The sequence below is a fragment of the Podarcis pityusensis genome (genome assembly GCF_964106645.2).
Source record: "Podarcis pityusensis genome assembly, chromosome: 4".
Taxonomy (NCBI): Eukaryota; Metazoa; Chordata; class Lepidosauria; order Squamata; family Lacertidae; genus Podarcis; species Podarcis pityusensis.
In genome coordinates, this window is record NC_138027.1 from 77,332,620 (window position 1) to 77,466,705 (window position 134,086).

The window sequence follows — 134,086 nt, forward strand, 5'->3', positions numbered from 1 at the left end:
GGCTGCAGGCTACATAGTTGAGAATCCTCCCTGTTTCTTTATGTCCTCCTTTTTTTTCCCCTCCCTCTCTTCTTTGGTCTTTCTATCGCTATCTCTCTTAAAAATGAAGCATCTTACATTATTTCTTTTTCCTTCTGTCCAAATCCTCTAGAGCCGCTCTTGCAAATGGTTCTGTGACTCGGGAAGTGACAACAGCGACTTGCAAAGGAACCAAGGGGGGATGATGACATTCTGGCATGTGAGCAGGTGAGGGAGAGAGAAAGGAAACATCGTTTACTTATCAAACTCAGCTATTGGCAATCCTCCTTTCATTTGTTGGGCTAGAAAGAGAGCTCAACTAACTAGGCATTGATCGGGGTTCTGTGCTGCGGAGATGTGAGCCTTCACATTCAGATCATCCCAAATATACCCGTGTGGAAGAAAGCTCCGTTGAAATCAGTGGAACTGTTGGGGCCATGGCTATTTGAATCACGACTGACATCATACATTTAAAAGAAGAAGAGCTTGGATTTGATATCCCACTTTATCACTACCCGAAGGACTCTCAAAGTGGCTAACATTCTCCTTTCCCTTCCTGCCCCACAACAAACACTCTGTGAGGTGAGTGGGGCTGAGAGACTTCAGAGAAGTGTGACTAGCCCAAGGTCACCCAGCAGCTGCATGTGGAGGAGCGGAGACGCGAACCCGGTTCACCAGATTACAAGTCTACCACTCTTAACCACTACACCACACTCAACACACATTTCAAGCACATGACTCCACCACCACCCCGCTAAGAATCCTGGGAACTGTCCTTTTCCCCTCGTAGAGCTACAATTCTCAGCATTCTTTTTTTCTTTCCAATACTGTTTTTATTTATTTTCATGGTACAGAAGATAAATTTTGAGAAAGCAATTGTTACAACAGTAAACAGCAAGTAACTTGTCCTGATAAAATTACAGCCTTTTATCATGCCATGTGTTAAAGTTTCGTTTGATTACTCTAAGACAGTGGTGGCCAAACTTGGCCCTCCAGCTGTTTTTGAACTACAACTCCCATCATCCCTAGCTAACAGGACCAGTGGCCAGGGATGTGGGAATTGTAGTCCAAAAACAGCTGGAGGGCCAAGTTTGGCCACCTCTGCTCTAAGAGCTCACACCACATTTTCCCATGAGTGCTGGGTGGATTCCTGCCACAGTCTGAACAATTTATGTATTAGCACTTAGTTCCCAGGATTCTTTTGGGGAAGTCACGTGATTTAAATATGCAGTGTAGATCTGCTCTGGGAATGTGATGGCCTGGGATTCAGACTTGGATGCTGAACCTGAGGGATCCCAGCCTGCACAGGATTCCCCGCCTCCAGAACCAGCTGAGCCAGGGCTGGGGCATGAGCCTGAAGGGTCCTCACCTGTGCTGGATCCTCAGGTGCAGGCATCAGCTGAGTCTGCTCCAGCTCCTGAGGTGATGGAGGACCCTTTGCCTGCAGGTGCTCCACTCTCAGCCCCATCAGAGGAAGCTGAGGTTGCCTCTGGGTCCAGTAACCCTCCAGCCTCTCCTGAGCTGCAGAGGCTCAGGGCAGAGAGGTGGAGGGAACTAAGTTCCCGCAGGAGGAGTGCTCGCCTCCAGGCCAGGAGAGGCGAGTCACCTGAGGATCGGGGCTGCCCTATGCCTCAGGGCAGATAAAAGCCGGCCAGCCCCAGTCCCAAGTTGCGGGAGCAAAATTGTTGGTTGCTAGTTTCTGCCTGAACCCTGTCCTGCTTTCCTGCCTGAGCTCCTGCCCTGCCCTGGCTCCCTGCTTGCAAGCCTGTTCATGACTTCACCCGACTCCCTGCCCTGCACCCAGCTTCAGCTATTTCGGACTGCCTCCACGTTGCACCTTTGACCACGGACCGGACTTGGACCTCGCCTCTTGGGTAACCCACGGGACAAGCACAGGGAAGCTGTGTTCTCTAGCCAGAATCTCTGGCCCATCACACCAGAGGAGGCAGAGGGAATAATCCACATTGTGGGTGGGACAGTGGCATTCCATGCTGGACTTCCAATGATGCATCAGTTTAGGCTAGCCAGTGTTTAATTCCATTTATTTCAATGTGACCAGGATATGCCTGGTTTTCACTGGAAGCCCCCTTAGACCAGTGGCAAAGCAGGGGTTGCCAGCACCCGGGGCCATGCGGAGGGGGTGGGTAGGAAGGAGGGGAAACAAATGGAATATGCATGCGCATTCAACTGCCTAATGGCGTCCGCTTCACCCAGGTGATTGCAGCCTCAGAGCTAAGAAAATATGAGTCGTCCCCTTGTCTGGAGATGTCGCTTCCTGGTTCACATGGAGTAGCCATTTTCAATGGAGCCCAGCAACAGAAGCAGAGAGCTGTATTGAGGCAACATTGGGTGTTGAAATTTTGCACCGTAACAATTTTGCACCCGGGGCAACCAACCCCGTGGATTCCTAGCTCTTCTACCAACAAGGGTGAAACCTGCAATTGGAAAGCATTGCTGAGGCCTGGGAATGATCAGCCACTAGGAATAATTACTTTCACCCATTGTTGATGTCATATGTCACATTTTATTTGGGTGTGTGTATCAATACTCTGACAAAATCCTCTCTAAATCCAAAGCGTGATCTGTTCCAAAATGAATGGGACTAGCTGGCAATACATAAATTCTTTAAAAGGTACAAAGGCATACACACGTGCAACTTTCCATTTCATATAATGTCAGAGAAAGACCCCTTTGCCCTTTCCCTGCAACCCCTACAATTTGGAAGTAATAATCAAAAACCGAGCTGATTATGGGATTATATATATTTCTTACCATTAAAAGTATAATCACTTTTGTGTTTTGACATTTAATTCCCCTCACCAAAATACACGATAGGAATGAAAAGTCAAAACCTTTCATGTGTTTGATGTTCAGGTTCCGCCCATGTATTTCAATGGGAACAAAATTCAGACAGCAACACGGTAGAGAAAACTTAAAATGAAGCTGTTTTTGCAGCATACCTGGAGATCCTTTTAGAATTGACATAATTTAACCTAAACTGAGCATAACAGAGAGAGCATCAGGGTGCTCCAGTGGTTACAGCACTGGGCTTCGACCTGAGGTCCAGATTTCACAGTACAAACCTGTGAATGTCTTCTCAGAGGTCATGAACCCATTGAGTCCACCTTCTCTCTGAGCAATGCACCTAGGATTGTTGTCTCCAGTCCCTGCTCAACCATGAATTTTTGGGGTAACCTTGGTTAAGAGACTCGGGCTTTCCCACAGTCCCCCAAAGAATGGGACCAATAGTGAGGCTCCAAACATGAACTATAAATCAGCTTGCACATTGAAACGAAGCATAGAAATTTGTTGAAATAATGGATTTTACCAATGTATTGGAATTTAGAGTTTTGCCAGCAACACTGATCAGCTTCCAAATGTTATTCAGGAAGTTGAGGAGAAGGCCGTGGCTGTGTCCATATGCTTGAACCTGTTCACAAAGCTCAGGAAAGGGGTTTTTGCGTGTTATATGAAGGTAAGGCCAGTTTAGATATGCACACATTCAGTGCAGAGCTGTGGCCACTCATGGCTCTCTGATAAATGCACGTTTTTATTGATAGTACAAGTTTGTGTAGCTTTGGGGAGGCAGTGGCTATTGACCGAGAGAGATTAATGCTTTATTGATCTCCAAACACAGGCTACTCACTGGGATGCCTTGCTGCACACTTATCACACCAATCTCAAAAGAATTCCCCTGGCTGCCAATAACCTATTGAGTGAGGTTCACAGTTTTGGTCCACAGCTACAAATCCTGAACAACTTGGGACCTCTGGCCACACTCTCATCCCTATTGCTCTATTGAGATGGTGATGCTTTCTTGATGGTGGTAGTGTCACCACCAACAGAGAAACCAGAGATAGCCTTCACCATTGTGGTGCTCCTGGTTTGGAATCCACTTCCCCCTGAATTGAGGTAGGCACCATCGATGATGACATTTTGACATCTCCTAAAAATGAGGCCATTGATGAAAGTCAGTTACATGATGTGCTTTTTTGGGTTATATTGGATTCTTATTTTTTGTACACCACCTTGAACTTCTCTGCTGACATCTACCTCACTTGTACAGCAGTCAGTCACATGCTTATAACCTGGCTTCGTCATTTATTAAAAACTGCATTTATAAAAATATAATTAAAAAATCTCCAAGCAATTTACAATTAGAAAAATGCAATGATGACCGCAATAATCATGCAAATAACGTTCAGTAAAGTCACCTTAAAAATGTGTCTGTGGTTTGCTTTTGCTTTATTTGTTCATTTGTTCCAAATTTGTTTGTATTAATTGCACTTCATGAACTGCATCTTTAATGCGACTCAATAAAAATAATGTTTGGAAAACGTTAGCAAGTCTGTGCTCCTGATTTCTAAATGTTGCGAAGTGCAGACTGCATTTCCAGTGCAGCACTTCCACACGGTCCCACCTTGCCCAGTGTATGTGGGAGCCCCTCCCCACAAAAAAATGCTGGCCACAGGTCTGGATGTTACTGGTTATGGTGTGCTTCCGTTTCAACTCCTGCTTTCCATGGGGCAGGATAGCACCACACCTGTGCCAACCCAAAGCCAGTTACAGGTGTTTTAGTCCCTGGGAAGATAGGGGATCTCCTCACATGGGACAGCCTATAGTTCCTGGTGCCTTCCTGATAAAATAGACGCGGGTGGCGCTGTGGGTTAAACCACAAAGCCTAGGACTTGCCGATCAGAAGGTCGGCGGTTCAAATCTCCGCAATGGGGTGAGCTCCCGTTGCTTGGTCCCTGCTCCTGCCAACCTAGCAGTTCAAAAGCACGTCAAAGTGCAAGTAGATAAATAGGTACCGCTCGGGCGGGAAGGTAAACGGCGTTTCTGTGCGCTGCTCTGGTTCGCCAGAAGCGGCTTAGTCATGCTGGCCACATGGCCCGGAAGCTGTACGCCGGCTCCCTCGCCCAATAAAGCGAGATGAGCGCCACAACCCCAGAGTCGGCCACGACTGGACCTAATGGTTAGGGGTCCCTTTACCTTTACCTTTACCTTTACCTTTACCTTTACCTTTACCTTTACCTTTACCTTTACCTTCCTGATGGTGAGGAGGCCTAATGAAGGTTTGGGACACAGCAGGATGGTGGTAGTGGTGGCGGCAGCAAATGTCTCTCCCCAGATCTTACGGAGAGGCAGACAGTATGCTTCTGAATACCAGTTTCTGGAAACCATAGGAGATGAGGCTGTTCTTGCATTCAAATCCTGCTTGTGGTCTTCCCATGCACATCTTTGGCCAATGCGAGAACTGGATGCTGGACCAGATTAGCCACTGGCCTGTTCCAGCAGAATGCTTCTTATGTTCTTGTGTTGCTGGTGGTGGTGATGGGCAGATGGCAGACTGTTGTGCTTTTGCTGAAAGCCCCGAATCTTTTCCAAAGCTGCAGAAGTCAAAAAGTGGGCAGTGGCATTCATTACATGTTGTCAAAGTGTTTTGTTTCTTCTGCAGCAGTATTGCCCAAGCCCCAGTTATCAAAACTTTCAAAGCCAAGCTCTTTATACTCCTAAAATTCAAGTTTAGCTTTGCGGTTTCATTTATTTGTTTGTTTGTTGCATCTTTCACCCAAAAAAATAATTCTGAAGGTTGACGTTTTGTTCTGCCGTGAGATTTTAATGCATGTTGCCATGGAACAATTTAGATTGTCAAAAACAACAACATAAAAAGGATTTCCGGATTTCTCAAGAAGCTCAAAGGTTTCAGATCTTTCTCTCTTTCTTTGAAAAAAAAATGTTTGTGCTTTATTTTGACGTGGCATAAGAAAAGTTTGGCACGCATTCTCGTACTCGCTATTGTGACAGCTGTATTTAATGAGTGCAAAAAGATCAGGAAAACATCCTATACGCTGGGTTGCCAGTGCCAGCTGATGACAAGATAGAAGCAGCCATGAAATGAAAGAAGCAGAGTCGCTCATGTAGCTATAGGATGAGAACGGAGTGTGATCCTCCTCTTATGAGTGGGCCCTTTGAAAGTATCACATGGGTCGGTGGGTGTACAGATTCTGTTCCTTTGCCTTGTCTGAATGCTTGCTGTTCAACCCTAAACACTTAGCAACATGTCTTAAGAGTGGACAACTATTACAGATGACTTCCGACAGCCCCTAAGATAAAAAAAAAGGGAAGAAAGAAAGGAAAGAAATGCAGGCGTCAGGGTAGCAATTCTGTGCAATGCTAAGGATGCTTTATTTCATTGCTTGATTTATAATGCCATTGCAATGTGACATACATGGTTCTGGGCACCATAGTTTAAGAAGTATATTGACAAGCTGGAACGTGTGCAGAGAAGGTCGACCAAGATGATCAAGGGTCTGGAAACCAAGCCTTATGGGGAACAGTGAAGGAGCTGGGTATGTTTATCATGGTAAGAGGAGATATAATGGCCATCTTCAAATATCTAGAGGGCTGTCACATGAAGGATGGAGCAAGCTCGTTTTCTCTTGCTCCGGAGGGAAGGGCCTGAACCAATGGATTCAAGTTACAAGAAAAGAGATTCTGACTCAACATCAGGAATAATGTTCTGATATGGTTGACAGTGTAACAGACTCTCACGAGAGGTGGTGGACTCTCCTTCCTTGTAAGCAGAGGTTGGGTGGCCATCTGTCATGGATTGCTTTAGCTGAGATTCCTGCATTGCAGGGGGTTGGACTGGATGACCCTCAGGATCCCTTCCAACTCTATCATTCTACGGTGCTCTTCCATCACCACCACCCTTTATATCCTCAAAGAAACCATGTGAGATGGAGCAAGTGGTTATTTCCCATCTTAAGCTAAGAGCAGCTGGCCAGCTGGGACAAAACGACAGCAATAGCCCCCCAGCAGTGGCCCTTCTGCAACTTGCCAGGAGAGGGCAATGCAATGTAGTAGCAAAGTAGGGGCTGTGCAGGTGGACCAGCAGAGGTAGTACAGTGCTCCTGCCAGGGCACCCACACAGCCCCAAACTCACAACTTCTTGTTTCTCCACTTCCTAGTAAGAAGCAGTGATACCACCACCAGGAAGCTATTGCTGTAGCTTCAACCTGGCTGGTTGAGCCACTCCTGACAGCCCACAGTCTGAGAACTGGGTGTGACTGTGCACAGCTTTACCCCCAGCAGTCTGATGAAAAGCCAGAGCAGCTCCTTGCATATTTGGCTTTGTTATTGCACTATGAAATTAAGGTCACGAATGCTAGGAGCACCACTGAGGATGGAGATGAAAAGAAAGGGACAGACAGCAGGGGCCTTTCTTCTCTTTTGAATGAGAGCTGCTTATTTAACTTCCTTCATTCTTTCTATCCTAACCCAAGGTGGCATACCTGTGGCTTCCAGGCAGCCACTCACCCAGGCACTGACCAAGCCAAGACCTGCGTAGCTTCAGCAAGTTGGTGGTCTCATTGGCCTCCAGACCATTCCTTGGGACCTCTCAGTGGTTTGCAACTCTCCACATATTTCTTCGGTTTTAAGGAGCAGGCTTCAATTCCAAATAATTTGCAAGCTGAAGAGGTCAGAGGGTTTGTTTTCCTTTTGGACAGCTACATAGATCTGTGTTCATCCAGGCTATAAGCAACAGAAACTGTTATCTAAGTAGAGATAGGCAGCGTCACCCTCCTTTTCTTAAATCAAAGTCTGTGTCTCCTGATTCTCTCTGGTGACTTCTGGCTTATCATTCCTTTGTACAGAAGATCTAAGTACATCATTCTCTCTCATGTCTCCATATGGTACAGTTTCCCAGAAATTCTTCCTACGGTCTTGAGATGACAGGAAGGATGGATTGTCATACTGGACCAATGCAGCCATTTACTCTTGGGGGGGGGGGAGAGATAAACCCTGTGGGTGTCTCCAAGCTTTACTGTAAGTCATATTTGCTTAATTTATGCCTCTACTGACAAATAATTAGGTCAGCAATTAATTTTAAAATGCAAATGTGCTACAGGCTTCCATGTTTCGAGAAGTATGTACCCTTTGTTTTCCATTCATACTTATGTTAAAGTCTTAATGGATTTAGTTTAATAAAGAAAGGAAATTATGTTTTCTAATGCTTTATTTACTTGATTGAGTTGGACTTTTTAAAAATCAAATATTGACAGCAAATGTTTGTTCAGGATCACGTAGACTAGAATTTAATGGAATAAAGGAACCAAACATTTAGTGTCATTTTTTTAAAGTTGATTTTTGCTATATAGCCGCCCTCGTTCTCTTATAATGGCAATGGCACCCACCTGAGAGGTACTGGAGATGAGTTCCTGTGAGTTCCAGGCTGGGGGGAAAAACCTGGCTGTGGGTTATATAATAGGCTCCTCTGCAATACTTCGCCATACCACAAACAAGAATCAGCTCTGGGAAACCTCAAGCCTACCACAAGAATTGTGGGGAGGGAAGAGATGTGCTTATATGGGGCTTAGCTTCTGTCTTCAGCTCTATCTGAGCTTTCCTGTCTTGTTGCAATTGGCTCCATCGATTTCTATTTCACTTCATAATTTTCTGCATTTTTAGAATGCATTAAATATGGACTGGCCACCACCACATGTTAACTTTTGGGGTTTAGGTCTTGCCACATTGTGGCCATATACCATGGTACCAAAGCATTAGCTTAGTGTTTGTTTGACTGTAGCGCAATTGAAGCTGATGGAGTTAAGGATTTGTTACTTGATCTAATGGCAATAGCTTTCCAATAGACATGCACGGAATCATTGATTAGTTTGTCCTCTCCTTGTTTGCATTGGGACGCTGTTCAATTTACACCAATTAAAGAATGCTTGGTTTGTGTATTGAAGAATAATTAAGGGACGGAATTCCCTATAGGCTGCTAAAAATGACATCTGACTGGAGTGGTGATTACAGCATGAAGGCAACATTAGTATTTAAATAGTTTGACTGCTATATAAAATCATTACAGCAGCTCACCATGAAAAAGAGCATTAGTTAATTTTGCCTATAACTGAATTATTTGTATGTATTTGCCTAGCCCATTTAAACAAATTTGACAAGGCTAATCTTAAAACAATTCCACAGTGATCGGTGTCAGATCCAGCTCAGAGCAACATTTGTAATAATTAGGAACATTTTTGCATACATATACACACAAAGACACACAGATTTGCCCAAACTAGAAATATTCATGGAAGACATAGCATGCTCAGATATGTGTTTAGCACAAACCCGGCATCCTTCTTGAAGGCAAAGTGACTATGTATTAAGCAATGGTGTAATAGGCATGCAAAATCTCCATGTGGAAGAACTGGGTTCAAATCCTACTCATATATAGCTTTGGAAGAATCTGTGATGATGAATTGGGAAAGGAATTCACTGTGACAAGCTGTAGACCACCAATTTAGAGAAGTTGAAAAGTGGGGCTAAAAAGTTTATGAATGAAAATCCTGTCAAAGGCTCCTGACCATGATGGCTATATATTGCTCTAGTGTTGCTCTTTGTTGTTTAGTCGTGTCCGACTCTTCATGACCCCATGGACCAGAGCACGCCAGGCACTCCTGTCTTCCACTGCCTCCCGCAGTTTGGTCAAACTCATGCTGGTAGCTTCGAGAACACTGTCCAACCATCTCATCCTCCGCCGTCCCCTTCTCCTTGTGCCCTCCATCTTTCCCAACATCAGGGTCTTTTCCAGGGAGTCTTCTCTTCTCATGAGGTGGCCAAAGTATTGGAGTCTCAGCTTCAGGATCTGTCCTTCCAGTGGGCACTCAGGGCTTTTTTCCTTAAGAATGGATAGGTTTGATCTTCTTGCAGTCCATGGGACTCTCAAGAGTCTCCTCCAGCACCAAAGCATCAATTCTTCGGTGATCAGCCTTCTTTATGGTCCAGCTCTCACTTCCATACATCACTACTGGGAAAACTATAGCTTTAACTATTCGGACCTTTGTTGGCAAGGTGATGTCTCTGCTTTTTAAGATGCTGTCTAGGTTTGTCATTGCTTTTCTCCCAAGAAGCAGGGGTCTTTTAATTTCGTGACTGCTGTCACCATCTGCAGTGATCATGGAGCCCAAGAAAGTAAAATCTCTCACTGCTTCCATTTCTTCCCCTTCTATTTGCCAGGAGGTGATGGGACCAGTGGCCATGATCTTCGTGTTTTTTTTATTGTGTTACTCTAGAGTGTTACTCTAGTTGAATACTATTCACTGAAGAACAACAGGAGAGGGCTATTGCCCCTTGTGTCCTGCTTCAAGGCTTCCCACAAGCTCCTGGCTGGCCACTGTGGAATGAGATTGCCAGACTCAATAGGCCTCTGGTCTGATCTAGCTGGGGTCAGAAGTGGATTTAGGGGAACACAACCTGTTCAGCCACACTGGGCACAGAGCCTCAGGGTCACTGCAGCGGACGCCACAACCATGATTTAGATTGGAGAGCAAGAGGCAGGGGTGCAGAATTTTGGCATCGCACAAGGCACCGCTGAAATTTGAGACCCCAAAGTTCCCCACTCCTGGGGTCATCTTATGATAACTCTGTATACACCACCCTGACATTCCTTGGAGGAAAGCGAAAGATGCAGACATAATAAAATAGTTAGGAGTCACAAGGCTCGCTCTGGCACCTGCTAATTTGCAAAGAATCGGCTCTGAAGCATGAGGCGTGATAGGAAACGATCACTGTGCATGTGCAGATATCCTCCTAGAGGAATGAGAGGTAGATGGATTCTCAAAAGTGCCTGAGTAGTTTCATACCCTCCAACATTTCTCCAATGAAAATAGGGGCTTCCTATTCCATAATAATAACAATTATTTTATTCTTTATACCTTGCCCATCTGACTGGGTTGCCCCAGCCACTCTGGGCAGCTTCCAACATCTATGAAAACATAATAAAACATTAAACATTAAAAACTTCCCTATATAGGGCTGCCTTCAGATGTCTTCTAAAGGTTGTATAGTTACTTATCTCCTTGGCTAGGGGGTTGATTATTCCAACATTTCTCTGATGAAAATAGGGACGTCCTAAGGAAAAGCGTGGGACACGGGTGGCGCTGTGGGTTAAACCACAGAGCCTAGGACTTGCCGATCAGAAGGTTGATGGTTTGAATCCCCGCGACAGGGTGAGCTCCCATTGCTCGGTCCCTGCTCCTGCCAACCTAGCAGTTCGAAACCACGAAGTGCAAGTAGATAAATAGGTACCACCCTGGCGGGAAGGTAAACTGCATTTCCGTGTGCTGCTCTGGTTCGCCAGAAGCGGCTTAGTCATGCTGGCCACATGACCCCAAAGCTGTACACCAGCTCCCTCGGCCAGTAAAGCGAGATGAGCGCCGCAACCCCAGAGTCGGCCACGACTGGACCTAATGGTCAGGGGTCCCTTTACCTTTACTCAGACATGGTCAACTAACAAAGAGAAGAACTGGGATGTGTGAATGAGCCACATAAGATTCACCATTCTGTAAAAGTCTGTAAACAGTTGGCAATTTTTTTAATAAAAAAAAAGTTTTCTTCGCAAAGCAGAACAAAAAGAGATGGGGTGGGGAGAGCTACAGTCTTTCAGTCTCTGTGGTTTGACCCTTCAAATTCCACACATAATAAAAAAACCAAGGTGTTTTACTTGGTGCAGGAGGTGGAGGTGGCAAGGATATTTTAATAGCAATCTCTGCTTTTTGAAAAATCAAAAATCAGAAGGTGGGTAAACAGAATACTGAGATCGCTAATATATCTAGTGATATATATTTCAAGCCTCTATTGCTAGCCAATTTTTTGCATTTCAGTGAAAAAGAGCTTACCTAAGGTATTTACACCCTAGGGGTTTAAAAATTCCAAAATAAAAATATCACAGAATAAATAAAGCGAGATGAGCGCCGCAACCCCAGAGTCGGTCATGACTGGACCTAATGGTCAGGGGTCCCTTTACCTTTACCTAAGCGTGACATTCTGGGATCAACAAAGAAATCAGGACAGTTTCTGTAAATCCAGGACTGTCCCTGGAAAACAGGGACATTTGTAGTTTACTGGTATTTAGTACTTCTGAGAATCTATTTGTCCTCCATTTCTTCATTGCATTTCTTCTTTTTTTGCCTCTCTGTACATCTGAATAACCACAAACAGTTCGCATATGTTTTGAGTTGTGAGGAAGGGTGTCAGGCAGTCTTGAGTCCCACTGCATTTCATTTTTTAAAAAATAAAAAACCACCCTTCTAATTATGTTTTTTTGAAATGTTACCCAATACTTTTGAAATGTGTGATTCCCCCAGGCTGAATGAACGCAGCCTGTCAGCCATGTAGAGTGGCCCTCCATTGGCTCAATCAGCCTCCTGTTTGTTCTTCCCAGCAGAAACAGACGGATTGCCGGGCCTGTGACAGGCCCCAGTGCATGAGTGGTGGACTAAATTTAGCTTCGTGGGCCACAAATTGTGCAGGCCAGGTTTAAACAGGCAAGAAATTGAGGGTTTCCCATTTGCAGCCATTGCCTGAGACTCCTACTCCCAGCGGCCCACATTACAAAGCATCCCAAGAAGCAAACAGCAGGAGATTAGTATGTTGGCAGCCAAACAGTCTGGCAGCCTGATCTTATAAATTGGCTTTAGCTGTTGTAGCACAAACAGTAGTTCATCTTGCGCCACAGTTCTTGGCTCCAGCGCTGATGAACGGCCATTTGGATGCTTCTTTATCCCCAACCCATCCTCTGTCCCTATCCTGTCCTAAAAGGGCCTTAATGATTGCAGCAACGCCTGTCATATTCTAGAGCCTGAGCTGCAACAGAGGTCTCATACCTGTGCAAAGTGTTCAGGTAGTTTTCTACATTGGTATGAGGGTCTCTACATGCAACTGAGGGAGCTTTTGTGTGGAGTGCAAGGAAGTAAATGTACATTAGCAGCGGGAGGGGTAATAATAATAATAATAAAGCAATTGATTGATTGATTGATTGATTGATTGGTTGATTGAAATTATGGCAATTTGGAGAAGCACAATTCCAACATGTGGCTTTATGTATCATCCTGTAGCAGGATGAAGGATTATGTTTCAGTAAAATCCCAAAAACCTTTCTTAAAATTTATTTTTAAAATTGTGAGGGTGTGAGTGCCTGTCTGTCATAGATATATAGATATAGATAGATGAGAGGGAAGAGAGAGAGAGTCAGGTGGGTGAAGTACTATTATTATTATTATTATTATTATTATCTAATGTGCCTAATATATTGACAAAATTTGGTTGAACTGCTTCACAAAATTCAGAAACGTGTGAATTTCAAAGGATAGGCACATATCTGTTTGCGTACTGCCTTGGAAAATATAAATTAGAATTAAAATCCAAACTGGACCTAATTTCTCTGCGTCTCATACACACACACACACACAGAGAGAGAGAGAGAGAGAGAGAGAGAGAGAGAGAGGATTTAGAATTATATTTTTGTAATATATTACGTTCCTATTTAAATATAGTATGTTTATTCTACTATAGTTAGATACTTCAGTGCATTTAATTAGATCATCTACCACTTCAAGGCCTTACAGGGAGGGCACTATCCTTCCCAGAAGCATTCCTAGGAACCCATTGAAGGATTATTTATTTTCCACGTGCTCTTTAATTGATCAAAAGCTTCACTGTTATGAAACAGAATAGGCTTCTGTGTAGGCCTCTAGAGGGCATTAAACCGAAATCTGAGGTGTTCCCACATGCCCTGTGCTATACACAAACCACTGTGCATAGCCTATCATTTTTGCCTTTAATGGGTTCTTTTATTTTTAAAAAAATCCTCACATTCATTTCATTTCCCTCCCCCAACGCGTGCACACACACACACACACACACACTAATTGCACTATCTTTCTCAGAGAAATAAGCCACCCATTTTTGCCCAGGTTATGCAGCACACAGTTGTCAAATTGTGTCTTGACCTCCTCACATTGCAGCCGAGCTCTTTCTTAAGCAGAAACAAAAACAAAACACCCCAGTGTGCTGGGTCACAAAAGCCGCCCGGTTTTGAAGCAAACACCGATACAGGGAGAATGTTCATCTTTCAGCCCGCGAATTTCACTCTGGGCGATACATGCAGAAAAGGGGGTAAAACAGCCCTATGGAATAGTCACCGAAGATTAATGGCAGGAGAAGGAAAATGATATAGAGCAGGCAGGACAAAATATGAACCACCCACACAAATAAAGCTGGACAAGGCTTCATTTTTAAAAGTCAGCCCAAACAGCAGGATGGCTTTGAAAAAATGCGGGCCATTTCAGTGTAATTTTGCATACGAGGGCTTTCAGGAGACGTGAATTGAAGCCAAACAGTAACTCTATTTTCTGCACTTCTTTTCAGGGGTCCAACTGGTAAAGTAGGATTTAGCACTTAATTCCTGTACTTTTATGTGGAAAATGAGGAATTTACACCTTAAAAGGAAATTGCTTTTCAATCTCTCCTACTTTTCCTTTTTTATTTTTGGTTTCTAATGTGTGTTTGTGTGTGTCTGCTCACACACACACACACACACATCTATGGCAACATTCTTCGCTTTCCCAGCACATAATAAATAGCACAACCCCTCTCAAGTCTCAGGGTAAAGGCAGGCCAGGAAAGAAGCAGAAGTGGCCAGGGAAGCCTTCTTATACCACTTTTGCTCAAAGGAAGGAAAGACTGTAAAGTGTTCCTTAAGCTGTTTGTCCTTCTCGGTGCCAGCTTTGGTGTGCACTGTGCCATTCTCGGAATGAAAATTTGAGCAGACAGCAGGGGAAACGTAAAATGTGGGATTATGATTAGCAGTGAATGTTTGGCACCCACCAAAAAGCCAATATATATATATATGTGCAGCTACTGAGTAATGGTGGGCATTTTATTTTAGGCACAGAAATGAGCCACTGTGTGGGGCAGAGCTGCTACACTAGCTTCCCAGCGGATGCGTCCAGTGGCGTAACATGGGTTGCCAGAACGCGGGGCCACACAGAGGAGAGAGAAGGCAGGGAAACAGACAGGGGTTGCATGTGCCTTCAACTGCTTTACAGCATCTGCGTCACCAAGGAGATTGCAGCAGCAGAGATAAGAAAAGAAGAGTCATTCGATCATCTGGAGAGGTCACTTCCTGGTTCATATGGAGAAGCCATTTTCAACGGAGTCCAGCAGCGGAAGCATGCAGCTGTTTGGAGGCAACACCAAGTGTTGAGATTTTACGCATCCTAACAATTTTGCCCCCAAAGGCAACTTCCCCTGTGGGCCCCACCATGCTCAGTGGCATAGGAAGGGGGTGCGGTGGGTGCAGGCTACCCTGGGTATCATCACTTAGAGGGGTGACAAAATGGCAAAAATGTGTTTTTAAAATAAAATAAAAAATTGAGCTCATGACACTGTTTTTGGAAAAATTACTCCCGCACCCACCGCACCCCCCTTCTTACGCCACTGGTAGCTAGGTGAGGTGGGGGGCACTGGGCCCCACACCGCAGGGCCTGCAGCGTGCCTGAGCCATGCGTCTCTCCTGGGGGGGAGGTGGTGGCTGGACTGACTGCAAGCCAGCGCGGGGCTTGCATCTGCACACCACCTCAGCTGCCCTACAGCTGAGGGGAAGGCTGTGGAGAGGTTCCACACAGCACACCCTGTCTTGGCTCACCCCGCCCCCGGCTGCAGGATGCGCGCACTGCACTGGGCACCCAAGTGGCCAGCTACGCCACTGCCCATGCTATGCTGTTACAGGGTTGCCTCCGCCTCCACAGCCTACACATGGACTCCTGGAAGAAAGAGGAAGCCCACCTGTGTGAAGGCGGCAGAGGCAGCCCCATGAACGGAGGCTGACAGAGGCTGCCTCTGGCTCACAAAGACATACACACAGTCCGAAGATATCCTCTTTGGGCTCTGGGGTGGGTCTCCTCAGGGAAGTGTGTTCCAGAACCTTTGGGACTAGGGAAAAAAGCACTGACTAATGCTCTCCTGTGCAGTATCGATATTTGCACTTGATTCACAAAAGGTCGATTTTCTGAGGTGACACTACAGTGGCACCACAGGAACTGGGTGGACTTTTAAGCAACTGTCCCTATGTGATCTCTCTGAATTTAGTTAGGGGTCTATTTGTGCAAGCAGGGTATAAAACCATCAGGTCAGGGCACTCATGGAAGGCCATGAACACAACACGCTTGCTGTGCAGAAACTCCTTTACATTGAATCAGATGTGCATTTTCTTGAAAGTGCGAGAGAAGCTTGAGTAGTTTTATATCTACCTATGTTTTACTAGCTTTACAAGCTTCTAGTGCACCTTCATCCTATCATTACAGAGTCATAAATTAGAGCTCTTAAGTTAACAACTATTCGCATTGTTACAAACAAAGACCCAGGGATAGGCCACTTTTCAGTGTGTTACCACTTGCGGTGAGAAAGCATTGGAGACCTAAGACATCTCTGTACCAGCGGCAAATATACAAACAGATCATATTGGATGTGGGCAGGCTCCTGAAGCGAGCAGCCGCACCGTGCCTACTAATCCTGCAGAAGATTGCGCACTCACATAGCCAGTGCTTTCAGTTCAGCCACCTCCAGCTAAACACCTACCTCTCTGTATTCATAGCTCCATACTAGAAATATGTACTGATTCCAGCACACTGAGACAGGATAGAAAGAATCAGGTATATCTTATCCATTAGTGAAATGGACTTATTTCTCAAGAAGTTACTCAAGGAACTAGGTACACAGGTTCACTGAAAAATTAGCTCTATTTATAAATGCTTGGAAGATTAGTTTTCAAAGCAAATTAGAGCCCTATGTCCTTCTAACCATGTTTCACATATTGATCCTATTCAACTCACGTTGAGCAAAAGATTGCAGGGGGTTGGACTAGATCAGGATTCCCCAAACTTGGGTCTCCAGCTGTTGTTGGACTACATTTTCCATCATCCCTAACTAGAGGACCAGTGATCAGGGATGATGCAAATTGTAGTCCAAAAACAGCTGGAGGCCCAAGTTTGGAAAACACTGGACTAAATGATTCTTGTGGTCCCTCACAACTCTGATTCTATGGTTCTTTGAATATTTCTGTATGGTTAAGAGTTTTCAGTTCCAGTACTGGCAAAGTCTCATTTGTTATTTATACTTTTTGCTTCCAATTCCATTTATTATCTTGTTTAATATTTACATTTTGTTAGTTGTGTTTTATCTTGGAAATATGCATTTGATTGTTATTTATTTCTATCTGATTTTTTAAAATTTAGACTAAAAATTATAGCCTAACAAATTCTCAAAGAAATTCAAGGAGGTTTACAATCCACAACTCAAAAACAATAATGACATCAATATTAACATATTTTATTCATGAAATCAGTTCTGTTAATTTATAGCTTCTCTGTATAGTTTCATGTCATTGGTTTGGGTTTTTTCTGTCTTCCATTTTTTATTTTTTTATGTAATATCATTTAAGATGATAAATAAAATATTCTAAAATAAATGCCCAGCCCTCCATCTCGCTTGAATTCAAAATGGCAGCAAAGTCTCAGCTAAGATATCCAGTCATTACACACCATTAAGCTCTTTTGCCTACTGTCAGGTTCTGGGTTATTCAAAACCAATTTGATAAACCCATTCACAATAATCAATTAGAGCTACTAGCTTAAAATGTATTTGCATTGTTCCAGTAAACAAAGATTTGCTATGAATTCTGAATCATAACTTCCCTTCTGGGTACCCTCTGCTAATCCTGTGTCAATTTCTCTACCCATGTAAACATGTGTGCAATGGAAAACCTAATCAATTCCTTAGTGGGAAGAATTAACAAAATTTAAAGGGAACTCTAGGAAAGAGAGTAATGGTACCTTCAGCCGACTTCTCTCAGCAACATTTCCTAAATCACAATTTGAACATTTCCTTATCTTAGTAAATGAAATCCTTCCAGATTCTTCTTTTTCTTCTGGTTGCAAACATTCCACCTTCTAGAGAAAAATGTTACACTCTACGAGCTAAATGTCACTTAGGTAATTCTTTCTTACTCCTGAAATCTTTTCCCTCACAGAAAAACCAGAACTCCTCCAGTGTCTTCCTTGCTTCACTTAGGGATTCACCCAGGAACTCTCCTAGGAGTTTCACTGACCAAATATCTTCCCACAGCTATCCCTCAGCAGTCAGAACAAACCAAAGATGGAAACGTCTGAGGGCTGCTAGGTTGTAAAATGTATCTGAGAATGATTTTTTGGCATCATGTGCTGGGTTATTACAACCACCCTGAACATTGGTGCATTGAGATTCATTCCTTGGTAGTTTTGGATTTAATCAAAGATTGGTCAGCAATACGTTTAGCAGCATTCATGACCTGATTTATTACTGGGCATGAAGGGGCAGAGATAAATGGCAAAACTACTATGTCTTTTCCACCTGCCAGACATTTTTCATCTTATCGGTGGTATCATTCTATATACTAACATCTAAGGATATTCCCAGAGCCCATCATATAAAGCTAAAACTCTGGATCTCCTGAAATTGAACTCAGTGCCAATGATTTCGTATCCCAAACACACTCCAGAGTGCTGTTCAATGTAGTTTTGGAGTTGGGATTTGGTGTAAGAGCTGTTATTAAACTAGGATGAAAAGCTTTGGATTAATTTGTTTAGGATGTTTCTTTGGAAAGGAACCATTTTTCAAAAGGGGAAGAGTTAGCCCTCTATTTTGGCTTATGCCATAATGAATTTTATTAGTCTTTTAGGTTGTTGTTTTACTCTTTCAGTTTCTTGTCTTCCCTTCTCCATAAGGTCCCAGGGTGGGTTACAACAGTTTAAAACGACAACATTAAAAAACATATAAAACAGATTAGTGCATAGTTTGACCATGAAACTTGCTCCCACAGGAGGCATTGGTCAGCAGCAGCACTTTTTGTTGACATCCATCTGTCAGAAACCACCTTTGAGGATGAAGTCAAACTACTGGAAAGTTGAAGCACTTGCTCTAGAGACCAATACAGGAGAGACATGTTTGGTTGCAGCTGGGGCAGATGAAGGCGTCCGGTTGTGCCACTGTAGATGCACCATGACATTTCTTCTCTCTGCACTCCTTCCAGCAGTCATTCCTCCTCTGGTCACTGCTATGGATTCATGACCTGTCTGTCTCCAAGCACTGCGGTTGTCTGCAAGGAATTCCCACATGGCGGGGTTGATGTTGCCAGCCTTCATGTCATGTTTGCAACTTGGATGATTAAACAAGGGATAGAAAAATTCCCGGAGACTAAGGCCACAATGGCTGTTTTCTACCTCTACTGTAAGCTCTTACAACCCAACAATGTCTGAAGAGAATGACATCTTCTTTCTTTCTTTCTTTCTTTCTTTCTTTCTTTCTTTCTTTCTTGCAACAGATGACTGTCCCTCAGGCAATTATTTCTGTAGTATCTTTAAGACAGGAGAGTGGGGAATGTAAGTCCCAGGGCCAAATGTGGCCCTCCAACTCTTTCTGTTCCTTCCTCAGGGCTCTTTCTAAGCCAGGCATAAGCAAACTTGGCCCTCCAGATGTTTTGGGACTACAACTCCCATCATCCCTAGCTAACAGGACCAGTGGTCAGAGATGATGGGAATTGTAGTCTCAAAACATCTGGAGGGCCAAGTTTGCCTATGCCTGTTCTAAGCCATACATCCTCCTCAGGTGACACCCTCAGTAGTTCTGCTCCATGCCCTCCTCAAGTGTTTGTGCCTCACTGGAATATATCCCTGAACTGTAACAATGCTTTTTGCTTGCCTGGATTGAGGGTGTACATGGATGTGTGTATATATAAATACATACTGAGTTTTATGTGTCTGGGATTTTAGCTTGCTATTCAAAGGTACGAGTCACATCAGGTAGTATCATTCCATGAATGGAACAACTTCCACAACTTCAATGGAACTCCCTCTCTCTCTTCTTCCCCCTACGCACACAAACCTTGCGTCTCCTCCCAAATCTGCCCTGGAGGGTTGGGGGAATCCCCAAGATCAGATCTGGTGTGGAGCTGGAGGGAAGAGGGAGAGTAAAGTTCCATTGCACTTGCAGAAATCATTCTGCCCATGCAGTGACTGAGGCTGGATCTAGACACATTTTAAAAAAACGTTTCAAGAAAATGCGCTGTAAAGCTCATAATGGAAAATCACGTTGCCGAAGGATCAAACTCTTACAGCACCATTTGGTGTCACAGTGTTATAACGCATTTAAAATGCTTTTTTGAAACTAATGTTGCTGAGTCCTAAATTGGATACAACCCATTTATTGCTCTGCCCATGTTTTGCTTCTGGTCCAATCTGCCACTGATACGCAGTCCTCAGAAAGTTGCCCTTAGGTTGACCAACTTCTGTTTTAAAGGGTTTGAGGGGAAAACCATAGTTCAGTGGTAGAGCATCTGTCCATTGTAAACACATATCCTTCCAAACTCATTGTGGTGTAGGCCGATTTCTGCAACCATTACTGGCCATATAGGGTTTCGACAAAATTACCTCAGTAGTGAGTGAGATGCCACTGGTTGCCACTGAATGTTATTGTTACTTTGTTTTACTGAGAGTTACAGAAAGCCAGCAGTCTCCTGACAGTGAAGCCAGGACCACCTTCAAACCTGGAACACAAAAATTATGTAGATAGCCATGTTCACCCTAAAGCTACAGCAGATGAATACCTTTATAAGGGCCAAACAACAGGTCACACAACTGTGAGCAAGCTTTCCAGTTCTCCTGAGCTCTTGCTCAGACTGGATATTTACAAAAAGAAAGAAAAGAAAACAGGTTGGGAAGGGAAGGGGAAGAGGTAGTGTATTTTGTTAATGTTTCAAAGTCTGCTGTTTGTAGCCATTGTGAAGATTTAATTAGGCTAGTCTCTGCTAGGCACCAAGTATGTTTCAGGTTGCACACAGGGTTGCCAAGAAACAATGAAGGAATAATGGGTGTTTTTTAGGGAAGTAGCAAGGATGCTTCTTTGGCACAGTAGCCTGTAGTGCCGCCTAAAATCTGCTAGAGGCTATAAGTTTGCACAACTCCTCTTGCACACCATCTTAATAAAATGAAGTCTCTGGGACTTGCTTGCTTTCCCCACCCTGACCGCATTTTGTTCTAACAACCAGCTTGAAAAAGTTTCCTGAACACCTCAAAAGTTGTGTAAAGTGGTACCTCAGGTTAAGAACTTAATTCATTCTGGAGGTCTGTTTTTAACCTGAAACTGTTCTTAACCTGAAGCACCACTTTAGCTAATGGGGCCTCCCACTGCTGCCGCGCCACCAGAGCACGATTTCTGTTCTCATCCTGAAGCAAAGTTCTTAACCCGAGGTACTATTTCTGGGTTAGCGGAGTCTGTAACCTGAAGCGTATGTAACCTGAAGTGTATGTAACCCGAGGTACCACTGTATAACATTGTGATGTTTCAGTCAGTCCTAACAAAACCATTACCTTACTTTTAAACTTTCCTTTTCCTTTCCTCTTCACTGCTTCCTGAGAAGTGGGCGAAGTGAAAAGAAAAATGGTTGCTTTTTCTGCATTTGTTTAATTAGCTTGTCCTGCTGGTCCTCAATCAGTGCAGCCTTTCTTATGGCAAGCAGCTGGTGTGGGTTTTTTCCTACCACTGTTTCGCTGTTAGCGACAAAGGGACTTGTGAAACCATTTTTTAAAAAAAATAATGCTCTCTCTTGTAGATGGTATCTCCTGGGTTTGTGATAAGCAATGGCTTTGAGTCAACAAGCTGAACTACAATTCTCAAATAGCAACTCACTCTACTGTTTTATCTTCCCCCTCCCCATGAGAAATATAAGAGTTTAGAAAACAACTCTGAGAGTTCTAAAGCAGCCATGTAATGCTTGCGCTATTATTTCTTGAGTTGTTTGCCGGTAGCCATCTTTTTAAGCTTCCTGAGGTGTTTTTCATCCCCTTTCACTTTCTTGCAAAGAAGAAGAAGAAGAAGAAGAAGAAGAAGAAGAAGAGGAGTTTGGATTTGATATCCCGCTTTATCACTACCCGAAGGAGTCTCAAGGCAGCTAACATTCTCCTTTCCCTTCCTCCCCCACAACAAACAATCTGTGAGGTGAGTGGGGCTGAGAGACTTCAGAGAAGTATGACTGGCCCAAGGTCACCCAGCAGCTGCATGTGGAGGAGTGGAGACGCGAACCCGGTTCCCCAGATTACAAATCTACCGCTCTTAACCACTACACCAAACTGGCTCTCCCTGATACAGGGAGGTTGTATCAGGTCTTTCCTTTCCCTCAGCTGAAGCAGCTGCTCCTCTTAAGGAAATGCTGCATGCCCTTGTCAGTAGCTCTGCTTTTCCACACTTTCGTTCCTTCAGAACTCACCATGTGGTGATTTATGGCACTTGAGTTTCTCAAGTTACTGTATAACTTCCTCCTCAGAGACTTCGTTCTGTATAAAGGCCATGCTCCCATTTCCTGTGCCAAGTGCCCTTGGCACAGGAATTCCTGAGCCATTCTCAGTGGTGAAGATGAGGTAAGATTTTCACTTAACCTCTAAGTTATATCAACATCCTCCCCATTTGACCCACTCAAAAGCTTTGGGATACTCTCTGGGGCAAATGGAATCCTAATTGGGCAAATTGCACCATCAACTGCATATAGGACAGGGGCGCCGATCAATTCAGTAACCATCCACACAAAGAAGTACTTTTTTTCCCATGCGCAGAGTGGAATGCTGTCTGTACCACCCATGAGGCTGGTTGCTTTTGGGGTACATCCAATACCTAAATGGAAGAAAATCCAGCCCAGGGATCTATGTGTGGAACGGCAGGCTGTGTACCTGTTGCGGCTTTTTGTGGTGCTCTCTGCCTCTCACCCTGCCATTTTCTCTCTCACACACACACACAAACAAACACGCAAATGCATTTCTGTCTCCATTTGTACAATAAAATGTAATATACTCTAAGCATCCTCTTCCTTCTTTCAGGCTCTTGATAATCTGTTTGGAAAAGGAAAGGAGATTATGCCTGAGTGCTACTGTGCTTATCATGTGTACAATGTTTATATCCTGCCCTGGGTTCTTGTGGGAGTAAGGTTGGGATAAATAAAATTGCAGCAAGCTGATGTTTGACACACGTGTATAGTAAGTGTGATCAAAAGCACTGGTGCAGTTAGGGGATTTTAAATGTTGGATTTAATGGTCATACCAAGGCCCATGTCTTTAGACTGTAATGGGCATTACTTCACTGGTAAAAATCAGGGGTAGGCAACCTAAGGGCGCCGGATGTGGCCCAATCGCCTTCTCAATCCGGCCCACAGACGGTCCAGGAATCAGCGTGTTTTTACATGAGTAGAATGTGTCCTTTTATTTAAAATGCATCTCTGGGTTATTTGTGGGGCATAGGAATTCATTCATTTTTAAAAATAAAAAAAAATTCAAAATATAGTCTGGCCCCTGACATGGTCTGAGGGATGGTGGACCGGCCCACGGCTGAAAAGGGTTGCTGACCCCTGGTAAAAAATCATCTCTGCTGCCATTGAGCGGCCTAACTGCTCATTCTTATGATAGGCCTTTCTCCCTCAAAGCCTGCCTAAATGACACTGCGGATTCAAAGAGTGGGATTTTGTTTGAATTTTTTTATTTATTTTATTTATTTAGTGTTGATATATAATGACAAGATTATCAAGTCTGGTATGTGCATTATATAAGATGAACACCGTTTCCACAAAAGAGAACATTTTCTCTCTCTTTTTAATGTACATAGTAGTACCTTATTGAGAGAAGCATGTTTTTGATGGTGTGTACCAGTTCAAACTATAGGTCAGGGATTGCACATTTGAAATTTTCATATAGATATATAGCATCAGCTCTGCATATATCCAAAATAATGAGGTGAATCAGGATGATTCAGTATAATCTTTAACATTACTGGGTTGGGTCAAATTGGAACAACACAGAACAGATCCAAAACAGATTGGGCTGCTTCCAAACACTACAGATATGGATACAAGCCAAATCTTGCCACAGCTGCACCAGATCGATAGATAGATAGATGGGCAACTGCCTTCTCACACATATAGAGCTATCTTGTCAGGAAAAGGACTTAGCTGGGTGGGTCCTTTTCCTCTGCTTTCTGTTGGGGGAATGCTTTTATCTGGGTGAAATCCAAGCATGCCATCCTCCTTTCCTGCCACTCCTGATAGTCTGAAGTGGTCCAATCTTTTGAGAGAGATTGCATTACATGATTCTGCTGCTTTGATTCTGCTGAGTTTTGATTCTTCAGTTGTATCCAAGTGATTTTCCATTCCGGTGCTGCTTCAGCTGTTTGCCTTTCAGTTTGCTTCTTCCCTAGGGATGCATATTGCAGCATTAGCCCCAGTTCACATGTGCGTGTCAACCACTCATTGCAAGCAGCATCAAGTGATTGTTGCATGTGTGGATGCCAATTAGTCATCACAGACTGGACTTCCATGTTGCATGATGCCAACTCAAGCAGAATATTTTTTAGACAGAGAATACTGAATGATCAAGTGATGACTCAATGTGATGCTCATGTTTAAGAAGAACCCTTACATATTGTCTCCTGGTTACATAGCATCACCAAAGAATGGATGCTGCATTTCTCTCGGTCTGACTGTAAGCCCGGTTTCTAAGTTGTGCAGAGAGAGAGAGAGATTTAGAACTGTGGTGCTGGTGAATTGGGACTTGATTTGAGCAACCCAGGTTCAAATAACCCACAGCCATGGTCCTCACTGGGCAACCCTGAGTCAAGCAACAGCTCTCAGCTTCACCTACCTCTCAAGCTTGTTGTGAAGGTAATGTCACTCTGAGATCCTTGGAGGAAGAGGGAATTTCAAATGTAATAAATAAAGTTAAGCACTAATTTACCAAGGGAACATCAGTCTGCTTTCAAATGTAAAATTTGGACTGAAAGCAGCTGCCACAAATTAAATCGCTCTGAAATTAAACCTATTCAATAGCCCTAGTTTGTTTACAGTTGACAGTATTTGAATAATTTCTGCTCATATAAAAATGCACATATGTTTAAAACACAATATCCTGGTGTAGGGAACATTTTAAGGAACATCTGACTAACTTTAATAACAAATATCAGTTTTTTTAAAAAACACACACAGGACTTCAGTTTTTTTCCACACGTTAAAGGCTTTATTGTTAACAATACAATCTACTTTCCTTCTTCTTCACACTATAAGGTCTTTAAACACGTGGAGCAAAAATGCCCACCCACTAAAAGCATTATTTTATTGCAAAACTATTTTCGTGTTCTTTATTTACATAAGATATTGACTGCCATTTGTACAGACAGGCATAACAATCCACATAAAGTCTCGCAGGCACAACTTCAATATAATGAATAAAAAATGGATATCTGAATTGTACACTAGTACAGTGTCTGCCAGGGACGCGGGTGGCGCTGTGGGTTAAACCACAGAGCCTAGGACTTGCCAATCAGAAGGTCGGTGGTTCGAATCCCCATGACTGGGTGAGCTCCCGTTGCTCGGCCCCTGCTCCTGCCAACCTAGCAGTTCAAAAGCACGTCAAAGTGTAAGTAGATAAATAGGTACCGCTCCGGCGGAAACGTAAACGGCGTTTCCGTGTGCTGCTCTGGTTCACCAGAAGCGGCTTAGTCATGCAGAGGAGGGCAACCAAAATGGTCAAAGGCCTGGAAATGATGCCTTATGAGGAACGGCTAAGAGAGCTGGGCATGTTTAGCCTGGAGAAGAGGAGGATAAGGGGTGATATGATAGCCATGTTCAAATATATAAAAGGATGTCACATAGAGGAGGGAGAAAGGTTGTTTTCTGCTGCTCCAGAGAAGCGGACACGGAGCAATGGATCCAAACTACAAGAAAGAAGATTCCACCTAAACATTAGGAAGAACTTCCTGACAGTAAGAGCTGTTCGACAGTGGAATTTGCTGCCAAGGAGTGTGGTGGAGTCTCCTTCTTTGGAGGTCTTTAAGCAGAGGCTTGACAACCATATGTCAGGAGTGCTCTGATGGTGTTTCCTGCTTGGCAGGGGGTTGGACTCGATGGCCCTTGTGGTCTCTTCCAACTCTATGATTCTATGATTCTATGATTCTATGATTCTATGATTCTATGCTGGCCACATGACCCGGAAGCTGTACGCCGGCTCCCTTGGCCAATAAAGCAAGATGAGCACCGCAACCCCAGAGTCAGTCACGACTGGACCTAATGGTCAGGGGTCCCTTTACCTTTACCTTACAGTGTCTGCCATTGTGATGAAGGGGGTGGGCTGTATATTGCAGAGTCCCCTGAGGCCAAACACATCTCTGCGTACTCCCCAGTGGAGACTTTCTACCACCAACAGAAAGAAACCTGACTCCCAGCATTCTGTCTGATGTGCTCTGAGTGTGACAAAGAGATATAATGCAGGGAACTGGCTCTATTTCAGTGCAAATGGTGGTAGTCCACACACTGTCACTTTGGTGAATGCAGATATAGCTAGATGTAGTTATTTGGGGCAAACCTTATTGGAAGAACTTGCCAAAAGGAAGTAAATAAAGTGTGTCTGTATATGTGTGTGTGAAATATTACCTCATTTTATGTCATTATTTTTCCAAGACTAATTCCAAGTATATTAAACTCATGAAAACAATGTTCCACCCAGTTGACCAATTTAAAGAAGGCCCTGCTGGTACAAAGAAGAGTTAGAGAATATCATTAAACATGACCAGATGAGGCAGCAGGTAGCTGTAGCATTCCTTAATGAAAATTTAAAGAGAGTACATGAAAATGATATTCCTCCAATCCAAGAGAATACTAAGTTAAGGACATTCAATTACCACCAAGATCCAATTTAGCACTGAAGAAGTATTGTTTGTTGATCAGGATTTATTGCCTGAAGTGAACTGTTAGGCTGCTGACTCGCAATATAATTACTTTTTGCAGCACACCATGGCAGCACTGTTTATATTTATTTAATAGACAAGACAATATGTTCAGTGTGGGGGTTTTTCAGATTGTGCCATAAAGCATCAAAAGCCAAGGATTTTCATAAAATGAATGTGAATATCTTCTTATGCTTACGTCTCACCATTGTGCAAGAAAACCCAGAAAATCAACAGAGGTTGATGGGATGGGAATTTAGCAGCAGTCTAAACAATAAGCTGTTTTAGCAGCAAAAGTGGTCCGAAAGGAATAGCCGGGGCATACAAGAATGGCACTTTTTATTTTCCTAAAATGGCTTTCTCTGGCAAGGATACACCAGCATGTCATTCACTAATGTATTTTTGGTAATTTAAGCCACATCCTAAAAGTGGAATTTTTCAGAAATTTATTTTTAAAGATCCTATATTTAGGATGCTAAGAAGGACACAAGCAGGTGGGTGCGAAAGAAAGGCATTCTATCATATATTGCTGCAGAAGGAGGGGAAGTGACAACAACATGTGTTTTTATTTTGTACTTCTATGCTCCGAACCACCCTGAGATCTTTGGACGAAGGATGGTGTGCAAATTAAATTTTAAAAAATCAGTAATAATAATAAAAAATAAAAGTAGCTTATATTTTGTAGGGGCCGTTGTCCACACAAAGTCATAGGTTCTGAATCAGTAGCAGGACACGCTTTGCTTGAAGTATGTCCAGGCCTCCACCTCCAGCACTTTGAGCAGCAGGATAACAATCAAAGTTGATCAAACTGGACTCAGTGAGCTGTTTCAGCGTAAGGCAAGTTCATGCGCTGAGCATTCCAAATCACTTACGCAAAAGGCACCTCTAACAGAAGGCTGCTCCTGATGGGATGCTCCTGTTCAGTGTTCCAGCCAGCCATACCATCTTTCAGGATTGTAGAATCATGGAAGTGTAGAATTGGAAGGGAATATGAGGGTCATCAAGTCCAACCGCCCTGCAATGCAGGAATATTTTGCCCAATGCAGGGCTCGAAATTAAGAATCTTGTGCTCTACCAACTGACCTATGCTCAGGTCCGTTTCTCCTCTCCCCTTCCTGCTGGTTTTTTACTCCCCTTCCTGCCCCCCCCCTCCATCCGCCTTATAGATAGTGCATTCTGTAGCCACTGAGCATGCCCAATCTTCATTGGGCTGCTTTAAGCAGAAGATGCTACTCCCTTATTTATGTCCTCTAAATATTTCTTCTTCTTCTGCAAATCTAGGCGTTCCCCCAAACATTCTGAAACTTACCTGTTGGTTCCCAGGGACTCTGTTTTGGAGACATAGCCATCATAAGTCAGCATCTGAATTTGCTGTATATACACAATGCTTATTCTAAATCCTACACACACACACACACACACACACACACACACACACACTTGCTCTGTTGCCCCTAGTGCTTTTTTCTTGGGGGGAATGCAGGAGTACGCATACCCCTAAACATTTGTGAATCTTTGTACTTTTGTCCATTTACCGTATTTATTTTTCCCGATTTAAACTATAAAATGGTGTTTTTCTTGAGTCAAAATGACAGTACCCCTAAACATTTTTTTTTTGAAGAAAATAAAAGCACTGGATGCACCTGTGGTATTCTCCCCTGTGTGTGCTTCTCCATTCACTTCAGCAAAGCAGTGGACTCCCATCTACTCATCCCTTTGTGTGGGGCACTCCTCTTGCATTTAATAGAATGAGAAATCTCTTATGGGCAAGGGAAATCCATGCGTTTGCATCACAGTCTCCATAACTGATTAATTAGAGGAGACTATTTGGAAACACCTTTAAGATCAGTGCAGCATTTTTCCCAGGCATAGGCAAACTTGGCTCTCCAGATGTTTTGGGACTGCAACTCCCATCATCCCTAGCTAACAGGACCAGGGATGATGGGAGTTGTAGTCCCAAAACATCTGGAGGGCCAAGTTTGCCTATGCCTGATTTTTCCTATTAAATGTGTCCAATGCCTAAGTTTCAGACTCTGAACAGAGCAGTTAAAAGATCCTTGGATGGTCTACATGCTGGGGCCTCTTGTTTCATAAGAGAGTGGCATGTGTTGACCTTTAAGCCTGATCGCTCTAGTCAGAACAACTTTCTGCATGAAATAGCTAAGGAATGCATTTAGTCTGGGCTGTAGTACTGGCTAATAGGGAGCTGCCTTATATTGAATCAGACCATTGGTCGATATCAGTATTACCTACACTGATTGGTAACGGGTCTCCAGGTTTTCAAAAACTTCCCCAGTCGTACCTGGAGATGCCAGAGATTCAGCCAGGGATCTTCTGCATTTAGATGAATTTGACATCTGGCTAGGACTCCTCTTTCATACATTTATTGTATTATTATTATTATTATTATTATTATTATTATTATTATTTAATATATTAATATAATGAATTGATATATAATATATACCAGTTAATATTTAGATTTTCTAAGTGGTATAAACAAAAATGTTTATAAGAACAATTATAAGAACAATTACTCCTGGAAGAGAATAAGAACAATTAAAATTCATCATACAAACCTGCTGAAATACCTGCTGAAATAAGAAAGTCTTTGTCAGGCATGCTGCATTATAGCTAAAGAATAAAAACTATTCCCCAGGCTAGCCTTTTTTAAAAAATGCTATGATGGCTACATGGCTAACTGCAATCCTATGCATATTTGCTCAGAGGTAAGCTCCATTGAGTTCAGTGACACTTACTCCCAGGATTTCTGCCTAAAACATGTTAAACAGGTCAGTAAAACCAATATTGTATCCATGGGTTGATACTGTGTTCCTTGTATCAAGTCAGATTTTCAATTATTTCCTTGTACAACAGAATGCATAGTGGCAACATATATTATCCTTAAAAAAGATCATCCTTTTCATTTGTATACCTAAGCAATTTATTCTTTAGCAGATTTTTTTATTTCAAAGAAATCACTAGCTAATGATATTTCAGACTTAAAAAAAAAAAATCCACTTATTCACAAGCCTGTCCCTGAGGGAATTGTAGTGTGTTATCAGAAATTTTTTACCAAAGATCATTAACACATATTACAAACCAATTGAAACTGTGTATTTTCTTTGCAGATTACTTTTAACTTTAGAGCTGTTAAAAAAAGAGACATTGAGTGATTTAATTTACTTAACCTGTCTACAAATTGCTGCGATGAGCAATATTCTGATTGCATTATACCACCAAAAAGCACAGATAACTGTTGCTAATAGAGATGGGGGGGGGGGTTCCCCGATCATCCCCGATCATCCCAGAGCAGTGAAGATCTTAGCAGAGATTAATGTTTACCTCATTATTTAGAAAATTGCATTGAAAAAGGAGCCTTTATTTGGTTGCTATATCTTAGAGAGAATAATACCACTTTGTCTTTCTTTTAACGGAGAGTTAAATTCAACAACAGTAATCAGATTAGTATTTCCTTTGAGAATATAGTTGTATGTATTTCTTTCCCAACCGCAATATGTTTACTAGGATAAAGAGCTGATATTTGGCATGAGAAACTATTCTTTTTATATATTAAGTATCCATAGAACGTTCCTTGTGATAGATCACACTTTCTGTCTTTGAAGAACCAATTCTACATAGGTTTGTGTGATAAGGAACCATGATGTGATTCCTTAATCTACATGGCAGAGAATTCTGTGATGTATTAGAAGGCGTTAGTTTTCAGTCAGTAATGCCCTGGTGGATCAGAAACACCATCACCATGATGTCTATGTGTCTGTTTAGGATTCCTTTTCTGAGGGGAAAAAGGAGAATGAAACAGTTCAAAGTCTGGTTGATAACAACCTACAGCAGTAGGTTGTATCAGTATCAACCAATGGACACAATGTCGGTTTTAGTGATCTAGTCACAATTTTTCAACATATATCAAAGGTTTGGTTTTTTTAATTTGGCAGCAAGGCAACAAGGAAAAGAGGAGGGAAGGCAGCCCCAAATGTGTTACAATTAAAAGTCTTCTTCTTCTTTGGCTATCACTCGTAGCTGAGTAAGATTGTCTTCCATAAACACGGTTTTAACAATGAGTACGTAAGTGACTTTGGAGGCCAGTTCTGGATCAACACGTCTTTCCACAGTGGAGACATTGGTTTCCAGGTGGGAATTGATCATGGTGTGGATTTGCCAAGCGTGCCTTCCTCTTAGCACGTTTCTCCCTTGCGTCCTGAGTTTGAGTGTCTTCAAAGCCTATGACACCTTTGGTAAAGGCTGTTCTCCAATTGGAGCGCTCACAGGCAAGTGTTTCCCAATTTTTGGTGTTTATACTACATTTTTTAAAATTTGCCTTGAGACAGTCTTTAAACCTCTTTTGTTGACCACCAGCATTACGCTTTCCATTTTTGAGTTCAGAACAGAGTAGTTGCTTTGGAAGACGATAGTCAGGCATCTGCACAACATGACCAGTCCAACGAAGTTGATGTTGAAGAATCATTGCTTCAATATTGGTGATCTTTGCTTCTTCCAGTACACTAGTATTAGTTAGCCTGTCTTCCTAAGTGATGTGTAAATTTTTCCGGAGACACCATTGATGGGATCTTTTGAGGAGTTGGAGATGGGGTTTATAAGTGGTCCATGTTTCACAAGCATACAGTAAGGTTGGTAGTATAATAACTTTGTAAACAAGCATTTTGGTTTCCCTGTGAATGTTGCAGTTCTCAAACACTCTGCACTTCAATCGGGAGAAAGCCACACCCTACAGGAAGCTATGTTATACCCAGTCAGATTATTTGCCCATCTGACTGGCAGCAGCCTTCCAGAGCCTCAGTCACATCATCTACCACTTCATCCATCTAATTAAAGATGTCTCGGCAAGTGAAGGGTGACAACTGGCCACTAAATAAGAAATGATGCAGCTGCAGGAGGAAATGATCAACATATGTTTGCAACAGTAGCAGGAAACCTGATTTGGCAGGTATGCCCCACAGAGAAACCTACGGACTGCAAATAATAACATCCTCAAGGTCCCAGGCCTCAGAGAGGTTAGGCTGGCCTCAACTAGAGCCAGGGCCTTCTCGGCTGCGGCTCCAATCTGGTGGAATGCTCTGTCACAAGAGACTAGGGCCCTGCGGGACTTGACATCTTTCCGCAGGGCCTGCAAGACAGAGTTGTTCCGCCAGGCCTTTGATCAGGGCGCAGCCTGACTCCCTCCTCTGGCAACCTGCACAGAACTTTGCTTAATTGGTTGCCATCAATTTGATTTAATTAATTTTTATAATGAAATATTTTTAGATTGTGTGATTATTTGATTTTTTGATTATTTGATTGTTGTTAGCCGCCCTGAGCCCGGCTTCGGCTGGGGAGGGCGGGATATAAATAAAATTTATTATTATTATTATTATTATTATTATTATTATTATTTTAAGAAATTGTATCAAATTAAAGTAATTCGGTTTGATTTGTAATAATTTGGATTATAAAAATAAATATTAAAAAGATGTCTGGAATTGACCATGAGACCTTCTGCAAATCAACTCAGTGTTAAAAGGCTGAAGACTAGGCTGAAGACAGACATTTATGGGAAACTTCCCCCACCCCTATTTCTAGTCTTATTAAGGAAATCCAGAACAGCCCCTGAAGACCCACAAGGTTCCTAGAGTATGCAGACACCTATTTTGATCAATAAACCCTGCCATTTTAAAATTCTGCCAAGGAATTGATGGGATGTTCATCCAACGTGCAGAAGATGACAAACTGGGAGGGGTAGCTAATGCTGCAGAAGACAGAATCAGGATTCAAAATGACCTTAGCAGAGTGGAGAACTGGGAAAACTAACAAAATCAATTTCAGCAGGGACATATCTAAGGACCTGCACTTAGGCAGGATGGCTGCACCAATATAAGATGAGAACACTGGCCTTGCCACTGGGACATGCGAAAAGGATCTAGGGATCTTAGTAGACCACAAGCTTAGTAGACCACAAAGTTATTCTAGGCTGCATCAACAGAAGTATAATGCCCTGATCAAGGGAAGTAATAGGCTTGTATTCTGTTGTATTCTGTCTTCATCAGATCATACCTGGAGAACCATGTCCAGTTCCAGGTGCCACAATTTTAAAAAAATATATGAATAAGCAGAAACATATTCAGAGGAGGGTAACCAAGATGATTAAGGGTCTGGAAACCAAGCCTTGTAGGCAACGTTTGGGTATGTTTAGCCTAGAGAAAAGGAGACTGAGAAGAGATATGATAGCCATCTTCAGATATGTAAAGGGTTGTCACATGGAAGGTAGAGCAAGTTTGTTTTGTCCTACTTCGGAAGATAGGACCTGAACCAATGGGTTCAAATTACAAGGAAGGAGATTCCAGCTAAACATCAGCAAGAATTTTCTGGTGGTAAGAGCTGTTCAGCAGTGGAATGGACTCCATTGGAAGATGGTTTTTAAGCAGAGGTTAGATGGTCATCTGTCATGGATGCTTTAGTTGAGATTTCTGAATTGCAGGGCGTTGAATTAGATGATCCTCATGTTGGCTTCCAACGCTACAGTTCTATGATTCTATAGTCACTCTCAAGACAGTTATATAAAATAATGATCTGCAATGGAGCTTCAACAATATACAACCAACCGAAGTTCTGACTCCATGTTTTATTTTCACCTTTTAAAAAATCACTGCCCAAATCAAGTGCTCATGTCATCACAATCCCATCTTCCACTGTGTGTTGAGATATGATTAATATTCTTTCATAAATCAAGCATAAGTAAGGGGAACAGTAGCAGAAATAATCCTGAAATATAATATGGCTACACAGTTAGTGTGATGCAATTTAGGATGATAATTTATTATTTTGGTAAGCAGCAACATTGCACATGGGCCTTCTGATTCAGTTCCACTGAGCCAAGTTCAACTAATTAGATTAGATTCCATGAACAGCGTAGTGTATTACAAAGCCAATAACTGACAGCTGTCAAGGTTCTCACTTTCAAGGTTTATTTTGCAACCTTATTATGCACCACTTGCGCCCGTCTTAATTAAGAATGGGGAAATGCATATATTGGTGCATATAACTTGTTACTGACATTGCTTGTATACTGCACTCTTAATACATTAAGCATCCATGGTCTCTTAAGTCTACCTGTGCAGAGGGGCGGCTGTACTTCACTCTTTTCTTGAATGACAGCATATTTACACAGGGTTTTTGTTGGGATTTAAATGATTTGATTCAGGGTATCTGAATCATGACATGGCAACTGTACTCACTAGATCACAAGTTAGAGAATCGTGGGTGAGATGCTCCCAGAAATCTTTGCTGTGTAAAATCATTGTACTTTTTAAAAAAAAAACTCTGCTCCCAACCCTGCCCTTCAGATTTAGTGCAACACCACTAATCCAGCAATGATGTTTCCATCAGATAGGCTATCAATGTTAATTTAATGAGTATCTAATCTGCATTATTCACAGCTGGGAATTAGTACAGCTTTGGCTTTCATGCTTAAAAGCCGTAAGTGAATCATAGCAACGTAGGAAGTTACCTTCTACTGAATCAGGCCATTGTTCCACCTAGTTCAGTAGCTCTCTGGGACAAGGGCTGGAGATGACAAGGATTGAATCTGAGACTTCTGCATTCCAAGAAGATTCTCTGCCACTGAGCTACGATGTTTCAAAGTACAACCAACTAAATGTGCATGCGCACAATCTTATATTCAGCTTGGAATTTCTCTCTTGTAATCATTGTGAGTAGGCAGAAGCAAATCTGTGGCATCTCCTCCTTCGCTCATCATTCCTGCTACCGTAAGTTTGTCCACCTCTGTGAATTTGAAAGATTGTTTCTTACCTGTTCCACAGAGTCTTTTCTATTGATTCTACTTAATTTTAATTTGATTTACAGTGGTACCTCGGGTTACATATGCTTCAGGTTACATACGCTTCAGGTTACAGACTCCGCTAACCCAGAAATAGTGCTTCAGATTAAGAAATTTGCTTCAGGATGAGAACAGAAATTGTGCTCCTGCGGCGCAGCAGCAGCAGGAGGCCCCATTAGCTAAAGTGGTGTTTCAGGTTAAGAACAGTTTCAGGTTAAGTACGGACCTCCGGAACAAATTAATATTAACCGAGGTACCACTGTATTAGACTTTATATCACTTTATACATTCAAAAGCCTCAGAGAGTCTTACCACCCTGAGACCCCCAGGTGTAGGGCGGTATATAAATTCAATAAATAATAATAACACAGTATTCAGCTTTTCAGCTGGGGAGTTGTTCTGTTCCAGTTTCACAGGTGTGCACAATAGTGCCACACTTTTGTGACAGTCTAAAAATAAGAGACTTACTTGGTAGCCCAGTTCATCAAGCGCACTAAGGCTGCACTTAACCATGCAAACATTTGATTTTGTTTTTTCCCCCAATTTTTTTTATTGATTTTCACAAAATTATAAACACACAAACAGACAAACAGACAAACATAAATCATAATCTTATTAAAACTAATCTTATCAACATTGTTAAGTGACTTCCTCCTATCCCTCTAATTGGATTTCAGTGTGAATCATTTTAACGGTTTTCCAAATCAAAATTCTTATAAACTTAACATTTGATTTTGTTTATATTTATGGGGTGCATGTTTTTAGTATTATATGGATTTGTTGTTGTTTATTTACTGGTTTTAAACTTACAAAATGTATAAGTTTATAATTTTTATTTTAAAATATTTCTTTTATACATTTTCTATTTCTGCAAGTTGCCTTGGGGCTTTTTGAAAAAGGTGACAAAATTTTTTAAATAACAATAATGTAATCCCCATTGAACACAAGAGGACCTACACATAGGAATACACTGTAGAAACATGAATTATGCTTATCCCTGTGTTATGTAATGGAGCTGTTCCAGGTGATTAATGGGTTCTTGCCCTGAAGATTAAAGCATCTTCATACACACAATGAGTGGTATTTAAATACACTTTACTCAGAATGGACCCATTGTAACTAATGAGCCTAACTTAGTCATGTTCAATGAGTCTACTCTGAGTAAAACTTAATTGATTATTCCCCAGTATGTTTGACAGACATGTTGTGAGCAGAGTTACTCATACGCCTTCTACAAGACTTTCCATACAATTTTCCAAAACACATTTGGGATATAACTACCAAAAAAAAAAGTACTTTATTAAATTGCATAGAAAGAATTTGGGCTGGAAGACTGAAACGCTGGCAGATTGAAATGACAAATATGAAGAAGAAAGACAAGAGTTAGGTAGGAGTTCAGAACTCTTGGCTAAAATTCAGGATTGGCCAATTATTTCCTCTTAATGCTGCATTCCAAAAATACTCAGGCCATAGCCAAAAATGATGCAACTTTGTGACAAGGAGGAGACGACTCATCACACAAGTGTGCCTATGAAAGGCCTTCTGGCTTCCGGCATCTAGTTTCATGCAAACATTTCTTGGATCTGCTTAAGACAGATAGTTGGAATCAGTTCTAGGTTTCCCAGAAGGCACAGCTCTTTTGAAAAACGAAGCATACATATTATAGTGGAATTTAAGAATAAATTGCCCAGTTCCAGTTAGACTGAAAGTATATTCTCGATTAAGATTTTAAGAATGCTTAAATGGAAATCATTGTCAATGGGACAGATCATCATTCTAATTACACCACAGGTAGCCTTACTTTTCCCCGTTCTTCTATTTCTGCAAGTCCGTGAAGTTTGTTGACACCAGGAACCTAAACATGTAACAACAAAGTAAGTTTTTATTACCTTGGACCACAAGTGTATACTTATAATTCTGTACTAGACTGGGCACACACAGACATTTATTTTCAGGTACATAGGTTTACAATTGCAGTCAAAGTCTAGGTATTACTTCTAGGTGTGTCATTAGGTGTTATTTGCAACATTGCTGAATGCAATGGCCAAGCTAGACATAACACCAAGAAATTATTCCCCTTCTTTGCTTATTTGTTTTCCTGAAAAGGAGTCTTGGGGTGGCTACAGACTAGAATGGAAGAGTTACCAGAGAATAGATGACTGTTTGACTTCCTTCCATCCTGCCATTTTTACCCTCAAAATTGCACACATACAGTTATTTTTCCACATGTGGGGGAAATGACATATTCAAAGCCACAAGATAATACATAACCTATTTTCACATGCATCCATAGGAACAATAATAACTGCTCTCTCTCCCACTGAAGCAAAATGTATCTTTAACAGTGACTCACAAATACATTTTGTAAGCTATTAGAAATGTTAGTATATATGTCCTGTAATTTGTTTTGCCACTAGTTTCTGATGTTATTGATGTAACCCATCCTCTACCCTTTGGGGACAAGATGGGATATAAATCCAGAAAATTAATTGGTTAGTTAGTTAAGATGTGTATCAAGTTTAGCCACACAATGGCAACAATAAAGTCTGCTTTTTGTTGCCACTTTCATACAAAAGGTTTCATTTGAACTTTCTGGCTTTTGACTCAGCATAAAGTCTTCGGCCCTGTGCAATAAATCATATACTACTTTCTGGACCTCAGTTACTCTGTACAACGTAAACACCAGTATTTTCCCAGACAATGTTAGACTTAAAAACCTTCATCAACTGCACAGAAGCTTATCTGAACTTCAAGGACACCGGTGACAATCTGGTTATCTGTGTCAGTTTCTTATCAAAGGACCAGTACTTTGGTTTAGCTTTGATGAGTAGAAGTGAATTTCCTTCTAATTTCTTAGTTATGTAACATATTCTGCTCTATAAAGAAAGCTCCCTTAATACATTTAACAGGGTCTTCTACACTTTGCCAAATATTCATATCCCCACATGTTTAGGCAAATTCGTCTTTCAAAAACAGAACAACTTAAAAAGAAAACATGTCTTAGAGAATGATCAAGATGCTCACGCATAATGGATCCACCAACGAGAATGCGAATGTTGAATAACTTTGGAACACACAGGACTTCGGAAACTTCAAAGACCCCATGATCAGAAAACCTGGAAAGAGTCTGCAAGGAAACCACAGATCATTAACAGCTTTGATTGGAAGATCTGGGTATTATAGGCAGAACTTATCAATTTTGTAGGTCAAATATCAAACTAAAATGGCCTTGATTTCAGAGTTGCCATTCCTCTCCGTCGTGTCTTGTTTTAACCATTTACAAGTGAGAACATTAATATCTGAAAAGCGAAATCACCATTCAATAAACATCCCGAAGTGTTGTGTGCCATATTTCTATTTGGGAGGCAGTAGTTATCTGAGAGCGGCGTTCAGATGCAATCAAGGGGATCTCAGCTTCACTGAGCTCTCACATGACAGCTTGGATCATTTCGGATCCCTTCCAGCAGAGACAAAACAGCATCAAAAGCAGGAAGGTTTTTTCCCCACCCTCTTATTTCCAAGGATGAAAACACAACATCATTAGTCAAATTTACTCTGAACTTCTGCCTCCTCGTGTTGATTTGTACTCAGGTTGAGTAAACATATATTTTCATCATGGTAAATAATGTAAAAAGCCTGTCAGTAACTTAATTGCTTAAAGAATACTGCATTGTAGGGTATAACCACTTTTTTTTAACTATAGTGCAGAAGTGAAGAGTGTCTCTTAAAATATATATATATATATGAAAGAAAAGAAAAACACCCATTATATCTTGGCAATAAAGAAATCTGTTCCTTGTGGAAACTTTCATTATTAGAAAATGTCAATCGAGTCTTCCCTCCCAGTTTTTGAAAAGCAAAAAAAGAAAAGCCATCAAACAATTCCAAAGACAGACAAACATGAATTCTTTTTGTTGGTTGAAGATACTTTCACTCATGCTTATGCATTTTTGGAAAATTCAGTCGATGACAAGTGATGACTCCATAATAGGAATGGAGGGCATATGATAGGCTTGGAAGCCCTGACAGTGAAAACAGCAGGTGGCCTCAAAAAGTAAGAAACAAATTTTCATCTGCAGGAGGAAGTATTTTGCATCGCATGTACAAAGAATCTCCATGTCTACCTGTAAAGATGACCTTTTTTTGTGGTGGGGGTAGTCCTTGCACATGTAAGGACTTGACTTGGGAAAGCCTTGAGGGGCAAGTTTTCTTCTTGAACATATATTCTTGTTACTGGTGAAAAGACCGTGAGAGGCAGGGCAGCATGCAATTCAAGTTGTTTCTGTTCTGAGCCAAAAAAAACCATCTACAGTGGTACCTTGGGTTAAGTGCTTAATTTGTTCCGGAGGTCCGTACTTAACCTGAAACTGTTCTTAACCTGAAGCACCACTTTAGTTAATGGGGCCTCCTGCTGCCGCGCGCCGCCGGAGCACGATTTCTGTTCTTATCCTGAAGCAAAGTTCTTAACCTGAAGCACTATTTCTGGGTTAGCGGAGTCTGTAACCTGAAGCGTATGTAACCCGAGGTACCACTGTAATTGGATAAGAACCTAAACTACTGAGACAAAAAAAAGTGGAAGAGAGATTGTGGCCCAGCAGCAGAACACATATGGCACATGCAGAAAATATCAGATTCATTTCCTGGCTTCCTTTCATTTAAAAGGTATCTCAGGTAAGAGGGCAGGTGGTGTGGGTAGCGGGAAAGCTAAATTGTGGCATAATTTGTGTCTCCAATCACCCTGGGACAAAATCTAAGAGGAGTGGATCCTTTGGGCATCTAAACAAAAAGTTTCATGCAACCTCCGCAAGGTGATGATCCAAAGAATATGGGGACCAAAAAGCAAATCTGCAAGAGTAGATCTTCAGGGAGAAAAATTGGCAAGAGTGCAGGAGAAAACATCTGCCTGGTGCCTTGAGAAGTTACTGCTAGCCAAATTCAACATGCCTGGGCTACATGGAATAGTGACCTGACTTGTACTAAGGACAGATGTTCATGTGGTACAACAGGTCAGCTACCTTTAAAATCTGTACGTACTGATATTAGTTCTTGCAACTACAAATATCAGGATATGTATTATTGGCTCAATAAACCCTTGTAAGATAGGCATGTATAGATTAAACTACCAATCATTATTCCTGTTTATCACAGCATTCATTCACTATGACTGCCCAACATCATTTCCAATTCAAATGGCATTTATTACCTACCCACCAGAGCCAGAGCAATGCTTTACGACCGTGTGAAATTCAGCAAAAAAAAATCCATATATCAAATTTTAATTTTAATTTGTTTTAATTTCACTTGGCATATGAGGTGGCAACACTTTAAGCCATAGTTCCCTAATAAATAAACCTAAATGAAATAAGTGTATCCTCACACACAGAAAGAAATAGACCCATCCTAACTTTCTCCCTCACATGTTAGTTATCTATTTGCAATGACTGCTTCTCTTAATGCAAGTTCCCTCCTGCACTTTGAGGAGGTACAGTTAATGCAGATTTAATCCCTTGGGTGAAAGTACCGGTAAATGTTAAGCGGGAGAAATCCCTGACTGGAGACCTCTCTTTCCTTAAATGAAATGCAGTCACAGTGGACGGCCAATTTGATCAAAACAGCAGCAGGGTAAGGGGATGTCTAACCTTTTCCCCTGCATTGTTTTCCCCATCAAAATCTCTGTCTCTTTTATACACATAGCTGCTACCTCCCCAAGTTCTTTTCTTACAACAGAGAGAGGCATTTTGATCAGGAAAATTGTACATGAAAAGGGGTTAAACACCCTCTCTCTCTCAAACTATATGAAAATAATGTATAGATGGTATGTTACACGAGTAAGGATGGCAAAAATGTATAAAACTGGGTCAAATACATGTTGGAAATGTAAAGAAAAAGAAGGTACTTTGCATCATATGTGGTGGGAATGTAGTGAAGTTAAAAAAAATAATGGGAAATGATATATAATGAGTTGAAAAAGGTGTTTAAAATGACATTTGGGGGAAAAACCAGAAGCATTTTTGTTAGGGATTTTAGGACGAGATCTGCCAAGAAAAACAAAGAACTTATTTATGTATGCTACAACAGCGGCAAGAATCTTGTTAGCACAAAGATGGAAGAATGAGGAAATCCCAACGAAAGAACAATGGCAAGAAAAACTGGTGAGCTATGCGGAATTGGCAAAGCTGACATGCAAACCATGTGAGAAGGACAACAGTGACTTCAAGGAAGAATGGGAACTTTTTACAAATTATTTAAAAAGACAACAAAATGATTAGGATTCCTTGGCAGGTTTTGAATAAACATCCACAAATTTATTAGTAGAACATACGATGGATAAGGCAAGAATATGTACAATTCTATAATATGCAGAGAAAATTATGTATAAACAAATCAGAGAAGGGAGTTGAGGGAAGTCTCTGGGGGGTGGGAGAGGGAGGGAGGGGAGGGAATAAAAAGAGGGGGGGATGTAATTGGTGATGTTGATTGATAATTTGTGTAGTTAAAAGTTTTCAATAAAAATGTTTTTTTTAAAAAAAACTCTCTCTCTCTCACACACACACACACACCAATCAAGCTGCAACCATAAGAAGCTGCATAGTTTTTTTAAGGAAGGAAGGAAGGGCAGGCAAGTGTGGGTGCAATAGGTATTTTCACCATCTGTAAGGAATAGGCCATAGCATCCCTCTCTTAAAACAATAGCATTACTTCCCAGCAGTCTTCAAATATAGATGTTCTTGCCTCACTTCACAGCATTCCCACCAAAATTCTGCATCCAAAATAAAATATAAAACCCAATAAATCCTACAAAGAGAGACTCCAATTTTTCAAACTGGAACAGACTGGGCGAATGCTTGACCCTTCATTCTTCTTTTCAGAATTTGGAATTTGGTGTTCTCACCTACTAGAATGAGTTGGAATTTAAGGGAAGGAATCTGAGTGGAAAAGGTGTATAAACACAGGGATCCCTGAACTGACGGCTTTGGTTAAGAGCCCTGCTGGGTTAAAAAGCTGCACCTGCATCTTATGGAAGATCTTTCACAGCTTCAGTGTGTATCTTTTAAACTACTAAAGCACTCACAAAAGCACATAAATTTATTTGAATTAGCTCTACGTATTGTACATATTTTCTTTCTTACAATCTGCTACACCAAAAGACATAGTCAGTGCCTGCCTTCAGTAGTATGGCAGTGGTACTGCTAGCTATGTCTTGTCTTCTATCCAATGTACGGTAAATAAAAAATAAAAATTGTGGTCTCTTCCAATAATTGTTGCCCTGGATTTCTTTGTGCACTGTCAACTTTGGTATGAATAAATTAAAGGTTCAAAAATCAGGCTAATGGCTAAAGGTACTGGATAAGATATCTGACTTGGACTAATGGAACTCCAAAGCATATTGAGGGCACCAACTTGGGAAAGGCTGTTCTTGCCATTGGGCTTTGCTTCAAAACTATGAAAGCCTGTCAGTGGAATGAACAGGTTTAACTTGAAATCCACAGAGTAACATCCAGACCTACACCTGTACATTGCATGCTCTCCATCCACACACTATACAAATTAGCTTGTTATTACATGGAAGCAAGCCCTGTTTACCTCCACGGAACATTCATCTGAGCAAAGTGTTTACAGCGCCAGCTTTCTTTCTCCCTTGCCCACTCTAAACCCAGATTTATGTTTGCATATTTCACACACACACACACACACACACACACACACAAAGATGCTCTTTGTGTGCCATTCTGCACGTGCGTAAATTGGGTGTGCATCTTTTGTAAGCTTCTAATGCAAGCATCGAACACAAAATGAAAAGCCTTTGGCAACTATTCCCTGGAGAGGAACCACAGAAATAAATTATTAAAAATGCATCCATGTTTAAGCAGCACAGGGAAGTGAGGAAACACACAATGCTTTAGGCTGATTTTTGCTTTCATTATTTTAGCGCCCAGATGATGGGTTTTAAAAAGTATACTAGATCTCATTAGCTATTAAGTCAGATTCATTTGGGTACCCACAAATCCAAATAAGCTATGATGCAATAGGCTTAATAGAGGCATATATGGACAGAAAAAAATATGTGTTAAACCGCAAATTTCCTGTCTCAATCTGCTGTTACGAATTAAAATATGATTTCCCATTTATTTATTTCAAGTACTACATGACTTTAGGGGAATGTGATGAGGTAAGGGAAGAAAGAAAAAGGAGTCATATATATCAGCTTGCTACATTTATATCCCACCTTTCCATCCAAAATGCAGCTAACAACAATAAAATCTACAATTAAATACATTAAAAAACAGATTGCTTTGTCATCGTGCTCTGCTGCTAAATTTAACTGATCATGTGTATTACTATTCCTGCCCTCCCTTCCTTCCTTTGGGGTGTTGGTAGTGCTTCAATCTGAGCACGTGAAAGTGAGCACAATGTAGCCTTCCTTGCAAACAACAGCAATCTCTACCTGCTGGCATTGCAAGAGGGAAGTTTAGCCCTCCCAGACAACTTCCTTCCATACAAGTGAACAGAGTGTTGAACTGTAAGCAACAGCAACTACTCTCCTGAGAGGATGCTCCATCCTCCACTCACAGGCAGTGGCATAGCATGGGTTGTCAGCACCCGGGGCTGCATGGAGGGGTGGAAGTGAGGGAAGGACCTCATTCCATGGAGGGAGAGGTCACATCCTGGTTTGCATGGAGAAGCTGTTTTCAACAGAGCCCAGCAACAGAACCATGCAGCTGTACTGAGACAGCACCCGGAGTTGAAATTTTGTGCCCCAACAATTTTGCACCCAGGGCAACCATCTGTGTGGGCTCCATACACCACTGCTCACAGGGAGCCTATAGAGTTGCTATGTGCCCCACAGCAGAGATCACTATAATACACAGGTCTTCTTTCAGCATGACTGCTGAACATAGCAAAATATGACACACACATAGACACGCCGTCTGTTATTTACTAATGATAAAGCAACTCTGACTGGAGGGTGGCTTGAGGGACTTAACAGTGCTGTTTCATGACCCATCTCCATAGGCTTAAAACTTACGGCAAATGTTCCACCCTACCTATGTGCATGCAACATTTCTTGAGCAGTGACTTCATAGTTGGAAGTTACAGTAAAGGCCATTGCACACAGCCCACCTGCTCTGTGTGTGTGCCTGTGCGCGCACAGACATGTGCATGTGCACATGTTCTTTAAATGAGTAGAGTGATTCCAGCTCATCCTACCCAGCTGCCACATGTGGAACTTGTAATTCTGCGTGCCATCCTTAGTGTGCTTTGGGTGTGATGATCAGTAGTCCTCCAAGTTCTGCTTGTACAGAGTGAGTTGGAAAGCATTCACACATGAAGAAGAAGAGCTAAGGAAAACTGTCACAGAGCAAAATGCCCTGTATCTAACATCACTTTCTTATGAACCGCCGTGACCACCAAGGGAGATTCTGCTGGAAGGGAGACTCGTTGCACCACTGACCACTCGCAGATGCCACACGCCAAAAGCAGGAGCGATGGCCCAGGAAGTACACAGTATTTTCCCCCCAAGCAGAGATATTTTCCCCCACATGAATTCGGAGCCACAGTATCTGTTTCCTTTGTTATTCCTGCTAAGCCACCTGAGCCAGCAGCATTAACATCCAGAACCTGTGAGTTACAGATCTCCAAATGTCATGATTCAGAGCGCTTAACAGCCACATCTGGAAGTGTCCGGAATGTTTCTGTAATATTTCATATAAATCTGCCATTTAAATCCACTGCTTTGTCGCCCTATCCTCACTGGAGATGGGGAACGTTTTTCTGCCTCCCCTTTGTGACACCTTTTTAAGTATTTCAAAAGATGTCAACATAAACTCCTTTAATCATTCTCCTTTCTTTCTTTTTCCCCATGCTAAACATACCTAATTCCTTCAACTTTCTTTTCTATTTCACTACCCTCACAGACCTTTTATCATGCTTGTGATCCTTCTCTGAATATTATTCCATTTTTCATCATTGTTTTTGAACTGTTGTGCAGAGAGATGAATATATTACACGATGCCAGGGACTACCAGCCGTGCTTGCATCTTATGAACTCTTCCTGAGCCCTGGACTTACACTTCCCAGGACTAAAATTGACCTTTAATACAAATCCCCCCAGAACCTGTTTGAGATGCTGGAAACATTTGGAGCAATAAGTAGAGGGTTCCTCTGAGCCTCTACAGACTGCACTTTCCTCACCACTCAGTTAAATGCAGCCACAATGATTTTATAAACAGTGCTATATTTTTAATATATGCACTGTAGCTGCTATTATATAACTATAATACACCCTATTCGCCGAAGAATTGATGCTTTTGAATTATGGTGCTCAAGGAGACTCTTGAGAGCCCCATGGACTGCAAGAAGATCAAACCTATCCATTCTGAAGGAAATCAGCCCTGAGTGCTCACTGGAAGGACAGATCCTGAAGCTGAGGCTCCAATATTTTGGCCACCTCAAGAGAAGAGAAGACTCCCTGGAAAAGACCCTGATGTTGGGAAAGATGGAGGGCACAAGGAGAAGGGGACAACAGAGGACAAGATGGTTGGACGGTGTTCTCGAAGCTACCAACATGAGTTTGACCAAACTGTGGGAGGCAGTGAAAGACAGGAGTGCCTGGCGTGCTCTGGTCCACGGGGTCACGAACAGTCGGACACGGCTAAACGACTAACAACAACAACATCAACAATACACCCTAAGCATAAAAAACAGTATTTTGAACTGTGCTCAGAATCAACAGCCAGTTTATAATCTTGGCAAGGTTTGTTTCAGTCTGCCTGCTCCAAGGGTAGGCTGATGTGCATAGCTAGATGCTTATGTAGATAGAAATATGATTTTAAAAGTCCGATAGATTAAGAAATTGGCACCATACTTACACAAGCGCTCCCCAAAATATTTTTCTGACAGAGTTTATTGACTCTTGTTTTTATTGTAGTTTTATGTTTGGCTTGCAAATTGGAAAAGTGTATTTTATTAAACATAAGACTTGGTTTTGCCTATGTTAATAAATAAATAAAAAGTTGTTGAAAACCAAATGAAAAATCCTGGTTTCCCCTGTTTATGATGATCAAATGAGTCTTTCATATTGCATCTTATACTTCACCATTTTTCGCATTTTGAAAGCAAGTTACAGATACCACAACTTAGTAAGTAATCAAAGACTTACTTCATATTTATTTTACCAAAAAAAAAAAGTCATGCCACTTATCTTGTATTAACAGTTCTCTTAGGTAGCGTAAGCTTACTTAATTACTACTGAAGAAGATTATGGATGAAATAAAGAAAAGATTTTCTCTTTTACCCCTCCCCCTAAAAAACAAAACAAAGGACAAACCTGCACACTCTTCCAACAGAAAACAGGACGTTCTGATCCCTTTTGCACATGCAAAAATGGAATAGTTAATTTTGCAAATTTGATAGGAATTGATTACCTGGAATTACTCTAAGTATCCATTTCAGGCCCTAAAAAGGGAATTCTTTGGGGCAGGGAGCTTAGGACTGAAAAGAAATGCTGGAGCCTTATTATTCCTTAAAATCAGCTATGCAGGCACAACATCATTAACAAGTGTACAAAGTATGCATGCATGTATTTCGACTGATGTGATAGACAATAGTAGTTGTGGCCTGTCATACCATCCGTCTGCATATTAAACAGTCCCCAAGTACACATTGACACAGCAGACCTTAATAGCTTGGAAGCCGTAACAATCTATTGAGTCAATAATTGGCATGTTAAAGAGCATCTTGTACTCCATCAGTGTTTTAGCTAATTTGCTTATCTATCTATCTCCTCACCTACCTAAATACATCGTATAGCTAATTTAGAGCTTATACTTCAGCTTTATCCTTTTACACGTTGCACTTTTTGCCTTCGTGGAATATTTCTGAATAACAGGAGTTCGCTGCATGAGGATTTATATATAAAGGGGGGGGTGTTCTCACAACTTATATCACACCTACCTTGCTAGTAGTCACATTTGAGCTTTGTCTAGGCATGCATCCAGGCCATTTCTATTTTGTGGGTGGGATTCAGTTGCATACAAGAAAATTCAGGTTGCGCCGTTAAAATGGATTTGGTGTTCTTGCACAACATAGCTGCTCCCCCCCCCCCCACACACACACACAAAACACAACCTGATGTTTTACAGAAATTAAAATGATGGGGAAATGCACTGAAATGTGTAAGGAAATAGTTGCATGGTGTGACATGGTATAATCTCTGTGCAAGCAAATCAGAGTTGATGCTTAATAAACAGCCAGCATCATACAGCCTTCCTGCAAACTTTGTGCAAACAAAAACCAAGATGAATTCTCAATAAACAGGTTGTATGGAAACGGGCAAGGAAAAGGTTTCCTTTTATCATTTTCCTCACTCACAGCTGGCCACTTGGCCTGATTTAAATCTCTGGAAATCAATAAGACATATCCTGTTCACATACATAGAAAGCAAATGTGCTGCAGTGGCTACATGTATTGATTTAGCGGGTGGCAACCTCATTCAGACCCCAGATCAACCATGAAACTTGATCCGTAGCCTTTTGCAAGTCCTTTCTCAGCCTAACCTACGGAAATGAGCAGCCTAACCTACCTCACAGGCTTAGTGTAAAGCAGAAATGAGCTCTTGGAGGAAAGGAAGGGTGCGATTGGGTAAATGAAGCTCGTCTTGGATCAGTCTTGGAGGACTGTGGCTCTCTAATTATTAAATATACATCCCAATAAGAAGGTTAAGCAAATGAATTTTGTTTATCCTTTCTGAATATAACAAACAAGAGCTAAGCTATCTCTGCAATATTCAAATGTAAGGGAAAATAGCAGTATGATTTAAAAGGAAAGAAACTAAATAGAGAAACTATATAGCATTATTATAAAAAGAAAGAGCGTCATTCCCCAACACTGCACCATGTTCAAACTAGCATTTATTGTAATCACAAAACATATATATCCTGCTTGCCAGTTGCAGAAGAACACACACGCACCCTTCTCCTTTGCATTGCTTGCAATAAGAGCAGCAATAATATGGGTACTGCACAAATAGACACTATCACTTTTCACACATACATTTCAAATTGCTTTTTTAGGTGCATAGTCAACCCTATTATGCACATTTTGCCAACAGGAAAATAATAATAATCTCGGATACATTTTGTGACTTGTCTGGAGCTGGGAGAAGTGTTATAAGGATCCTTCATATCTTGCTTGTGTCAATTTATATTTTGTGTGTGTGTGCAAAATGTTTATGTACATTTTCCCCAAATTACACCACCCTCTGTGAGGAATGAATCAGGTGTAAACGCTTAAATCTTTCCCCAAAAAAAGAAGTTCACACCTTCCTCTCTCTCTCTCTCTCTCTCTCTTTTCTTTCTTTCTTTCTCTCTCTCTCTCATTAAAAGTAAAGGTAAAGGTACCCCTGACCATTATGTCCAGTCGCGGACGACTCTGGGGTTGCACGCTCATCTCGCTCTATAGGCCGAGGAGCCGGTGTTTGTCCACAGACAGCTTCCAGGTCATGTGGCCAGCATGACTAAGCCGCTTCTGGCAAACCAGAGCAGCGCACGGAAATGCTGTTTACCATCCCGCCAGAGTGGTACCTATTTATCTACTTGCACTTGATGTGCTTTTGAACTGCTAGGTGAGCAGGAGCTGGGACTGAACAACGGGAGCTTGCCCCGTCGTGGGGATTCAAACCACCGACATTCTGATCGGCAAGCCCTAGGCTCTGTGGTTTAGACTACAGCACCACCCACATCCCATTCGCTCTCATTAAAGCTACCCACAAAAACTTTGCCCAAATATGAATCTTGCCAATACTCCAACTTTCCTGCTGTGTTTTTGGGCACAGTTGACTCTCCAAGTTTCTAATTTTGTCTGTTTTGAAAACTCCTGTCTTGAATCCCTTCACTGGACCCTCCACCTTAGCCTCCTTTGCTCATCATAGTGGTTTGTTAACTTAGCAGCAGGGATGGCAATAGGATTCTCTTGGTATTGAGCACTGGGCAAGGGTGACCTCAGAAGCCTGGGCAGGTTGGAAGTAGCAAGTGTTTTTAACCTGGCTGATGTCCTGCCTGAAGTGAGAACATACTCCAGGGTCGCTTGGCCATAACATAGGACCCTCTTCCTCTTCCTCTTCCTCTTCCTCTTCCTCTTCCTCTTCCTCCCAGTGGCTTAGGCAGGTTAGAGGCAGCTTGCAAAGATGGTGACACTCTTGGCCAACTGGGTGCCAGTCAGTGTTGAGCAAGAATCCTGCTACATCTTGCTACTGCCAGTAATACAATTTTCCTCCAGGCCCAGATATTGAACTCTAGCATGGCATGAGTAAACCACTGCTATTGTGCTGAACAGAAGATGACCACATTCTTAAGAAAAATGATAGTTGTTTGGCGAAGGAGTGTAAAACTCGCTCTAACCTAAGGGATGAGTTGACTCAGGATTACTGCATTCATAACCCACCGCCCATACTTGGACATCTGACATTATTTTACTTATTTAAGTTTGTTCATATTTCTGTACATTTGTACAACCTCATCCTACTTGCCCTGTGAAGACAGTGGCTTGCGGTACATTTTAAATGAAACAATAGGCAGTCTGCAGGATGTTGAGTGTGCATTTAAATGCAGGAGAAAAGTAGTATGCATGGGAGACAGCCTGGGGTGGAGGGCTACAAGGCCAATTTGTCCTTGTTGTGTCAGAAGCTGATGGGGATCCATGCAATCTACTTTTCCATGGAGGAATCCTTGCAGTTCTATTTTTCTACAGGGCTTCATCATGCCTTTGATATTGCAAACTAAGCACAGGCCATACCAATGAATGCAAAAAAAAAGTATTAAAAATTAACACATTGTCTGCTTAATCTACCCTGTGCTTTATATGCCCAAAATACCAGAGAGAAAGAATTCAGTGCATCCATAATGCAAAAAAAGATACTCCTTTTTCCCATTTCCCCATTGGGCTAAGTCTGGACTTCACTCATCACTGAAGCAATATATGGCAGAAGCTTCCTGTACGAAGGAGGCAGGCAGGCAGAGGGTGTTTCAATTAAGGGCCAAACTAGGCATGGAGCAGAAGACACATGATTCAGTTCTCCCATGGTTTGTTTCTTTAAGGACCATTGCTCAGTGTAAGACCTTTTGGATCTTTAATTCAGCCTCTGTAAGTCAATATAGACAATACTGAGCCACATAGAACCATGTTGTGACTAGGAATAAGGCAGCTTACTGTACCTATGTTTTTAAAATGTAATAGAAGCTGCTGGGGGGAGGGGGGCTGGATCCAATCAGGTCTATGATATGCCTGTGCAGTTAAAAGAAATTCATTCAGAAAGCATTCACAAAACAATTATTATCACTTATTTGTGCCATTTTGTCCAATAAGTACCCTCTGCTTCCAAGCTGTTTGCCCCAATGAGAGAAACTTGGGTGTGCTCATGTGGTCCAGAAGGCAGATCAAGAATGCAATCAGGTTTTATGTTTTATGGATAGCTATGCCCATTGATAATAGATGTGAAGGCAGCTAGATTATGATACCCGCCACCACTTTTCCCCCAAAACCTTTCTGAAATGTTATTTTCTGCCATTAACATCAATAATCCCTGTTGTAGTAATATTATGGCAATTCCCCACCAACCAAGTTAAGGGGAAGCTAAGTATAATGATTTTTTTTCACTGGTGCTTTTGAGATTGATCGTGTGAGATATCAAAAGTCAAAGTTCTTCAGACAGCTATTAATATGAAAATTGGCACTGCATATATTATGGTAAAGATGACAGATTATTTCTGGTCGGCATCTCTAATGGTATAATACCTGGTCAGTATTTAACCCGGTCAGGGGGGTTCCTCTGGCTCACAGGCCCAACTAGACCCAGAAGGGATCCTAATTTGGCCAAAGGTCATTATTCCCCAGTCACACCCAGCTGCCCTACATGTGACATCATATGACCCCAGTTAGAGTGGGTGTAGCCACTGCTCCAAAGGAGCAATCAAGAGCCTTAAATGCTCCTCTGCGAGTGGGATTTACATCTAGGGCTTTTTCAGATGGTGCCCAATGCAAGTCTTGCTGGGACTGGCGCCACTCAGAAGCTCAACTTGGAGCTGATCACTACAAAGGCCCTTTTCCTTTTCAGTCTATCTTGAATTCAAGCAGGTCTGCAAATGGCAAAGTTCCACTGCAATCATGATGCTGCTAAGTGATTGACAGGTACAGGTGCCCCCACCCAGCTGTGTAAGTGGACCATGGGACTGGGTAAAATCAGCATCCAAACTGCTGCCTCAATCCTGGTCCTGTCATCTAAAGGTAAAGGCAAACAGTTATGTCTGCAGTTATCATGCCCAAGTGTCAAGCACATGCAGTCTCCCATACTTTCTCCTCTGGCTTGACGAAGAGAAGATCAGGTGCTTTTGCTTCTTTTAAAAAATAATAATTATAATAATAATGGAGTATGGTGTTTAAATACAGGCCTTTTGTTTAAACTTAACTACAGTGGTACCTCGGGTTAAGTACTTAATTCGTTCCGGAGGTCCGTTCTTAACCTGAAACTGTTCTTAACCTGAAGCACCACTTTAGCTAATGGGGCCTCCTGCTGCTGCCGCGCCGCTGGAGCACAATTTCTGTTCTCATCCTGAAGCAAAGTTCTTAACCCGAGGTAATATTTCTGGGTTAGCCGAGTTTGTAACCTGAAGCATATGTAACCCGAAGTACCGCTGTATTGTTTAGGGAAACAAGTCAGGACCAGCAACCAAAGTTTGAAGTTAGTTTAAATTTGTACAGCTTTTGGACTTTGTGGCTATGTTTGCACATAGCACTAAACCATGATTTAGTGCAGAGGTGGGTAACTTAGAATCATAGAATTGTAGAGTTGGGAGAGACGGCTTGTGGCCTTTCGGACTTCAACTGGTTGCTCTTCCCTAGTTTAAGGTTACACACACAAACATGAAGCAGATGATGTGAGTCTCAGGCTCGTGAACTATCCTCTCCCCTTTCCTTCTCCTACAAAGCTGGGAGAAGGCTTTTGACAGAATTCATTTCACAATCCAAAAAAACAAACAAAACCACCCTGATTTGTCATTGCCTATGAAGCAGTGATGGTGGTTTAAAACAAACCCTGATTAATTAAACAAGCCAGACAGCCACAAATCTCTGTTTGTTCTGATCTCTGGTTCAGGCGTAATGACAAGCCAGCTTTCATGGAAAGTGAAACGAACTCTTTCCTTCCTGCTCATGTTTAGTGTCACATGAGAAGTGGGGCAACAAGTAACTGTGGTTAGTTGAAAATGGAAACAAAAGCTTCTGATCTCCTCACAGCCACATAGGAGGAGGACAGAAAGAGCCTGATGTTCATGTATGCAATGCTAAACCTCAATTCAGTGATACATCCAAACACAGTCATTGCTAAATGTGCTAAGAGTGGTTTCAACACACATTCCATTCATTCTGAGGCTCCCACCCCCAAGGAAAGACAATGTGTGCTCATACCACTTCTAACATGCTGGGAATGTCTGTTCTCCCACTAATCTAGACTAATTTGGCAAATTTCTCCATTTCTCTTTCTGAAAAATGGAAATTCAAAATTACCTTACCCATGAAACTGTTGAGGATGGATATGATAAAGAATATGAAATACTTTGCAATTAAAAAGGCTCAATGAATTAATAACTTGGATTCAACAACAAAAATATCCTTCGCTGTAAGAATTAAATGTGAGTTTTGGACCATGGCATAGCTATATGCTCTACAGAAAGCTTAACCAGACCTTTCTCTTTTGTACAAAATATTGTTTATTGGTCTGCATTGTTTTCCATATCATGCTAAAACAGCTTTCATATTTCACCCTTCATTACAGTTTTCCATTGCATGTATTAGATAAGGCAAGGACAATTTTTGCTGCTGTTTATCTGTCGATCTATCTATCTATCTATCCATCCATCCATGATCCAACTGTCCATTCTGTACTAATAATCATGGTCACTGCACATCCAGTCTGCTTCACAGGGTGATGAAAATGAGTTCTCTAGCATTACTGTAAAACGTACGTTTTAAGTGGGTTAATAAGGACCGGGAGACAGTTTCAACCAGCAGGTTATTTGCCTTCAATAAATTGATTCCTTCTTCCTTTACACACCCTGTGCATTGGGCAAGTGTAATTTAAGGCAGCCCAGGCTGGCTGACATCTGTTTCGTTACTAGATATACATTTGCCAAGAAGCTGGACAGCAATATCCATTTGGTATTCACAGAAAGTACTTGCAGAACAATAATGACAATAATTGCCTCTGATTCTTGTGTTTACAACATTGCCAAAGAATCATTAGGGCCTTATTTATAGATAATGCTTATTAATCACATGGATTTGAATTCTGGAATGTATTAGATTAATATTCTTTTGTAGCCTAGTTCTGCCCTAATGCTGTGAAAAGCGTTTGCTGAAGGCAATTCACCGGAATAACTTATGGGGGGAAAGTTAAATACAGCTGGTAATCTGCAGGTAACAGATAAAGAGCATAGGTGTGTGTGTGTGAGAGAGAGAGAGAGTGTCTCAGTTAGTACATCAAATGGTTGGTGTGGAATTGTCTTTACAAAGGCCTTCCTCTCAGATGTTTTCAGAAATAGCAACTGGTGCATAACACTGTGGCCAAACTGCGTACAGGGAGCCGGCGTACAGCTTCTGGGTCATATGGCCAGCATGACTAAGCTGCTTCTGGTGAACCAGAGCAGTGCACGGAAACGCCGTTTACCTTCCTGCCGGAGTGGTACCTATTTATCTACTTGCACTTTGACGTGCTTTTGAACTGCTAGGTTGGCAGGAGCAGAGACTGAGCAATGGAAGCTCACCCCGTCGCGGGGATTCAAACCGCCGACCTTCTGATCGGCAAGTCCTAGGCTCAAACCCAATCTGGACTTTGGCCATGTTTTGGTACCCCATCGCATTTAAAGAAACAGTAGCATAAGGAATTATCGCAAAGGTTAAGGTTGCAGCCCCTCCCCACCCCCCAGAAATCTGAGCATTGCTCAGAGGGGTGCAGCTGGCAGTGGTATGAGATGGGGGGTTGTGGCAGCAGCTAGGTTTTGGAAATCCATCCCCCAGGAGATTCTCCCTCCCACTTTACAGGCTTTCTGATATTCAGTGGAAACTTATGTTTCATCAGTAGGGCTGGTTCTCCATTATTCATAGGTGGCACAAGTTGGGAGACAGCATCCCCCTAACTAGCCTGCTGTCCTCAGATGCTGTGGAGGATACTATCCCATTGCCAGCGTTAAAATAACTGGCAGTCCAGTTAGCATATATACGTATGTAGAATGGGAGAGTACCGTCTTCTCCTTTCCCTCAGGCAGCAAAATGTCTTGAGCCAGCCCTGCTCATGAGGACTTTGATTGGCAGGGAATTTCTCCTCATTATTTTGATATTTGGGTTTGTTTGGTATTTGTGTGTGCATGCATTGGTTTTTTGTTCGTTATGTTAATTTATTTTTGTTACTTTTTGATTGATTATTGTACTGCCTCTGTGTGTGTTTTAATTTAATGTTTGCATGCTGCTTTGAAAGCCTTCGGTGGGGGGAAATCTGTCAAACATATTTTTTTATATATGAACTGTTCTAAAACCTAAGACTCCTTCACACATTTCATTCCTCCTAATCAGAGGGAGAGATTACAATGCAACCCCATGAATCAAGTCTGCACCGGCACACAGAATGGACTGCTAACCCGTGAATCGGTTAAAGAAGTTCTTGCGGTGCACTTTGTACAGAAGTGTGTGCTTCTTTTTTCAATGTAGAACTTATCTCTGTGTTGGAAAAATGTTACATATAAAGCTGTTCTAACCACATTGGTCTGGATTCAACTAACAAATCCAACTAGCAGAAGCCAGAACACAGACTTCCATTAGTGCATTGGGGCTTACCTCACTTTCCTTCCCCCCACCATTTGCCACATACACACACCAAATTTTCTCGGGGGGGGGGGTGTCCAGGTGAACACCCCCCTAAATAGTTTACCCAGAGAGGAGATGGAGTCTTGTTCCATCTGGCAAGCTGAAATTCTTGTGCTCATGAAACAATTGTCATAGCACTATGGTGAATTCCTCTCCTTATTAATTTCAAAGTCGCATTGTGTCCCATTGAACTTACTCCCTAGTAAAGTGTGCATTACAGCCCTAGAAGCCCAAACCAAGGCTATATTCCATGAAATAAAAGCAGTCCAAGAATCCTTAGATCATTTATGCAAGTGAAGCCCCACTGACTGCTACTCTGGGACTTCCCTATTTAGAACTATACGACTATTTTATTGTTGTGGACTGAACAATTCTATATATCTCTAAGCCATGGGTAGGCAAACTAAGGCACGGGGGCCGGATCCAGCCCAATCACCTTCTAAATCCAGCCCGCGGACGGTCCGGGAATCAGCCTGTTTTTACATGAGTAGAATGTGTCCTTTTTATTTAAAATGCATCTCTGGGTTATTTGTGGGGCATAGAAATTCATTCATATATTTTTTTCAAAATATATTCCGGCCCACCCACAAGGTCTGAGGGACAGTGGACCGGCTCCCTGCTGAAAAAGTTTGCTGATCCCTGCTCTAAGCAATCCCTGTTGAGTTAAAGCATTGTAAAGGATTGTAGTCTTAATTGTTCTCTTATAGCCTGATCCTATACACATTTACCTGGGAGTAATCCTCACTGCATTCCGTGGAACTTATCCCTGATAATGTTTACTTGGGGGGAGTAAGTGCCATTCAACTCAATAACATTTGCTGATAAGTAAACATGCACACAAACTCATTCTGTAAAAGAAGTGGGAAGATCATGTTATTTGTGCATGTTATATTAGGATCTACTTTGATGTTAGATGTGTAAATGTTAGACAGTCAGTGAGGTGTGGTGGTTAGAGTCTTAGACTCGGACCTGAGAGACAAGTTCAAGTCCCGACAGGGACATGAAACTCACTGGGTGAGTCCCCAGCTCTCAGCCTAAACTCTCAGACAAAGTTGTTGTGATGATAATAATATAGAGAGGGGGAGAGAGTCATGTATGCCAGCTACCATGAGGTACTTGGAGCACAGGTGAGCTACAAATCCAAGAAAAAATAAATATATTGAAGCAAGCTATTCTTTTAAGGATGACTTATCTAATATGTTTATACATTTATAGGGTACATAGATGATAGATATACAAATTATCCTGCATATATTATGGAATGTTTTGTTTTTAAAGAGGTCACTGGCAGATATGTTTCCAAACGTAGAAGCATGCGGTGTCACAGCTCATAGGCTCTACTTGTTAAAAGTCCCAAACATTTAAAAAATAATAATAATAAACATTACAAATTATGCTTGAATAATATCAGTGTCTGTTGGAGTGGATACAGTATCAGAATTGAATATATATATATATGGGCTTGAATTTGAAATCAGCCATGGTAACCGAGTGGCGTTGGGCAAGTCAAGGCCTCTCTGAGAAATGGACATAGTAAGGCTCTGTTTCATAGGTTTGCTGTTAGGATAAGGTTTTTACATACAAAAAGTGCTTGTTAAACTACTAGCCATAATGAGTAAGGGAAAAGAAATAAGGAGGAATTAAAGCTGCAACATGCAACAAGCAATCTGAATATCAGCTGTGTGAATTTAAATTTTCCTTTGTCACTGGTTCTTAATATGCTGGGGGGGGGGGTCTCTAACACCAATGCTACTGCAGAACCTGCCTTTTTTTCTTTTTTTGGTGTGCAGTCAGCGCCTGAAATTTGCATTTAAACAAATGACATAGAGAACAATGTACCATGTCTTTTTTTTCTCTCCCCCGTGAGACTGTTCTTCAAGTATAATGTAAAGAACTGCTAACTTTAAAATTACATTTCTGTCTGCCTTTTTAACCTACTGTTGTGACAAGTAATAACTGACTTCTTTAACCAAAAGAATTTGGGAAGGGGAAAAAAATTATTCTAGACCTGATTCATCTTGTTTACAGTGAGTGCTTTATAATGAATGTTTCACCTGAGTAGTCAGTCACATTCCTTAAAAAAGAATAAAAATGCAAATCTTTCAAAATACAAACATCGAGGAGAAAAAGAAAATGTTGTTCAATGCTTTCCTTTTTAAACTCATGATGTCTGCGGGGGATATTTGTTATTTACCATATACCCTAAAGTACATTAACTTATACCATACACCTGGTTTAAAATATGTTGACATGAACGTAAGATCGATTAATTGAGTATAACTTGCTCACTGATAGTCTAAATGCCTATGACCAGAATAGCTCAGTTGCCCCGAGGGAAAGTTCAGTTGGCAGAGCATGAGACTCTTGATCTCAGGGCTGTGAGTTTGAACCCCACATTGAGCAAAGGATTTCTGCATTGCAGGGAGTTGGTCTAGATAATTCTCAGCATCCCTTCCAACTCTATGAGTCAGAATGGGGAGCCAGAGACCCTCCAAACATTATTGGACTCCATCTGGCTGTATCCCTGAACACTGGAGAAGCTGGCTGAGGCTGATGGGAACTGGGAGTCCAACAACATTGGGAGGACCATCGCTTCCCAATCCCTGACATACGACATGGTGATCTGCTATCCAAACTGGGGGTGCCCATTGGGAAAGTACAAGGCCCTGGGCCCCAGTAGCTCTTTAGATTCTAGTCTCAGTACGTAGTTTCATGAATGCATTCAGGCTTCCTAGGAATCCCAGCCATTTTGCTTAGAACAAAAATGAGTTTGATGAAGACCTAGAGCACACAACTCAGAGTCAACTCTAGAAAACAACAGTGTGGAAATATTGTTTCTGGATTACTTTCACACTTCTGATGAAGGTGAACAGGTCTGAAATTTTAGCCATCCTTCAGGTCTGGGTCTGTATTTCCATATATCTAGCCAGCTAAGCAAAACTCCATAATGTCAGTAAATACTAGGTAATTAATTCACATATTGTATGTGACACTGCCTCCCCCCCCCCCACACACACACACAAACCTTGTTTTTTACTATTAGCTTCCCACCCCCAAAATGCACTGACACAACCGATAACTAAAAATAACTAAAAATAAAAAATCACGCACAGTTGGAAGTTCCACTAGCAAGTGTTCTGTATTCATTTCTATGTATGTCACCAGCATCATACAAATGAGATTGACCTTGCAATCAAAAAGAAGTGTTCAGGAGATAGGATGATATTAGCAATGCTCTTTCATTATGTGTAATGTTAGCTTTTTATTCTGAAATTGTTCAGACCAAATTGGTATCCCAGACCAAACAAACATTTACTTGAAAATCAGTGCCTTAGGCTGATCATCGGTTGTTATATTCTTCCATAAGTTCCATCAATATGTACTTTCATTATTTAGAAGACAGGAACAAATTCTGACCTGTGTGTTTTTAGCTTTGCCATGTGAGTACATGTACATTACATTACAACATCCATGTTTAAGGCCCTATATAAGGTTTGCCTGCCTTTTTCAGAAATTTTAAACTGCTTTACACCCCATTAAGATTGAAATCTTATATCTACTTATTTAGGAGTGAGTTTCATTGAACTGAATGCCTTACTTTTGAGTAAACATAGATAGTATCCATGGGGGAAGGGGAAGTCAAATCTTACATGTGAATCCTTGAAAACAGACTTGTTCTTAAATGCAATATTAGAAACTGATCTCAAAAATAAAATACTTTCATGTATGCTGATTTTGAGTCATTCAAATTGTTAAAATTGGTGTTAGATGGGTTCTAAACGGTTTCTGCTTGCATGCATGAGATGAGCACTGGAATAAACAGCAAACCAATTTGTTTAAGTGAACCCACAATGATGGTGCTACACTTCATTTTTTATATAGGGATTCTGAAAAATTAAGCAAATTCTCTGTAACTGGACAGCCTGACATAAAGCATACATCTACCGATTTTTCTATCCTAAAATCCCAGGTTGTCAAAATTATTACAGTAACATTACAACCACAAAACAGAGGCCACAGTAAAAGCGAGAGAAAGTTAACCATAGCAAAATCAAATGGAATGCATTTTCAAATGAAAACTCTTTCTCTGAATATTGGTAACACTAGGCTCCGAAGGCTTCCCAAAGTAGAGAACTTCAAAGAGCTGGGCCTAAATACAGAACACACTATGGAATTATGGGACCTGCAGTTGTCCTCTTTCCCAAATCTCAGTGGTCAGGAGGAAAACAGGCCCTAAGATACACAGGTTTGAAACTGTTGTAGGTTAAAACCAATACTTCGAAATGAATGCAGCTAGAAGAATCTGGCATAAAACAGAATGGGCTTCAAATAAATGATTTATTTCCTCATAGTGATATTTTAGTTTCTGACAGTGCAAAGACTAATTCAGCATGGATTTGTATGTGTGATGTGAGACAGAGTGTTACTTTTCAGAATCAAGTTTTCCCCATTAAAAAAAAAAATACACAATATATCAGTTACTGGGGGGGGGGAATCTAAATATGACTGCTAAATTGATGTTTTATCTGTAAAAGGCCAAAATAATCGTGGATTTAATCTCCTAAATGTATAAAGTCATTGCTTAATTTCTCTCTCTCTGTGTGTGTGTGTGTTTCTGTGTGTGCATTCTAGATGCTAAAATGTTATAATTTGTGCCTTCTTTTATTTAATAGGTTTAGCATAAATGGCTCTTTTTGTTGTTTCTTAATAGGATTTCCCCTGAATATAATATTATATATAATTTTACCATTTATAAGAATTTAAATAACTTTTTTAAATCAGAAATAAGATTCATATTCAAAACAGATATTATGTTTTACTAATGGATGTAATTGTATTTATACACACACATACATATAGATGCTGAGAAGCTACAGATATGATACTGCAAAGAGTTTGTTTTCTCTTCCCTCATAGCCCTCCACTTTAATTCCAAATCTGGTGAACAGGACATTTGTGAAAGTTTGTGAGCATACTCTTTGACAGAACCAAGAAATGTTTAAATACAGAATGTGTTTACATCCTGCATGTAGGTTTAAAAATATAAAGAACATTTTTACTGTATAGAAAATATAATCTGCGCTAACAAGCAAGAAAATGTGATGTCGCTAAATAGAATATATATATATATATACACACACAAACACATATATATATAGTTCTGTTTCCCAATCTACAAGCCAAAACAAACCTTGTTCAAATGAATGGGATTAAATTAGTTTAAACCCAAATACACTATTTTAACTATGCTGTGGATCTGGCTGTATGTATTGGTGAACTGCAATATAAACCACTAAAATGCTTTTCTTTTTTGTCTTTTTGTTTTTGTTTATCTGAATTTGATCATGTTTTTGCAGAAGCAAATATTTCTTACAGTGTGCCATATCATGTGATACTATCTTGTTAGATTTGAGTCCTCTGCTTCCTTGCAGCAGGTCTTTGCACATGTTCCCTTTTCTATTGTCGTTTCTGCTTGCTTCCTAAATGAAACCTTTACGTAAAGGAGACGAGTGCCCAGGACCACTCTTGTAAATACTTTCTGTGAGCTTAACACCATGACATTGAGTTCCTAATGCTTTGACTAAACACACTCACTGACAAGGAAGACAAACCTCAAGTGAAATTCTGTGCACACATACGTGGAATAAAAAAAATCTGCAGTGTTTATTTTCCAGAAAATATGTTTAGGTCTGAGAAGCCAGATCATCAAGGCATGATTCTCTTAGACTTCAGCAGGATAAAGATAAGGCCCCAACTGTGACCCTATTGAAACACTGTGGCTGGAGTGCTGAGTGGAACCAAAAGTTTCTCTTCCAGCTCAAAGAAGTATCATGTTGCTTTTAACAGTTAAGTCCAGAGGAAACTAGTCCTACCTAATGAATACATACATAAAGGAGCTAGGCTTAAATCTACAAAACCAATAAAGGCCAGAAAGTGATGCAAATGAGCAGTGATATCATGAGTACACCTAATAAGAACACAAGGCCATCCCACTGGAATCAATGGCAAAATTCTGATTGCCTTATGGCTGTCAACGTTCTGGATTTAACCTTTGTGCCATTTTGCTAGAAGCTCTTGCAGCGATCACTTTGCTACTATAAGGAGCATTAAACTTAAAAATAATAATTGCAAATGCACTTTTTTAAACCTCATATCCCAGATCCACATTTTGCTGTGAAATACATTAACAAAAAAGTGTTCTCTCCCTTTGTGGTGGTTGCAACATATGACAGCATTTTAAGCAATGTATTGTATTGAGGCCACCACTTACTGAGGAATTTCAGTTAATTGGTTTATAGCCGTAATGTACAAAAATAATGTGCTGCACTATAAATATATTACATATAGGGAGAGGGGGAATATTGGATATTACACATAATAAGGTGTATTTATATAGGTAAGATAACATGCCATCCGTTTCTACATAAGTCTAATTATAAAATACATTATATAATATTTGATACATAATGGATAGTATAAGAATGGATTGGAGTGTTGTGTTTGTGTTCATTGACTCCTCCAAATTCTTTTCCTTCTAGTGAAGTGTAAAATAAAATTAAGCATCACGATCCAAAACAGATTTGGACATGCTTTTGGCTTAAGCACCCCAAATTCTGTGCTGGATTGTTGCCAGTTTTTACTGCTTCTAATATGTCATTCTTACTATATTTGACTTTCAAAGGTTTGCGGGGTTTTATTTAAATAAAAAAAAATCAAGACTGTGATAATAAGCCACTCAACTTGGAAATAAATTTCATTTAAATCAATAGGAACTACTCCCCAGTCAAAGTGTTAAGATCAAGGTGTCAAGATGTGGTTCCATATATCTTTTAAAAATATGGCAAAATGTTGAATCAAACTGATGGAATCCAAAGTGAGGTATTTACAGATAAGAAAAAGGTAGCTAAAGTGGAGTGGGGTGAAGTTCTGATTAATTTTCAATACAATACATTTCAAATATTAATATTTCCCATGATTTATTCACTGGCTTCCATGTGTCATTTCAAGTTAGTTGCACATCATATTTCAAAGGGAAAATATGGGGTGTCCCCCCCCCTCAGTACAACTGTTCTGTTAATTCATTTTGTAATATCTGTGTGGTTAAAGCAAATGGATCTGAACTAAATTACTTATGCCAGAACCATGCTGAATGTATCAGGATATGCAAGTTTACATTATTTTCTTATGCATTATTTTCTTTTCTTCCCACCTATGTTATCTAGCCTAATTGGGGGATCTGCTTATTTATTTATTTTACATGTGTTTGTGTGTAGAATGAAGTTGGGTATACGTTTTTTAAGCCTTCTGTAAGTTAACAGCTCTATTTAAATTAGTCATAAATATGAGAATGCTAGCCTCATTCGCACTTATCTTACTAAATAAGCACCTTGTTGAATTCATTATTAAATTTCTACTACTACTCCTTAGTGACTGTGTGATTGCCTCAAAAATATAGCTGAAAAAACTCAGTGAGATATTTCATATATCCTTGGTTACCGAGATTAGATCATTTTTTTCTTGATGCCTGAAGGTAAATTACTTCAATATAATTTCTAAATAAATGAGTAAGGACTAACTCTAAGATCAGACCCTGCTAGGATATATATATATATACAGCCAAACATAATGCAAATATGGCTAGCCTTAAGTGGAAAATGTGTCTAAAAAGGTTGGAAAGTTATGTTAACCAGTGAACAAGTGCCAGCAACTTTATGATAATGACTACCTGCCAAATTATTTGCTAATATATACTAGAAAAAAATACATATCTAAGCACTGAATAAATTTAAAATTAGACAATGGGAAAATCACAAATGCATTTTTAAAAGTATTTCCCCTCAAAGGTGGCATGCGAATAGAATTACAAAGCTGTGATCTGTTTCAATGCAGAACTATATTTAATGTGTAACAGGTAAGTCTTTGTCTATTCTTCCCTGTATTTTGGATTTTAAAACAAAATAATACACATTATATATACTTATCTGGAAGCAACTCACAAATTATTTTCATGATTGAAATAAATCATAGATTTATTGGTAGGTGACAGTAAATGCAATATTTCCATATATGAGCTATAAAATGTTCTCCACATTTCTACCAAGTCTTCAAATGCCACAACTTTAAAATGCAGATATAGATATATTAAAAAAAACTCTAGCATACCAACACAAAAATCAAATGTCTCCTTTTCCATTTAGTGTTTTTATGTCATTAAAACCTCACAAACAAAGCAAATGTACAACAAGACAGAATAAACTGGGGAAAAGGGGGGTTGTTGGTTAAAAAAAAAAAAACTTACTGAGCACACAGGAAATGAAGGATTTTCTTCCACAATGATACCAACCTTCTAGGTAGTTCCTGGGTTAACAGATCAGCCCCTGTCAAGGAGAAACTAGTGAAGTCTCCTTTGATATATATTTAGAGAGAGAGAGAAATAGACGCCTGCAGTTGGGGATCGGGAGAGGAGGAGGATGGCTGGGAGGCGGGGGGGAGAGAGTGCAGTCAAACTTGGGTACCAAATTTTAGGGAAGGGCTGCTTTTTTAAATGATGCGGGGAGGGGAGTGGGAGGAGATGGAGAGGGGAATCGTCGGGATCAGAGGAGCGCTTCCCACTCGCCTACCTCTCCCGGTCCATCTCCATCACCATCTTCACACGCGCGCGCACACACACGCCCCTCTTCCGCCACTTATCCGCGCGCATCCTCTGCTCTAAAAGAGAGGCGCCAGGTGGCGGGGAGCAGGGAGCGGGGGGGGGAGGACGGGGACGCTAAGGCCACTTCTTCTTAATGATCCGTCATCAGCCGGGGTGACTCGCGCGCGGCGGCGGCGGCGGCGAGCCGAGTCCCGGGGCTGCGCGCCTCGCGCCTCGGCTCTAGGAGAACCGCCCAGCCCAGCCCAGCCTAACCTAGCCGACGGCCGGGGTTAGAGGCGGCGGCGACAGGCAGGCAGAAGCGAGCGGCGAGAGCGGCGGCAGGATTCCTCGGCTGAGGCGGGAGCGAAGGGGCTGCAGAGCGGCGGCAGGCAGGCGGGCTAGTCGGTCCAATGGTCCGGCTGGATAGCGAGCGGAGAGAAGGCGGGAAGGGGAACGGCAGGCTCTGCGTGCGTGTGTGTGTGTGTGTGTGTGTGTGTGTGTGTTCTTTTCCCCCTTCCTTCTTTGGTTCCCCTCACCCTCCCTCAGGTAAAACGGAGACTCCCCTCCCCCTCCCCCTCCCCCACCCTCAGACCTCGGTCTTGCCTGACGGGGGGGGGGCACCGCCACCACCACCCTCGACCCTGAGGAAACCAAGCTCGACGGCGGCGGCAACGGCGGCTGGGGGGGGGGGGCAAGGGAAGGGAAGGAGGCGTCCGAGGCAGCGCGCGCGCGTGTGTTGGTGGTGGTGGGGTGTGTGGCGGAGAGGGAAGGTGGCGGAGAATTGAACTCTGGAAAGTAAACCAGCCCAAATGGGAGACTCAGGTTGGCCAATTGGTTGCGTCGTCGCTTTGGGCGGGAGGTGCGGGGTGGGGGGGGGAGAGAGAGAGAGCGCGCGCGAGGGAAAGATGCGTTGGCAACATCGCGTGTGGGAATGTGGCGGGGGTGGGGTGGCGGGAGGAGGGGGCTCCTCGCCTTTCCTGAGGCGGTGGGGGTGGGGTGGGGCTACCTGGCACGCCGCGCGCTCTAGTTTTCCCTCAGCGAGGTGTTTAGCTTGACTGGACTGGCGCTGTCTGTCGGGGGAAAGCTTATCTTCCCGCTTGCCTGCCTTCCTCGCTCTCCCGCCCGCTCGCTAGTTGCTGCCTCTCTTTCCCTCTCGCAGCCCAGAAGCCTCCAGCAAGGGTCAGGCAGAGCCCAGGAAAGCAATTAAAGGCGCATCTGCCGCTCTTGTTTGCCTTTCCGTCGTCCGAGGAGGTCCGGCTACTGCCAGCTCCCTGAGGGATGGACGGCTTCCCTCCCTGGAGGGACGGGGGTGGAGAGACTGAGAGAGAGAAAGCGGAGATTAAATCCAAAAGATTAAAGTGAAAGTCTGCCTTTCTTTTCCCCCTCCCGTCAACACACATACACACACGAGGGAGACACGGTTTTTCATTTCTTTATTGTTTAAAGAGTTCCCAGCGAGAAGACTCCACAGCTCTCCACACTCACAGCCCGCCTCTCCTCAGCCCGCGCTCCTCTAATGTCTGGTGTTCGCAGAGGACTAGTCTCTTGGCGCCCGCCGTCATTCCCCTCATCCGCCTTCTGGCAACTTCGCTGCGAAGAAACGCCAGCGGCGAGGCGTCGATCTTGGGCTGGCTGGCTTCGCTCCCGGCCTCAGGACACCGAAGGCAGGCGGAGGGGAAGAAAAAATGTAAAAAGAGGAAGGGGCCCGGCCTTTTCGCCGCCGCCATTGCCCCCTTCCACGGTGGCACCGGTGGGAAACCTCGACTACATAACAGCTGGGGAGAAGGGAAGCCTCACAGAGAAGGCTGAGGGGATGTTATTTCCCGCCGCTTTGGAAGTGGGAGCTCCGAGACGTGGAGACTAATTGGCCCCTGACAGCAGCCCTTCTATAGAGAGGCTCTGTGGAAAGGAAGGCGGCCTGTGGCAGCAGCGCGCGGGTGGGTATCTGTCCGCGCAGGGCAAGCGCGATACCTTTAAAAGATTTGTGAGCCCCGAAGAAAAAATAAATAACAGAGAAGAAAAGGAAGGCAGGAGGAGCAGATTACTTTAAGCGTTCCGTTTGTCGGCGATCCAATTTTATTAGGATTTACTCTAATTTGCGCCGCGCATCCCTGGGGAAATAATGCCTTGATTAATGTAATCCTGCGCTGGGATCCCTCCACAAATGCCCTTCTCCCTGGAGAAGCCTCCTGTTTGACAAACAAAAAACAGAGCAGCAACTCTTGCAATCTGCACTCACCTTTAGGAGCTGGGCGGGGATTGCGGGCGGGGGGGGGGATTGGGATGGAGAGAAAAGTCGCCTCTTCAGACGCGGTGGCAACATTTTTAGAAGAAGGGGAGGGGACCGCAATCCTGGCCTCCTGTTTGTGCGCACGCCCGTCAGCGCGCCCAGGCGGCAACCCCAAGAATTGTGCAGCCCCAGAACGGCTCTTCTTCTTCTTCTTCTTCTTCTTCTTCTTCTTCTTCTTCTTCTTCTTCTTCTTCTTCTCCTCCCCCCTCTACCCCCAACCACACACATATCCCCTCGCTTAACTCTATCGATGTCCCTTTTGTCACACACACATCCTTCACATCATTGGTTGGTATGTGGGTGTCCCCAGCACCACCACAAGCACAGCAGGTCCCTCAGCAAAACGATCTCAGCTCTCCTGGTCCAGAAATCAGCTACGGCCAATAATACTTCCTGCCCTGCTGCCAGAAGCAGTAGTCTGCGGTAGAATAGCCTTCCCGGCAGCCTGCTCCACTGGCAGTAGGGCAGGTGGGTGGAACAAAACCGGAGGTGGGGGGGGGGGCGTTCAGGTAAGCTGAGGAACCCGTTCCAGTTCCTCCTGTTATAACACACAGAAACGCGCGCAGGTCCACTGGGGCTCCCTCAACTTTCAAGAACAAGCTCGGCTACCGCCTCCTACACTCGCCAGTCATGGTACAGGCTAGTCGCCACAAATCGGCCTGAGGAAAACATTGTGCTTTTGTTTTCTGAGGGAAAGCAAACCTTTCTGAGGCTGCCTTCCATGCGCTTCTTCACAGAAGCCGAGCGCCAGTTGGGGTTTTTGAAATCTACCCTCTCACTCCTTAAAAATAAAAAAGAGGGGGGGGGCGGACAGAGAAAAAAGAGAAAAAGCCCATTGGGGCCCAACCCACCCCGCTTTGAAAAGGCTATTCTGGCGAGCTGGGAGAAGCAGCGCGCGGTTGGCGTTCATGGCGCCGTGACGAAGCCTGAGGAAGACGAGCTCCCCTCACAAAATGAAGTCTCTCTCTCTCTCTCTCTCTCTCTCTCTCTCTCTCTCTCTCTCTCTGTGTGTGTGTGTGTGTGTGTGTGTAGAGTTGCCACCCTGTTCAAAGCAACTCCAGGAGCGTGTGGGGAGAACGAGGCTGAAGAGAGAGGACTCCATCGACTCCACCAGGTGGTCTCACATTGTCCTTCTCCTCCAAATGGGCCTTTCCCGCCGATTTGGCCCCTGCCCCGCCGCTCTGCTCGCAGCGCCTCCGCGGCTGCGCCTTCGCCCTGCCCGCTGCCTCCTCTGCTCCAGGCCCCCTGCCATTTCTGAGCAGCTCGGCGGGGCTGGAGGGGAAAGTGGTGGCCATGAGGAGAAGAAGAAGAAGAAGAAGAAGAAGAAGAAGAAGAAGAAGAAGAAGAAGAAGAAGAAGAATCTGGCGGGGGGGGGCGGGAGAGGAACGCGGAGAGGCAGCAGTGGCTGCTAGCCAGAGAAAGACCACAGTCCTGCGCCTCTCTCTGTAGAGAGGCAGAAGTTAAAAGCAATTCACACCGATTCATCTTAGCACGGGGGGGGGGGTGGACTAGATTCGCACCAATAGAAACATGTGCAACTGCAAAAAAATATTTTAAAGAGAGAGCGCGCACCACGGTAAAGCCCTGCCATCTTCAGGAGGGTGGTTGTTGCCTACTCTGAGTAAAAGCGGGATTGGCTAGCCATTCTTAAATCAGAAATTCAGAAAGCCGCTTGCCACCTCAGGTTCCTTCCTTTCTCCCCAGCTAGTTAGCTGCAGAATAACAACGTTTTTGTTCCTGGCCAAACTTGAGAAGGGCAGGAATCCGCCAGAGAGGAAGGAATTATTCTTTGATCCTAACTTTTTGTTGTTGTTCCATAGGTCTTATTGGAGTTCACCAAATATGGTGGCTAGTTTTTTCCCTAGCAGCGTTTATATTACCCATTTCCTACCCCTTCTCGGACTGTATGTACATATATATGCATCTGGAGGGGAGAGGTCAGGCTGAGAGGGCTGAGAATCGCAGCCTTGTCCTGCTTTCGACTGGGGTGGCGGCGGCGCTGGCAAGAGCCCCCCCCCATCTCCTCCCCCCCCCCCCAGCAGCAAAGGCTACAGCTCCTCTCGCCTTCCCGGAAGGCGAGCAGGCGGCCTGAGCGCGTTCCTGTGAAATTCCAAAAAGAGCAGCCTTTAGCTTGACCTACTGCAGTCTGAACCGAGATCCTCAGACAATAGGCAAGTTCAAATGTCAAATTAAAAAGAAAAGAAAAAGAAAATCTAATAATAATAAGCGGGGCTGCCTAACTTCGTCGGTGCCTCTTTTCCAATGTGCCACACACCACAACAACAAAAATACAGCATTTCATAAGCCCCAAACTGCCATCGTTCTGCGCCTTGAAACGAAACAAAAAAATCTGCAACTCACCCCACTATGTAATGCATATTAATATTGCTTTTTCCTTTAAAAAAAAAAACGTGGGGGAAGCCTATTGAGGTGGCAGCTCCGCAGCTCACAATGATCTCCAGCCTCTAAGAATACAGGGTTGCAAATTCGCTGCTCTCCCTTCCCCCCGCCCAGCCCGGCCCGTTTACTTTCAGTCTCCTTTGTATCACGTTCCTACCTGGGCGATTAGAAACGCCCCACAACCACCTCCCTTCCGTGGGAGTGGGGTGTGGGGAGCTCCCTCGCCCTATGGATTTTTATTTTCATTATTTCATTTCTTTGGAAGCGCCGAAGGGTTCATTTCCATCTCGGGCCAGGCGAGCGCGCCCGCCCGCATTCAGCCCGTTTCAAAAGCCAAGAGTGGGAGATATTGTTCCATCTATTCGCCGGCTAACTTTTCCATTTCGCCCGGCACGTTTGAGGTGGCGGCTTCATCAACCCCCCCCCACCCCACCCCCCACCCCCTTGCTCGCCTCTTCTTCCCCACCCCACCCCCACCCGCGTTTGCCTCCCAAGGACAATCGCATTGCGTAATGGCAAGGAGCGAGCATCCCCAAAAAGGTGCCTTTTCTTCTCCTCGAGCCACATTCGTGGCCTGCTCAGCTCCTGCCTTTTCCTACTTCTAATTTATTACACGACCCGAAAGGCTTTTGTTGGACGCCAAACAATAAACAAAGCTCAGCCTGGGGCTCTCACAATGAGATGTATGGATAAAAAGAGCAGGCCTGTCCCACTGTTGTTTTCTTATGGTGCCTGACACTCTTTCAACGTAACAGGGATGTATTTTTTTCTCTCTTTCGCGCGCGCACACACACACCCTTGCCCCAACTCCCTCACCCACCCCCACCTCCTTACTTCCCCCAGATTAGCAACTCTCATCCTCCTCCTAGCACTAAACCATCATCGACCAGCCCGGCTACGAAGAACTATGAACTGTAAAGTTGGGGAAGTAGCATCCAAAAGGCCCAGTCTAGGAAGCCTAACTGGAGACAGGCGCAACTTGACCGTCACCATCATTCACTCCGAAAGAAGATACTCTAAAAAATAAAAATTAAAAAAAATAGGCATTTGAGCACTAAGAAGGAACTTGGCTCTCCGAGGCTACTGGACAGCTTGTGGTCTTTGCATTTAAAGCTGCAATCCTAACGTGTCTGCACAGAAGTAAGTCCTGTTGAATTTCGATGGGGCTGACTCCCGAGTAGGTGGGATTACGATTGCAGCCTAAGTGGATGAATCCTCAAGACGGCAAATACCTGCTAACAATTTGACAACGCTCCTCCTCTATTTATGTTGTAAATGAGTTTTACAACCCGGTAAAATAATAAATACATCATTTATAGCATTGGTATTTTCTTATCTTGATTTTTTTATAGGCTCTCTCTCCCTCTCTTTGTGTGTATGTGTGTGCGGCACATGCATAAGTAACTCCTGCCAAATGGACTTGTTGCTGTGGGGTTTTTTTATATTTTTCATTTTTTGCATCCAGGAGGTTCTGTTTGCTTTTACCCTCTTTTGATGTAGGCGGCCAGGAATAAGGCTGAAGGGTTATGGGTTCCTCCCCGCCACATATACATGAGAAAGTTTCACTCGAAGGCGGGGGGAAAGGAAGGAGAAAAGACAGATCAAGAACTAAGCTGGGACAGGATGGAAGGAGGGGAATGGGAGGGGTGGGGAGGAAAGGCCAATGTTTTCCAGATACCAGATATTAAAAACTGCTGCTCCGATCCAAAATCGCGTGTTCAGGCACTCATCAGCTGCATAATTAACAGCGATAAATGATGCTGGCGTTTGTGAAGAAAATTGTGTTCAGGAAACACACCACAATAGTCTGGGGTATTGTCGTCGCTTCCCTTGCCAGATCCGTCAGTGTGGAAACTTGTGTAAGCGACCCGAAGCGCAACTAACAAGCCTATCCAAGAATTTTGAAATTCGACTTGGTCACCTTCAGCCGGGGAAAGGGCTGGTGGGGAACTATCCCAGACTCTCCCCATTAAGGAAAGCAGAGCAACGTTCTTTCCTTTCCCTCCCGCCTTAGAAAGAGAGTGGTATGCAAACAGTACTTCTGAAACACCCTTTCATATATCCGCACAGCAATTCCCGTTTCTGTTCTCTTAAGGAACCGGGTGGCAGATTTGCAGCGCACTCCTGTAGTAGGAAGTGAGTCCCACTGAGTCTAATGGGGCTCACGCCCAGGGAAATGCGTGCAGGATCTTAGCCTTAGCCGAGGCCAAGACACACACAGAGAGAGTTCATGGTACCTCTTTCCTATCAGGAACGCGGTGACCCTACCAAGTGTTGCAGGTGTCGAAAGACAGCCTGCAAGAAAGTTAACAGGAACAAAAGTCACGGAGAGACGGCGAGGGTCTCAGCGACCCTTGTCCAAGAGCCGTTTTCTCCAACCACCTGCCCTCGCTCAAGCCACTGGAAGTGGGAGGGGAACGGGCAGAAGGAACCAGGAACCGGACAGCACGTTGACCTTCCAAGCTCCGAGTTTTTATGGGGGAGTATCTGAACCCCAGTGAGATGGTGCGAACCGTGTGCTATGGATCGGGGCAGCCTGCGAGACCCTTCTGTGGGTTTTACATCTACTGCTCATCTTAGCAGTGCTGCTTTCCTCTCTATCCTCAGGGACAAGGGAGTAGCCTAGGAAAACTCTGGGCGCCTGATTCATTTGGGAGAATACTTCTCCAGGTACAGAATAGCAAACAAACGTTACAATGTGTTGAAAAAAGCCCCTTCGATGCCTTTTCCTGCTCTCCAGGGGGCCTTAAACTTCCTCGGTCTGGTAGGACCCTGCAACACACCTCTTTCCACCAAACATGCCCGCTTCCTCTTCATTCTTTTACCTCTTAATGTTAAACTGGTTCCTTTTATTTAGGTGAAACTGAGATCTCGGTTAGCAGCGTGCTCCAAATCACCACCTTATAGCCAGTGACTGATGAGTCTCTGAGAAGTTTCCCACAAGTTTCCCATTACCGCTGGGTTTCTCGGTTCCCCGTTGCTGGGGGTTATGACAGCTCTATATAAATTCTAGGTTTGGGTTATTTTATTTTTTAAAAATAATATCAACAAAAACCCTGCATATTACTCTTTTTTCCCCAGCCTCCTTTCCCCCTCTTGCGGACAGAGGAAGAGGGCAGGAAGACGAACGCCCTTGATGCTTGAGATTACGCACAAACACGGACGTATAAATAGATATATATACATATATCAGAAGCTGGGGTACGCGGAACCTACCCTTTCCGCTGCTTCTAACAACTTTTTGCTAGACCTCAACAGCCGCTCAGCAAAAGTGTCTTCGACTTTCCCCCGCTCGAGAGCCGCGTCAGTGCGCCCCCTGCCGACCGGCACCGGCCCTGTCTCTCTTTCTGTTCGAGCACTTCGAAAGTTCTATTTTGTTCAGCAAACCGTATCTTATAAAATTAACGACAACCAATAAAATTAGCGTATATGTTACGACTGTAAAAGTCCAAAACAAAATAAAGTTAGTTTTAGTTGAAGCTGGGGGGGGGGGGAGGAAGGTGGAGGGGTGGGGGGAAGCTCCGCTTTTTGGCTTCTCTTCTCCTTGGCTGGACCGAGGCCCTTTTATCTAAAGCCCAGTGCACAAACATATAGCTTAATGTGACTAGTGTTCTTCCTTTATTTCTTTCTCTATGGCAACCAATATGTTCCGCTCAGAAATGTTCCCCCATCAAGGAAACAAATGATCTTGAGCGAGCAGCTTTACGCGGCATCTGTTCCAATGGAGCACACAGAGTTAACCCCAGTCAAAAGGGAAGCTGAGCGCGTCAACAAGAAGGGGGAAATGAGCGGTGCTTCTCCACCCCCATCTGAAACCGACACCTCCCCACTTCGACGAGAGCCCTCTCACCCATTTGCTATCGGTAGTTGCGCTATTATTATTAATAATAATAGCAATAACAGTAGTAATAAGAATCAGAAAAATCCGAGACAGGGCTTGCGTTGCGAAGGGGGCTACCTGGAGATAACAAGGCTTGGGGGGAAAAGAAACAAGATTTAAGAAGAGGGCGATACATGAATTCGCGTAGAAAAGAAACAAAAAATGGGGAAAGGCGGCCCCGAACTGGATTTATAGAAAAGCGAGTGAAGTTCTCTAGGACACCCAGAGCCAGCCATCTCCAACACCAACAACAAAAACAGCACTGCTTAAAAATAAAATATGTGGCACAAGAAAAAGAGTTTTTCTAGGTAGTTAGATGGAATCCAGCCTAGGGAAGAAAGGCTAAAAAGGGCCTGGGTGGTGGGGTGTTGTTTTTTTCCAGGGAGGCCGGGCCGGGGGGGGGTGTCGCCTGTATCAGGGGCTAAAGAGACAATGTGAATCCTGCTTCCTTCTAATACTCCGGCCCCAGCCTCCTTAGAGAATAAAATGAAGGGATGTCCTGGTTAGTTTTGATTGATTATACTCTTTCTGATGGACTTTCACTACAGAGCTGTAGATGTTGTGCTTAACCGCCTGTTCCCTAGTTACAACATTAACCCTCTCGGCGCATCACCGGCCGCTGGCCTTCTCCTCCTCCTCCTCTTCCTCCAACCCCAGTTTTATTTTCCTCGGGGTCACAGCAGGTGCCTATAAGGGGGTCTCTCTCTGCCTTGCCTGGACCCCTTGGGCGCAGAAGGAGAGAGAGGGGGACAACAACAACATCACAAACAACAACAACAACCACCACGCTCCAAGTCATCTTCCAATCTCTTTCCCCCCAGAAGAGTTACACACACACCCCCAAAAAAGTACAGCAGTAGCTAGCAGCGAGGGGTGGCTTCAGTTCTCTAGAATGACTCCAGGTTAATGTTCCACTAAGGTGTCTGAGAGGAGAGTATCTGTCTTTGAAACAAAAGCAAATTGTGGCGAGGAGGGAGTTTTGTTCCATCCAGGGAGTTTTCAGAGGTTCCCAGTCTTGCACCAGACACAAGCGCACTCAGGCGCGCTTTCAGAAGACATTTATGGAAAAGGAACGGAGGGAGAGAGAGAGAGAGTTATAACAAGTGAAAAAGAGGGAGGAAAAGAGAAACGCAAACTTACCGAAAGGAGCCCCGAGACTTGGAGGATTTGTATTTTAAGTGCTTAGGGGTGTTTTTTGGCTATGAGATTAGCAGACGAGGAGAAAATTCGTCTTCTCAACTGCAGCGAAAAGATCCCGGGTAAGATTCTCCTTCGCACTGATTCCACTAAGCCCAGCTCTCCACTAGTCTATTATTTTCACCAAAATATATGAAAATTTATGCAAATGAAAATCAGCACTAACTGTTCTCCCCTTGTTATACTTTGGATTTCCACCCAACCCCCCCTCAGACAAAGCAATCACACTCTACAAGGAAAGGGGAGTGGGGGTGGGGAATGAATTGTTGAGGGATGAAGAAGATTAACTTTGAATTTTAAATAAATAAATAACACCCCCCCAAAAAAAAAAATCCCCTCTAAACTCAACCAAGAAGATAGTTTGTTTAATGGGTAAACAATATTTTGGGGGGGGATTTCCCCCCGCCTAAACTTTATTATTATTATTATTATTATTATTATTATTATTGTCGTTGTTGTTATTGTTACTATTATTGAAGTGGGTCTGCAGAGGCGCTATCACGTTTCATCGGGCCACCTGAGACGGCTTTTGAAAGCGTGTACTGTGAAATTCATAGCAGTAATTTAGACAAAATCCTCACTGTATATTAATGAAAGACGGCCCCATGGCACCATTCCTATCCTCCCCATTCAGTGTAAACAAAACCACGAGACTCACTCGGTTTTTTGAGCCTGATCCAAGCAAAATCGGCTGGAAAAGAAAACATGGGGTTCTGGCACGGACTATTCAAACCGACTGCACCTGGAGATCTCCGATTTATTCAATGAAATCTGTGTTGGATCCCTTCATCTGTATGTGTATATCTAAAAGGCGGAAAAGTCTGGGAGACACAGGGGAACACAAAGGAGAAGAATTCTGGATGTTTAGGCTTTCAGTTACCAGAGCTCTTCAGATCTGTATACTTCACCTTAATGGTTTTTCTAAACCTACCTAAGATGGTATCTTTTACTGTACAAGCAGGAGCTGGACCGAGTCCTAAATAAATGCTAGCAGCCTCCAGCTAATCTGCCCATCACGCCAGCTCCGCATACCTTCCTCGCTAGCGGGGATATGTATGCAGTTCGTGCTGTACACTGAAATTCACCTAAGCTGGGTTCTTCTGTGGTGAAATTATGAACAGGAGGGAGGGGCGGGGGGCGTTGTGTTGCACGTCTTAATGTAAACACGCCGGTGCATATTTTCACGGGGGGGGGGGGAGAGAGAGAGAGAGAGAGAGAGGGAAAGAGAGACCGACCCACGCGCGCACAGCTTATGCACTCACAAATGTGGAAGGGGATCCACGCTCTGAGTGCCTGGCCACAGGCTGTGTGTGCGTGTGTGTGTGTGTGTGTGTGTGAGCACAACAGCGCACAAACACGCAACCGTCATTAGCCAAGATGCGTTCCTTGAATGTCCGAATGGTGTTATTTCACTGGAATTCCCCGAGGAGTGTTCAATTTGCCCTTGTTTGGGTTGCCACTTTCTCTTTTTTCCTTGGTTCACTGAGGTTGCCTCTGTGCAGCGTTTCCGCTTGGTCGCATCGTTCTCTCTCTCTCTCTCTCTCTCTCTCTCTCTCCCTCCCTCCTTCCCTCCCTCCCTCCCTTTCTCGCTCTCTCTTCCGCCCACCTTAACTCTTTCGGCTGGACTAGCAATAATAAAATGTTTCATAGAGTCAAGTCTATACCCTACAAAATGCTACCGGCGTCGGTGTTATTTTTATACACACACATATCATGGTTGCATTTATATAGTGATAGGGAATAGAGCCATTTGGAGAGGCATTGCGTTGTTTGAAATGAACCCACCCCAAAAAAAATTTTTAAAGCACCGTGGGATTAACGTAATTTAAAATAGACAAATGGTTAAAAGAAGCTTTCTGCGTATTCTTGAAAGGTAAGGCATCCTTTTGCTTGCAGAGGCCTCGGAGCGCTGCGTGCATCCATACTCCCTCAGTTGGGGGATGGAGAGAGAGAGAGATGAGGGGCATTGTACTTCCCATAAGATGCGGAATAACCGAGGCTGTAAAACAAAGAAGTGTGGGGCCGGTTGCCTGCAACGAGGAGGAGGAGAGCCGGCCGCCCGAGCCTCTCTGTCCGGCGCAGGCTTTTCAGTGGGAACTGCCATGGCTTAAGGAGGGCTGCTGGCGATTGCACCTTTGTGCCTCTGGGAAGCGGGGGTGGGGGGGAGCAGATGCAGAAACGGGCACATGAAACAGGGGAGAAAAGGGAGGGAGGGAAAACTTTGGAAGATACCAGGGAGAGCGCTCCGGGTTTGTTGTTTCTTTCTTCCTTTCTTCAGATTGGGGGCTTTGTGAACGCAGGCAGCCCCTGTGTGCCACGGCTGGTTGCAGATAATACGGCTTAAGCGCGCCCATAAGAGGAATCATATGCATGCAAGTAAAATAAGTACAGTGTTAGATAGTGGGTTTTCCTCTCTTCCGCCCCCCCCAACACACACACACACACACACACTCCTTTCTTCCCTTCCCCCTCCTTCTCTCATTGCTCCCCCCCTTTTCTCCCGCCTCCCTCTTCTCAGCTCAATGCCGGGAGAACTCAGATTTATTCACTGGGCTCTAAGAGTTAAGATGTTGTGAGTAGGAAGGAGAGAGAGAGAGAGAGAGAGAGAGAGAGACCAAAGGAGGGGTGGTGATGGAGAGAAGAGAAGGGGGGCAGGGCAGTTTTCCAAGCCTCCACGACACTTTGCCTAAATTAAAAAGCAACCAATCGGAACGGCCGGAAGGGGGGCCTCGCGTCCTGAGCCAGTCATCGCGGGCCTGCCAATCACTCAGCGGGTAGCCAATCAGCGGGGGCCCTCGCGCTCGACTTCCTTGTATTTGGGAAAGTGTGGTGGTGCGCGCGCTCTCGGCGGAGGGTAAACATTCGACAGTCCCCGCTCTGTGAGGGAGGGACAGAGAGAGAGCTGTCAGAGGGAGAGAAAGAGAAGGAGAGGAGGAGGAGGAAGGGGGGAGGAGGAGGAGGAGGAGGAAGGGGGAGAAAGAGGAGGAGGAGGCGGCGGCGGCGGCAGCAGCAGCGAGGGAAGAGCAGAGCAGAGCAGAGCGGCTTGTACTCCAGCACCAGCAGAAGAGCACGCTTCACGAGCCTGGCAGCCAACTTCCCCCGCGGAGTTCGCGGCTCAAGGATACCATCTCTGCGCGCCCACCCTCACGCGGCTCCCCTGCGCCCAGGCGCTTCCTCCTCCTCCCGGAGACGACCGCTGGATCTTCGTCACCCTCGTCATCCCTTTCGAATTACAGAGAACTCTGCGATTTTAAACTTTTCTTGGCGAGAGAAGAGAGAGGGAAGGGTGACCAAAGAGATATTGTCGAACTTGCTTTCTTTTATCATGTGAGGAGGAGGACGACGACGACGACTGGGGCAACAACCCACACCCACCAAGCCATCCCTTCCCCAAAGAGAAAAAGCGGGGGGAAAGGAAGCGACATGCCTTCTCCAGATTCCCGCAAGAAGGTGGCCCGAGCAGGACTCTTGTTTCCAAGGGACCCGGGCGCATCGGCCGGGCGTCAACTCTGAGGCGATGCGTCGCCCGCAGCTCCGTCGCCTCGTCCGCTGCCGCCTTCGCCAGCATCGCCAGAAGTTTTCTTAGGACATAAACAAAACTTGCGCGCGAGAGAGAGAGAGAGGAGAGAGGGGGGACGAAAGCCAGAGAAAGAAAGAAAGAAAGAAAGAAACAGAAGCGCCGCGAAAGAGAGAGACCGAGAGACAGTGTGTGCGAGGGGACGTGCGTGAGGGGCGAAAGAAAGGAGCCCACACGCACTCATTCACCCCATACAAAGCCTTACAGGAGGGGGGAGAAGGGGGAGAAGAGAAACTTTCTCTGTGAGGGGAAAGAAAACAGCAGCGGCAGCAGCAACAACAACAACCCAGAAACTGTGAGGGGAGAAAATATGCTCCTGAGGGAGTGAAGGAGGGAAGCCAAAAGGGGAGTTGTTGTTGCCGACCTCGCTCCCTCCCTCCCCTCGGCGGTTCCCGCTCTTTTTTTTCCCCTCCTTTCCTCCCTCTTTCTACCAATATCTAGGGAGAGGGATTCAGTAATGTCTTTCTCGCCGCTGAGGCAACCCCGAACAGGTGAATCGCAATAAGGGGCCGGCGAAGGAGAAGAAGCGGCCGCGCGTGTGTGTCTGTCTGCGTGTGGCGAGTGTTTCCCCTCAGAGGAGCCGCGAGCCCAGGAGGAGCGGCGGCGGCGGCGCGCGCACCCGCGCGCAAGGAGCCCGCCTCGGGGCCGGCCGGCCGGCGGGCCGGGCAGGCTGAGGAGAGCTGAGGAAACAGCCGAGCCGGGCGGGATTCTGGTGGCGCGCTACTGGGCTGCGGCGGCGGCAGCGGCGGCGGCGGCGGCGGCTTGTGGCGAGCGCAGTGGAGGGGTCGACAGGAAAGCGTCGGCGATGGCTACGGCGGCGTCTAACCCTTACCTGGCCACCAACAGCATCCTGTCGGCGGGCTCCATCGTGCACTCGGACGGCGGCGGCGGCATGCAGCCGGGCAGCGTGGCCGTCACGTCGGTGTCGGGCGGCGGCTACCGCGGCGACCCTTCGTCCGTCAAGATGGTCCAGAGCGACTTCATGCAGGGCGCCATGGCGGCCAGCAACGGCGGCCATATGCTGAGCCACGCGCACCAGTGGGTCACCGCGCTGCCCCACGCCGCCGCCGCCGCCGCAGCTGCCGCCGCCGCCGCCGTGGAAGCCGGCTCTCCCTGGGCCAGCAGCCCGGTCGGCATGACGGGGAGCCCGCAGCAGCAGCAGCAGCAGCAGCAACAGCAACAGCAGCAGCAGCAACAGCAGCCCGACGTGAAGGGAGGCGGCGGCGGCGGCGGCGGGCGGGACGACCTGCACTCGGGCGCGGCGCTGCACCACCGGCCGCCGCACCTGGGCCCGCCGCACCAGGGCCACTGGGGCGCCGGCGCCGGCGCGCACCTGCCCTCCATGGCCAGCCAGCAGCAGCAGCAGCCTCTGCTGTACTCGCAGCCCGGCGGCTTCACGGTCAACGGCATGCTGAGCCCTCCGCCGGGCAGCCAGAGCCTGGTGCACCCGGGCTTGGTGCGCGGAGACACGCCCGAGCTGGGAGAGCACCCCGGCCATCACCACCACCACCATCACCACCCGCACCCGCACCCGCACCACGGGGGAGGCGGCGGCGGCGGAGGCGGAGGCGGGGGCGGCGGCCTGAACAGCCACGACCCGCACTCGGACGAGGACACGCCGACCTCGGACGACCTGGAGCAGTTCGCCAAGCAGTTCAAGCAGCGTCGGATCAAGCTGGGCTTCACGCAGGCCGACGTGGGCTTGGCGCTGGGCACCCTGTACGGCAACGTCTTCTCGCAGACCACCATCTGCCGCTTCGAGGCTCTGCAGCTGAGCTTCAAGAACATGTGCAAGCTGAAACCTTTGTTGAACAAGTGGCTGGAGGAAGCCGACTCGTCGACGGGCAGCCCCACCAGCATCGACAAGATCGCGGCTCAGGGCCGCAAGAGGAAGAAGCGGACCTCCATCGAGGTGAGTGTCAAGGGGGCCTTGGAGAGCCACTTCCTGAAGTGCCCCAAGCCCTCGGCGCAGGAGATTACGAACCTAGCGGACAGCCTGCAGCTGGAGAAGGAGGTGGTCAGGGTTTGGTTTTGCAACCGCAGGCAGAAAGAGAAGCGCATGACCCCCCCGGGGATCCAGCAGCAGACGCCCGACGACGTCTACTCGCAGGTCGGCAACGTGAACTCCGATACGCCGCCGCCCCACCACGGACTCCAGGCGAGCGTGCAGTGAGGGGGGTGGTGTGTGGTGGGGAGGTGGAGGGGGAACGGACAGCAAAACAAAACAAAAACAAAAAAGACAGTCGCCATCATCACCATCAACGACAGCAACGCCGCAAATTTTAAATAAAAAAAAAAGTGAGAAAGGGATTCTTAGGGAGAAGACAGAAGGGCAGGCAGGCAGGCAGAAGGAGAGGTGAGCAAAGCAGTGGGGGGGGGGGAGAGAGGAGGGGTGGGGGAGGGGAGGGGGAGAAGGAAGGCGAAGACGCACACAAGGACACCGACACGCACCTACAGCCCAGACCCAGGCTCCCTGGCTTGTTTTCTTTTAAACACACATATCTGGAATACTTAGATTTCTTCATTGCAGTTGGAGAGCCTTCCTTGCTACGGCGAGAAAGGGAGCTTTGTGGAAACCCAAACGCGCGCACACACACAAACACACACACACACCCGGATGTTGTTCCTTTCTGTAGCGACTCCACAACCCCAGATCTAAATTATGCCCTGTTGTTATCGTTGTGGCAGCGATCGTACAGCACCCAGCTTCTTCTGCGCTCCCATCTCTCTCTCCCTTTCTCTCTCTCTCTCTCTCTCTCTCTCCTCCTTCTTCTCCGAGCCTCACCCCCCCCACACACACCACGAGCCCCTTTAAAAAGACTTTCCTGCGAGGTTCACCGAAACTTTTCTCTCTATTTCACCCCCCCGCCACACACACACTTTTTAAATGAAATACGTAAAATGAAAATGTCAAAAGAGGGTAGGCCCCAAGCAGGAGAAAAAACAATGCTAGGATATGTTCTTTGAGTTCCAGAGCTATTGGGAGGGGGGTGGTCGTTTGTTTGTTTGCCCAAACTACGTTAATTTGGTTCAGGGAAGGAGTCTACTTTCGGAGGAGAAGCATTATTTTGAAAACAATAACAAAAGAGAAAAACCGGTAGCTTTTTTCCTAGGTTTAGGAAAGGGGGGGGGGGGAATAACGCACGCAGCACTAAATGAAAAGCCAAGCAGACTGGATAGGGGGAAAAAAACAAATTTATATATTATAATCTAGAGAAAGAGAGCGAGCGAAAGAAAGATGGGAGGAGGGGGAATAAAGAAAGAAAGAACCGCCCGCAAATAGAAGGATGACCCTGAAAAGAAAGAGGTTGGAGGGAGGGGCTCCTACCCGGAGGAGGGGGGGAGAGAAGCAAAGCGAGGTTGTTGGTCCTTAAAACTTGGAGCTCCGTAGAAGGATTTTGCATGAATTAAGGGAAACAGCGACATAAAGGGAATAATTCAGGGCTGTTCCTGATGGCTGCCAATCATCCTGGAAGATTAATTTTAAAAAGTTCACTGCTAATATTTTTTTTATTAATATTTTTTATTTCTGGACTAATTCAGATAAAGGGATTTAAAAGGAACTGGGCATCTGCAGCTGCACTTATCTGAACTTCTCTCTCCTAAATCCGTTGCCAACTTGATTGAGCGGGTGCTGTGGAAGTGATTATATAACACTGCCATTTCCTCGCAGTGTTTTTGGTAGGTTTTAATAAACAGACTTTTCAACAAACAAACAAAAAGAAAAAAAGAGAAAAAAAGACAGCAATAGAGAAATGTTTAGATCCGTTGTTGATCTAAAAAAAAATTTGCTTTATATTTTCATTAAATGACTTCTTTTAATATTTTATTCAGAATACCTATGAACTGCTGCAAAACGGTAATTTATTTTTTCCCCAGATCTTGTATTACGTGTTTTTTTCAGACGAGCACAAATTTAAAAAAATGAAATGAAAAAAAAATACGGACAGCTATTAGGTAATAAGGGTATCTTTTGATGTGATAATTTGATTGTAATTTAATTTGAGTAGTGATTCCGTAAGAGCTGATTGAGAAAATAAATTTGTTAGAATGAAATAGTCTTTGTCTGATGCATACGAAATTGTGTCGAGTTAAGTTTTCTTAAGAAATACTGAAAACCTTCCAAATGAGAGACTCAACGATAGAACCAACCTGCGTTCTGTATAGTCTGTTTGTGGTGTGTGTTTTTAACAGGGAACGGAGGAGAAACCCTCCCCCCCCCCATTTACTATTGGCCAGGTTAGCTTTTTTAGAAGTAGGTCAACTCCTTATAAATGCATATATAGTTCCACGGTATTTTTAGATCAATGTATTGAGAGTGTGTAATGGGATTATAAACCAAGACTTTAGAACAGAAGGCCATTGTCTGACTCCTCATTTAAGTTGCAACCCTAGCTCAGTAGATATCCCCTATCAGGTGATATAAGCGATCATCTGCAACAGTTTAACTCCCCGTCCCTTTTCCAAAATATAATGCATAGGATGCTTAAAAAAAAAAAAAAAAAAGACTATATGTTATTTGGAAACATTTTATGTGTGTAACTTTTTATTTAATTTAAACGCTATAATTTAAGAAGAGGTACTTCTAAATGTGTGTGCTGGTGTGCGTACAGAAAGAGAAGGAAGTACTCACGAGTTTTAGCCAGGGTTCTGGTAGTTTGCCATTGTTGTGTTGTTGCTTTAGGGATGCGTGCAGGATGTGGAAGGGGCGCAGGTGTTAAGTGCTTGCTCTCAACTCTATACAGCAGCCATACCAGTTATAATAAACGTGAGCGTTGGCGAAGTTAAGGATAGCAGTAGCTGCACTACTAAGAAGTAGGTTACCATAACTGTTTGTTATTGTTATAGCCATTGACGTATACAGAGCAGAGGAGTCAGGAGAGGTTTGAAAAGTTCTGTCGTTTATTTCAACCCGACAAAACCCACCTTTGGAAATCTACATTTGGGTTGTGGTACCCAGATAAGATAGCTAGTCCCACGCCGCGCACTGTGTAGAAACAGAAAAATATGGGGTGGGAGGTTGAAGCTGATGGAGAAGAACATAAGGTTTCAATCGAGCGTTAGTTCCTTTCCTTTCACTTGATGTGTGGTATAATGGTTTAGAACCAGGAAATATTATTAACTCCTTTTCAATAAGTATCAATTTTAGGTCAAGTCAAAGCCAGCTAAATAGCCGAGTCCTAAAATGCATTGTTTTTAAACCAAATTAAACCACAAGAATGTTGATAGGCGACAAAGAGGGGGCGGGAGACAGTTTTTGAGGAGTGTGGGAAGCTAGTGCAGAATTTTACCTCTTTTAGGTGGTCCAGGGGAAGGGGGCACCGAGAATGGGGGGGGGGGGAGAGAGAGATCTAGGCTCCAACAGTTTCATTGCACGCGAGGGAAAGAAGAAAAAAACAGGCTTTCCAGTAGGGAGGCCACAAAGTTGCTTATACTTGTTGGGAAATAGCAGCATGTGAGATAGAATCCTATTTTTCACACTAGAGGAATGAGTGGCGTGGGGTGTTGTTGTTGTTTTTAAAAAATCAGGACAGAGATCTGTTTACACGTCTTAGTTGTTGTTGTTGTTTGGTTAATGGGTTGGGATGAGAACAAAGGGGTAAGAGTGAGCCTCAAGCTCTTTTCTGTTAGAAAGGTAATATTTGCAGCTGCTTTGTGAGGTCAGCCGCTTTTCCGGAAGCAGGTATTTTGCAAAATATGCCCATCTCTGTATCCTTATAACGCAGAAAGGTGAACCTACCAAGGTGATTTGCTATTCTTCTTCTTCTTCTCCTCTTCTCCTCCCGCCCCCCGCGTCTTCAAATTGAACCCTCTGAATGTATATAGGAGCTTCAGGGTTACAAGGCCACGGGACGCATAAACAAGAGGCTTTAGTTAAGGGTTATATAATATGTAAATAATGAAAATAACGTTCTATATCACCAAATCTCTAAATTACCCTAAGCACTGTATTCACGTGTAAATCCAATATTCTGTGGTTGGTGGGTCCCTTAAGCTTTCCCCCATATTCCTCCTCTCTGAAAGGAGAGAGGAGTAAAAAAAAAATATTTTGAAAAGTTGTATTTAACCAGTCCGCGTGATTCTGAAATATAATAATTTACGTTCCCTTTTCTGAAGCCTTTTCCTACCTCTTCTCCCCCTCCCCCAATTTTCTCGAGTTGCCTAGTTGACTTCTAATCACAACCGCGTTCAAATCCCTAGCCAATAAATAATTTCCAAGTGTATTTAAAGTAGTCACTCCACTGTTGTTGACCGCATTTTTTTAAAAAAAATTAAGCAACAAGCTCCACCATGCATTTTAAATCACAGCGGCTTGCCTTTAAAAAAAGAAAAAGGAAAATAGTTTCCATGTAGCGTTTGCATATTGCTATGGTCTGAACTTGTTTTGTATGAACATTTTTCAACTGAACCTTTAAAGAACAATCGGCTCTAATAAGAAATGCAGTATATATTATTGATAGTTCTATCAATAAGTGTCATATTTTCCTTAAGTTTAACACTGATATTTGTGTTTTTTTAAGAGTATATATTTGTAAAATATTTATCCTGTCAAAAGCAACAATATATTGTTGTATTTATTGGTTTATTTTTGTAATAAATGATCAGCACCTTCAAGCTAAAGACAAAACGACATTTTTATATCTTCATAGAGATTGTGAGCGTGTGTGTGTGTGTAGCGCGCACACTCACACACGCGCACCTTTTAAGACGCAGACATATTTGCATATAAATAGAAGAAAAATAAATCTGCGAGTGGCAGCTTTTAGCGATAAAGCGGGGAGCCTCCTTGGACGCTTGCAGTTGAGTTTGCATGGAGTTCCAGGGTGATTAATCAAACTCTAAAATGGATGCAACAAGTCTTGGCCTTGGCTGCAGGCTTGGAATGAATTATTTAGGATATGGACCAAATTTCACAAGTCCCAGCCTCTGGCTGTTTCAAGGAAATTGGTCTATAGTGGCAAGATGGGAAGGCGAAAAGGAACCAAAGTGCGGCGGGTGGGTGGAGGGAGGGCGGCTGGGGAAAGATGCACAAATATTTGCCCTTTACTGTTTGGGGAGGGGGGGAGGAAATGCTTAAAACTGGGTGCAAGCTTCCGGTAGCGCGAGGGAAGATCTCCTTGGTGGTGTTGATGTCTCAGCTGCAGGGAGATGTGGTGTTGACTGACAGGCAGTCTTCAGCTAGCCAGTCAGCCGCTGACAACTTGACCCAGAGTGACACAAACTCCCTTTTTCCTAGCCTGCCAGATTAATGGATGTGAGGCTGGAGGGTGCGTGCGCGCGCGCCTGTTTCGGGCAGAAGTGACGGGGTGGGGTTTTTTGGGGGGGGGACGGGACGGACGGACAGACGACACTCAATCCATAGTTCTCTAAAATCCATGGACTCCTAACAGGGGTGGATTGTTGGGCCACTTGAGCCTGTGGGGGGGGAAAGAGAGGGGGGTCGTTAATGCTGTAGTTATATATGTATACACAATCACCTGGGAGTAAGCGCCATTGAAATAGGGTTTATTTCTAGCTGGACGTGAAAAGGATTGCTCTGTGAAGGTTTTCCTGGTTGCGCTCCATGGGCGCTTACAGGCGGAGAGCGTTGCTCCTCCAGAGACGAAGCCCGGCTCTCTGGCCGGATCCTTTTGCCTCTGCAAGCGAGTCCTGCCCCCTCTCTAACCCTTGGTCATTGCAAGTGACGTCACGACTCCCCATTCGCCTTCCGTCCAGGGGCTTGAGAGACTCACAGCGCAATCCTATGCAGGTCTGCGCAGGTAAGCGTCTATAGGATGGCAGCCTAAAGGAAACCAGGGCGGAGGCTGCCGCCTCCTTTAGCCTGTTCTCCTAGGGACGGGGAGAATGAAGGGAAGGAATAGCAATTGCCGGAGCAGATCTTTCATTAATAATGATGATGAAATCCTTACAAGGAAGTGAACGCCTTTGAACTTTGTGGATTCGCTTCCTAGTAAATACTGCATGCTTTCAGGTGTAAGCCGTTTCTTAAAACCCTACAGTTAAGGCGGAGCAGTGAGTTTCATTGAAAAGGAGAGCAGGTCTTCTTCCTGGGGTGTTAAAACCCAAACACTCATCGCTGTTTAACAAGGCGGCGTGGTTCACAGATGTCAGTCTGCGAGCAGACTAAGCCTGCTGCAACCCTACAAGAACTTACTTGAGAGCAAGCCTCACTGAACTCCCCTGATTTGCACTCCGGCGCTGGGTGGCGAGAGGTGGTTGGCTACTTTCCCGAGTGTTTAATGCTCTTTTGTAGTCACAGCATGGAAGGTTAAAGAGGGTGTAAAAGGTCAGATATTCTCGTTCCTTCAATGCCAGGTTATGGACGTCAGTGTCATTCTAAAGAGCTTTCCTGTTGGTGAATAGGCGCCATGGGTGGCGCTCACTCTGGATTGATGGATCCGGCGCAAAGATTGAACGGGTCTTCCTTCTTTCAGTCCAATAACATTAGTCTTATTTCCACGGCCTCTTGTTTTTAGGCTACAGAATTGGGTTAGATCTCTTTTGCCGGGAGGACTGTGCAACCCTCCGGTTGTGTTTTAAGTATTTCAGTGGAAATGCCTGCGTGTGTGTGTGTGTGTGTGTGTGTGTGTGTGTGTGAGAGAGAGAGAGAGAGAGAGAGAGAGAGAGAGAGAGAGAGGAAATACCCTGCGCAGTTTGAGTAATGTGTGGCTAAGATCAGGTGGATGAATGGGCTTGCTTGGAAGTGCAATGGGCCTTGGCGCGCGCGTTAAGAAGCAGGGAGGGAGGGAGGGAGGGAGACAGAGAGAAGGGTGGGGAGGGGGTGTGGGGATCTCAAGGAAGGAGGAGAAGAGAGGAAGTGCTGAGGACCCAGCGGCCATCTGGACTCAGGATGGGGGGGGGGTGCGCGCGCGCTTTGGGTACTGGATTGTGAAGAAAGCTCTCCCCGCTGTCCCCCGAGGTGGCGAGCAATGAGCTCATTCTGCATGGGGTCTAGGGGTGTGTGTGTGTGTGTGTGTGTGTGTAGTGGGGGGGGGGCACGGTGCATTATTTTCCCCTCCCTGCTTCTGCCTGGCTGGCTTGCTGGCCAGAAGTGGCAGCTGCTGCCCTCTCCCACAAGTTGTTCTGCTCGTGGCGACCATTCAGCCAAACGCAGGATCCTTTTCTCAGAGATTTAAATTTCGCGGATGAATTACCATAAACGGGTTGCTTAGCAACTAAATTGAAGCCGGGCTAAGAACATGCAAGCCTCTCCTTTTCCTCCCCCCCACCCCTTTTTTTTGTATTCTCATTAATAAAAGAGCCACTCTCTGACACAGCAACCTGACTTTGGATCACTGCAACTTCTGTAAAAGCCACCGGTGAATACAAGCCGGCTGCACCATTTAATTACAGATCAGAATGGCTTGAAATGGGATGTTTTTGTTAATGTATCTGCCTAAACAGGCTTTGAGTTGCGGGGCGGGGGACTGCGTTTGTGTTTAAAAGGATTTTTCCAGAGGAGTCATAATCTACTATGTGGAATGGGGATGGATACTAGGGTGGCTGTGACAGATGAAACTTTTCTCTTGGCTAATATCCAAACTTGTCTCCATCTCACCACCACTTCCACCCCGTTTCTCTCTCCCTAATATCAGAAATCGGTAGAATATTTGGACATACAGGGATCCTGTAACAGTTGTGTAGGATTCACTGAAGAAAGCAAGAGTCTTTGCACACCTACAAAGGCTTGTGAGATGGACTGCAGCAGCCCCCAAATGCACAAAAGCTTTAAAGTGTGGTGGGATTTCCTCTCAACTCCGAGATTTTTATTTTTAGTTTTTTAGTTTTAAGCATCACTGACGACGCGCTCCTTTCAGTTATTCCTTGCAATGGTTCGGTTGTTTTTCATCGAATGCATAGTTGACAATCTGCCTTGCCATTTCTTTTTCCATTCGTATCAATGTGTACAACTTTGTTTAAAAGCTCTGGGCTCATTTTCTCTGCCCTTTTAGAGAGAGAGAGAGACAACTGCTTTCAACTTTTACGCCAGCGAGGGGTGGGGTTGTAAACTTGAGTCCCTCCCTTGCAAAGAGCTCGACTTTCCCTCGCAGGTTATTAACCTACTTCTAGCTCAGGATTCTTTTATAACGGCTTTTCAACTCATCCGGATGGGTCCATACAGAGGGTAGGTCCTTGGGCTAACACAGGTTAAAAGAAAACCAGCAGTTGCCCATTTCCTTCTGGCACAGGCTGTCATAAAAACAGGAGGAAAATGGATGAGTTTTAGCAGGCATCCTCAAACTCGGCCCTCCAGCTGTTTTGGGACTACAACTCCCATCATCCCTAGCTAACAGGACCAGTGGTCAGGGATGATGGGAGTTGTAGTCCCAAAACAGCTGGAGGGCCGAGTTTGGGGATGCCTGATTTTAGGAACGTTATCAGTAGTTCTACCGTACTGAGGAGAGATGTACGTTCGTCCCTTCCTCTCTCTACGCTGGAGGAACAGAAAATGAGCTTGGTGGCAATGAAAGGGAAGGCCGCTGCTCTGGGAAATCCTTTTGCGTGCAGAAGATCCCAGATCCAATCCCTGGCGTCTCCAGTTAGGACTGGGAAAGACTCCCTGGCCTGACATATGTGGAGTCCCTTAGGAGAAAGCATGCGTTGGGAATGAAGGGCTGACTCTTTAAAACCAAGATAATTTTACCGCCCTTTTGAGACTGTAGGACCAGAGAAGAATATACCGCAGAGTCACGGGCGTAGCCAGGATTTTTGTTGGGAGGGGCAGGCCTCTTGTGGGGGGGGGCAGAACCTCAGTTAGCTATGTATTTTTCTTTATTTATATTTATTTAAGGGGGCAGCTGCCCCTCCTTGCACACACACACACACCCCCCGCTTAGCTACGCCCATGAGCAGAGTTACAATCCGGGATGCAGTTTGAGAGAACTCCGCCCGAGGTTTAACTGATTTTAATCTTAGAACAGATTGCTTGGGAGGAACGAGCCACAACTGAGTGGGGTGGGCGTGGGGGGGGGTCTAACTCCCAAGCGTTTAGAATTGTTGTGTAAACCCATAATCCACTTCTCTCCACCCCCACCCCCACATCCCAGTGTTTGAGTCTGCAGTTAGACGTCCAGAGTTCTCAGAAACTTTGCATCAGCGCCAATCCTTCACACGCGCCTCAGTAAGCGCCTGGTAGGATTGCGACCAGATTCTCCCTACCGCCGTGGTCCTAAATTGCACTAGTCTCTCTCTGGATGTGTATATAAAACAGCTGAGATCTGAAGCAAGTGTTGGAGGAAAAGAGCTGTTTCTGTTGCCGTAGACTTGGGCCTCAGTTCTGCACTCTGATAAAATAAAATAAAAATAAATAAAAAGTAGTGATCTTTAAGCTGCTAAATGACGAGCAGAGGTTACAGTCTTAGACCACAGTGGGATGTTTTTCTTAAGTGTGCTTGGAAAGTTTCGGCTGCCAAATGCACAGGTCTGGGTGGTGTGGGATGATTTATGCACAAAAAGGTTCCCTGCGCTGTGAAACGAGGTTCTGGAGTCTCAGGACGGCGCCCTTCGTGAGACCTGAGCGCGTTTCCTTACCTCGATTTCATTTCATCGCGTTTTGAATTTATTTTTAAAGAGTTCTTTCACTCCACCCTCTCATGCAGCAGCTTGGAAAAGGACTGCGCTTGGAAACCAGCTCCCTAGATGCAAGTCCGGTCAAGAAAGCACACAGCTTCTCTGTGGCATATTTATTTAATTTTTTTTGCTCACCTTAAGTACTCGGCTCATCTGCAAGCCCGGGGAATCTACGGCTGTTCCCTGTGTGGGATGCAAAAGGAAAGTCCAGCCAAAGTTCACCCGCAGAATTACATGTCCCTTTAGGAAAAGGGCGCGGGGGGGGGGCGCGCAATGGGGAGAAGCATTATTTCCATAAACGATAAGTAAGGGATAAGGTAATGCTTAAAAAAAATATAGGAGAGAACTTAAGGATTTTTTGTTGGGGGGGGGGGAATATTATTGTACCTCGTGTCTAGGGCTAACCTTTTCCAATTGAAATGGAATTATTTAAAGAGGGGAAGCAGAGAGAGGAGCGGGAGGGAACCGCAGAGCTGCTATATTTACGTCCCCCAAACCAACATTCAAACAACTTGAGGCTCTCGGGCTGACAGCACGTTTCTATGTACAGTAACCTTTTTGTTATTCGTTCTGGAAAGCCTGGCTGCCGGGGCTGCTGCTGCCAGCGGTTCCACAGACCTCCTTCCTCCAACCCAGCGGAGAAGAGTTGAGTGTTTGCTCAGGAGCTCCGAGCTTCACGTCGAGGTAGAGAGAAGGCGGAGGCATGAAAAGAAAAAGAGAGGTGGAGGGGAGAGAAAAAAAAGTGAGGGGGGTCCTCACCTAGAAAGTTTCAGCTGCATCAAGCTGAGCGCTTCTCTCTAGGAGGCCGTTTGTGAAGAAAAGTTGGAGGCAGCGTTTAATCTCATTGTTTCAAGCCCCTCTTGAGTTGTGTGGATCAAAGCTTGCCAAGGGAGCTAGAGACGCGGGGACGCCATAAACCCTCCTGTGCGGGCGATAGATATGTACATAGGATATAATATAGTTCTCGCGCGCAAGGCTCCCTGACCTGCAGGGGAAGTTGCCACCGACGGCGCATTTGCCACCACAACACCCAAGGCATTTCCGGGAGATGTGAGCCGGAGATCTTCCCGGCGGACTGCCGAGGTTTAGAATCCATGTCCTATCATTCCACATTCCCATTGGGGTTTATGGGCCCGGACTCTAGAATCCACCCAGGCTGATTTCAAGAGGGTTAGTTTCCCAACAGGGTTTAGACTCGGATTCCAGACAGTCCCAGTGTTCAGCTTTTTAAGTTTTGCTGCTGCTGCTGCTGCTGCTGTTGTCGCTGTCGTTGCAGCAAAGAGTTTTGTGGTACCTTAAAGCGGAGCACATTTTATTGTGGCCTAAACTTCCGCAGACTAGATCCCACTTCATCAAATCGGGGTTTGTGTGTGTGTGTGTGTGTGTGTTTAGTAAACTCAACTTCGATGCATTTCCCATTCTTTCTTGCTAGTATTCAGAACTCTTACGAAGAACATTAAATCAATAAACGAAAATTGGCCCCTAAACCCAGCGAGGAATATCCTCACAAAATTAGAAAGAGGAGGGAGCGCCTTTGTTCAGGCTCCTAGAATTCTTTCAAACAAGCAGGCCAGGAGACACGACTCTTCTGCACGTTTACCTGCGAGTAAGCCCCAGTTTGATCCATGGCCTCTGACTTTACAGGCAGAGATCCTCCAGGTCACCCGCTCTAATGGGTAGCCGAACCCAACATGAAATGTAAAGCTTCCCAAGATATCTGCTGGGCCTCCTGCTGCCCCACCATCTCAGACTTCCCGCATCTTTGCCCGCTTGCTCCCAGCTACCCCTCCTTTGTGCTCCGTGGGTCACCACTTACCTATAGTGACGAATGCATGCTGATGTGGTGGGTGGTGGGTGACTGGCATGGGGAGGGAGAGATCCATATATGTACTTCACATTTTCTTCAGTCTATAAATATCTATAACAGTCTAGAGTGACAGGCTCTCCTATGAAACGTATTATTATTATTATTATTATTATTATTATTATTATCAATTGGAGATATCGAAGAACTGGACTGGGGAGAGTTGAAATGTCTTCAGTAGCGGGAAGGGAGGAAGCAAATAAATTAATCAATAGTCCTGCCCCCCCCCTTCTTCTCAGCACTTTTGCATTACAGTGGTACCTTGGGTTAAGTACTTAATTCGTTCCGGAGGTCCGTTCTTAACCTGAAACAGTTCTTAACCTGAAGCACCACTTTAGCTAATGGGGCCTCCTGCTGCCGCCGCACCACCGGAGCACGGTTTCTGTTCTCATCCTGAAGCAAAGTTCTTAACCTGAAGCACTATTTCTGGGTTAGCGGAGTCTGTAACCTGAAGCGTATGTAACCCGAGGTACCACTGTATTGTGATTGAGTCTTTGCAATCGCCTGAACTCGCTTCTGAGTAAACAGGCGTTGAGCTGGGCTGCAAAGTAGACTGTTTTGATGGCTTGGGAGTTAGGTCATTGGAGCCAGGTTTATATTTTGCCACTTCGTCCCTCTTTTTTCTCTTAAAAAAAAGAAAAAGTGTCATGCATATTCGGGGGCGTAACGCGGGGTGTCTTCGGGACTCAAGGTGAATGATTCTGAGCTTCAGGTTGGAGACGAGGGATGCCGACAGAGGTCAGTGCTGACCTCTGCAAGTGTGGGACCTGTGGGTGTGTCCGTGTCCCTTGGCTGGTAAAGCCTAACCCTGGGGAGAGCAACCTCTGGAAACAATCCCTGCCACTTTTCTTGCCTAGCTTTGAACCGTGACTGACCTGTGTTTCCTTACGCCGTAAGGCTTACGGGGATGTGCCTTAAGAGAGCAGCAGCAGCCCAGTCGAAACCCCGGCACAATCCCTCCCAATTTTGCTAGCTTCCAGCGACAGTCCCTCTCTCTCTCTACGTGCTGCTCAGCAAGCTTTTCTGTCTTTGGGTAGCAAGCCCTGTCCCGAGGAGGAGGAGAGCAATTTCCAGAAAAGCAGGGTAGCAAAAAACACTAAAAAACAACAACCCACAAACACAACCTTGTAGTGTAGCGCAGTAACGACCAACAAATTTATTGCGACATTAACCCGTTTTGCAAAGTGGTTGAGAGAGGAAACCGTGGCTTGGATGGAGGATGGAGACTCCTAGGCAGGAAGGAGAACGGTGGAATTGACTGAGAGCCTGACGGTGGCGCGAGGATAATGTCTAGAGCCCCCACAAGGAACCAGCATCCTCAGTAGCCAAGGGTCTTTAACTTAGGGCACAAAGCAAGCCACACACATAAATAGGGAATCGGGCTTGCATACAGGAAGGAGTTAGTACAGAGCGTAGCTTATTAGCCTTCCTGGGGTTCCTCCTCTTTCTAGATCTTTATCTATCAGAGGCCTGAGGTTAAGGACACATGCTGGGACCGAACGACTGTATTTCTAGGGAAATGGGTTCTCCCCAGAGCTAAACTTCATACAATGTGGTTTGGGTATTAGTCTTCGACTTTCCCATTTCGGGCTGACGGGCCAAAAGATCTGGCCCATAGGTTTCTCCGCAACTTGTCATCTTCCAGATTAGAGGATCGCGGCATTATTACGCGTCTAACACTGCTAAGGAGGAAAGAAGGTGTGTATCTTTGGGGGGGGGGGAGATCTGTCCTGCTGTCTCGTAAAAACAAGGGCGGGGGGGGGGGCGTTTCCCTTGAAGAGAAATCGCTCGGATGTCTGGAGAGGGAAAGCGGAAAGCAACTGTGAAGAATGGAAGTCACAATTAAGCATCAGGCTGCTTGTGGTGGCACCTTCAAATGTGCACGTTTACTCGTAAGTCCTTTCAGTCAACCTCTGGAAAGGCTGCAATCCGAGGTCAACTCACCTAGGAGTAAGTCCCATCTGAACTCAATGAAACTTCCTGCTAGGCTGTTCAATGATATATCCCCCATTTGACTTGGTAAGAAGGTCCCACTCAGTCGATCCAAGGAGACTTAGGCATTCAATAATAGTGGTTCTTATGTTTCCTGCCCTCCGTCCCGTTTTCTCTCCATCCTAATCCAATCCCGAGATTCCTTCCAGGGTGGGCCTGTGTATGGGCAGCGACGCTGGTATGGTTTGCTCACTCTATTAGACTCCTGTAGATTGGGCAGCCACTGAGAATCCCTGCATGGATTCCCCTATTTCTGTAATGGGTTCAACCCAAAGCCCATGTCTGCCAGATTGTCCAATGAAACATGAGGAATCTGGCTATTGACTGGCTGGGATGTGCCAGGAGCTCTGGTGGTTTCTCCCCAGGGATCGCCTCCTGATCTTCTTTGTACATGGGGGCAGGAAGACCACAATTTTGCAAAGCCTTGTAGAAGAATGAGTCCTCAGCTCTGACCTGTGGCCACCTTCTCGCGAAATTTCAAGCTAGGAAATGGTTGGCTTCTGCTTTGATGTTCTTCATAATCATTGACTGTTCCTGGACGAGAAGATTCCAGAGCTGTGGAGTCCTCCTTTGTGAGACGACAGGAGGCGAACCAACACAACTAACCAAAGAGGAAACGGAAGCCGGGGTTGCGATGGGGGTTAGAAAGATGTGATTGCAGTTGCTAGGCAGGGATTTAGGCTGTAGCTCAAACGACAGGAGCGTTTCGCGAGCGCCCTTTGACTTCCGATGAGCTGTGATCCGAAATCAATTCTCCCCGCCGGTTGTCTGCGCGCCCACTGGACGCCTCGCGCGCCAGCCACAAGTCTGCGCCCGAGCAGTGCAAATTCTAGTTGTTTATTAATTATTATTATTATTATTATTATTATTATTATTATTATTATTCCAGTTTTGGCCCCTACTCTATTGCCAGCATGACAAATGGTTATAGCAAAGCCTCATCGGAAGATAACTCGTGTGTGTGATAAGTATGTTCGGCAACTCCAACACCAGAAAAAGCTGCGTTGCCAGGAACTTGTCTAGTTGTCCTCGCTTGGAATAACTTCTTTTGTTTTCTTGATTAGTTCATTCCACAGATTTTCTGATCATCATTTCTCTGTCCAAAAAAAAAGAGGGAGAAAGGAGGTTTCCTAATATGTAACCTAGAATCATCGAGGGGCCTGGAATGGGGAGGTTATAATCTCTCAGTTCAGTTTAATGAAGAATTATATCCTGCACCACCAATGGACTTCAGGGAGCAAAAGAAAGGCTTCGGCTTCCCACCTTTTCTCGCCCGCTCACCCTCCTGCCACACCGCCATCTCGCATCATGCTCCTTTTCTGCCCTCTCTGCCTGCTGTTACAGGCACCAATTTAGCTCCTCTGAACATTGTGCCACCCAGCTCCATGGAAAGCGACCATAGTTTGTGTGGGAATGTTAAGGAAGGTAAGAGAGGATATATTGTTTTGATATTATCCCTCCTCACTCACGCTAGTGAGTGAACAGCAGAGCACATTCCCTTTGCAACTTATTGGAAGCAAGTTGATGCTTCGTTAGAATAATTTAATGAAGCAATCCAGTCTGGATTGCCCAGTCTGGATTGTTCCTGGTAAGTTTCCCCCTTTATTTCCCTCTTATAATAACAACAACAACAACAACAACAACACAACACAACACAACACAACACAACACAACACAACACAACACAACACAGTCTTCTTTAAAAGGATAAAGTTTTACTCACATTCAGTTCACAGCAGTAATCTGAAGGCAGGCTTTTGTGTTGTAGTTACAGTGAAAAGAAGTCTGAGCTGCATCTCAGACTTTCCTCTTGTGAGCTCCATCCTATGTGAAGGTTGAGCCATGCGCTAGCTAAGAGCCAGGACAGAGAGAGTCCAAGAGTAAGAAAGTAAGAGTAAGAGTTCAAGAGATGGTTGCGTGACCAGCCCTTTTATCTGGTCAGCTAGGGTCACGCCTCTCTACCTGGTCACACACAGGGGGAGGAAGCTCCAGAGCAGGTGTGACAGGAAGTCTTCCCTGTCTGTACCCACATTCCTCCGTGTGTCCATTCTAGGAAACAGGAAAATGTTGTACTTGACTGCTCTAGTCATAAGACAGCCCACAGTTTGGCCTCGACTTTCTAAAGGAGATGGGGGTCTCCCACTTACTCTAGCTATCAGGCCAATGGCTAAAGACGGGTCTAGGGGAAGGGGGCGGCCCCGGACCCCCGCCTTGTCCATTTCTTCGCCGGGCCAAGTCTTCTGATTCCCCTCCCTTAGACTTTCCATCTTCGTATGGGCGTGTACGTATTTCTGATTTTTCCTCAGAGGGATGGCAATTTTCCTCTTCTCCTTGAATATTTGCGTCTCGGATGAAGTGCTTGTTGGTCTGAACAATCATACAAATGACATCTCTCCCCTGCGTTGAAGAAAAATAAAAGATTTTTTGGAAAAAATAATAATTTTGAACGAGTTTAATTTTGTTTTTTGTTGTTTTGTTTTTTAAAAGCAGGTTGCAAGCGCACACGTTTCTCGGAAACAATCCCCACTGAACTCCTTGGGACTTGCTTTAGAAGCAGGCATAGGATCGGGTCATCCACAAACTTCTCATCTAACCTTCTCAGGTGTTACTTGCTCTGCTCCCAGCTTTACTAGCTCCCGCTTCCTTTTCAAAGCACTGAAGAAGAAACCTCCAGGTAGTACGTTGTGCTGTGATAAAGTTTGACTTGACTGTCACGCTCCTGGCGCTAGGGAAATACTAGCGCCATTTGGGAGCGCTGCCTATAGGCTGCAGTCCCTCCCGCCACCCTATGAACTAAGCCCCATTGAGCCCAGTGGGACTTACTTCCGCGTAAATGTGCAAAAGATCGCCCTGTTAGCCTGCATCCCTAAGCCTACTTAGGGGGCAAGCATGTCCCATTGGATTCCATATCCATCACAAGATGGTGCCGAAAGGTTGCGCTCCCCACGCGCATTTGCAGGAGAAGTAATCCTGTTTAACTCAAGGACGCTTACTGCCGCGTAAACAAGTCACCGCACTCTCAGTCACGAAGAGACCATGCCTTGCTTCCTAAAGAATAAGAACATGCCTTTTTGAGAAGAACACTGGATGGGTTGTATGTGGCAGCTCTCTGTCTCTCCTGCCCGCCCGCCCCCACCCCCAAAATATCGTAGCGCTCAGGGCAATTGGGAACGATCTCCTTTCCAAGTTCCACTGAACTCCGGCCACATCTGATAATAATGTTTTGTCAATAGCCTTCTTGGCCTGGCGGGTCTCTTTCTTTCTCCCTCTCCCTTCCAAAAGGAGGGGTTTATTTTTACAGGAACCTTCTTTTTTTCCTTAACGGAAAAAGAAATCGCTGGCTGCATATAGTATCAAAACATTTTCAAGTGTGAAGCTTGCTATAGAGTGCAATTCTCCTCCCCCAGCCAAGAGAAATTTGGCCAAAGCGACAAGGGGAGGTTGAACAGGACGGCGCGCTTAATGATTCACTTCTACGTCTTTTGAAGTCTCTCCAAAACACAGAGGGGGCTTTTATTAGGACCAGCTACACCATCTAAACACCTGGTCGAAAGAGGTCCGGAGAAGGGGGCGGACACTTTCTATAGGGAGTCGCCCGCATGTCGTTTGTACAGTATATGCAGCCGTCCCACGGGGGACAGGGCAGGTAGAGTGTGCCCGGCCTGAGGTGGGAAGATCAAACGCTCAGTACCTCATCTCCCCCCCCCACACACACACCCAAAAAAACTCCCACCTTTGCACTCTCTGATTCCACTTGGAAGCAAACCCACTTGATTTCCGTGGATGAGGAGCTGGCTTTCCAAAGAAGTGTGCGGTGGGTCGTTTCAATCGCGTCAAACGAATCCCTTTTCCAAACCAGCCACAAGTCCCATGGCGGCCCTTGTTTATTCAATCGCCTGGGTTTTCTTTTCTTTCCTTGCATTCAGATGTCCGGCATAGTATTGGTTTCGTTTTAACAGCTGTGCGCAAGAATGCGCAGGTCTCCTGGCTCCATTACTTGGAAGTAAGGGACACTCCTTGCAGTGGGGCCTCTCACGTCCACGGAAGGTGCTTGCAGGGTCTTGCCGTGTTTAATGACTTGGGCATGAGTGCGTGTGTGTGAATGTGTACAGAATGGACAGATAGATGTAGATGAAACCGAAGTGGGACTGTGTCACCCGCTGCCCTCTCTCATTCTGCTGCCTGAGACTTCCCTCGTCTCCATCATTTCCAGCCTTCTGAGCGAAAAGTTTGGCCTTCGCCTCGACGCTCTCCAAAACAGTCCCCCCCCACACACTTCAGGCTCGCCCAGCAGCACCCTCTTGCATGGTTCTCCCTCCTTCCTCCCTTGCACAGTTTTCAAAGCCCTCCTTTAAAGCCTGACACCCACCCTGGCGCCCTGGGATCCGTCCACAAAGCTGAGAGTCCAAACTCGCCCAACTTTCCCATCTCATCCCCGCCCTCCGCCTCTTTCCCTTCCCTTAGGATCTCCGCACACATCGCCCCGCCGGCCTACTGGATTTTAGGCCGTTTCCAAGCCAGCCTTGCTGCTAAAGAGATGAAACCCTGACCAAAGGATCTACCCGGCCGCGCCGAGGACGCTTCCAAGGCACTCCAGGGGCGCAGAGGCGCGCCGTGGGCGACCTCCAGCCCGATGGATCTGCCCAGCAGCTTGTGTCGCTCGCTCCCTGGCGCTCCATCCGCGTTACTCACCTTTAGCTCACACCCATTGCTCAAACCCAAAGAGAGTTGAGCTTATAGGGGGGAGCGCTCCAAAAAAAGGACTCCAAAAAGAAGACTTGCGCGCCTCCACTACCGAGGTTTCCAGGAGCGGGTCAGCCCCTCTCCATCCTTCCCCACAGACCCACACCTTCCTCCTTCTCCAAAGGGTCCGACGTCCAGCTGTGTGTTCCCCACATTGGTCCAGAAAGACCAAACACACACACACACACACACACACACACACAGAGGGATCTGAGCTTCCGGCAGCTGCTTCGACCCAATGGCTCTCTCCAAGGTTATAGTCGCTCGGCCAGACGCTGCTCCCCAGCCAGCCGAGGGTCACGCCCTTCGGTAACCCGAGAGCCGCCCCGGGCCGGGGGAACGCCCTCGTTATCCTCCAGGGGCCTCCTGGCGGGGAGAAAGGCAGCCGGCCTGGGAGGACGCACACTTCCCCGGACAAACCCCGCTCCGGTCAACGGGGATTCCGACGCCACGGGGTTCAGGGGATCGGAAGGGCAAGCGCTGTCATCTGGCGAGGCCTAGGAGTGTCAGGGATGCGGGTGTGTTAAACACAAAAGTCACACATAAAGACCCCTATGCGAATTTTGGCCTGGGTGCCAGTTCTCTCTTCAGTAACAACCCATCTGGGATTATCCGGCTGGGCTCCCAGTTTTGCGAGGCCACAATCAAAAGCCAACGGGTTATGACGTCACGTGCTTGCTTGATGGTGTCATATAGCTGGATCCCCAGGAGCAAGATCTGCTAAAATCAGGAGGGGGGTGTTCTTCCACACAAAAGGTTTAGGAGTGTGAAGCTACAGGGGCAAGGAGGGAGCGTGCAACCAAAAGTGTGCTCGCCATTTTATTCTTATTTTGTCATTCGACGGTCTCCTCCCGACCTCGGGGAAAGGAGAACCACAGCCCCTTCCTTCCTAGCATACCCGTGCCCGGGTGTTTTGGGATACAGGGGACCAAAGCCGCCGAGACGCTGCGGCAGGATGGGATTCCTCGACGGCAACAGGAAACCGCTCTGCTTAATGCCCGACGTGGACGAACATATCGCGCAAATGAGCTTGGATGCGCGCATGACGTACCCTTCGCATTACTGTGTTACGCGGAGTTTGCAGCTTACCTCTCTAACTTCTTTCTCGCGCACCCGACCCACTTGAAGGCAAAACTGAGACCCCCCCTCACTCTTTCTTATTGACTACTCAAGGTGCCTTCGACGGAAGCCCTTTCCCCTTTCGCCAGGGTTGAGACAGGATCCAGTTAAAACCCCGATGGGTTTTAGCCTCAGCAAAACTAAAGAACCCCCCTCACCTCCCCTGACCACACTTCACACAAATCGGTTTCCTCTCCAGACCGAACAGAACCCATTCTGAGAAAAAACTCAGTGCGTGTCTATGCGACGGGAGGGGAAGGAGAAAGAGGATGGGGTGGGACATCTTAAAATCATACTGTAGAGTTGGAAGGGACCCCAACGGTCAACTAGACCAACCCACTGCAATGCAGGAATCTCATCTAAAGCATCCATGACAGAGGGCCATCCAATCTTGCTGGCTCTTAACTTTGTTTCAAGGTCCTTGCTACATACCTGCTATTCCATATTCAGACATGCACGCACTCCTCGGCCTTCCTCCCGCTCCCCTGATTCATTTGACTTGGCCTTGTACCATTTTCCCAAGCAAGAGACCCCGGGTGCAAGCGCGGGGTGCAAGTGCAGGAAAGCGCTTAGAGTCCGAGAAGAACGGTTCCCTCCTCTGACTTTTCCAGCGCGTTAGAGTCCCGGAATCAACCCGGGGAGCAGCTTTCCAGACGCCTAACATGCCTGCACATTTAAAAGGCGAACTAAGCCCCGACGGCACGAGTTGGCAGCCGGAGGACTAGAAGGGCCAGGATCCGGGGCAGAATTTGTTTGCGCGCTTTGCCACCCTCCTTCCAAACCGGGGCCCAGACCCTCGAGTCCTCTCCTAAAATATGAGAGCCGTGGCTCCCGGGTTCAAGCCTTCCTGAAACTCTGAAGAGCCTGTGCCGGCGGCCAGTGTAGACAAAACTGAGCTCCTAACTCTCTCCGGCCATTCCGAGAAGCAGAGGCCGCCTGGGTTTTCCAGGTCTCAGAGAGGACCCAGACGCCCCTCGCAGCACATGGAGAGCAAGAGCCAAGAAGTCTGACCGCCCCTTGTCTTTCCACAACCTCGGTCTCAACAGTGGGAACGGGATCTGCGGCGTTAAGTTGTGAGTCCGGGTTGGAGGCTGATGGCGCTGCTTGCCAGACGTGTGAGGCTTCGCATACACGGCGCACAGGGTCTCTGACACCTGCCCTTGCAAGCCAGGACTGCGAGGTTTGTAGGATCGCAACCTAAAGAGAGCAACAGGGAGGTCTAAAAAGTGAAGGGCAGGCCTCGTACGTGCTCGGGACAGACCCCCCACTCTCCGGGATAGCTCAGTTGGGAGAATATGAAGCTCTTAATCTCAGGGACGTGGGTTCGAGCTCCACGTTGGACAAAAGATTCCTGCCTCGCAAGGGGTTGGGCTAGATGACCCTCGGGGTCCCTTCCAACTCTACGATTCTACCTGATCTTATAGCTGAGCGCGCTGCACATTTATTCGGAAGGAAATCCTGCAGCGCTCAGTGGGGCTCACTCCCAAGATCAGTGCGCGCAGGATTGCTCCCTCCAGCTCTGAATTATTTCCAAGTAATTAAAGAGGTGGCGCCTGAGCATGAACAGAGTGCAAATAAGCCCCGCCAGTAGTCCTCAAGGTCATGGGGTTGTTAGAGGGCAGCGTGGCCTCGGGTCAGAGGCCTTTGCTCTGAGGCCAATCTCTCGTTAGGACTAAATAACCGCGGTCTCAAAACAGAAGCCTCGTTGCAATCCGTGCCAGGGGCTTTAGGACTTCGGCAAGGGAATGCCGTTTGGAACAGAAACGTTAGCAAAGTTTTCAATGGGTGCTGTGCAGCTCTCGTTCCCTCCCTCATTCACGCTCTGGAGAGTCAAGACTGCTCAGCAAAGCATGTTTCCCAGAAACTTTCCAGATGAAAGGAAAGAGGTTCGTGCAGTGCTGCCCAGTCCCTTTCTGCTTCTACCTCTCCCCATGATGCGAGCCCAGTCCACCTCTCCGCGCCACAGCTTTTGCATCCTGAAGCCGGAGCGCAGTCCCAGACACACACACACACGGCAGTTGCAACCCTGGCCAGAGACTGCATCTCAGCAGAAAGTGTGCCACGTGCGGCAGAATTGAGGCAAAGAGACTCAGAATTGAGTCTCCTCTTGTTCATCACCTTCTTGACCCATTTCTCAAGGTAAGCTTCCTTTTTAAAAATAAATAAATGTGGCGTTCACCGCGGCTTAGTTTCGTCCTTCTTTAGAGATGTCTTTCTCTCCCCCCCCCCCCACCGTTTTTTTTGGGTTTTGGGTTTGTTTTGTTTCCGACACTGAACCGTTTTGTACGGCTGGTTGCAAAGTCTCGAGCGCCATCTAACGGCGGCAGCGAGCCTTTCTGCTCCGCGGAGGCGCCTCTCTCCTTTCTGACGCAGGGTTCGCTTTCATCGCCTTCCTTCGACGACGCCCAACTTGCCCGCCCTGCCATTCATGACATCAGCGTTATAAAAGAATAAAATGCATCCTTAAGCAAACTGGGCTGAGCTACATTTTGTTTCCGCGATTGTCTCTTAAGAGTTTGAAAAGGGGGATCTGGCTGACTTGGAGTTGCAGGGTTTAAAGAAATTATTATTATTTTGCATAGGAGCTAACTCCTAGGGGCTATAAAATATTTGAGGGAGCTGCCCCCACCAAGTTGATGGGCAGTGTCATTCAAATAGTGTGCGCCGCATCCAGTGGCGTAGCGTGGGGGGTGCAGGGGGGGCCGGCCGCACCGGGCGCAACATCTGGGGGGGGCGCTCTCACTCGCAGCTCTCTGCCCCCTGCTAAAATCCACGGGTTAGGGGGCGCAAATTACTTGCCTTGCCCCGGGTGCTGACAACCCACGCTACGCCACTGGCCGCATCATGTGATCAGTTATGTGGGGTGGGAATTACCTGCACCCCCAAATATTTTATTCAAGTTGGCACCCCTGTTATTTTGGCTGAGCTTCCCTGAGTTTTAACAGCTATGGGACAGGCAGTAATTCAACAGGAACTCTGCCCAGAATTAATGGGGAAATGTTTGGCCACTTTGGTCTATTGCACAAGCGGTTCAATCACGGAGGTTGTGTGGGATGTATACACAGAGCAGTCAAGTTCAACATTTCCTGTTTGCTAGAATGGGCACACAGAGGAATGTGGCTCCAAACAGGGAGGACTTCCTGTCTTACCTGTTGGGAGCCAACTCCCCCTGAGTCTGACCAGGGAAATGGGCATGACCCAAATAAAGCTAAATCAAAGGGCTGGGCACAAAGCCATCTCTATTTTTATTATTTTGCTCTTTTTGATCTCTCTTTTGACCAGCTTTTGCTCCTGGCTGTTAACCAGCACATGGCTCAAAGTGGGAAATACAGTGGTACCTCAGGTTAAGTACTTAATTCGTTCCAGAGGTCCGTTCTTAACCTGAAACTGAAACCGAGGTACCACTTAACCTCAGTTAAGAACTTATTTTGCTCTGGAGGTCTGTTCTTAACCTGAAACTGTTCTTAACCTGAAGCACCACTTTAGCAAATGGGGCCTCCCGCTGCTGCCGCGCCGCCGGAGCACGATTTCTGTTCTCATCCTGAAGCAAAGTTCTTAACCCGAGGTACTATTTCTGGGTTAGCGGAGTCTGTAACCTGAAGCGTCTGTAACCTGAAGCGTCTGTAACCCGAGGTACCACTGTAAAGGGGAAGTAACCAGGAAGAATCCAGTCTGAACAAAGGGCATCCTGGATTTCTTTAATTAAAAGGCTGAAACCAGCTACTCAATAAATTTCCTATTTGTCTAGAAGGAATGTGCTCTGCTTTATGCTCACTAGTATGAGTAAGGAAGGATTATATATAACTGGTATATCCTCTCGTACCTTCCTAAACATTCCTACAAGTAGATGGGAACCTCACCAGGACATCCTTTTCAAACACCTGTTCTGAGGCAGGGATTATGGCAGAGGTAGCCAACATGGCAATCTGTGCAACAGCGATGCTTACTACAGTTTCTCTCACCTAAACACAGGTAGGAATGAACAGTTCGTTTTCAATTCATTCCAGCAGGAGCACAGATCATTTCCCCTCCTTCATTAATGAGCTTCAAGGATGGACTTCAGAAGCTGGGTTTGAGGATGCAATGAACCAAAGCTGAGTGAGGCTCAGCTCCAGACTCTCTTCTCAGTTTTCAGACCTGCTCCCAGGACGTTGTAGTCCTGATCCAAAGAAGGAGGCAGGGGGAGCTTGCATAGTAGAAGCTTTGCCTGCTGATTTTACTGCAGAACTCCTACTGCCAAAGAGACAAGCTGTTTTAAAAGTAGCTTCATGTGTTGGAAGGGGAAAGTTCTCTGGTAAAAGCCAGGAAGCGAACTTCAGGTTGCACAAACAATTCTTTCCTCTGTGTGCTTTCTCCTTCATTGCAACAAGAGAATTAATGCAACACACACACACACACACACACACACGAGTGATATATGTGTACACCTTAAAGTACTTTAAAAATGCTAAAGTATCAAAAATTCTATTTCCTGTGTTGTTTTTTAAAAGGAAATCTTTACCAACCTCAAGAAAAGTTCGTGGAGAAGCTGTGGTACTTACAACATCCAAACGCTATTTATTAATTAAATCATATCTTAATTTAAATAGGACCCCCGCCAATACAAAACAGACCCCCATTGTAGAGAAGAATCACAACCTTCATCTGATGAAGTGCTCTCTAATCCATCATTGTTGAATCTGATGCAGTTGACTCTAACACAACAAAGTTTATGCTGCAATAACTGTGTTAATTTGTAAGGTGATGCATGCCTCCTTGTTTTGTTTTGTTTTTATCACTATCTTGCCTTATCTATATTTAGGTGAAGTGAAAGGAGACGAATCAGATATCAACAACAACAACAACAACACACCCATATGAATAAGAAACTGTGAATCGTGGCTTTTGCCATATACAAACTAGTGTCAACCCATTACTATAAAACCTAAAGTTTAGGGCTTTGCAGGTTTGTTGTTTCAAACAAAGAAGAAAGTGATGGTTTGTCCATTAGCAGTATTAGTTGTAGCCTGGACTGCTTCATGCAGATTTTAAAACAAAATTAAATCATTATGGCAATGCTGTTGAAATTCCCGAAGAAACTAGTGAAACTAAGTGCAGGTGAGCTATTTAAGTCAAGAGAGTAGGACAGGAGCCACAGGCAGAATCTATCAGAAATCCATTGGCGTTTCCTGTTATGTGTTCACCTTTTGGTAATAAAGAGGACTAGGAGAGTGAAATGGCCATTTGAGACAGGATATTCTTGGCAGGGCACAAACGGAGAGGTTATTTAATTATTGAATGTATATTTTCACTGCTGGGAGGCACCAAAATGTCTGGCAATTAGAACATTAGCTGCCAGTGCCTGTGAAAGGTTCAGGCAAGGCTGGGAAGTGGTCTTCATTCTGGACATGAGTCGGTCAACCTTAAGCATTTCTAAGCCCTATCCCTTTTATTTCATTTGGAGGATTAAGCACATGCTTAAGAGTCTCCCGTCAAAATACCCATGCCCCCTATCAAGCTAAACTTTGTCATGATGAGTTACTGGACTATCCCTGAATCAGGCAAACTCGAATTTACAGGGGCAAAGCATGGAGACTGGTGTTGTTTGAGGGTAATGCCATACGGACCATACAAATTAAATGGGAATGCAAAGAGCTGCGGACACATAGTAAACTCCAGTGCGGACAAGTCCTTGGTCAAATGAGTGTTGTGGGGCATGACATGCTTAAGTATATATACTTAAAACATCTTAGCCTATGATTTTATACACAACTTACATGGCGGTGAAGGGATGCGGGTGGCGCTGTGGGTTAAACCACAGAGCCTAGGACTTGCCGATCAGAAGGTTGGCGGTTCGAATCCCCACAATGGAGTGAGCTCCCGTTGCTCGGTTCCTGCTCCTGCCAACCTAGCAGTTCGAAAGCACGTCAAAGTGCAAGTAGATAAATAGGTACCGCTCCGGCGGGAAGGGGAATGGCGTTTCCATGCGCTGCTCTGGTTTGCCAGAAGCGGCTTAGTCATGCTGGCCACATGACCCAGAAGCTGTACGCCGGCTCCCTTGGCCAATAAAGTGAGATGAGCACCGCAACCCCAGAGTCGGTCACGACTGGACCTAATGGTCAGGGGTCCCTTTACCTTTACATGGTGGTAAGTCCCACTGAGCATAAGGGGAGCTTATTTCTCAATAGGCGTGCGTAGGATTGTGCTGTTAGGTATACATCTAAAATACAAAATGTGCAAAGTGGCCCCATGCAGGAAGCATGCATGGGAACGGCGCATATTATTTTCTTCATCTCTGGAAGTGGAACTCTTTTCATTAAGAGACCCATGCCTGGACTTAAGAAGCCAAGCCCATTTGAGATCTTTCAGCCCATATGTTCTTACCCCCTCAGGGCCACCGATTGTTAAATTTTTGTACCATGGGAGTAGGACTCTTAATGCTTTCAGTATTCCACCTTGGCAAAAGTATGGTTTGAATCAGATACACAGCACAAAGAGGAGTTTGACTGCAAAAGAGCCTTCTGTTTTTGTTTGTATGGAGTACGGGGCAGCGGCGCAGGGATCTGGCAGAGATAGTTCTGAAGCTTCTTTGCTCCTGGAGCCAACCAACAGCATGCTCAACGGAATAGCATTGCCGCAACTGCCTGCGTTATAAGCACAAGCTAGCATGAAAGCAAACCTGCAGAAGACTCACTCTACATCTGACCTGACTCTCACCATTTGAAAACAAGAACTTGCATCTTGTGCAGATGCCATAGCCCTGGGGTACCACAAAGGCCACAAGTTTAATCACAAGCATGGGGAACCAGTGGCTACCAGGTACTGCTGGACTCCAACACGCATCAGCCCCAGCCAACATGGCTAGTGGTTGGAGAGGGTGGAGGTGTAGACCAGCAATAACAGATTCTCCATCCTTGGGTCAGAAGGATTGACTGGGAAAGACTTGGGGAAGGGCCATAGCTCAGTGGTAGAGCATCAGACAGATGGTCCCAGATTCAATCCTGATCAGCTCCAGCTCCAGCTCCAGCCCCAGCTGATGGATCTGGAGAGCTCGGTTGGTTGGAGCGTGGTGCTGATAATTCCAGGGTTGCAGGTTCAATCACTGTATGGGACAGCTGCATATTCCTGCATATGTACTGCGATCAGTGGAATGTTGCTGTGCCTTGGTGGTGTAAGGCCTCTACCTATATTCCTATGACTTGAGATCATCTGCAAGTGAGAGTAGGAAGCCTTAGACTAAGTGGAGAGAAGTTCTGGCTAAGTATAAGGCCTCTTCCTATGCTTACTCCGCAGAGCCTTAGAGGGAGTGCTTGGCTTTAATGGAGCTTAAAATACAGTATAAAACGTGAATAACAATAAATTCAAAATCAATTTAGGGGGGAAATCCATCCAATAAACATTAGATGGCTAAATTAGTCCTATTTGGGCCAGCGTGGAGACCAGGGGAGAATTAGCTGTGGGATCCCAGAGTGGGTAATCTTTATAAAAAGGGGAGGGGAAGGGAAGGAAGGGGAATAAAAGATCAGGCTAAGTTCAAGTTGAAAGCCAGGCGGAATAGCTCTGTCTTACAGGCCCTGCGGAAGGAAGTTAAATCCTGCAGGGCCCTAGTTTCATGGGACAGAGCATTCCACCAGGTCAGAACCATTGCTGAGAAGGCCCTGGCCCTGGTGGAGGATAAGCTAACTTCCTTAGAGCCCGAGACCTCTAAACTATGATTATTCATGGACCTTAAGGTCCTCTGCAGGGCATACCAGGAGAGGCTAAGTACTGCTGGTTTGCATAATTGAGTGCATGGTCTCCATTTATTATATTCCAGCTGGGGAAGAAAATATAATTCTAGGCATTGGTGGATTGAAACCATTCAGGAAATAAACAGCAGAGACAATGTAGCTGGTTTTGGGTTCTTGGGCTCCATCTGCCAGTGCATGAAGACTTCTCAAGGTACAAGGCACACAGATGTAAATAAATGGGGCTAGTTCAAAGATCACAGGAGTCTACGTATTTTGGGGGGCTTATCTACCACCCTTCCTCCTAAAGAAGTTCCAAAACATCACCATTTGCAGAAATAATTAAACTTCTAAAAACTATGGAGCAGAAGTCGTAGTGAAACACAACAACACTGTATTTTCACTTCTGGATTCAAATTGGATTTATCTCTTCAAAGCTCACGGGAACCACTTTGTATTCAAAATGGATATCTAACTGTGAGCAGCATTTGGGACAACCACACTTCCCCAGGGATGGAATTGCAAAGGGCACCACCACGAAGAAAGCCGTGTTCCAGGCTGCCACTCTATGAGCCAGGCCAGTTGATGGAATCAGAATCAGAGCCTTCCCTGCTGAGGCAGCGCATACTGTGTACTGGCAATCCTCAACTGCATGTGAGAACGTCTCGATTTGAGTGTTAGGAAAGCATGCCACATTTAAAGTCAATGAAATACTGAAACTGCTTATAGTGCATTCCCTTGAGATACCTTTTTATTCACTCATTCTGAAGATTTACACCTTTTTATTCATTCATTCTGAAGATTTACACCTAACGTTAAATCTACATTAGGGTCACCCTAAGAGCAGGGAAGGGACAGAGTTGAATTTTGATTTGGCTTCAGTTCCACCTTCGACATGGACTGTGGCCTAGGCGTGACACTGTATGCCATCTATAAAATTAGAATGGAAGTGTCCTAAAGGCTGCTGCCGCTTTGCCGGTGAGTCTTGGGGAGGACCGCTCCCCCTGCAAGCCCATTCTCCATCTTGGGCCTGGGGGCGGGCCCCATACTCCACCTCAGCATATAAGGCTCCAAGGAGGCCTCGGGACATTGCTGCTGCCGCTTTGCCGGTGAGTCTTGGGGAGGACCGCTCCCCCTGCAAGCCCATTCTCCATCTTGGGCCTGGGGGCGGGCCCCATACTCCACCTCAGCATATAAGGCTCCAAGGAGGCCTCGGGACATTGCTGCTGCCGCTTTGCCGGTGAGTCTTGGGGAGGACCGCTCCCCCTGCAAGCCCATTCTCCATCTTGGGCCTGGGGGCGGGCCCCATACTCCACCTCAGCATATAAGGCTCCAAGGAGGCCTCGGGACATTGCTGCTGCCGCTTTGCCGGTGAGTCTTGGGGAGGACCGCTCCCCCTGCAAGCCCATTCTCCATCTTGGGCCTGGGGGCGGGCCCCATACTCCACCTCAGCATATAAGGCTCCAAGGAGGCCTCGGGACATTGCTGCTGCCGCTTTGCCGGTGAGTCTTGGGGAGGACCGCTCCCCCTGCAAGCCCATTCTCCATCTTGGGCCTGGGGGCGGGCCCCATACTCCACCTCAGCATATAAGGCTCCAAGGAGGCCTCGGGACATTGCTGCTGCCGCTTTGCCGGTGAGTCTTGGGGAGGACCGCTCCCCCTGCAAGCCCATTCTCCATCTTGGGCCTGGGGGCGGGCCCCATACTCCACCTCAGCATATAAGGCTCCAAGGAGGCCTCGGGACATTGCTGCTGCCGCTTTGCCGGTGAGTCTTGGGGAGGACCGCTCCCCCTGCAAGCCCATTCTCCATCTTGGGCCTGGGGGCGGGCCCCATACTCCACCTCAGCATATAAGGCTCCAAGGAGGCCTCGGGACATTGCTGCTGCCGCTTTGCCGGTGAGTCTTGGGGAGGACCGCTCCCCCTGCAAGCCCATTCTCCACCTTGGGCCTGGGGGCGGGCCCCATACTCACCACCGCCACAACTCTAAGGACACTGGTGCTGCAGCAGCAAATGTTTAAACGTTTTATATATTTTAAAGTGTTTTTAAAAGTGTTTTTACTTTTTATTTTGTTGTACCACCATAAACGGTGGTTTTTATCCATGTATTTTTATTTTGTTTTCTTTTATTTTGGGTTGGGGTGGGATGGTTGTTGAGTGGGGTGGGGATTGGTTTTGTTTTGGTGAAATTGTTTTTTGTTTGTTTGCTTTTGTATTTTGTAAATGGAGGCGAGTATGAGGCTTGGGATTCCTACTGTGGAGGGGCGAGGGAGGTATGGCGGTGGGGGCAGATGTCATAGGCGAAGGGGATCGAGATACGGATATGCTCGTACCCCTTCCAATCTGCGCCCCATCCCGAGAGACGAGGGTAGGGTGAGCAAGGATTACTCACCTCCGTCACTGGTGTTGTGCAATGCCAGGTCTATAGGCAACAAAACCGCCACCCTGCGAGATTTCATCATCTCGCAGGGGGTCGACCTGGCTTGTGTGACGGAGACCTGGGTGCGCGAAGGGGATACTGTTACCTTACGAGAGATGGCGCCCCCGGGTTTTTCCGTCCTCCACCAGTCACGGACTGTGGGCCGGGGGGGAGGGGTGGCATTATTAATCCGGGAAGATTGTTCTTTCAGGGCTCTACCACCGCCATCGATCCCCGGCATTGAATGTGTTGGCCTAGTGTGGGGCTCCGAGGTGAGCTTGGCTGTCTGGCTGGTGTACCGGCCACCTAGCGCACCAGCAGCCACCCTGTCAGGCCTGCTGGAGGCGGTGGCCGGCTGGGCCTTGGAGTTCCCTAACCTATTGGTATTGGGGGACTTCAACATCCATGCCGATGCCACTCCCTCCTCACAGGCTCTGGACCTGGTGTCTTCCATGGCGACACTAGGGCTCTCCCAGTTTGTTTCGGGCCCCACACATCAAGCAGGCCACACGCTGGATTTGATCTTTGGTGTTGGTATAGATGTGATCATGTTTCCTTCGATCAAGGTGCCATGGTCTGATCACTATGCTCTGAAAGCCAGGATTGATGTTCCACCCCCACCCTGCTTAGGTGGCGAGCCGATTTGGGCTCGCCCGCGGAGGCTGATGGACCCTGATAGGTTCCGTCAAGCCTTGCGGGACCTTTCTCCCCCTGGCGACTCATTGACTGAGCTTGTTGAGGGCTGGAATACCCAGCTCCTGGCAGCCATCAATGAGATCGCACCTAAGCGCCCTCTGCGACCCCGTAGAAACCGGGCTCCCTGGTTTACTGAGGAGCTCCGGAAAATGAAGCGGGACCTCAGACGGCTAGAGCGAGTATGGCGGGGTGCCCGTGACGGAGCCTCAAGAACATCTTATAGAGTTTTTATGAAAACCTACGAGATGGCAGTGAAGGCTGCTAAGAAGTCCTACTTCTCGGCCTCCATTGCATCCGCTAGCTCTCGCCCGGCACAATTATTTAGTGTAATTCGGTCTTTAACGTCCCTCGAAGGACAGCCAAATTTAAATAATAATTTGACACACAGCTGTGAGGCATTTGCGAGCTTTTTTGCGGAGAAGGTCCTGTCGCTCCGCCATGACCTCCCTGCCAATTTGGATACAATAAAGGAACTGGAGGCCCCTCGACTGTCCTCGGGTCCAGTATTGGACCACTTTGATCGGATATCCCCAGCCGATGTGGACAGACTCCTCCGAGCTGGAAAGCCCACCACCTGTCCTCTTGACCCGTGCCCGTCTTGGCTGATTAGAGCGTGTCCAGACGAGGTGCGGGCCCCCCTGGGGGATATCATCAATCTGTCCCTTGGCACCGGGACATTCCCAGGGGAACTGAAGGAGGCAGTGGTGCGTCCGCTCTTAAAGAAAACATCATTAGATCCCTTAGATCTATCCAATTACCGCCCAGTTTCGAATCTTCCATTCCTGGGTAAGGTGATTGAGAGAGCGGTTGCTGAACAGCTTGGTAGGTTTCTGGATGAAACATCGGCTCTGGATCCATTCCAGTCCGGCTTCCGCGCTGGTCATGGGACCGAGACGGCTCTGGTCGCCCTAACAGATGATCTCCGCAGGCAGCTGGATCGAGGCGGGTCGGGGCTGCTGATTCTTCTAGACCTGTCAGCAGCCTTCGACATGGTCGATCACGAACTCCTGGACCACCGCCTTGCCGACGTGGGGATCCAGGGCACAGTCCTTCAATGGCTGCGCTCGTTTCTCTCTGGTCGGGGACAGAGGGTGGCGCTTGGGGGGGAACTGTCATCCCGCCACTCCTTGGTGTGTGGAGTGCCCCAGGGTGCGATACTCTCCCCGATGCTTTTTAACATCTTTATGCGCCCCCTCGCCCAGCTTGTCCGGAGTTTTGGGCTGGGCTGCCATCAGTATGCTGATGACACCCAACTCTATCTGTTGATGGATGGCCATCCTGACTCGGCCCCAGACACACTGATCAGATGCTTGGAAGCTGTGGCTGGATGGTTACGTGGGAGCCGGTTGAAGTTAAATCCTTCGAAGACAGAGGTCCTCTGGCTGGGACGGGACGATATGGGATTGAGGGGGCAACTCCCATCTCTTGCGGGGGTGCAATTAGTGCCAGCACCGTCCGTTAAGAGTTTGGGTGTAATCTTCGATACCTCCCTCTCCATGGAGGCGCAGATTGCAGCTATAACAAAGGCGGCATTTTTTCATCTCCGCCAAGCTAAGCAGTTGGCTCCTTACCTCTCTCGCCCTGACCTAGCCACTGTGATCCACGCGACGGTCACCTCCAGACTGGATTATTGTAACTCGCTCTACGTGGGGCTGCCCCTGAGACTGACCCAGAAACTCCAGCGGGTGCAGAATGCCGCAGCGAGACTCCTTACGGGGTCTTCGCTGCGGGATCACATTCATCCGGTGCTATACCAGCTGCACTGGCTCCCGGTGGAGTACAGGATCAGGTTTAAGGTGCTGGTTTTAACCTTCAAAGCCCTATACGGCCTAGGACCCTCGTATCTACGGGACCGCCTCTCCTGGTATGCCCCACAGAGGAACTTACGGTCTTCAAATAAAAACATCTTGAAGGTCCCAGGCCTCAGAGAGGTTAGGCTGGCCTCAACTAGAGCCAGGGCTTTTTCGGCTGCGGCTCCATCCTGGTGGAACGCTCTGTCACAAGAGACAAGGGCCCTTCAGGACTTGACATCTTTCCGCAGGGCCTGCAAGACAGAGCTGTTCCACCAGGCCTTTGGTCAGGGCGCAGCCTGACTCCCTCCTTTGGCAATCTTTACAATACTTTAGTTTATGGTTGCCATCAATTTTGATTTTAATTAATTCTTTGATGTTTTTATAACGTTGCACTATTTTAGTGTTGTTAGCCGCCCTGAGCCCGGCTTCGGCTGGGGAGGGCGGGATATAAATAAAATTTATTATTATTATTATTATTATTATTAAATTGCTTTGTCACGGTCTTGCTGATATCACTGCTCAGGAACAAATAATTATAAGAATACTCTGGAGAAGAATGTGCCAGTTCTGGATTGGTCTAGTCTTCAGTCTCCCTTCCTAAGACCTCAAACATCCCCAAAGGTTAGCTAGCCAACTTTTCCTTAGAAACTTATATGGAAGGAGATTTCAAAAATGAATAAATACAAGGGTCCTATATGTATTTTCTGCTAACCAAGGAAGCAGCTACCAATATGTATTTTGGACTTAACCAGGAATAAAATATTTTCCTCCTTTTTTCGTATTTTCCTTCCACACTCCTACCCCAACCCCATTTTGGTATGAAGATAGAGGCAACAATGTTGTTGTTTAGTCGTTTAGTCGTGTCCGACTCTTCGTGACCCCATGGACCAGAGCACGCCAGGCACTTCTGTCTTCCACTGCCTCCCACAGTTTGGTCAAACTCATTCTGGTAGCTTCGAGAACACTATCCAACCATCTCGTCCTTTGTCGTCCCCTTCTCCTTGTGCCCTCCATCTTTCCCAACACCAAGCAACAATGTTAGAGAAGTGAAACCAGTTGGAAGCCCTTCACTACGAGAATTCTTTCCCCTTTGTTGATATGTGTGGTAAACAGTTATGCAAGTTTACGGAGGGGCACATGAGGATAGGGACATCTGACTAGTGCCCATGGCATCACCAAGCTGCTACCACCCACCTCACTGGAGAAGTTTTGCAAGGATTTGGGGAAAAGTTTTCATTTTATCAAAAAATAAAAATAAAGCAGTGGATGAACATCTAAATAAATTAATGTACATATGGTGCTTTTATAAATAAAAAGGTACTCAAGCTGCTTGAAATATGTTGGGAAGGTGAGACTGATAGTGAAGTCAGTATTTGACTTAAAATAATACCTGGTTTGCAAACTTTAAAGCTAGGATGAAGCTGGGTTCAAGTTGCTAGTGGGGAGCCTGTTCTGATTTCTCTTTTCTTGCCTTGTCTCTTTTCTTGCCCTGTGCCTCATCTCAAAGTTGTGGATATCATGAACAATGCAAAACAATGCACAGAGACTACATGGCACAGAAATGGAAAGAAGACCGTGTCATCTGAACCCGAACAAATGTTGGTTAACTTTAATGATGCTTCATTGAAACAAGCCAACTTCAAATTGTAGTTTAAGAAGTTGGCTTCTTGCACCCGTTGCTATCTTGGGGTCCTTTGGGAGGAAGGATGGGGTGGCAATTTAATGACGAATTACTAAATAAATACAACCTCTAGGATGGGCTGGGAGAGACTCCTGCCTGAAACATTGGAGAACAGCTGCTAATCATTGTGGACAAGGCATGGCTAGTAGAACCAGTGCTCTGACCTGGTATGGGAGAGCTTCCCATGTTCTCAGTTCAAATCGCCTCACCCCAAACGAAAATATTGACATGGATAGAATAACGAGCATTAGCAGCACTAGAAGAGTAGGGGAAGGAGACGTACAGCCAGTTAAAACAAGGGCAGATGTTTTTTTAAAAAGCCTTTTGCTATTCCAGATTGTGAACCAACAAAAGCAAATATGTTTCTGCTTTCACATATTTAAAAAAAGTGCAGAGAAGAGCTTTGATACACTGAAAAGAAGAAGAAAAAAACATTTATGGCCCATCTACATACTGTTAAGTGAACAGAAGGCAACACGATACAAGATGCAGCCAAAGGCTTCAATCCATGTTTCAAAGAAACCAACCACCTCCAGGATTTGGAACTGAGGAAGTTGGGAGTGATCACAAGGAAGGAGGATTGGGAAGAACCTTATTCATCCCACGAGAAGCGGTGGACTCGCCTTCCTTGGTGGTTTTTAAGCAGAGGTTGGATGGCCGTCTGTTATGTATGTTCTGGTTGAGATTCCTGCATCGCAGGGGGTTGGGTTATACATCCAACTCTACAAGTCTATGATTCTATGAAATGGCTTGATTGATGCATGTGAGAGAGACACAAGTGTGTGGCGGGAGGGGGCAGGCTAGGAAAAAGGAGGGTGGATATTCAAAAGAACTTACTTGAGTAAAACGTTCAGGTAAATGCAAGTCACTTTAACAGAGTTGCAACAGAAGACAGCTACTTGCAGGACATGAAAATCGGGATAATTTAGACCAAGTTCTCACTGAAGTGGTGGTCTCGTGTTTGGACTGCTACCACATGGTGCCGCTCCAGACCGCAGGTGGTGGGTCACATGACTCAATGCCTACCCATTCCATAAATAAAAACAGCAAGGCGGCATGGCCATGACTGACACCCAGCAACCTCAAGCAGCAACAGAGGCCTAGCGCTTCAGCAGAGCCCAAAGGAACCAGATGCTTGCCATGACCCTCCAGCTGGTTTTCATAGGGCAGGTTAAGGGGCCGCTGGGAATGAGTTTATGGAACCACTGATTTAAACCACTAATCACTGGTTTGGTCATTGCTTTTAAAATGTTCCATACTGTTTATGCACACCAGGGGCAGACCTTGGTAACATGCCTCCATGTGCTAGGCCAAAATTTGATGCCCTCCCTGCAGACTCCAGCTCCCATCATCCCTGACCATTGGCCACACTTGCTGGCGCTGATGGGAACCAGAGTCCAACAACATCCGCAGGGCACCAGGATAGCTGCTGCTGCTGCTGTAGTGGCTCCTTTAGTTACTCCAGTGTTGCATGCTTTGCTCAGAACTGCAACTAAAAACTTTTTCCAAACTTTTTCTGAAATGTGAGGAGACTTAAAGGTTGGCTGTTGTTGTTGTTTTTGCCTATAATTACATATGAATAAATCAGTCCATTTCTGATCTGTGCCACTTTCCCATGTGTTCACTCATGAATTCAATTTGGCCAGCTTCTGCATTCAACTTCTGACGTCGTTTTTTTTAATCTACGTGAAAATTCAAATACATATTTAGCACTTTTGCTTAAGAATATGTAATTTTGGTCCTACTCTGGAGGTCAGAACTTTGGACGCATGAAAACCACGTGGATAAAAAAAGTTCCAAGCTGTACATTTGTGTTTGCGTATATCAGATCAAATTTGTATTGGGGTTCACAAATAAAAATACTCTCTAGGCATCCTGGGGCAGAATTAGGTAAACAATACCCAAACATGTCCTTTCTGATGTTATATAGCATCTAGAAGTACAGGCATACCTTGGATCCCAAACGCCTTGGTATGCAGACATTTTGGCTCCCGAACTCCACATTCACATTCACAGAAGTGAATGTTCTGGTTTGCAAATGTTCTTTGGAACCCGAACGTCCGATGGGGCTTCCGTGGCTTCTGATTGGCTGCAGGAGCTTCCTGCAGCCAATCGGAAGCCATGCTTTGGTTTCCTAATGTTTTGGAAGTCGAATGGACTTCCGGAACAGATTCCATTTGACTTCCAAGGTGTGACTGTATCTTGCTTTCATTTACAAATATGGTTATTGTTTGATTTTAGGAAACCAATCGATTGCATGCAATTGTCAATGGTGTATGTGTCACTACACATGATAGTCCCTCAGTTTACAGTCAACATGGCAAAACATGAATGAAATCAAGAATGCACAGAAGATTCTTCTGGAAGCTATACTTAAAACGCAACTGTTTTATTACCAGTTTGCAAACTGCTACAAGTCCTAACAGAGTGACAACTGTGGTCCTTATTACCTTATTTTACCTCATCCGTTCCCCCCAGTAGATGGCTTTGCCTCGCTGCTGTCGCTTGTCTACTTAACTTGTAAAATGCTAAACAACTTCTGATATTTACCTGTTTATGATTAAATTGCAAAATGATCTGCTTCGTTCTGTTCTAAATTAAGGTCTGCATTAAATGTCATAGCATTTATCTTTCATAAAATGAGACAGCAAGGACACTAATTTCCTAGGTATTCAATCACTGCCCTGTGCCACTCGAGAGGCGGCTTGGGAATGAGCCTGCCCACAGTTCACAGCTCACTGACAGCCCCGAGATGGAATCATAAAAGTCAATTAATCATTAAAAGCTGTTACAAGCACATATCGAACCAGTCTGGCACAAAATGTTAATCAGTCCCATATCAATATAATAAATTCGTGCAAATTGGAGTGATCGATACCCTTTAAGGCCTAATGAATCAATTGAAGGGCTCTAGGCCTCTCCTCAGGGCCTCGGGAACATGGCTGCCATGTGGCTGCGACATCTCCAGGCATGCTGCCAACAGAGGTCACCTATCCCAACAGGCTGTTCACTTCAGCAGCAGTTACCACGGTGACAGCATGTCGCCGTTGCCCTGGTGTCCTTCTAGGTAAGGTGGAAACCAATGCATCACTGCCTTTGATGGATTTGTCAATAATACTTAGCAGGGGAGGGGAACCACTCACATAACATTCGCAGGGCCGCAGTCCCTAAGCAGTTTGGGGGTGATTTAATTGTTTGAAGGGATGTGTGCTTCTGCATATATGCAGGGGCTAAACAGCGTCCGTAGAAAGCAAGGGGTAGGCCATTTGAATGGCTGCCTTCTGAAACCTTGGGAAAACACGGGCCTGTCAGCAGCAGAAGTGGCCAGCCTGGTGGTACATTAACCAAGATGCCGCGCAAGGGAGGTATAACCTGGAAATCTGTAGACTGCAAATTTATTATCTACAGAATTCTAATGCATTACTTATGAATGGCTGTGGTATTGTTTATTAACTCTCCAGGATCCGGGACAACATTTACTTACACCTTCTTATTTCCTGTCTGTCAGGCAAGAGGGTAACCAATTAAATGTCATCAGCAGAATTTAGTTCCTCTATTAGTTTTGACTTTCTATCACCTGCTAAAGATTGGCAGTTAAGGCGGCATCCCAAACATGCTTACCTGGAGTAAGTCTCCTTAAAATCAATGGGATTCCCCCCCCCCCAGTGTCATCTTTCACAAACAGACATGGTTTACTGCTTGACCAATGGCCAGTGGTCTTTACAATAATATGGGGAAAGTAAATAAAATACACCAGCAACAAAATGATAAAATCTTGTCTTATTAAAGCCTATTAAAACAAGTCTGATTCAGTCCCTCCGAGATGGTCTACCACCTTAGTCTTTGCAGGGCATTTCTCAGTTTTTCAGCAGCAAAAGCAAATTTGCTTTCCAAGTAAGCAGGTTTAAAATGGTGTGTTATGATTAATCTACATGGGTTTGGGGAAAGCACACACACACACCTTAAATTCATGTGATGACAGTATATGTGGTTAGCTCCAGCAAGTAAACGAATGGAAGAAACCCTGACCACTGCTTTGCAGTGGGATGAACTTTGCAGAGGTTGAATGAATTACCTGCTTTGGAATGTCACCTGGTCAAGCACCCATACATTTGAGTTAGATATATTGCTGGTATAAATTAGATATGTGTGAAGTTAACTGGAATTCTGGAGAACCTCAAGCCCTGACCACAGACAACTGGTCTAGTAAGCTGCTGTGGACTGAATGTGCTCAGCACTGCTTAATTGTCAAGTAATATGAGGCTCCTGAATTGGCCACATCTGGTATCAATAGGAGACTGTCATACAGAGCAGTACTTCTTGCTTCGAGCTTTATGCAGTATATACTTCAGAGATCCTAAGGTGGAGACCATTCAGGTCTCGATTTGGGTCTCACCATCCATGCTTCTGGTCTGGGCAGCTCAGTAATGGAGGGTTAAAGCTACTAGGAGACAATCCTATATCTGCCATGTTTGGGGTAACTAAAGACTCCAGGAAGAAAATGCAAAATTATATGTGGAAGAACTTTGAACTTACAAGCCATGTCTATGAAGCATTTTGTGTTCCCAAAGCTTACCTTAATGCAGTAATGAAGGTATTGTAGAGGAGAAGAAATAATTATTACATATATGCGGATTCAGAACAAGCTCTCAAGAGATCAATACAATTCTTGAAATCAGTGGTGGCTGGTGCCCATTGGAAGTGGACCACACACCTACCCGCCATGAATTTGTCTAATTATCTTTCAAAGTCTTCCCAATTTGGGGTCTTCATTGCATCTTGTTAGAGTGAATTTCATAAATCAGAATCGATACCAAAGTTTGTGGTGTTTAAATGAATAAGTAATAATAAAGCAGTAAATAATCAAGAAGACTTCTGTGAAGAGAAGGACTAATTTTGTTTGTAGGCAGACAACTAAATGTAACTAGATGGGAGCGTACCCAGGAAGTGTAAACAAGGGCATGAACCCAGGGGTGATTGGGTCTGCTGATATGGATCCCCCCCCCAAAAAAACCCATAATGTGTGAACTGGCATTTAGATAGGGTTGCCATACATCCATAATCTCCTGGACATATCCAGAATACTGCAGTTGGCAGCAGTGTCCAGACAGAAATTGGCAAAAATGTCTGGGAAAATCCAGATGTATGGCAGCCCATGTCGGCAGTGCTGTTTTTGTCTGGATTTTCACTGTTTGAAATATGGCAACCCTAATTTAGGATGATAGTGATGTATGGAAGTGAGAGCTGGACCATAAAGAAGGCTGATCGCCAGAGAATTGATACTTTTGAATTATGGTGCTGGAGGAGACTCTTGAGAGTCCCATGGACTGCAAGAAGATCAAACCTATCCATCCTTAAGGAAATCAGCCCTGAGTGCTCACTGGAAGGACAGATCCTGAAGCTGAGGCTCCAATACTTTGGCCACCTCATGAGAAGAGAAGACTCCCTGGAAAAGACCCTGATGCTGGGAAAGATTGAGGGCACAAGGAGAAGGGGACGACAGAGGGCGAGATGGTTGGACAGTGTTCTCGAAGCTACAAACATGAGTCTGACCAAACTGCGGGAGGCAATGGAAGACAGGAGTGCCTGGCATGCTCTGGTCCATGGGGTCACAAAGAGTCGGACACAACTAAACAACTAAACAACAACAATTTAGGATGAATTTACACATGACAATCGCAGGATCTAGCAATTTCACTTATGTGTGAAACAAGCCAACACAGATCAACCACACCAGACAGAACTTTCATGCCCTCTTACACCATCTCCAACACGAAGCTTTTTTAGCTGGGATGGTTCACACATACACCAGCAGATCTATCAGTGACAAATCACCTACTGAGGGGCATGCACGTGTGAAGCAACCTGGAGCTTAAAGAAATCTCCTATCCAAATGACCAGCAAAGTGGGTGTTCAAACAAAGTAATGCATTGCATCTCCTTAATTGCCCTGACTCTTTGCTCAGTTCCTCCAGCTATATTATGAGAGCCAGCCCCCCCCCCCCATAGCCGTTGCAGCCTTCTCATTGTTATTAATTGTATTCCTTTTTAGATGTAATGTCATATCGCTGCTGGCTGAACTAATGAAACATCCCCATATTACTAAAATAGGCATATTTCTTTTCTCCCTCTTTTCTCTCTCTCTACGGCACATTCTATCAGACCTGTCTGCTAAAGACATCCCGTTAAAGACCTTTTCAGAGAGTAATACAAAGAACATCTCAGGCACTCCAACATTTCTATTACACGATTATTAAAATGCCCAGGAGGACCAAACAATATGGTGTGAATTCAGCTAGACTTTAGAAAGATGGGTAATTCCTGCCATTGATTTTTAGGTTAATATTAATGCCCGATTACATTGCGAGGGCTCCCAAACACAGCCACCACATACCAGTTTTCACAAAAGGAGGCAGTCAGCTCTGTTCAAGAGCCGCACTCCCCTGTTATAATGAAAATCTGAATTATTTATCTCAGCTTATTCTATGGTAGGTCACTTGACCTGACTCCCCTTTTCTGATCTGTGGTTCATCAGGCATGAAAACAGCATTTTCCACCACAAATATCACCAGTTCTGGGCTTTTTTTCTTTTTTAAAAAAAAGAATAGTCAACATGTTTGCACTACGTTTCTCGCAGGCAAGGAGAAGAGAACACAGAACCACTGGCTTGAACACCAAACACTGAGATTGACCTGCTTGAAAACATCACTGGTACAAGTACAAAACTGAATCCTGGCAGCAACTGCCCACTTTTGATGACCCAAGAAAAAAACTAATAAACATGTATCTATGTAGAAGGACATGTTTCAGGTCTAATCTGAAGCCAGAGCTTATGAAGAGTCAGTCATCAAATCTATTTCCAGCTTCTTAGTTCACCCTGAAAAGGAAATCCCTGCAGCAAGAGGTGGTCGAGGTCACTGATATAAACGATATTAAGTAGAATTGGAGAATAGGTCTATCATAAGTGGCCAACAGCCTTATGTAGGGAATCTTTGGCCCACCAGATGTTGCTGAACTGGAACCCTGGCTGTTGGTGATGCTTGCTGGGGTTAATGGGAGTTGTAGTTCAGCAACAGCTGGAAGGCCAGAGGTTCTCTACACCTGACTTACACACATCCTTTTCGTATAGAGAAAGCCTGACTTAAATGAAGTTTGGAACGGGTGGTGTCTTCTCAACAGACCAGATGATTTACAGCTGGCTCCCTTATCTCTCCTCCAGAGAAAGCTGACAGCAGGAACTGGGAAATGCTGGGGAGGGCATTTCAGCCAGGAAGTTGGTGCTGCTGGTGCTTATCTTATTACACTAGACTACCATTCCTATTCAGCCCTGATCACTGGCCATGCTGGCAAGTAGGGGGTGGGGAGGAATTTCAATGCCATTTGCATTTAAAGTGAAATAGACCAGATTTTCACGTTTTGAAACAATATGCAAACCGAAACACAACAAACCTTCAAAATTCATACTTATCTGAATTTTGCGACGCAGCTCAGCAGCCAAACAATGCTTACAAAAATGCACATATTACATAAAAATACGCATTTGTTAGGAGACATTTGCACTAAAAAGTTGAAGGATTTAAAAAATAAATAAATCGCAGATTACTACAGAGATGTGGAGAATTGAATTTAAGGTGGGGGGAAATGAGAAACTGTGAGAAGAGAAATTGATCAATCCTTCCATCCCTCCTGGGTGGTCCTGACGGGAGTTGTAGTTCAACATCTGGAATGCCACAGGTTCCCCATGCCCAACTATTGCTTTGTCTTTTCTTCTTCTTAGTGTTCATATGAACCCTGAGCGTTGGGTGACAGGGCAAATTAGAACTCTGAATCAATAATGACTCTTGACCTTGAGTTCAGAAATCACTTTGCATCTATCAAAATTGGTACGGTTTACTTCCTGCTATTTAAAACCACTTATATCTTCTCTGGATAAGAAAGTGCAGCCTCAGCATTCAATTTAACAAAATCTAATTTCAAACACTGAAACCTGGTTCACAATCTGAGTGATTTCAGAGACATCTGGGAATATCAAAACACTATTACCCTCAAACTCAATCCTCATTTTTTTTAATTAAACATTCTTGTCCCATCTATGTACCTGAGAACTTAAAAGGCAGCAGAAGTGACAGCTGAATTTTTTTTCTTTTTTAAAGTTAAGAATCTAATTAACTTACAGGACAGTTCTGTAAGGAAATGCAGTTAGTAACGCGTTTGGGAACTACTGCTAAGGGCTCAGATTTGTCCTTTATTCTGTACTAGTGAGAGTTTAAATAAAAACTTTGCTGTTTTATCTTTGATTTATTCATTCATACTCGTCATCACATTAGATTTCAGGCTATTAAAAGAAACAACTGAATAAAACACACTATTTTCCAATTACAATTCTGCAAATCCAAGTTGTACAATTATAAGTGATTGGGCAATCTTGCACAACAAACCTGCTTCTCATAAATTTTGGACTTTTGCAACAAGGTGATACAAAACTGCACTGAAACATGTGGGGTAACACTTGGTGGATGCAATGTCATCTAGCCTCACCCTAAAATCAGGTTGAATGCCTACTAAACAGCCAACATTGTTGAGCCTTCTTGCAGACAAATTGGATAAATGCTCCATAATCAGGTCATCTGGAAGAGCACTCACAGACCAAAAATAAAAGCAATAGATAAACCTCAAAAACATAACAAGAACATGACTAGTACTATTCACTTAAATATTAATAAAAACGCTACCATGACGTAAAAGTGCATCTCATCTTATTTTCAGGTGACTTATTTTCAGGTGACTTATTTTGAGCTCCTGTTGCTCGGTCCCTGCTCCTGCCAACCTAGCAGTTTGAAAGCATGTCAAAGTGCAAGTAGATAAATAAGTACCGCTCTGGTGGGAAGGTAAATGGCGTTTCCGTGCGCTGCTCTGGTTCGCCAGAAGCGGCTTGGTCATGCTGGCCACATGACCCGGAAGCTGTACGCTGGCTCCCTCGGCCAGTAAAGCGAGATGAGCGCCGCAACCCCAGAGTCGGCCACAACTGGACTTAACTGTCAGGGGTCCCTTTACCTTTTCTTCTTCTTCTTCTTCTTCTTCTTCTTCTTCTTCTTCTTCTTCTTCTTCTTCTTCTTATATACACCTGCCCTTTGTTAAAAATGGCCATTAATATGAGCATTAATATGATTGGAACTACAGTGGTACCTCGGGTTACAGACGCTTCAGGTTACAGACTCCGCTAACCCAGAAATAGTACCTCGGGTTAAGAACTTTGCTTCAGGATGAGAACAGAAATCGTGCAGCAGTGGCACAGTGGCAGCAGGAGGCCCCATTACCTAAAGTGGTGCTTCAGGTTAAGATCAGTTTCAGGTTAAGAACAGACCTCCAGAACGAATTAAGTACTTAACCTGAGGTACCACTGTAGATGCAATAATCATACTATTGCAGCCTCAATATTAAACATACTTCCTAGGGAATAGACTCCACTGAACATGGTGGGACTTACTTCAGAACAGAAGTGCAAATTATTACACCATTGAAAGTAAGTCTGTGGTGCTGTAATAAGATTTGCATTGGCTCCCACACTTTTTTGTTAGGCTTTCGGCATAAAAAGAACAAATAAACCAGCAAATATCTTGCATAATGTAATAATAGGAAAAGTCTGGTGATTGTCTTTCTTTCATCCACCTTAATCATATCAACCTGTGCGCTTGCTTGAGCGTAACCAATGCCAAAAAGCCTGCTGGCATCTCACTGCCTTGCCAGTTGGTATGGCCTGTATTTCTGTCTGATTCCTTCCTGCCTAGGAAGCAAGGGATTTTGGGGAAGGCAGGCAGGGAGAATCCCTGGGGTGAAAAATGGAAGCAAGTTAACACGTCTTTGCTTGCTGAGGCGGACAGTGACTTCAGCTCTTGGGACATGCATTTAATCTTCGGAAACTTATTGCTATATTGAAGCCTCACTTTTGCAAAACGATCGTGACGTCAGACAAATCCCGAGAAAGAGAGATTCAAGACACGTTGGAGGAAAAGCAAGCTCCATTTGAGTTGTGAATCCGGGTCCTCCTGAAGTTTTGGGCACAATTTGGAGGCAAATGGAACTACAGACAGTGCGCCTGCAAGATCTGTAACATTCTCTTTGCTATTTGAGGCAAATGGAGAACTGTGTTTGACAATTCTAACTTCCACACAGAGGGAATGTTTTTTTTACGAGCATTCTCCAATCGCAGGGTTGTGCCCAGCCAAGTCATGCAAGGACTTCCGCTTCAACAACGGAACTTCCACTCCATCTTTCTTCCCGTGTGCCCCCAAAATATGTGTCTGCTGACTTGCCTATCAGAAGAGCTGACCCCCATGTACACTGCCTGCGTGCTAATTGCCAGATTTCCAGGAAACCCCACAGGAAACTTCATGTATCTGGCACAAGGCAGATGGAGTTTCCTCTGGAGAGAGTCACGCCCATTTGAGGTTCCTACCTAAAGTGTCGGCTGTCCCTCTTTGACCCCACACTTGGTGGGTTTTGCATAGTCACAAAACAGCTGATATGGGTGGGAGGTGGGGGGGGGAGAGAGGTGCCAGGACTCCTTACCAGTGAGTACCACCACACACAAAAAGCCCTGCTCACCATCCCCAGAGGAAGTCCCCAAGTCCCACCTGATCCTGTGTAAGCCAATTTCCTTTTCCACCTCTAAGACAAGGGTGAATAACCTGTGACCCTCCAGATGTTGGTGGATTGGGGCATGCAGGGAAGGGGGCTGGTGCTTGTTGTTCCAACTAAAATTGCTTGACAGAAGCTGTTATTTAGCCCCGGGGGAGAAGATGCCATTGGAATAAAAACTCATTTTATCTAATAAGAAAGACAAAAGAAGTTTAAAAGTTTGGCAAAGTTTTATTTTTTATATAAACACTGCTAACAATATCCAGACTGTTTGAGTGAGATATGCCAGCGTTTCAAATGTTTGCTGCCTGCCAACTACCACTGATGACTGATGGTGAAATTTTAGATGCTGGACCTCCTGCTAAAATCTACAAAGAACAGAACTGTGGGTGGGGGGGATACTTTATGGCAACAGCATATTGTTTCCCCGGCAGGGTGGTCATTGTTTCTTCTTTTTCTTTTCTTTTTCTATTAATTTTTTTTTTTTTTTTGGTTCTTTCTTTTCTGGTTACAGAGATGCACATGTACCTATCTGTTGGTGGGAAATTAAATAAAAATATTACTCAATATATGAAAAAACCCACACCCTTGATTCACTGGTGCTTGTGTGGGTGACAGTTTTTGAGAACCTGAAACCACTGGGAAGTTTAAATTTTGAACCTTGCCACACAAAAAAGCACAGGGGTAACTTGCGTTCATTGGGCAAACCAGTGAACTCTTCTGGTAGGAGGTGGCTAAGCTGTGGTCCTCCAAATGTCGCTGGACTCCAAATCCCATCAGCCCCTGCCAGCATAGCCAATTGTCAGGGGTGCTGGGAGTTGTAATCCACCAAGATCTGGAGGGCTGCAGGCTCCATCCCCTCCCTAGTTGGTGGGATAAAGTTTGGCATTGGCATCTAGCTTAAATTCTTGACCATTTTTTTGAAGATGTGTATGGGGCAAAGGTCAAATGAAATGCTTAAAAATTAATTATTTCCATTGGTTGTGTCAGATTATAAATGTGTGTTGTAAGATCTGCCCTACATAAGTCAGATCAAAAAGACACGTTCTAAGCACACACAGAAGGAATCTGGAATGTGGATAACTTCATGCCTTACCAAGCCCGGTTTGTATATGAGCTGCCAACACATCATAGAGTAGAGACAAACTACAGGAAAAGAAGTGTTCAGAAGTGGGGAAATGAAGCAGCCGGGATATTTCCTTTTCATCCCCTAATATGCAAGAGACTCCTTTTTCCGCCTCCTGTTTCCTAGGGCTGCTGTGATCTTGTACGGCATCTGCAACCACTCGGAGCTGTTCTTACATGACTGTATTTATTATTAAGGTGCAAGCTGCACCTGAACAGTTAAGGCTGAGCTGAGAATATAATGTGGAATAAACACAATGTTTTTGAAACCGCACGGGGAATATTAAATTCTCTTCACAGGGGAAGGGGGTTAGCTCTCTGATCTTTCAGAGCCAACCCTCCAGGTGTTTTCTGCACTATGTCCTTGATATAATAATAGTGTGTCAGTGGTGGGATTTATACTGGGCTATCCACAAACCATTCTACCTTATTGGTACTGCAGTGTTCCCCCAGTATTACCATATTAAGGACCCTGGGACGGTTAAGTCCAGTCAAAGGCGACTATGGGGTTGCAGTGCTCATCTCGCTTTTCAGGCCGAGGGAGCTGGCGTTTGTCCACAGACAGCTTTTCCGGGTCATGTGACCAGCATGACTAAGCCGCTTCTGGTGCAACTGGACATTATGACGAGTGCCAGAGCACACGGAAACGCCGTTTACCTTCCTGCCAGAGCAGTACCTATTTATCTACTTGCACTACCGTGCTTTCGAACTGCTAGGTTGGCAGGAGCTGGGACAGAGCAACGGGAGCTCACCCCGTTGCGGGGATTCGAACCGCCAACCTTCTAACCAGCAAGCCCAAGAGGCTCGGTGGTTTAGACCATAGCTCCACCCGCCTCCACATTATTGCCACCTGGCAATCATAGCACAATGAAAGCAGGACAAATGAACAAAACCACCCTGCCCTGTAACTTTTGTGGAATTAAAAGTTACAGTATTTCAGCAGGAAGCTACAGGGCATGCACTGACTGAAAACGAAGCATCATGCCCTTCCCGAAACCTCTGCAGGCACAAACAGTAGTGGAAGTGGGGCTGTGGATAACTGCTCTGATACCATCATGTGCACAATTCATCATGGAGGTGCAATAAAAAGGACTTCTGGTGCTTCATTGGGAATGTACCAATCCAGGCTGCAGTTGGAGGAATGTATTGGTTAAATGCTCCTCAGTGAAAAGTGTCCCTGCAGATAGAAAATTATAATGTCTACTAGAGCTAGTATTAGACCCTGACATTGGGTTAGTTAATCACGGGGGGTGGGGGTGGGGTAAATTTGATTCCATTCGCAATTTTCATAGGAACCTGCCTAATTCACATTTCCAGAAACAATAATCAAACACAGCTACTCTGGTATGTTCACACTTCTCTGCATTTTGTGATGCAGATGTCCAAAGCAACAATCTATTTTTTAAAGGTATATGAAGGGAAAGCGTGCGTTAAAAAAATGCACATATTTGTGAAAATATCACACAAAACACATGATATTAGACAAAACGACTTACTAAAATGCTGACGGATTTCCGTGAGAACATTTTTAATTAAAAAAAAAAATCGGAAATGGGTAGAGCGAAATTTAAGATCAGAAATGTGAGAAACTGCAAGAAACTTAAACCAGCAGAATTATCCACACCTGGCAACTACCAAGGTCCCAGCAGAGGCGGTTTAAGGGTAATGTGATTAGTCTGGCTGCACCGGGAACTGCGGGGGCCCCAAATTTTAGCATCGACAAGGTGCTGCTGAAATTTGAGAGCCCCAAATCTGCCACTGTTCCCAGGGCCCTGGCAGGATTCACTACTGATGTCTGTCCTGATGCCTGAATTCCACCCACTGCCTGACACACCAAGCAGCACTTGGTGGTTGGATTTTAGGCAGCTTGAGATTGTCCACAGTTTCCTTGGGACAATCCTTGGGAAAGCAAGAGAGTGCCACCATGTTGCGAGGTAAGCCCACCAGAGTCCACCATCAGAAGCGAGGACCCACCACTCTGCCTATAACCTCCTCAGACTTTGAGCCAGCTCTGCTGTCATAGAATCATAGAATTGTAGAGTTGGAAGGGACCCTGATGAACATCTAGTTCTAGTCTGACCACCTGCAGTGCAGGAATATGCAGCTGTCCCATACAGGGATCGGACTTGCAGCCTTGCAGTGTCAGCACCATGCTCTAACCAACTGAGCTATGCAGTCTGGCAATAAGAAGGACTGTGTGCTGAACTTCTTCCCTGGCATGATCGATGGCTATGGGAGTTTTATGGGTCTGAGTACACACGATGCAGCGTAAACCTTCCTTGTCCAGTATGCGAGGGATGGGGGCAGGGGAGAGGAACATGCCAACTTCCAGCTCTCCTTATTCTAAGCTGGAAAAACCGAGATCATGAGAAACATGGCAGCCGCAGAGAGCTGCCTGACACATTCTACGGGCGTTGGCATAGAAAGGTGTCCACCATCACTACCCTGCTTCTAATGTACTCAACATTTGATGTGGCATCATCGCATTCTGACTTTCAGAGGCACGCCCCTTGCTAAGAGTCACAGTGTTGACAGGTTGGGTGTGGGGAAGCTACATCATGATAAAAACCACATCAGGTCAGCACATGGTTATTTATTTATTTAGACAATTCATCTGCCACTTAATTGCGATCCTCTCTGAGTGGTGTACAAGCTCCCCAACAATACACTAAAGACAAAATCTGTTATCAAACTATAAAATTGAAATTCAGTTAAAATGCCAGTTCTTTTTTTTTTAAGTAAGGGACGCGGGTGGCGCTGTGGGTTAAACCACAGAGCCCAGGACTTGCCGATCAGAACGTCGGTGGTTCAAATCCCCGCAATGGGGTGAGCTCCCGTTGCTCGGTCCCTGCTCCTGCCAACCTAGCAGTTCGAAAGCACGTCAAAGTGCAAGTAGATAAATAGGTACCACTCCGGCGGGAAGGTAAACGGCGTTTCCGTGCCCTTCTCTGGTTTTGCCAGAAGCAGCTTAGTCATGCTGGCCACATGACCCGGAAGCTGTACACCAGCTCCCTCGGCCAATAAAGTGAGATGAGCGCCGCAACCCCAGAGTCAGCCACGACTGGACCTAATGGTCAGGGGTACCTTTACCTTTACCTTTAAGTGAAGAGGTTGATGAGGTTGATGACCTAGAATCAGCTTATATTTAGATCCCCGTCCAAATGTAGGAAACTGCCTCAATCTGAGTCTAACTTTACAATTCTCAATGAAAAGAACAAACTTCTCTCCCCCCCACCCCCACCCCCGTATTCTTCAAACAATGCATCCCAAGATATCACAATGACCTCAAGGAGAAAACCCCAGATCTGTGAGGGTCATATCTGACTGTGATGAGTGAAGTTATTTTCTGTTTGTTTTTACTGAACCTTGAAAATTAGGTTTAAAACCAAACAGATACATATACCTATATGTTTGACTCTGTTTCCTCTTTATAGCAAATCCAAAATTGTCCCTGAGAGTGTTCAGAAAATTTCAAATTTTCACCCATATCAAACTTTAATCATTGTCTGCTATCAAGGAAAGGTACGGAAAGCAATATTTTCCCATCAGAGATGAGCAAAATGCAGTAAAGAGATGTCACTTTTCACATGATACACCATCTGCTGAAGTCCACAGGAGTTTAGCCACAATAGAAGCTGGGAGAAAAAAGATCCCATTTTAGCATTGAAAAATGTTATTAATTTTACCTTTCTCAAAGCAATTTCACTGACATGTGGGAGGGGGAGAGAATTTCCCTTTTTGCAGCTCTCTCTTTTCTGAGCTCAAAACATTTTATACTTTCATGAGTCTGTCTTCTAAGAGTGTGAAAAATCAAAAAGAGATGGACAGCGAGATAGTCTGGTTAAAAAGATGCGCCGACTTTATAAGAAAGTGTTTGCCTGCCTAAAGTTGTCTTTTATCATCACAATGACAATAATGTCTGCTCATATGCCTGGATTTGTAGAAGTGGTTTGCTTTTAATTCATTCACAAGATGATATCTTAAGGAGAAGGAGCTACCGTACGTCTGCCTTCTTCCCCAAAACAAAATAATATTACTAAACAATACATATTGCATATCGCTTCAGAATTCCAAACATGGTCACATATAAATAGATGGTTTAGAGCTAAACTCTCCCTGAAAAAAAAAGTAATTAATTGGTGCAATACACAAAAGACTTTTTTTTGGTAACCAGCACAGCTTTAATTACAAGTAATTGTTCTCAAAACCCCGCTGTTCACAAGTTCTACATTCTAGACAGTGATTATGCATCAAGACGCTAATCTATCACTTTCATTATTTTAGTCATCAGGGGTATGTTCATCAAAGTCCTGTGTGTAATCCAAACAACAAGCCAGACACATCCCAAGCTCCTTTTTAAAATCTATCTGTTTTCAACCATTTTTAATGCTTATATAAACCAGATACCTTTGTTTTAAATGAAGACATTATGTTCAGTTTCCCTGTTCTTGATTTTTAGGGTCAATTTATTCATTTTTTAATATTGCCGTGTGTGTGTGTGTGTGTGTGTGTGTGTGTGTTTGTGTGTTTGTGTGTGTGTTTGTGTGTGTAAGACAATGAAGTCCTTTGGAGATCTAATCCATCCATGTTGGTGACCATAACTACCTCTTGTGGGAGTAAGTGCCGTAGTTTAACTATGCGCTCTGTGAAGAAGTACAGTGGTACCTCGGGTTACATACGCTTCAGGTTACATACACTTCAGATTACAGACTCCGCTAACCCAGAAATAGTACCTCAGGTTAAGAACTTTGCTTCAGGATGAGAACAGAAATCGTGCTCCGGTGGCGCGGCGGCAGCAGGAGGCCCCATTAGCTAAAGTGGTGCTTCAGGTTAAGAACAGTTTCAGGTTAAGAATGGACCTCTGGAACGAATTAAGTACTTAACCTGAGGTACCACTGTACTTTATTTTCTGTCCCGCGTCGACCAATATTCAGCTTCATTGGGGGAGAGGCCATAGGAGCCAACTCCTAGGAGCTGAGGTCCCTTTGGCCACCCTCAATAAAATTTGCCCCCAAATTGGACATTGCCATTCAAATGGTGTGGGTGCACCCTGGCATGTGATCAATTGTGAGAAGTGGGCTTACCTGAGCACCCCCTATTTTATTCAAGTTGGCACCCCTGGCTCCAAGTTCTAGTATCATGAAAGAGGGAGAGAGAAAAATCTTTACCCACTTTTCCCATAACCTTATATACATCTATCATAACCCTATCTTACTCATATATATTTTTCTAAACCAAAAGCCCCAAATGTTGTAAATACTGTAGGCTGGATCAGGGTGACATTTATGTCTTCCTTCAAAGATGTGAATCGTGGTGCCTCAGACAGAAAATCCATATGGGATACCAACCACTAAACTAGCACGAGGCCTAACTCTGTACAAGCCACATTTGAAGTAAAAAAAATAGCTCCTGTTCCTTTCCATGGGGTTTGTGGAAAAGAATTTCCTCATGGGTTGCGCCCCACAAATCAGATCTGCCTTTCTCATGCTCTGCTACCCTGAAAGGCACCCCAAATCTGCCTTTCGAGGCAGAATGCAAAACTTCAAAGCTATGTTTGTAGGGGTGAACCGCATTCAGGGCATGGAAGCCAACTTTAGCTGAACTAAATTGTTTGTGCATGAGGTGTCTGTCAATTGATTCCATAGAAAGCCTGATAACCCTTTTGATGTGAGTCAGAATTCATGGGCGTGATACATCATCATCAGTCGTCATCAATAGTTTACTTACATGCAGCTTTTCCATTGTAAAAACTATGCTCAAAGTGGTTCACGACAAGATGCAGAAGAAAATATAACAACATTTCAACGTAATACAGGGATTGGTTGGAAGGATTCTTAAAACTGGTCCAATTCAGCAGAAAAAAGGAGGCAAGTGAACGGTTCTGCCTGTCAGATCAGGTCCCAAGTGCTAGATGGTCAATTAGGAATTATTTCTGAGTCCTAGGGTAGTAGCAAAAGGATGGGGTTTTTCAATAGCAGCCCCTTGGTTCTGGAATGTTCTCCCCAAAGATGCATCAGATCTGCTCTGATGACACATTGCTGTGTGTTTGTTTCAGGAGGGTGTCGTGGACTCTAGACATCAGCCTAAGCTTCCTGAAGGTAGGGTGCAATACGTAATGGAATCCATCATATTTTTGCCACTTTCTCTAGCTGTAGACATGGGAGCACTTCTCAAATAGACCGAAAGCCAAATTACACACTCAGAAATATCAAAGAATGCAGCCTTTTGTTGACTGTACCGTTTCAGCCTACATGCAGAAGATTGCATGCCTGAATTGCCAGGGTACTGGAAGAAGCAAAGATCACCAGTGTTGAAGGAATGATTCTTCAACATCAACTTTGTTGGACTGGTCATGTTGTGCAGATGCCTGATGATCATCTTCCAAAGCAACTACTCTATTCTGAACTTAAAAACAGAAAGCTTACCGTATTTTTCGCTCCATAGGACGCACTTTTTCCCCTCCAAAAATGAAGGGGAAATGTGTGTGCGTCCTATGGAGCGAATGCAGGCTTTCGCTGAAGCCTGGAGAGCGAGAGGCATCGGTGCGCACCGACCCCTCTCGCTCTCCAGGCTTCAGGAAACTATCCGCAAGCCTTGCAAGCCCGGTGGGAGTTCCCGCGGGCTCACAAGGCTTGCAGGCAGCAGCCTGCAGCCCCGGCGAGTGTCCGCAAGCCTTGCGCGCCCGGCAGGAGGTCCCGCCGAGCGCGCGAGGCTTGGGGCGGCAGCCTGTCGCCCGAAGCACGGGGAGCCCTCCGGAGGGCTCCCCGTGCTTCGGGCGAGTGTCTGCAAGCCTTGCGCGACCGGCAGGAGGTCCCGCCGAGCGCGCGAGGCTTGGGGCGGTAGCCTGCAGCCCGAAGCACGCGAGGCTTGGGGCGGCAGCCGGGGGGGGAATAATTTTTTTTATTCATTTCCCCCCCAAAAAAACGAGGTGCGTCCTATGGGCCGGTGCGCCCTATAGAACGAAAAATACGGTAATGCCTGATCATCATCTTCCAAAGCAACTACTCTATTCTGAACTTAAAAATAGAAAGTGTAATGCTGGTGGAAAACAAAAGAGGTTTAAAGACGCTCTCAAGGCAAATATTTTTTTAAAAATGCAGTACAGTGGTGCCTCGCAAGACGAAATTAATTAGTTCTGCGAGTTTTTTCGTCTTGCGAAGCACAGTTTCCCATAGGGTATTAACGGTTTTAAGAAAAAGGAAACAAACTTGCAAGACGTTTTCGTTTTTCGTCTTGCGAAGCAAGCACATAGGGAAATTCGTCTTGCGAAGCAACTCAAAAAACAAAAAACTCTTTTGTCTTGCGCGTTTTTCGTCTTGCGAGGCATTCGTCTTGCGAGGTACCACTGTATAAGCACACACAAAATGGGAAACACTGGCCTGCGAGCGCTCCAGTTGGAGAACAGCCTTTACCAAAGGTGTCATGGACTTTGAAGAAGCTCAAACTCAGGACGAAAGGGAGAAATGTGCTAAGAGGAAGGCACGCTTGGCAAACCCTCACCATGATCAGCAACCCATGTCTCTACTGTGGAAGGATGTGTGGATCCAGAATCGGCCTCCACAGTCACTTACAGACTCACAGTTAAGACCATGTTCATGGAAGACAATCTCAGCTATCAGTGATCACCAAAGAAGAAGAAGAAGCATGCCTGAATTCTTTCCAAAGAGAAACCTCCCTGCTTGCGGAAAAGTAGGCTATCAGGAAAAGTGCTATTTGAAGTGCTAGAGCTTCTATTTGCAAGGAGGTTTACAGACTGGCCACTAGGTGACTGAATAAAGGATTAACAAGTAGTGACCTCTCTCCTGCAGTTGGTGTTGAAACCCCATGGGGAGCCAGCCCTCTGTAGCATCGGCAAGAGTGGCAAGGATTATATTATACACAGTATCTTCGGTCTGGAATCCATAGGGAAGTATGTGAGTGAATGCCACGAATGGCATGCCTTTCTCATGATTGCGTCCAAGTTATGGGTAGTAAATGGTCAACTTCCGAGCCTTTTGGAGGAAGCTGGCAAGAAGGAGATCCTTGTTTCTTATATTAAGCAATAAGTCAGGGCTCCTGTGCCTTCAACACAGCTTCTTTCATCATCTTTTCATTCCGTTTTCTACATATATCTACAAAAAGCACAGACTTTTCGTTTTGTGTGGATTCCAGTAACTTTACAGCCAAATGCCTATTTCACCGGCTACGCAATGTTACAAACAATGATTTAACAATGTCACACAATGTTACAAATGATGTGCTGAAAAAAACAGTGTGGCAGACATTTGCCCCAAATGGAAAATTGGGACGCGGGGTGAATCTGTAGAGCAATTGCAGTCCATAACCAAACAGAGACATAGCTATAAACTACAGGGGAGAAATACAGAAGGACAAACAGATGGACAGGTAGAAGAATTTAAAAAAGAAAGATACATTGTGGGTTTCAATAACATAGAAAGGTTACCAGAAGTATGGATACAGTGAGGAGAGAAAGGAGCAGAAGACCATAGACCAGGGGTCAGCAAACTTTTTGTGGCTTGGGCTGGTTCACAGTTCCACAGACGCTGCGGTGGGCCGGGGTGGGTGGGTGGGTGTGGGTGTGCACGCGTGCATGTGCAAACACTGTTTCTGATGATCCTTCCGGCGTGGAGGAGGCATGCGCAGCTTCCCATTGGCTGCAGGAGCTTCCTGCAGCCAATGGCAAGCCTGCCAGCATCGCAGAAGGCGGTCCCCGCTCTGCTCGGTGCCGGTTTAGCACAGTGCATGGGAGCCGACTGAGCAGGTGGAGGGGGTCCATGGGCCAGTTAAACGACTCCCACGGGCTGCTTGTGGCCCATGGGCCTTAGGTTGCCGACCCCTGCTATAGACAAAAGGAAAAAAACGGAAAAGACAGTGATGGTTTTTTCTAGCCCTCGCAGCAGTCGTAAGGCCTAGAAACTTTATTTTTCAATTAATTTACACCCAAGGGTTCAGCCGTAGTTAAAAGGACAGCTATGTATAAATTGCATTCAGCATTTCCAGTCTGAGATAGTGAAGAAATAAGCACAACCATCAAATAACAGTGAAACAATAGAAACATAGCCACCATTTAAAACGTAGGATAATTAAAAAAAAAAAAAAAAAAGTTAGAGCGAGTTCTGTCTGTAATCGTCGGTGATTTATAGCCATTTCATCAGGCAGGACAATTAGAGATAGCTGTAGCTGTGACATTATACATATGCAGTTGTATGAACTGGGTGTGATGTTTGGTGACGCTCCCCAAAAGACAGTGGTGGTAATAATCATCACCATCATCAATGCTATTTTTCTGGAAAAAGAGGTGCCAGGATTCACCATGAACGCCTCCCTTGTTCTCTTATACAGTGGTACCTCGGATTAAGTACTTAATTCGTTCCGGAGGTCCGTTCTTAACCTGAAACTGTTCTTAAACTGAAGCTCCACTTTAGCTAATGGGGCCTCCTGCTGCCACCACACCACCGGAGGATGATTTCTGTTCTTATCCTGAAGCAAAGTTCCTAACCTGAAGCACTATTTCTGGGTTAGCGGAGTCTGTAACCTGAAACGTATGTAACCTGAGGCACCACTGTAATGGCAATGGTGCCCACCTGAGAGGTGCTGGAACTCAGTTCCGGTGAGTTAATAATAATAATAATAATAATAATAATAATAATATGGATTTATATAGTGCAGGGATAGTCAACATGGCACCCTCCAGATGCGGCTGGACTAAACTCCCATAATTCCCAGCCATTGGGAGGTGGCTGATTCCGACAGAAACTGGCTTGCCTAGCGATGCCCCAGGAAATGCATAGCCGATATGGTATAACTCCACTGGGCAAGCACCATTTCCCTCTTCAAGTGCTCTCTCTATAGTTCCAGAATCCCTCTATCAAGTGATTGTATGCCCTCCTCTATGACCTCCACACTCTAAGCTGACTTGCAGTACATCACAAGTCTTGAATCGTATCTCAATAGGAATGTCACTCATGTTTACAGCTCGGCATGGCATCTTTTACTGCTCGCTAGCATTTTGTCAGACAAATATGAATAATCTGACATGTTTCTCACACTACAATAGAGCCCAAGCCGGTTCCTATTAAAATCAATAAAATGAGTACCGGGGAGGCGGGGTGACATGGGTCTCAGCCACTGTAAATGAGACACGAGTGCGGAGCAGGGAATTGTGTTGACTGCACAGTATGGATCCGACCTTCCGATGGTGTAAAAACATAAACATTATTGACCTCGTTGGGCTCTCTCAATTTGCAGTAGCTATCTGCACCTAGAGCTCTTTTCTTTTCCGTCGTTCAAAATGAGAACCATATGCTACAAAATAAAAGGAGATCTCTACACAACAAATTAAATTA

The 134,086-nt window shown here is 45.0% G+C and overlaps 2 protein-coding genes and 1 long non-coding RNA gene across 10 annotated transcripts; 1 reads left to right on the forward strand and 2 right to left on the reverse strand.

Annotated features, from left to right (window-relative positions):
- Nucleotides 1-5,793: 5,793 nt before the first annotated feature.
- LOC308475861 (uncharacterized protein) lies at nucleotides 5,794-72,888 on the reverse strand. Of its 8 annotated transcripts, XR_013985417.1 has the most exons (5): nucleotides 63,043-63,642; nucleotides 62,721-62,799; nucleotides 37,535-37,637; nucleotides 36,312-36,365; nucleotides 34,787-36,093 (listed from the first exon to the last, which is right to left on the reverse strand). XR_013985417.1 is itself a non-coding variant. In XM_081003341.1 (4 exons), the coding sequence occupies exons 1-4, from the start codon at nucleotides 63,120-63,122 to the stop codon at nucleotides 6,000-6,002; spliced, it is 363 nt and encodes a 120-aa protein (XP_080859467.1). In that variant the 5' UTR covers nucleotides 63,123-63,664; the 3' UTR covers nucleotides 5,794-5,999. The 8 variants fall into 8 exon arrangements, 1 of the variants encoding a protein (XP_080859467.1); XM_081003341.1 differs by lacking the exons at nucleotides 34,787-36,093; nucleotides 62,721-62,799 and adding an exon at nucleotides 5,794-6,125 and having other exon boundaries at nucleotides 63,043-63,664; XR_013985418.1 differs by having other exon boundaries at nucleotides 34,787-36,365; nucleotides 62,721-62,896.
- A 4,210-nt stretch (nucleotides 72,889-77,098) lies between these two features.
- Nucleotides 77,099-78,765, forward strand: POU3F3 (POU class 3 homeobox 3). Its single transcript, XM_081003998.1, has one exon. The coding sequence runs from the start codon at nucleotides 77,203-77,205 to the stop codon at nucleotides 78,568-78,570; it is 1,368 nt and encodes a 455-aa protein (XP_080860124.1). The 5' UTR covers nucleotides 77,099-77,202; the 3' UTR covers nucleotides 78,571-78,765.
- Nucleotides 78,766-87,289: 8,524 nt separating this feature from the next.
- LOC308474800 lies at nucleotides 87,290-89,825 on the reverse strand. The gene is made up of 3 exons (XR_013984974.1): nucleotides 89,569-89,825; nucleotides 88,728-88,890; nucleotides 87,290-87,682 (listed from the first exon to the last, which is right to left on the reverse strand). It is a non-coding gene; the product is annotated as an uncharacterized lncRNA (long non-coding RNA).
- Nucleotides 89,826-134,086: the final 44,261 nt, after the last annotated feature.

What these genes read in the sequence shown, in the direction of transcription:
- POU3F3 (XM_081003998.1), top strand. Translation starts at nt 77,203, where the DNA reads ATGGCTACGGCGGCGTCTAACCCTTACCTGGCCACCAACAGCATCCTG.
- LOC308475861 (XM_081003341.1), bottom strand. Translation starts at nt 63,122, where the DNA reads ATGCGCGCGGATAAGTGGCGGAAGAGGGGCGTGTGTGTGCGCGCGCGT. An exon ending in ATGGAGATGGACCGGGAGAG is followed by an intron (nt 37,638 to 63,042) that starts GTAGGCGAGTGG and finishes GTTTCCTTGCAG; the next exon opens with ACTCTTTCCAGGTTTTCTGA. An exon ending in CGTTGGTGGATCCATTATGC is followed by an intron (nt 36,366 to 37,534) that starts GTGAGCATCTTG and finishes TTACATGTTTAG; the next exon opens with GTTCCTGGTGTCAACAAACT.